Consider the following 112,643-nt stretch of genomic DNA (forward strand, 5'->3'; position numbering starts at 1 on the left):
CCACCCAGGGACGATATCACTGTTATTGCCAGGTAATTCAGAATGCTGCATAAAAGTGCAGTGCAACTGTTATGTTGGTTATACCATGTTATAATCAACCATGTTTTAACCAACCATGGTATATCCAGGACGGTCGTTTGATGAACGCAGTCAACTGTTTTATCAAGGCTGATATTCTTTGGGGTGCTGTTGTTCGTCCGCAACTGCATACTTGCTGCCAAGTATGTGTGACCTACAAGTCACATATTTTAAACAATCAAGGCGGTATGGAGAGGAAGTACCAGAGCACCTCCATCTAGCCACCCGGTCCTCTCTCGACGCCCCTGCTTGGCTTCACTCAGTCTCTGTTGCACAATCGTATACCCCACAACCAAAAAGACCGGAACACCCTCCCCCAGTCCCCCGTCCAGTCTCGACACCTGTGGGTTGCGGGTTGTCAGTCTCTGTGGCGCAATCGGTTAGAGCTTTTGGCTGTTAACAACCAAAAAAGACCGGAACACCCTCCCCCAGTCCCCCGTCCAGTCTCGACACCTGTGGGTTGCGCGTTGTCAGTCTCTGTGGCGCAATCGGTTAGCGCGTTCGGCTGTTAACCGAAAGGTTGGTGGTTCAAGCCCACCCAGGGACGATATCACTGTTATTGCCAGGTAATTCAGAATGCTGCATAAAAGTGCAGTGCAACTGTTATGTTGGTTATACCATGTTATAATCAACCATGTTTTAACCAACCATGGTATATCCAGGACGGTCGTTTGATGAACGCAGTCAACTGTTTTATCAAGGCTGATATTCTTTGGGGTGCTGTTGTTCGTCCGCAACTGCATACTTGCTGCCAAGTATGTGTGACCTACAAGTCACATATTTTAAACAATCAAGGCGGTATGGAGAGGAAGTACCAGAGCACCTCCATCTAGCCACCCGGTCCTCTCTCGACGCCCCTGCTTGGCTTCACTCAGTCTCTGTTGCACAATCGTATACCCCACAACCAAAAAGACCGGAACACCCTCCCCCAGTCCCCCGTCCAGTCTCGACACCTGTGGGTTGCGGGTTGTCAGTCTCTGTGGCGCAATCGGTTAGAGCTTTTGGCTGTTAACAACCAAAAAAGACCGGAACACCCTCCCCCAGTCCCCCGTCCAGTCTCGACACCTGTGGGTTGCGCGTTGTCAGTCTCTGTGGCGCAATCGGTTAGCGCGTTCGGCTGTTAACCGAAAGGTTGGTGGTTCAAGCCCACCCAGGGACGATATCACTGTTATTGCCAGGTAATTCAGAATGCTGCACAAAAGTGCAGTGCAACTGTTATGTTGGTTATACCATGTTATAATCAACCATGTTTTAACCAACCATGGTATATCCAGGACGGCCGTTTGATGAACGCAGTCAACTGTTTTATCAAGGCTGATATTCTTTGGGGTGCTGTTGTTCGTCCGCAACTGCATACTTGCTGCCAAGTATGTGTGACCTACAAGTCACATATTTTAAACAATCAAGGCGGTATGGAGAGGAAGTACCAGAGCACCTCCATCTAGCCACCCGGTCCTCTCTCGACGCCCCTGCTTGGCTTCACTCAGTCTCTGTTGCACAATCGTATACCCCACAACCAAAAAGACCGGAACACCCTCCCCCAGTCCCCCGTCCAGTCTCGACACCTGTGGGTTGCGGGTTGTCAGTCTCTGTGGCGCAATCGGTTAGAGCTTTTGGCTGTTAACAACCAAAAAAGACCGGAACACCCTCCCCCAGTCCCCCGTCCAGTCTCGACACCTGTGGGTTGCGCGTTGTCAGTCTCTGTGGCGCAATCGGTTAGCGCGTTCGGCTGTTAACCGAAAGGTTGGTGGTTCAAGCCCACCCAGGGACGATATCACTGTTATTGCCAGGTAATTCAGAATGCTGCATAAAAGTGCAGTGCAACTGTTATGTTGGTTATACCATGTTATAATCAACCATGTTTTAACCAACCATGGTATATCCAGGACGGTCGTTTGATGAACGCAGTCAACTGTTTTATCAAGGCTGATATTCTTTGGGGTGCTGTTGTTCGTCCGCAACTGCATACTTGCTGCCAAGTATGTGTGACCTACAAGTCACATATTTTAAACAATCAAGGCGGTATGGAGAGGAAGTACCAGAGCACCTCCATCTAGCCACCCGGTCCTCTCTCGACGCCCCTGCTTGGCTTCACTCAGTCTCTGTTGCACAAGCGTATACCCCACAACCAAAAAGACCGGAACACCCTCCCCCAGTCCCCCGTCCAGTCTCGACACCTGTGGGTTGCGGGTTGTCAGTCTCTGTGGCGCAATCGGTTAGAGCTTTTGGCTGTTAACAACCAAAAAAGACCGGAACACCCTCCCCCAGTCCCCCGTCCAGTCTCGACACCTGTGGGTTGCGCGTTGTCAGTCTCTGTGGCGCAATCGGTTAGCGCGTTCGGCTGTTAACCGAAAGGTTGGTGGTTCAAGCCCACCCAGGGACGATATCACTGTTATTGCCAGGTAATTCAGAATGCTGCATAAAAGTGCAGTGCAACTGTTATGTTGGTTATACCATGTTATAATCAACCATGTTTTAACCAACCATGGTATATCCAGGACGGTCGTTTGATGAACGCAGTCAACTGTTTTATCAAGGCTGATATTCTTTGGGGTGCTGTTGTTCGTCCGCAACTGCATACTTGCTGCCAAGTATGTGTGACCTACAAGTCACATATTTTAAACAATCAAGGCGGTATGGAGAGGAAGTACCAGAGCACCTCCATCTAGCCACCCGGTCCTCTCTCGACGCCCCTGCTTGGCTTCACTCAGTCTCTGTTGCACAATCGTATACCCCACAACCAAAAAGACCGGAACACCCTCCCCCAGTCCCCCGTCCAGTCTCGACACCTGTGGGTTGCGGGTTGTCAGTCTCTGTGGCGCAATCGGTTAGAGCTTTTGGCTGTTAACAACCAAAAAAGACCGGAACACCCTCCCCCAGTCCCCCGTCCAGTCTCGACACCTGTGGGTTGCGCGTTGTCAGTCTCTGTGGCGCAATCGGTTAGCGCGTTCGGCTGTTAACCGAAAGGTTGGTGGTTCAAGCCCACCCAGGGACGATATCACTGTTATTGCCAGGTAATTCAGAATGCTGCACAAAAGTGCAGTGCAACTGTTATGACAGTTATGTTGGTTATACCATGTTATAATCAACCATGTTATAACAAACCATGGTATATCCAGGACGGTCGTTTGATGAACGCAGTCAACTGTTTTATCAAGGGTGATATGCAGCTTTGGGGTTGCTGTTTTTCGTTCGCAACTGCATACTTGCTGCCAAGTATGTGTGACCTACAAGTCACATATTTTAAACAATCAAGGCGGTATGGAGAGGAAGTACCAGAGCACCTCCATCTAGCCACCCGGTCCTCTTTCGACGCCCCTGCTTGGCTTCACTCAGTCTCTGTTGCACAATCGTATACCCCACAACCAAAAAGACCGGAACACCCTCCCCCAGTCCCCCGTCCAGCCTCGACACCTGTGGGTTGCGGGTCGTCAGTCTCTGTGGCGCAATCGGTTAGAGCTTTTGGCTGTTAACCGAAAGGTTGGTGGTTCAAGCCCACCCAGGGACGATATCACTGTTATTGCCAGGTAATTCAGAATGCTGCACAAACGTGCAGTGCAACTCTTATGTTGGTTATACCATGTTATAATCAACCATGTTATAACAAACCATGGTATATCCAGGACGGTCGTTTGATGAACGCAGTCAACTGTTTTATCAAGGCTGATATGCATCTTTGGGGTGCTGTTGTTCGTTCGCAACTGCATACTTGCTGCCAAGTATGTGTGACCTACAAGTCACATATTTTAAACAACCAAGGCGGTATGGAGAGGAAGTACCAGAGCACCTCCATCCAGCCACCCGGTCCTCTCTCGACACCCCTGCTTGGCTTTATTCAGTCTCTGTTGCACAATCGTTTACCCCACAACCAAAAAGACCGGAACACCCTCCCCCAGTCCCCCGTCCAGTCTCGACACCTGTGGGTTGCGCGTTGTCAGTCTCTGTGGCGCAATCGGTTAGCGTGTTTAGCTGTTAACCGAAAGGTTGGTGGTTCGGGGATGTCGCGGCCTTTTACTTTCCAAACACCAACAAAGTCCAAGAAAAGGCCGTGGGTGGCAACGGGAGGTTTGTTTTAGAACGCACTTCTGACTCCATTTTTTAAAAAATCATATGCCGTTCATTTCGTGAAAAAATACAAACAGAAATCAGCCAAATAACTTCTTAAAACTTAAAATTAAACGAAAGTTAACTTAATTTGCTTTAACAATTTCAAAAGTGGTCAAAAAATCTTTTTCTAACCCTCCCGTCTTCCCATCTGATATTTGGCAAACAAAAGCTCTTTACCACACCCATCCAGTGTGCTCTTAATCTCTTGATTAATGGGAGGGTCCATAACCTAATAAACCAATCACTTTCCAAAAGCTTCTCCAATAAAATTAATTACAAATTTACATAACAAAACCAGGTCAGTATATTCTTACACCTTTAAAGAAAAAACAAAAATGAATACAAATTGCATTTTATAAACATTCAACAAAAATGGCCACAACATTTCGGCCCCTAATTCCTGTGTAACATGAATTATATCTGTCTAAGTGGCCATCACAAAATGCAATACCAATAATTTTCTTCAGTAGTCCATCCTTATAAGTCTTCTTAAAAACCAAACAAAAGGAAAGGTCAATGTTCTATGATTTCAAGTCTCTGTTGTTCATGTGTTTGCTTTGTGTGTATTCAAAAAAGGTGTATGTTGCATAATGGAGTGTAGAGCAAAGTGAGTGTCAGTGTAAATGTAGAGCCAGAGGTTCCAGAACTTGGCTCAGTTGGAGGTAAACATTCATTGTTTCCTCTAGATGGCCTCCACCAGGAGACATATTTTGTTGATTGGTCTCTCCAGCTCATTTGTTCGTGTCTTAACTCTAACACGGCGAACTACTCCGTGTGCATCGGCCATGGTTTCAGTGATGCGGCCAATGGGCCAAGAATTTCTTGGTGCAGCTCCATCAACAACAAGCACAACATCACCAATGCAAAAGTTCCTACGAATCTTGTTCCATTTCTGTCGTTCCTGCAACATAGGAAGGTATTCTTTCACCCACCTTTTCCAGAATAGATCCACAATATACTGGGCTTGTTTCCATCGTCTTCGCAGATACAGATCCTCTTTTTTAAATAAACCTGGTGGCAGCACAGGTTTGCCTTTTCACTGGAGCAAGTGATTTGGAGTAAGAGCTTCGACATCATTGGAATCTTCAGAAGAAGGTGTGATTGGGCGGTCATTCAGTATAGCCTCCACTTCACAAAAAACTGTATGCAAGGTTTCATCATCTAGTACTTGCTGGTTTGTGATAGAGTATAATATTCTCTTTATTTCTTGCACCAAGTGCTCCCATACTCCACCATGATGGGCCCCATAGGGCGGGTTAAAGGTCCACTTTATGCCATCCTGTGCTAAGCCTTTTTGGATTTTACTTTGGTTTAGCTCTAACATAGCTTGTTTTAACTCACGATTCGAGCTGACAAAGTTGGTTCCATTGTCTGACCGGATTTCTTTGACCTGTCCTCTGCGGCAGATGAATCTCCTGATGGCATTAATACAGGAGCCTGTATCAAGAGAATGTGCCACCTCAAGGTGGACTGCACGACAGGTTAGGCATGTGAAGAGAACTCCATATCTCTTAACAAGACTCCTGCCTCTCTTTACTTCTATTGGTCCAAAATAATCAACACCAACATAAGTAAATGGTGGAAGATCAGCTGAGATTCTGTCAATAGGAAGATCAGACATTTTCTGCTCACCTGGCTTTTGCCGTTGTCTTTGACACACTATGCAATCTCTGATTATTTTTCTAGCTGCTGAATTAGCATGAGGAATCCAGTACTGACGGCGAAGTGTTGAAAGCATGTGATTTCTTCCTCTGTGACCAATCTTTTCGTGAATATGCTGAAGAATAAGCTTTGAAACATGGCTTTCTTTTGGCAAAATTGCAGGATGTTTTGTTTCCTCAGGTAAATCCGCTTTGCTCAGTCTTCCACCCACTCTCAAGACACCATTAGCAACTACAGGACCAAGCTTACACAGATGACTTGACTTTCTTACAGTGCCAGAGTTTAGGGCAGTCATTTCATCAGCAAAATGTTTTCTTTGCACAAAGCTCACTATAGCTTCCTCAGCCTTGGACAAATCCTCAGTTTTGAGCAGAGTGTTCCATTTATCATCTTGCTTAACACATATTTGACTTCCACAGTGCGTGCCCAGCAACTTCTGTCTTTTCCTTGTTTGCAGTTTAAGTCTTTCTTTTACTTTTAGGATCCATGCCACACACCTTTTTAATTTTGTCCAGCTGGAGAAGTACAACAGCAGCTTAGTAGTGGGACACACATCTTCTTTCAGCACAGCTGCACACAACACTTTTACTTCTGGGTAAGCTTCCAAATGGACAGATACACAATTCATGCCTACAGGCCAGTGAACAACAGGTTTACTGAGAAATTCTGGACCATTGATCCAGGTGGAAGATTTCAGGAAACAGCCAACTGTCATTCCTCGAGAGGCTGCATCAGCTGGATTCAGCTTTGAACTGATGTACCTCCACTGCTCAACTTTTGTCAAAGCATGAATGGTGGAAACTCTATTAGCTACATACGTTTTGAACCGTGTGGTTGTGTTTGCAATGTACTGTAGCACAGTTGTGCTGTCAGACCAAAAGACTGACTCACTCAGATTAAGATTGAGTTCAACTGATAGCATTTTGTCCAAGCGCACAGCTAAAACTGCAGCAGCCAGCTCAAGACGTGGGATGGTGACTTGTTTTAACGGCGCCACCCTTGCTTTACCAATAATAAAGGAAACACACACTTCCTGCTTGCTATTAGATAGCCTAAGATATGATACAGCACCATACCCACTTTCACTGGCATCACAAAAGTGATGCAGCTGTGCACTTTTTATCTCCCCAAATCCTTTGGGTGTGACACATCTACTAATACTAAACTTGTTAAGAAGAACTAAATCCTCAACCCATTTTTGCCAAGTTTGTGCCATTTCTGCTGGTATTGTCTCATCCCAGCCAAACCTCAGTTTACATAGATGTTGCAGAATTTGTTTTGCAGGCAGAATGACTGGAGCTAAGAAACCCAAAGGGTCGTAAATGGAGCTGATATTGGACAGAATACCACGTCTTGTAAGTGGTTTGTTCTTGTTCACAATACTGAATGTGAAAACATCACGTTCAATATCCCATTGCACACCGAGAGCTCTTTCTGTGGGTAGCTGATCCCGACTAAGGTCCAGCATCTTTACACCTGTGGCTCTATTTTCCTCCGGGATCTGACAGAGGACAGAGCAATCACTACATACCCACTTATTGAGCTTAAATCCCCCCTTGGCACACACTTCAGTAAGCTGCTGATAAAGTGAGATGGCCTGCTCAACAGACTGAGTAGATTTAAGACAGTCATCTACATAAAAACTATGCCTGATTGTATGTATAACCTCCTCTGGGTACAGATGTTGGTTGTCATCAGCAGTCTTTAGTAGTGCATAGGTGGCACAGCTGGGGGAGGATACTGCACCAAAAATGTGGACTAGCATTCTATGTTCCACCAGCTGTTTTGTGATGTCACCATCGGGCCACCAGAGAAAACGTAAAAAGTTTACGTGTTCCTCAGCTACTCTGACCTGATGAAACATCCCTTTAATGTCTGTCATAAGCGCTATTGGACCCTGCCGAAAGCGAATCAGCACACCTAATAAAGTGCTAGTCAGATCTGGGCCTTGTAATAGCTCTTTGTTCAGTGATGTTCCAGAAAATGTTGAAGCACAATCAGACACAACACGCAGTGTTTTCTTGCGGGGGTGGTAGACCCCATGATGAGGTATATACCACACCTTTCCTTCCTCATTCTTCAACTGTTCTTGTGGTATGATTTCTGAATGTCCCTCCATACTAACATTGTGCATGAATTCTTTGTATTCTTCAAAGAATAACTGATCCTTCTGAAACCGTTTTAGCAGATATTGCGCCCTCTGCTGAGCCACCTGCTTGTTGTTTGGCATTCTTACTTCAGGTTTACGAAAGGGTAATTTCAAGTAATAATGGCCATCCTTAAGTACAGCTGACTCTGACATTATGTTCATGAGCTGTTTATCTTCTACAGACATTTCTGCACGCTCATTACACTGGTTCTCCACAAAATCTTGATTATACTGCTTAACCAGCATTTCCTCTAAACTACTTATAGAAATGCGGTTTACCTGGACAAAACTAGCATCATGCTCATCCTTTTCACTACCCTGATTGAGTGGCCCATTGACAACCCAACCAAGACGAGTCAGCACAGCATAGGGTCCATTACCCTCACTGTTAATGATTCTCCAAGGTTTCAGCGCCTTGGGAGAATTTACACCAATAAGCAGCCCAATGCCAGCATTTATCGGTGTCAACTCAACCTCCTTTAAGTAAGGCCATTTTCTTAAGTTTTCTTCTTTAGGGATATTTTCTTTAGTGACAGGAATAAACTTTTGAGTGTACACAACAGGCAACCTCAAATACTCATTCTGTTTCGAAGCAGCTACTTCCATACCAAAAAGTTTATAGCTACTTACTGGCCTTTCCTGACCCATAGTCTTTAACATGATTTCCACTTTCTTTCCAGATGCATTTAACTGCATCATCAACGCCTCAGTGCAAAAAGTTGCAGAGCTGCCGGGATCAAGAAAGGCGTACGTCTCCACAACCTTCGTCCCATTTTCCAACTTCACTTTTACTGGAACAACTGACAAGGCACATTCATTAGACCCGGCCCCAGTATGGCTACCAAAGTTCAAAGAAACAAGAGCATTTGAGACTGATGATTCTTTACATTCAGCTTTAGCTGCTTGCCACTGCCGTTCTTTTGAGTCTATGTGAAGAACAGTAGGGTGATTTTTGTTACAGGTGTGGCACGTCAAACGATGTGGACAAGCTTTACTCATGTGGCCTCTCTTTAAGCAACCAAAGCATAAACCTTTACTCTTAAGGAATGTCACCTTTTCTTTGTTGGCTTTTAGTTTGAATGAGTCACATACGTCCAAAAAATGAGTTTGGTCACAAAACAAGCACCGAGTTTGATCTAACCCTTTATCTTCATGGCTTATCTGAATCCATTCCGGTTTGTCATTGTTCTGTTCTGAAACTACAGCAACAGAAGTAGCAAAGCTACTGCTTTTAGTTTTAAGCGGTGTCTTTGATGGTTTTGAAGCCATCTTTTCTTTTGTGTTTTGACTCTCTCCAAAAACAGGATCTAATGCAGCTCTTGTTTGCTTTTCAAGAAAATCAAGAAGATCTTTAAATCCTGCTCTGCGATCGCACTTTTCTGTTATATCAACGATTATTAGTCGCCATTTATCACGAAGTCTAAAAGGCAACTTTGAAACAAGAATCCTCATATTGGTTGAATTTTCCAGCTCATCAAGAAACCCAGCTTCATCCATTGTGTTGAAGCAGCTTCTTAGAAAGAATGTGTAAGCACGTAATGCTGAAGCATCATCAGACTTTAAAACTGACCAGTTAAGAGCCTTGTCTATAAATGCAGACGTTATCTTTGCTCTGTTACCAAAGTTCCACTCAAGCTGCCTTTTTGCCTCAACATAAGCTGTCTGTGGACTCATGTGCATACAACTTCTCACTAAAATTCTGGGCTGTCCTGTAGTAAACTGTTCTAAATAATAAAGCCTATCCTGCATATTATCAGTTTTAGTCTCTATTCCTTGTTCAAAAGCCTTAAGAAAGGATCTAAAACGCAAAGGATCACCACCAAAAACAGGAATGTCTATAGCTGGAAGCAGTGACAACCTCTGTTGGTTTACAAGCATCTGAGTAATTTCATTTTGCTTTGTCATAATCTCTAATAGGGCACTGCTGTGAACATCAACCTGAGAAGAGATTGGCCTTGGGCTTTCCCCTTCTGGTTTGACCCCAGCAGGTGCATGTGTCTCTAGGGGCATTGGCAAAGGAGAATGAACTAAAGGGGCTTTCTTTGTTCTTGGAGCCTTTCGAGCTGTAGCAGCAGGTATGAACTCAGTAGATGTTCCAGAAGGCGCTGTAATCCCGCCTTCTGATTCAACCTCAGCCCTGGATGCAAGGCTCTGCCGATCCTGAGCAGAGGTGAGAATTTGCCTTTTTGCATCAGCCTTAACCAACTTAGTTCTTAGAGCCAATGCTTCTTTTCTTGCTTTTAATTGAACTTCTTCCAGTTCGAGCGCATGTTTTTCTTGCAGTGCGTCCACCTCCGCTTTTAAAGCGGCTCTTTCCACTTCAGCTTCCATCAGCGCAATTGAAGCCGCACGCGAGCTTTTACTCCTTAAACTTAAGGCTGCAGTAACATTACTGGGCGCTTTACTAGAGCCCTTGCTGCCAGGTTTAGCAACTCGTTCAGAAATCATGTCGCTCGCTTCTTGCGCTACTTGTGAGATACTATCATGCGGCGCAATGTCACTGTCATGAGATGCTACCTTTGATTCAACATTAGAGGCTACAACTTCATCCTTTTGTGGATTAGGGTCTGCATTTATCCAAGTGTCGATTTCATGCAGAAAGTCTTTAAAACTGATCAGCTTAGGTTCATACCAATCGCTGTGATCTGTTTCTTTTTCATCATCGTTCAGCAATTTTTGAACTGAAGTCTGTAAGAGTTTATAAACTCTCCCAAATAATCATTAAATGTTCTCATGTGTTCATCTATGGAGGCTTTTGATTCTCCAGCATCAATGAGAGCATTAATGTCATTTCGTTTTCTTGTCAGAACGCCAAGCTTCGCTCTGCGTTTTTTAATTAAATTAAAAAGCTCTCTTTCTTGTTCCTCCATTTTAACCAGAAAATTCGTTTTACAAGGTCCAAAAGATAATTGTTTAATACAAATGTTTCAAGTTGCAGCTCAGCATCTCGGTTGATCCAAACAAAGTTTCGCATTTACTCACGAACTTTGCGTCATTTTTTCAGTCCATTCTGCGAAGATCCAATCTTCCAAGTCCAATTCTTGCAAGTTTTCCCATCTTCCAAGTTGACATCCAAGCCAGTCAAAATGATTTTTTGACTTAAATGTCGCGGCCTTTTACTTTCCAAACACCAAAAAAGTCCAAGAAAAGGCCGTGGGTGGCAACGGGAGGTTTGTTTTAGAACGCACTTCTGACTCCATTGTTTAAAAATCATATGCCGTTTATTTCGTGAAAAAATACAAACAGAAATCAGCCAAATAACTTCTTAAAACTTAAAATTAAACGAAAGTTAACTTAATTTGCTTTAACAATTTCAAAAGTGGTCAAAAAATCATTTTCTACCCCTCCCGTCTTCCCATCTGACATTTGGCAAACAAAAAACAAAAGCTCTTTACCACACCCATCCAGGGTGCTCTTAATCTCTTGATTAATGGGAGGGTCCATAACCTAATAAACCAATCACTTTCCAAAAGCTTCTCCAATAAAATTAATTACAAATTTACATAACAAAACCAGGTCAGTATATTCTTACACCTTTAAAGAAAAAACAAAAATGAATACAAATTGCATTTTATAAACATTCAACAAAAATGGCCACAACAGGGGACTATATCACTGTTATTGCCAGGTAATGCAGAATGCTACACAAACGTGCAGTGCAACTCTAATGACAATTATGTTGGTTATACCATGTTATAATCAACCATGTTATAACCAGGACGGTCGTTTGATGAACGCAGTCAACTGTTTTATCAAGGGTGATATGCATCTTTGGGGTGCTGTTGTTCGTCCGCAACTGCATACTTGCTGCCAAGTATGTGTGACCTACAAGTCACATATTTTAAACAATCAAGGCGGTATGGAGAGGAAGTACCAGAGCACCTCCATCTAGCCACCCGGTCCTCTCTCGACGCCCCTGCTTGGCTTTATTCAGTCTCTGTTGCACAATCGTTTACCCCACAACCAAAAAGACCGGAACACCCTCCCCCACTCCCCTGTCCAGTCTCGACACCTGTGGGTTGCACGTTGTCAGTCTCTGTGGCGCAATCGGTTAGAGCGTTCGGCTGTTAACAACCAAAAAAGACCGGAATCACCTCCCCCAGTCCCCCGTCCAGTCTCGACACCTGTGGGTTGCACGTTGTCAGTCTCTGTGGCGCAATCGGTTAGCGTGTTTAGCTGTTAACCGAAAGGTTGATGGTTCAAGCCCACCCAGGGACTATATCACTGTTATTGCCAGGTAATGCAGAATGCTGCACAAACGTGCAGTGCAACTCTTATGACAGTTATGTTGCTTATACCATGTTATAACCAAGCATGTTATAACCATGTTTTAACCAACCATGTTATAACAATCATGTTGCACAAACGTGCAATTGGGTATACCTCATGTAGAGGAGGTACCAGAACACCTACACCCAACCACTTTTAAATCTTTTTTGCGATATAAATTATATTTTAGTAATTGAGTTTTGCATTTTTCTATTTCCTTGGCTACTCCACTGCTCTGTCCGTTTTATGAAGGTTTGCCCTTTACTTAATATGAGCCGGTGTCCACCTATCCTTTGGTAAACTGGACCTGGGTTGTCATCACAAAAGATCACAGCAGTCTTCGCTGGATGTGAAGGTATGGGAAAGATTCAGAGGCTGATACTTAGGAACCAGACACTTCATTTGATCCAATCCCCCAAACTCAGGCAGTAGCCCGGCTAGCTCAGTCGGTAGAGCATGAGACTCTTAATCTCAGGGTCGTGGGTTCGAGCCCCACGTTGGGCGCTTATAATTTTCTTTTTTCTTCTCCTACCATATTTGGAGAAGTAGTTCATAAGTGTTACTTAATTTAAAAGAAATAAATCCATTAGTTTGAATTTATTAAAACAGAAACATTTCAATATGTGTTTGTGAAATACCAAATCGTGTAGTGGTACAGTAAAAGTAAATTCTTACTATGTCTTTAAGCTGTGCTTCACACGTGGTTTAGATATGGATCCCAAAGGTTGATTCTGTTCATCTGTTTCTCCCACTGAAAACGCTATATGCAGATGAACAACATCAACCTTTTGTGATTTATTTACCTGAATGATTGAGTATGCATCAAGACGTTTGAATTCAAAATACATCTTAAGCCGTTACATGCAGAATACCTTTCCTTGTCTCAGTGTTTCTGATTCCAGCTCTCCCCCATTGCATTACAAATATCTATAATCTTTTACAGTGAGGCTGGAATAATAGGAAACGTCCCTGGGTGGGCTCGAACCACCAACCTTTCGGTTAACAGCCGAACGCGCTAACCGATTGCGCCACAGAGACGACATGGTGCAGGGTTGATTGTTTCCCTTCCCCCCTTGTTGAGAGCACACGCAGCAATACTGTGGCAAAGCTAGTGAATCGCCGCATATTGTCGCTGGCGCAATCGGTTTTCGCGTTCGGCTGCTAAACGAAAGGTTGGTGGTTCGAACCCACTCAGGGACGATGGCTGCTCCCTTTATTTGATGCTTTTTTGACAAGACAAGCAAAAACGGGAAAATAAAAATGGAGGAACTCCACAAGCGCTCAAGTGAGGGGGGTGGGCAGCAGCAGAAAGGGAAGGCAGGAGACTGCAGTTTCTCTGTAATTACCTTTCAAATTTAAAACTGGCAACTCACACTGGACAGTAAAAGCAGAAATATAGTATTTCTGTAATTTTAGAGTAATTTTCTATATTGTGAATAACGTTTTACAAGGGGGAAAGGGTGGGGGTCCAGAAATTACTGCAAAGGTTTGTAAAGTTGCATTAACCCAAAGACATGAAGAAAAAGAAAGAAAAAACAACAAAAAAAATTTGTCGTCCCTGGGTGGGCTCGAACCACCAACCTTTCGGTTAACAGCCGAACGCGCTAACCGATTGCGCCACAGAGACCACATGGAAAACATCAGGGAGTTACTAATTTTGAAAGTTACTAGGGGTAGTATATAGCTTTTTTAAAAAAAATTTTTTTTCAAACATGGAAGGCAGATCATGTGGTCACTGAAGAAAAAAATTTCAGGTGATGACACATGGGATTAAAAATGTTGCGCCCAACGTGGGGCTCGAACCCACGACCCTGAGATTAAGAGTCTCATGCTCTACCGACTGAGCTAGCCGGGCTGATGAATATCGACAGAGTAATAAGTAGACTAAGTATTATGAATTAACACATGGAAAGCGTGTTTAAAACTAGAGCCTCCTCGATATCTTTACATTTTAAAATAGTGAGCTCTGTTAAATTAAAACGCTGCCATTCCTTCCAATCACGCCCATCCAAGTTTCACTGTAGTTGCCCATGTGAACATTGAAGTCTTCCAGTAGAACAACAGTCACCAGATGAGGTGCTCTCCAGCACCCCACCCAGTTACAAGAAGGCTTGGTACTCCGAATTGTTGTTTGGGGCACAAGTACTAACAACAGTCAGGACCCATTTCCCAACCTGAAGGCGGAGGTAAGTGACCCTCTTGTCCACTTTTGAAATGCGCTGTTAAAAAAAAAGGGACCACTGTGATCCGTTAACATCTTTTGCAGTGACATCTCTGCTTTTAAGATTAGGCTTAAAACTTTCCTTTTTTGCTAAAGCATATAGTTAGGGCTGGATCAGGTGATCCTGAATCCTCCCTTAGTTATGCTGCAATAGACGTAGGCTGCCGGGGATTCCCATGATGCATTGAGTTTTCTCACTCACTATGTGTTAATAGACCTCTCTGCATTGAATCGTACCTGCTATTAATCTCTGTCTCTCTTCCACAGTGTGTCTTTATCCTGTTTGCCTTCTGCCATCTGCAGCGACCGGCTGCCCCTCCCTGAGCCTGCTTCTGCCGGAGGTTTCTTCCCGTTAAAAGGGAGTTTTTCCTTCCCACTGTCGCCAAAGTGCCTGCTCATAGGGGGTGAAATTATTGCTGGGTTTTTCTCTGTATCTATTATTGTAGGATCTACTGTACAATATAAAGGGCCTTGAAGTGACTGTTGTTGTGATTCAACGCTATATAAATAAAATTTAATAGAATTGACATGTTTTCAAATCATATTTATCATTGTTGTTATCAGTGTTTTTCTTCTTCCTTGTCTGTTTTGATATAACGTGTAATGTTATGTAAGATGCAAAGTGCCTTAAGCCATGATTGTTTATTAAAGAATATGGTAAATGCTTTCAAATGCCTTTTTTATTAGTTTTTGACGTTTTCCACTAATCTGTTCTCAAATTTAAAATTTACTCGTGTGAAAGGTCAAATTTTAGTGTATCATGCCAATTTAACGTGACTGTAAAAGCTAGCTAAAACTGCAAGTTTACGGTGTCGTATCTACGTGGCAGCCTTCAGTCACCAGTTATTAACCTGACATTGTTCGCGGAGGAGGATTAATGCAAGGGTGCAGCATGGTAAAGAGTTCTAAACCACGTCTTTTGCGAAATGTCCGGGGACCACCACCGGCCAGAGGGCCACTCTGGATCCGCCCGGCCATGTCATAAATAAAAGCAGCATAATGTTATTGAATGACAAAGCAAATGACTGCACGTGCGCACCAAGGTTTAACTTGTTTACCACAGAAAGCGTGCAACATGTCATGATTCCTCTGTGCATCAGCTAAGCATGTTTTCTTTATGGTGTGCATTTTAAGTATCTGTAATCCTGTCTGAGCCTTTTAACGTCAGTCCAGTGACTAAATGGTCTTGGGAAGATGACCGTCTCTGATGCTCCACGTGAAGCATACAGGACCAATACAATGCGGTGAAATGAAGTAGTAGTGCTAATAAACTGGGGTTTTAGGACAGTGGGTCAGTACTACTAACTAACATTTGTTTGTTTGGTTTAAGTTTGGCCGGCAGCTGTGATGTTTGAAGACATATCTTTTAATAAAACTAAGTTAAAGCAAGCGATGTAATGTGTATCTGCAATAAAAACCAACCCGTCAGAGTCAGGGACAGAACTTCATTTAGAGTTTGCCCATGCGCAGAAAGCACTGCCAGATGGCGCTATCCGCTACAGTAAACCCCGAGGATGAAAGAGGAGACTGGGAGTGTTTTACAGCCAGCTTTGACTGTCACTCTTTTGCAGCACATAGAGTAGAGAGGAACGTTTCTGCTTTTGCACCACCGCCTTTTTCGCTTTTGTAAAATATAGACTTGGAAGCGCAACACCCGCAGCCGCACCACGTGACCAAATGCGGAAATCATCCGACTGAGGAAAGTAGAACCGGAGGCGAGAGGTGAGGGTTTGGTGCCCGCCTGATTTTCAGAGAGGCTTTTGCTGCTGCTGCTACGTGTTTCGGAGAAGGTTTCCACTTAACCCCACGGTTAAATGTACGACTTCCGTATGGTGTGAGTAAAGGTAAGCAACAAGGAAGCAAAACAAAAGAAAGCCCCGACCGTTTGTGAAACGCGGTAACTTTTTAAGAGGAACGCAACAAACCACCTGGCTGGTTGGCTGGATGAGAAGGGAGTCTTTGTGTAGACAGATGTGCAATTGTAGTAATTGTCGATGCTGCACGCTTTACTCACTGTGACGACTGTGTGATAATTCTAGTGTTACTACAAAGAAGTGGACCAGAGAAACTAACAGAGCCCTTTATTTGTGACCTCACCTTTGCACATTTAGCTCCTAATGCTTCATGTTTTGTGTAAAAGTCATTCTTGCTTTTTCTCCCACTTGTACTTTCTTTGTTGCTCTGCAGAAAAAGCTCGGGGAAAAACCAGCATGGCTGTGGCTGAATTTGGGTGTAAGAGTTTTAATGGTCTGCATTTAAAGCTGTATTCATAAAGCAACATAAAATTCATCAGCACAAATTTAGATGCAAGTGGTGCCTTTAAAAGCGATTAAATGAGACTTGACAGAGTCTTTGAAAGCTTCTGAGTTAAAAAAAAAAGAGTAGTCCTTTGAATAACTCGTACAAACACATAAAAGCTTAAGAAAATATCACTCACTGCCAGCTAAGCTGTCTCATATTTCAAATACCAATGTGGATTTGGCAAAAACAAAAACAAAACCAGTACCTAGATGTTCCCTAAATCAAGCGTACATTCACTTCATAATTCATGCATCAGTGTAATTTTGTGCTGTGGTGGCTTCCACGTGCAGCAAAAAGTGTGAGAGAGGTCCACAACTTCGGTCACGTAATAGTGTAGTCAGGACATGCTAACTATAAATATGTTATGGTTCCCGTTGCTGCCAGTTTGTTCCTGTTTTACAGGGAGCAAATCACCTCCTTAAAATAACAAGTACCTGTTGCTGCTCTCTGTGGCATCTGCAGTTTTAATTTATGGGCCGTGGTGCAGAGCTGTGACAGCATTGACGGTGACAAAGCCTGGCTGGGCTTAGTGGTTTAAATGAGGGGTCATGCATATAAATGAGGTTTGCCCTTTGAAGAAACAAGGCCTTGCAATTTCACAGGTTGAGTCAGTGTGGAAATACAGCAGCAGGTGATGAGCCACAAAATTAAAACTGCTGAAGCAAATGGCATTGATTTATGTTATTGCAAGACAGTCTTTTGCAGGGAAAGTCTGGGGTTCATATGGATGTTACTTAATACCTACTAGGGCTGTGCGATATGACCAAAATCTCATATCCCGATATTAAGACATCTATGGTACGATATAAATCACAAAAATCTAACATTTTCTGTAAATTCTGTGAATCTCGGGCAGCTCGACTTGCGTGAAGTGTTTCCAGCTGCGCGTCATGTACCTGGAGTCGATTGTTTTAACTGATGCATGAAACTATACATTTTTAGACATAAGTTGTAATGGCTGCCGTTTTCTTTGTGAGTATTTATTACATGGCGTGCTGCGGGGAAAGGCCTGTTCTAACGTTTGAGTCTAAGTGTAACATTTCCAGCTCTTCAAAAATCACAGACGCTCAGAAAGATTGGCTTTTCACGATTTATTCCTGCAGAAGACATAAAACACACTCAACAGGTGTCTTCTGATGGTACAGCAATTGTAGCTCCCTCACAGTGCAAACGCGCGCTGTCTTAACAGACTTACAATTAACCTTTTAATAAAGAAAAGGTGGAAAGTAATAATTTCTCTCATTTTACACTCTGTCATACTGAGCTTGTATACAAAAGAAATTTATGACTAATAAAATACATTTCACAATCGTATAAAACAGAATAACAGGATAACATAAGTATCACCAACTAAACATTTCCCTCTAGTGGTCAAATTAACAATAGCGCATTACATCTTCACTTGCTTGTGCTTTACAGACAAAATGGCTGTTAACAAGCTCACGTACCTGCAGAAGACATAAAACACACTCAACAGGTGTCTTCTGATGGTACAGCAATTGTAGCTCCTACAATGTAAAACAACATCACAAAAAGCACAGAAAAACGGTACATCCAAACACATTTCCTGCTATGCGCAGCAACCACTAGGGGGCTGACAAAGACTAACTGCCAAAGAGCATAAATACGGCAGAAACACTATTTAACAGCAACCCGCCTTTGTTTCAGTTACACAGAAACTTTCTAACATCAATATGAACCTATATACATCGACATGTACAACTTATGTAACAACATTCACACCAGAAACCATAAAAATGCCAGAGCCTTTCATTACAGGACTTACCCTCACAGTGCAAACGCGCGCTGTGAGAAGCGGAAGCCTTAGCAGCTTCTAAACGTTAGAGTGAGATCCGGTTTCTGGGTTTTCAAAATAAAATACAATAAAAAAATGATAAAATTCACACTTAAAATGATAATTAAGAACAGGTAAGTGCATGTTTTTCATATGTATTTTTAACTCCGTTACACTCACCCCCACTGAATTTTATCAAATTTGAGCCTCAGGTACCCACACTAGTATGCACCAACCAGCCAGAGGTCAAAAATCACAGACACCAACTAAACGTATCCCTAAGGATGAAGTGGGATGGGAGCAGCGCCAAACTCCCAACCCAGCAACTGGCAGCAGGGTGCCCGAAATACACCCTACTAATAACCCCTTACAAGGTGTGTACCATGGCTCAACAGAAAGGAAAAAAAAAACAAAAGCAAAAATGTAGAGTACATAACAGCAAGTACAAATCCCATCATTCAGGTAGGCATATAAACAGAACATTTAGTTAGAGAAGGATGGGATCAAGGACTTGCAAACTGACTTCACATCAAACCTGTCACGAACCACGACTTGATTTGACATCGTCTGGATCAGTCTATTCACAGGTTTGACAAGTCGCCCAAGTCTGGTTCTGATCTGGGAACCATTCCCGGTTTGGCTATAGTCAACCACTGGGGACTGAGCAGCAATGGCAGGAACAACTACATCCACCACTACGTCAGGTGTAGTAGAGCATACTTGTACACCCTCCCCACAGCTCGTAGCAATATTGACCTCCTGGGACGCCATGCTAGAACCGGTTTGGTCAAAGTCCACTTCAACAGACAAGGCCGATGCGGCTGGCAAGACTGAATCCACGCTTGAAACATCAGTAACATCTCCCTGAGACCGGCTGGACTCCGTCAACTGCGACACCCATGCAACTGTCCTCTCTCCAGGGTCCAAAGGTTCAGAGATAACCTCCGGGTCAGCTGTCCCACCCATGGCATTGGGTGAGCGGTTACCATGAGCACCAACACAGCTCACAGCAGGGGCATTCAAATCCCCCTCCCCAGACGCAGCCCCATCATCATCTTCAGGCGCCGTGTTTACATCCCACGTAGAGGAGACGTGATCCGAGGTTCCAGCATCATCCTCCAGGGGCAGGAAATTCGCCACCAACAGCAGATTCCGGTGGACCACTCTCTCTCGTCCGAAAACAGAATCACAGATCTTGAAAGTGTGAGTATCGTGGTTCACATCGATCACGGTGTAGACCGTTGACTCCCACCGATCAGCAACCTTCTTCTTTCCCCTCTCTTTCCTGTTAGCAACCAGGACTCTGTCACCAACCTCAATCCTGGAACCCTTCACTCTCCTGTTATAGAGTTGCGAGTGACGACGCTTCTCCTGCGTAGCTCGGGCACGTGCAATGACCATTGCTTCCTTCACATCTTCCCTGAGGGAAACCACATACCTGTCATAACAGGTAACAGCTGGATCGCTCAGGACAGAGCGGAACAGAATGTCAACAGTCAACCGGGGCGTGCGACCAAACATTAGGTAAAAGGGTGCAAATCCAGTTGTCTCATGTGCGGTGCAGTTGTACATGAACGTCAGAGTCTGTAGGCGACGTGGCCAGTCCACTTTTGAGTCTGGTGGTAGGGCACGAATCATTCCACCCAGAGTCCGGATGAAGCGCTCCACACTGCCGTTCCCCATCGGGTGGTAAGGTGTCGTGTGTGTCTTCTTCACACCAGAGACTCTGAGGAGCTCACTTATCAATTGGCTCTCAAAATTAGCACCCTGGTCGCTGTGTATCCTTTCCGGAAACCCGAATACACAGAAGTACCTGTCCCAGAGAAGCCTTGCAACCTGTTTAGCCGACTGGTCCTTGCATGGGAAGGCCTGCGCCCAGCCAGTGAAGTGGTCTGTGATGACCAAGACGTCGACGGACTTGTTGTGTGAGGCCTCAGCCGACCAAAAGTCGATGCAGACCAACTCCAACGGTCTGGACGAGGACACGCTGACCAAAGGAGTACGCCCCTCTGGTTCGATAGTCTTACTGACTACACAGCGCTGGCATCCCCGTACATGGTCTCTCACATCACGCCCAAGGTTCAACCAGAAAAATCTCTTTCTAGCCAGGTCTAAACTCCTGAACTGGCCCTGGTGACCGGCATCATCATGGATCCCTCGGAGGACCTCAGCCTTCAACGAGTCGGGAACCACGAACTGCAGTCGTCTGTTACCTGATATCTGGTCTCTGGAGACTCTGTACAACATGCCGTTGTTGAGGACCAGCTTCTCCCAGTGGCTCAGGTATCTTTTAGCAAGGACTGGGTCCCCTACCCGCTCTCTCCTCGAGGGTCTCCTGTGTCTCTCAACGTAGAAGACGACGCGGGAAAGCACTGCATCCTGCAGCTGTGCGTCCCTAAGTTCTCTCTCTGAATGGGCAGGTAAGGCCTCCAGACCGGGGGACACCATCTGTGGCAGGTGATGTAAAGCCTCTATTGCTTTCCCTCTTGGGCCGACATCCCACTCGACATGTGACTGCAAAACAGCTGTGACAGCATCTTCAGCCAGAACCAAGGGATGCAGACTCTGCGTGCCTTGGGACATGATGGAAGCTCCACCACCGGATCCACCATTCACCTTGCAGTCGGTGGACCACCGAAACGCCCCCTGGATTGATGCATGTGAAACATCTTTTGCCTCATTAAGGAAGTCTGCATATCTCTCAGCCAGCAGTCTGTCACTTACATTATCCTTCACAAAAGGCAATCGGCTCAGGGCATCTGCCACAACGTTCTGACGGCCTGGGACATATTTAATGTCAAAGTCATAGCTTGCAAGTTTAGCCACCCAGCGTTGTTCACAACAGTCCAGCTTTGGCTTGGTTAAAATGTGGGTCAAGGGGTTGTTATCAGTCCAGACGGTGAACTTGTGACCTTTGAGCCAATGACTGAACTTGTCGCAGACCGACCACTTTAACGCCAGAAACTCCAACCTGTGTGCTGGATAGTTTCTTTGAGACTGAGACAGGGATTTGCTGGCAAAAGCAATCTGTCTGGGCTTAGTTCCACCGTCCTGGATTTGAGCCAACACTGCTCCAATGCCATCCAGTGATGCGTCTGTCGAAAGCAAGAAGGGGCGAGAGAAGTCTGGGTGAGCCAAAACGACTGTATTTAACATCAATACAGGGGCGATCGTGGCTCAAGAGTTGGGAGTTCGCCTTGTAATCGGAAGGTTGCCGGTTCGAGCCCCGGCTCGGACAGTCTCGGTCGTTGTGTCCTTGGGCAAGACACTTCACCCATTGCCTACTGGTGGTGGTCAGAGGGCCCGGTGGCGCCAGTGTCCGGCAGCCTCGCCTCTGTCAGTGCGCCCCAGGGTGGCTGTGGCTACAATGTAGCTTGCCATCACCAGTGTGTGAATGGGTGGATGACTGGATATGTAAAGCGCTTTGGGGTCCTTAGGGACTAGTAAAAGCGCTATATAAATACAGGCCATTTACCATTTACCATCAAGCTCTTGAGCTTCTCAAAAGCCTCCTCTTCTCTGGATGTCCAATCCGAAGCACTCAACTTCCTGCATGGCCGCCTCACCTTAGTTGTTCCCTTGCCCTTCTTCACAGCGCCTCTCAGGAGCTCAAACAGAGGTCTGGCAACAGCAGAGTACATGGGGACAAAGTGTTGGTAGTAATTAATCATCCCCAAAAATGATCTGACTTTTCGTTGGGAAGGAGTCACTCCATCAGTGTCCATGAGGTCCACGCTCCTCATGTTCGCGATAACTTCGACTTTGGATGGGTCTGTTGATACCCCATTTTGATCGATGATGTGACCGAGGAACTTCACGGATTTCCTCAGGAAGAAGCACTTTCTGGGGGCCAGCTTCAAGTTATGCCCGCGCAGCCTCTCAAACACCATTTCCAGGCGCTGCAAGGCAGTGTCCTCGTCTGGAGCAAACACCAGGAGATCGTCCAGGTAACACAACAGGCTCAAATAATTCTGGTCACCAAAGATGCTGGTCATCATGCGCATGAAGCTCGCAGGGCTGTTGCACAGTCCCTGCGGCAGCCGATTATACTCATATAGACCCATGGGCGTGGTGAAGGCAGAATATTTCCTGTCATCTTCATGCAGCATCATGTTGTAGAAGCCAGATGTCAAGTCCATGGTACTGAACAGGCTGTTTCCCCCCCAAAGCAGCCAGACAATCTGCTTGATGTGGAAGAGGATGGGCATCCTTCAGGGTTGTCTTGTTGAGCCACCGGAAATCGTTGCAAATGCGTAGATCGCCATTCTTCTTCCACACGAGCACCAATGGTGATGCATACTCACTGGTCGATTTCCTGATGATGTCCCTCTCCTCCATCTCAGTCAACACTTGTCTCAGCTTCTGGTACTGGCTTGGGGGTACACGCCTGTAGGGAAGTCTGAAAGGTCTGTTATCTGAGAGGCGGATGCGATGCACAAAGTTTTTGGCTTCCCCACAGTCGAGATGATGGCGGGAAAAGACATCCTCGTACTGCAAAACCAGGTCAGCCATCCTCTCTTTACACTGTCCCGATGTCTCACAGGACTCTATGTCAACATCACCAAGCCCAACAAGTTTGAGTTTCTCCGTCATGGAGGTGGGCGTGACTTGTGGCGACATGGCCGACTGATGGCTGCTAGCCAGAGTTGTCTCCTGGAGCGCTGAAGCATCAAAGTCCTCAAGCGCCACACAGGAGTACACATCTGCTAGTTTGGCGTTACGTCGCAGATGTACAGGCTGCTCAGACACATTGATCAGTTTCAATGGGACCCATCTATCACCCCACAAGGGAGTAACCAATCTAGCAACCAAAATCCCTCTGGGTGCTGAGCGGGATGACGAGGGCTCTGTCATCACTGTACTGCCAGGGGAGACATTGATGTTCTTTGGTAGTTTTCCCCATACCAGATATTCGCGACCCGGTTCAAGGGACACAGCTGAGTTACACCTAACCGTGCCCACTTTGTCCGGGACGTCCGAATCTTTCCACGGGGTCAAACCAGAAAGCATAGACAGAAAGTTTTCAGTCTCAAGGTTGGTCTTAGAGCAATTACTGGAGACCGTGTTCCAGTAGGGCTCACAACGTTTAGACTGGTGTAATATGTGCTTAATGATGTTCGTCCCCAGTATCAGGTCATCAAGCTGCCCTTGAACCACCAGGATGGGAACTATCATTTTGCAGCCATACACCTCCATCTCCACATTGAGGGCATACTTAGGCTTCACACGTAGTCCTCCACACCCAACTAGAGTCACATCCACTTTGATAACGTCTTGATCAGATATCAGTCCAGACTCACGCAGCGTCACCTCGGCTGCTTCATTCATGCTGCAGGCCATGGATCCACTGTCCAGCATACCACCCATTTTCAAAAGCCCACCGAAAGTGACCGGAGTGTAGAAAAGACTGTCACTATTGCCGACTTTGTGAACGTTTTGAAAAATAACTTCAGAATCTTTGCATTTTTGTCTTGCCTCTTCATACACTGACTCCGCATCACAGGTATCGACAGTTTGGGAGTTTCCTGTAAGACCTGCACTGCCTCCCACCGAATACAGGTCGGCTAGTTTCCCTCCGGCTGGACCTGGGTAGACGTAATAGCCGGGCAGGACAACCGAACGTGGCCAGGAGCAAAGCATGAAAAGCACAGTTTATCAGATAGGCAGTGTGATGCTGTGGTATGTCTTGGATCACTGCAGACTCTGCAGGCATCCTCCCTCCTCCGTCTATTTCGCGAGAACTGATTAAACGCCCCTCTCCTTGGTGTCTGAGTGTTGTGGTGCTGCATTCTCTCCATCATGGCCTGAAACATATCCACCATCTGACCCATGAGCCTTTCCTCTGACTGTTGAAGATTTTGACTCACCGCAGTCAAAGGGGAGAAACTCGGACTTTCGATAAGGGGCTCTCGTGTTGCAGCGGTGGAGGGGAACGAGTCCACCAACCCCTGAAAACCTGAGGATGGGGGCGAGAAGCTTCGGGAGCATCCCTCCGGCACAGCAGCTGCAGGTGAGGCGTTCGGGTGCACGGCGGTGATCGTAGAATTACAGCCCTTCAACGGTGCAGCGCCGCTGGCTCTACCATTAGCTCTCACCTCCCTTTGATAATCATCAATCCTTTGTTGTACGTCTCGAGCAGTCCACTCATGGACAGGCTTGCACTTGAAGACATAAGACAACTCGGGGTCAGGACAATGTTTCACAAACATACATGCTACTTCATGGGTTAAAGGGGTCGCTGTCTGCCCCTGTCTGCGTAGCCCCTCTATGGCTAGTTCAGCAGCCTTGTTCAGTCTTATCCAATAATCTACCGGGTTTTCACCTCTGGTAGGGAGTGTTGCATAGAAGTCAGCAAGAGGGAGGCACGACGAAGAATCACTGAAATAATGGCGAAGGACACCAAAGATCAGATCAGGTTTCTGTTTGACATCAAGACCTGGGTCACTACGAAGAGCCACTCTGACCACATCTCTGGCCTTCCCCATTAAGTGGCTAATAATTTCATCAGCCTGGCCATGAATGGGGACCTCTTGCTTCCATAGATAGGTTGTTGCCATGTCAATCCAGTCCTGAACCGAACATCTGTCTGTGCCATCACCCCTAAAAACTTGAAGCTCCCTATTGGGCTTAACATGGACAGTTACATGCGGTACATCTCGAGCGGTACTGTTACATTGCTCAGTTTGAGTCTTAGAGTCACCAGTCAGATTCACAACGCCAGCTGACAACAGTTTAGTAACAATGGATTCACCTATCTGGGCTCCTATTTGCTCAACCATGTCAGTAAAACTGTGTACAGCATCACTGTCTCTAATTGGAGTGGAAACCTGGGGCTTATCACCCATACCCCTACCGATGGGAATAAAACTCGGGCTTTGGCCTAGCCCAGTGTCACTGCTCACAGGACCAAACTGTGTGACATTACTGGTGTCAACTGCATGAACTAGTCCGGCACCTCTACCCTTATGTAGTACTGGAGTGACAAATTTATCCATCGTCAAGTCACACACTTAAGATGATAACTGCATGTGCACCCCGTTAGGGAGAGAAAAAAAAAAAATAAAATAAAATAAAATAGGTAGATAAAAATAAGAAAAATAACAGTATAATAGCAGCAAAACGAGGGAAAGAAAAAAAATTATAATAATAATGTCCAAATAATTTGAACGTATAACCACACGTTGTATATCAAAACACAGACACTTTCACCCTTGTCTTATTTCAATCACATCCCTCACCTTTTTGTTTGTTTTTGGTTTTTTTTTTTTTTGTCTAAACTCACTTGGTTACAACAACCCACATTCAACTTGTGAACAGCAGGGTAGCAGAACAGCAGCCACGGCGATGAGCATCAAGCTGATCTGAAGATCCGAATGGTCACGGCACCAGTGTAACACTTCCAGCTCTTCAAAAATCACAGACGCTCAGAAAGATTGGCTTTTCACGATTTATTCCTGCAGAAGACATAAGACACACTCAACAGGTGTCTTCTGATGGTACAGCAATTGTAGCTCCCTCACAGTGCAAACGCGCGCTGTCTTAACAGACTTACAATTAACCTTTTAATAAAGAAAAGGTGGAAAGTAATAATTTCTCTCATTTTACACTCTGTCATACTGAGCTTGTATACAAAAGAAATCTTATGACTAATAAAATACATTTCACAATCGTATAAAACAGAATAACAGGATAACATAAGTATCACCAACTAAACATTTCCCTCTAGTGGTCAAATTAACAATAGCGCATTACATCTTCACTTGCTTGTGCTTTACAGACAAAATGGCTGTTAACAAGCTCACGTACCTGCAGAAGACATAAAACACACTCAACAGGTGTCTTCTGATGGTACAGCAATTGTAGCTCCTACAATGTAAAACAACATCACAAAAAGCACAGAAAAACGGTACATCCAAACACATTTCCTGCTATGCGCAGCAACCACTAGGGGGCTGACAAAGACTAACTGCCAAAGAGCATAAATACGGCAGAAACACTATTTAACAGCAACCCGCCTTTGTTTCAGTTACACAGAAACTTTCTAACATCAATATGAACCTATATACATCGACATGTACAACTTATGTAACAACATTCACACCAGAAACCATAAAAATGCCAGAGCCTTTCATTACAGGACTTACCCTCACAGTGCAAACGCGCGCTGTGAGAAGCGGAAGCCTTAGCAGCTTCTAAACGTTAGAGTGAGATCCGGTTTCTGGGTTTTCAAAATAAAATACAATAAAAAAATGATAAAATTCACACTTAAAATGATAATTAAGAACAGGTAAGTGCATGTTTTTCATATGTATTTTTAACTCCGTTACATAAGGTTTATTTTTTAGCACCTGACGGCTCTTTTTTGCTTCTCATCCGTAAACACTGCATCTTTCACATGATTCAGTTTATTTTGAAAAGTCTCAACAGGATCTTGAGCTTTATTGTGAAAGGCTTATGTGGAACAAGCGGACACGCGGTGGTTTTACCGTCGTTGTTGCTAACGACAACGCATAAAAACAAACGCTTGTCTGTTTGTAGTGTGGTTATATTAAATGTAAGAGAAAGAGGGAATGTTAAGAAATTAATATAGCCACTACAGTGACCATCAAAATAATGAAAAAATATTGCCGTAAACAGTTTATTTTGCGACACCACGAAACAAACAATAGCGTAAAATGAAACGATAGACATAGTTATATCGAACAGCCCTAACACCTACCTAAACATTGCTGTAGACCACCCACATGTTTACTGCTGCGAATATTGTCAGTATTTAGTAACTTTGTGTAATTAACAGTGACATTTGTTTTCTTAGCCCCACCTGCCATGAATGCGTGACATTGTATAGCATTGCATTGTCCTACTTGCCTTGCTTAGAAACACATTCATAAAGAATCCAGTACCCCCAAGTTTTAAGCAAATAGCAGTAACTCTTTAGTAGCTCTCTTTGAAATCCCAGCGTATTGCAGAAGAAAAAGATCATGTAATTTATTGCAACCTGGGATCTGTTTTTGCAGGTTTTAACAAAATGACTGTGAGCATAACAAAATTATATACTAGTCAAATTAAAACTTGTGAACTTTGTGACTGCATAACAGTGAAGTGAAACAGTGCAAGGAATGCAGTATTAGTCATATGGTCTGACAGGTTGTGACCAAGCCAACAGTTTAGCCACATATCTGAAACTTGTCACAGCAGGATGTCCTCAAAAAGAATAATCTGACCATTCACATTTTTTCCCCTGTGCTTTGTTTAAAACCTGCCCAGTTGTGTTCCTCCACAATAAAAACACAAGTATAAACCTAGAATAAGCTATATGTTGTGGTATTTTACGTGACACAGATCACCCAACACATCCATGTAAACACTTTTTAACCTTGTAAAATTTTGTGTATCTATCCAATCATATATACCTAATGTGTCACCACCCTGATTCTACAGCTCAAAGTGTGCACATTTGAATCCCATCAGTGGCTTTCTAATCTTAGCGACCCATTTAGGTGCTTGAAACAGAACTGGTATTTTGCCCCACTAAAAGTGGATCATTGTCTGATTTCTGCAGCACTCTCAGTGGATGTGACACTGTAAAATTTCTGTTCCAGGCTGTTACACCCTTACCTTACCATTTGCAGCAAGAAAAGTGTCGAGTCTGGCATTGGTCCTCACTTGGTCCACTTTTATTTCTCCCTTTGGCTAAAAAAGCAGTAAGTGGGATTCTTGGGGTCATTTGTCTCACAGACCTCATCGGTTCCTTTAGAAATTATTTAAAGGGACTTAGCGACTTCTAAGAACAAGGTCAGACTTGGCAAATCTTTTATTTTGGACAGGAACCTTTACTAGGGCTGATTAAACGTCAGCAGCATTTGTTTTTTGACAATTCCAAACTGGAATACAATTTTTTTTTCTGTTAAAAATGGGCAAAAAAACCCCATTTAACATGCATGTGAGTCATTTTTCTGTCTGAGCTGAGATTAGTTATTATCATGACATAAAGAGTCTCAAATTAATGAGCTTAAATTTTCTTGCAGCCTGGTGGTACAAACCTGTGGACCATCTCAACTGACCCCTGATGTCTTAGAAGTAAAACTTTAAAAAAATGAATAAAAGCTGTAGCTTCAGCAGGGCGCTTGTGATGCGAAAGGAGACACACACGTTTTTTCTTAAATCTGTAAACAAATCCTGCTAAATGTCACCTGTTACTGCACTAATTCTGTTCTGGAGCTTTAAGAAGTTAACAGTGTAGCAGCACAAGATCCAGTTTTCAACCAGCTTTGGGCTCGAGTGACCCTCCAGCTCACAGAAGGTTTTCAGAGCAGATTGGCAAGTACAATTCACTGCACAATCTGATATCTTGGTGTTTCGATTATCATAATTAATCTGCTCCAGGTTCAACATTGCAAGTGACCAGTCGCATTGCTGTGATGTCATAGTTGTTGAATGTGGAAACACCATCACAGCAAACACTAACCTTGACCCTGTTGGTGTTTGTTTTTTCCTGAGTAGACATTGGCAAGTTTCTTTCCACGTCACAATACTGTGACATCACAACAATGTGATTGATTTCTGGCCGTGTTAGCCTGGACCAACATTAATTATGATGATCCAGGAACAACACTAACACAAGTCAGTACACCTACTATCACCAGCTGCAGCACAAAATTGGATATATTTTCGAGCTGTGGGGTGAGCCTTGGAACACTTTCCCGATGAGGCTTCTTGTCGAGAGACAGGAAGAGCCAGTGCTATCTGGTAAGAGGTAGTTGAACCTTCAAAATAAGAGCACAGGGCTTGTCCGATAGTTTGATTGTGTCACCTCAGACAGATGAAAGCAAATAAATAAATCACTTAATATTCTTGGTGGTATGTATGTACAAAAATGTGCACGTAAATAACAAATATTAGCCAAGCTTTTTTTCCCCTTCGTGATGTGGGTTTCTACTGTGATGACATTGACACTTGAGTAAATTACACAGACCATTGGAGAAAATGGTTTCATATTGATGGTTTGTATCTGTGACTGCTTGTTTTCAATCCATTCATGTGCTATAATATATGAATGTACTGTATCAAGGATTTAGGTTTATTATTGTCAGACTGACACAGAAAAACCAACATTTTCTACCAGAGTTTTTGTTTTTTAGATCAACGGCTCAGGCTTATTTTAAAGTAATCGGTCCTATCTACTCCAATTTATGGATTTCAACATTTCTTTCTTTTTGGTTGTTTTACTGTTTACTGTACCAAAGTCAGTGTTGCCCTACCCTGCTCTGAACTTACTACAGTAAAAATAAAACATGTTCATTGTCACCATTTAGTGTTTCCTCAGTGAGAAAACTCATCAAGTTTTGTGCTCACAGGGGGAAAAAACTTCTTCCACGTCCTCTCTTGAAATATAAAGTTTCAAAATGATGTATGAAGATGTGCGTGGGTGTGAGAGGGAATATTATTGTGTAATGAGAATAAAGGCTTTCAATTCAATTTCAATTCAATTTTTTTCTGTAATGTAGGCCTAAAATGATAAAGTGTTAAAGCAATGAGGGAACTTTTTTTAGCATTATTATTATTTTTTTTTAAAGTGGCACTCACGTGCTTCCATACTTTTCATAAAACATCCTTTTGTACTAATAATAGCATTAGCTGCTCCAAATCTTAACACCTGACTTAACTTAAAAATTGTGTCACCAGATCAAATAATTGGATGCACTACAAATGCCACTTCTAAAAAGATTCTATAGCAATGTCACAAGTTCTTGCACCTGTTGGTTAAAATTATTTAAAGCTGCTGCTTGTTGAACTCTGTCAGGCCTGCTGGTTATTGTTGTATAACAGCAGTACTGCCTGAAAATAAGACTGCTATCTTTGAGTGTTATCGTAGTAGTATATTAAATAGATCTGCATGCTATGTCTTTCATGTACTGGCTATGACTACCTTGTGCTGCACTGTACTTTGCATAAATATAGTTAAAGTTTCTCCGTGTTTATAATGAAGATTTTCCATCTGTGCGAAGCCCACTGGCAGCAGCAGCCTCAGCCCCTAGCTAATCCTCTTAGACTGTTTTGTTGTTTTCCTTTAATTGAAGTCTCTGTCGGGAGTCTCTGGTTCTCCTGGCTTGACTAGTACAGGACAGCTGTGCTCTCAGCTGAAATACACGCTAACGGGGGGTTGAGCATTTAGGAACAAGCACAGGGAGTCCAGCCATTATTTCACTGTTTTTACTTTTCGCTCATGTAAATCTTTGTAAATCTTCCTCTTGTTTTCTGTTGTCACCCCCTTGTGTGATTGCCTCCTAACTTCTTAACTTTTCTTTTTTTTTCCTTTTTTTTGCAGAGTTGTTTTGAGGTCGGACTGCTGAGATGACAAGGCTGTGACAGTGTGTGACTAAGTGTGTCTGTATTGGACTCATTCCTGTGAGATGGCTACTGCAAAGAAAAGTGAGTGTATACTGTTGTATGCATTCTTTAAAAGTACTTCTAAGTCATTCTGTAGTAATGTGCCAGATGATGGTGTGATTGCCTGCAATTTTTAGAAACAGGAAATGCCCACTTTAAACTGGTGAGACAGACAGACAAACAGCAACGGCTGTAATATTCAACATATAGGCAGCCCACACTAACCCGAGATTCGAATGTTTTTGTTTTTTTAAGTTCTACTGAATAACTCAGTCGTGTGGCAACAGACTGCAAAAATAATTTGCATAAAGTTATTTGGGAAGGGGGGGAGGTACTGAAAGAGGAAACCAGTTTGCTGATACATTTGGTACAGGAAATCACGCACAGTCATATGAAAAACTGAGTACACACAAGTTGTAAGTTGTAGATTTGCCGCTGTACGTGTTGTGTGACTCACTTTGGGCTAAGCGTTAGCTGTCACACAGACGGCCTCACATTTTGTTCTAGAATACGTTGGTATATAGAGAAGTGCATGGTCGACTCGGTGATTGCAGGATGTCCAGGTCCTGTGACTGAAAATCAAGCCCAAATCATCATGCCTCCACCACCATGCTGACATTTGGTATGCGTTGTGCTGTGCTTTGTATGTTTGGTTTTCTCCTAACGTGGTGCTGTGTATTATGGCCAAACACTTCCACTTTGTCATATCTGTCCAAAACACATTTTCCTGTAATTCCTGTTCAGATGCTACAGCCGAGTTGGTTTATTCTTTTTAGAGAGACGATGCTTTTTCTTGCTAACCCCTCCAAACAAGCCATACTTGTTAAGTCTTTGTCTAATATGATGAACTTTAACTTTTTCATGCACTTTAACATTTAACATGCCACTGAGGCCTGTAATGTTTGAATGTCGCACTTGTTGTTTTTTCTGAGCAGGTTCTCTGAGCGTTACATGGTCTGACCATGAGGCTAATTTGCTTACATTGTGGCTTTGTGTTAACATACACCTGAGTGCTCCAGACCAGCAGACTGCCAAAACTTCTGCTTTTATAGAGGTGCTCACATTTGCTGATGATCAGTTAATCAAACAGATTTGATTAGGAATATCTAAACTGCTACTTGCCCTCTTAAGTAAGTAAAGGGTAAGTAAGGGTTTGTTTTTCACAGGAAAGGATAGGAAAGGAAATGATGAGTAGTCGTGTGAAACTTTCATTTTCACATTACTATATATAGATGCGTAAAAAAAAAAAACCCAAACAAAAAAACAGTTTTACTCATCTTGGACATGAGCTACAGTTTTAGATGCTTCATATTTGGCTAACTGACGTAGCACTTCTTCTGTATTCATTGTTTATTAGAAGGTAAACGAAAGGAAAAAAATAGAGTAACTAGTTCCCTGTTAGAATTCATGATGACGCATAACCACAGATTAACCATTTCAGCCATGACACAGCCTGACTTAAATTATTTTTTTGATTGAAAAGCAGAAATGGTACAGTGAGGCATGCCAGGGAACAATGACTATGTGTTTATCTCTATGAAAACTTAATCTCCTTTGCAGTAGTTATGGATACTTGTTGCCTTCACAGACCACTTTGCAGACCTTTGTTAGGTTCACTGATGGCTGGTTTTACAGGGTTTGGATTGGCTCAGATATCACAGGAAGAGTGTGTCTTAGAAGTTGTTACCTTTAGTACAGTAAAAGTATTTTATAATAAGCAGTAAAAATTTTACTGTGGAGATTTCAATCATCTTCTTTTGTCCTTTTGAACATTGCCGTGTGCGAGTATCTGTGGTAATCTGTAACACACAAAATGTTATTGTTGTTGTTTGTTTTTTAAAAATCTTTTCCCAGGAGGATTTTGTAAATTACTGTGCGCTTTCATCTGCTGCATATCAGCGGGATCAGTCTCCCTCAGTTGTCTTCATATGAAATTTTATATTTGTTGTAGCTTGGACCACTTCATGGGCTTGGACACGTCTGTGTTACTTAGGGCCGAGGTCAGTGGATGTAAAGGCGACAGAAAAGAAGCTAAAAGAAGACAGGAAGACATAGATGAGCGTGTGTGATCGCACTTTAACCATGCCCAGCAGTGTGCTGAAAGCAAAATTGAAGGTTTTTTTCTCTTCTTCCCACAAAGAGTGCTACTAAATGTGGTAATATAACCAAATGTGAGAGTCTCAGGTGGGTCATTTCAGAGTTGTTACCAAATATTGAAGCTTGCAGTTAGTTGGTGTGATGTTAACAGTAGACACTGGTAATATTTTTTATCTTTTTATTAACTGCAGTTTTTTTCATTAATAACAGCTGATTGGGTTTTTTGGGGGGGGGGGTTTTTGCAATTTTTGGAGGTAATGATATTTTACGTCCAGTCTGCAAACACTGCACTTGATTCCTAAACCCACCAGGATTAGACTGATAGGCTAACAGCCTACAGTAATATTCAGCAAAGCAGAAAGGGACATGCTGACAGGCAGATTAGTGGAAGGACATAAGTAGATGTATATTAATCTGAAATAAGCCAGTTGAGCAGGGCTGCGTGTTAATTTGTGTGTACACATTCTTTTTTGTGCTAACTCGGGGATATGAGACCAGTCTAAGCAGTGCCAGCTCTCAGTATTGTGATAATGATAGGGTTAGGGTTTGGCTCAGATCTGCGCCTTTGATGCAGTTCTTGTATGTGAAAGTACCTCAAATACACACGAAATGCTTGTGTTAAAGAGGTTATCTGTAAATAGGTTTTCAGTCAAATGCAACTTAAATATATAAAATCAAAGGTTAATTTATTTAAATAATTCATCATTAAGAAAAATGTGCTTGGTCTAGTGAATTTAATTTGACCAGATTAAATTAAATGTAAGTACATTGTACTTATGTAACAAAAATTATATGGGGAATAACTTAAAGTCGGCAATCTGGGCAGATATATTTTTTTGAGTGTCTTTAAGAAAGAATTGCCTTTGTTGATCTTTGTGAGTGGATTCATTAGTGAAAGAAATTACCGCCAAGTCTGTCTGGATGAGTAGATCTTTAGCATTCATAGGAACATGACACCAGATGAATGATAAAACTGAAAAGTGTTTATGAATGAGCTATTTTAGATGTACAGGCCTCTGGAAGTTACAGTTTTAAATCAGCAATGGAGGTGATGGATGGCTGCAGCATTACTTTTGGCATGAGTGGATCACCCTGTTGAAGAAGATTAGCATTTTAGAGGGTTATAAAATCTTTTTTGATAAAAATCTAGAAGCCTGTTTACATAAAAACACAAGTAAACACATTAGCTGTGAGCTACAGATGCATTTTTGGTACGATCCAGGGGTTAAAGCGGGATTTGGACAGCTCTAACAGCAGCTCAGATAACAACCATAGATATATATTTGTTTGTCTTAGTGGCTTTGTTAGATTTGTTTTGTTTGTGTAGAGGCTGTGTGATCTGCTGACCTTTTATTTGCTGCTGTGGCTCTGAGGTTTATGGATCTTTGTGGATTTAGGCAGCTGCATTGTATAATATATCAGCAGATATTACTCAGGCTGGGACACTAGCTTGAGTGATATCTGCCTAGCTGTAGTATGAAATTGGAATTTGGCAACAGATAGTGAAGAACATCAGCCTAAATTCAAACGAATGAGTGAAAACCCTGACCTAACCAAACAGTGAGCATGGTTACTACTGCAAATAAAAAAAATAAAAAACTTTAACAGGCTTCATGTATAATGTTTACCCCACATAGCCTGTACTTAGGTGCGCCGTCCAAGTGTACTAACAGCTAGTCAAATTTCAATGACTCATTTTTTTTCCATCTGTGAGAACAGTATCATCTGTGATTTGTTTGTGTAAAAACGTCTCGTTCTTTCTTTGAACTCCTAACTGGCTCGCCAGCTTGTGGCAAACACTCATCTTTATCCATCCTCCTTTAACAAATAAAAAAAAAACAAAAAACCTATGACTTATTTATTACTAGTTGTATTTATTGCAGCTTTCAGTTTCTTTAAGATGATCATGCTTAATTTGCTGAGCAGTCATTGCCCTTTAAAAGTCTTCTTCAATCATCCCCTTGTGTCCTTTGAACTCAGCCGATCTGCTCTTTCATTGAATTGTATTTCTAATTATTGTTCTTTACATTTTGCATTTGTGAGACCATGTTTCACACCCCCAAAATATTAGTAGGGACATAAAAATATCAGTGGTAAATCTTAACTGTAGTAACAACCAGGGCTGGGCCATATCATATGGTCAGTGATAATAATATTATAAATATAATATAAAAAATGTCATATCATTGCTATAGCGATGCTATACAAGCCCGGGCGTGTCTGAAAACACTGTGCCAGGCTCCAAACATTTAGTATCTAAAAATGAAGGTACTCTAGAAACCTCCAACAAAGCAGAGTCCTTCAAAATAGATGAGAAAACCAACCCCACCAAATATGGAAGCAGCACACTTATTTTACCACACCACTGAGTGAAACCAGGCTATAAAAACAGCAAACACTAGCAGCATGTTTAAAGTCACTTTTATTCCTTATTGTGAAGCTCAATTTGAACTTCAAGTCATTATTAGTATGTATGCCTAAATGCATCGAGTTGCTGCAAGATAATTGGCTGATCACATATTTACAATACTGAGCAGTTGAACAAATGTACCTTATAAAGTGGCCAGCGAGTGGATCTGTAAATACACATGTAGCGTCATAGTCATTTGTTAGTTTCTGAGCAAAACATTACAGCTCTTAGATTTACAACTCATGCCATTATTTTTTTTTCTTAAACTGCTAATTTTTTCACATGGAGTCAAAGTTCAGGTAGACTCGCTGTAGATAAAAGCACATTTCTTAATCGGACTTTTCAAGCTATAGCATATCGTTTTGACTGTGAAAGGCTGCTTTACTGCAAAAAGTCTGCCTTTACATGAGTAATTACTCTCCCATGAAGCCCTATTGTATGAACTTCAAGCCTTCAAAAAGCCTTATAGCAGGGTGAAAAGTGCTCTCATGTGATTTAGATGACTATAGTAAAGCTTAATATTTGATAGAGAGCTACGTCTTCTCAGAAAGAAAGAAAAAATGCATACATATTATTGCTGAAGTTTAAATTATGTGTGGTGATCATTATATCATTGTATCCACTCACCTTCTATTTGAATAAAAAAGGAAAAAGAGAGCTCTAGGCTCTATTTTTCAAATGTTATTAAGTTTCCCACGTATATTGGTACTCTATACTCCAAAATAAGATACAAGAAATGTCTAGTAGATGTTAAAAGATTTGCTCTTGATCAGTATAAAGCATTACTCCTACAGGAGCTGATGAATTTAAGCTTATAGCTGATTCAGAAATGCATTTGTAATGGTTCTATAAAACAAATGATGATATCAGATAAAACCTCTCTGACCTCTGGGTGTCTTCAATAAAGGTAAAAAGAAAATGTGCACATAAATTATGAACTAATTAAATTATTAAAAGGTTTTTGTAAAAAACAAACAAAAAAAATCACGTAAGTTCAAAAAAACAGGTTTAATAATGGTGACTCACCTGAATCCAAAAACTTCAGGTCCATCATTCAGAGGTTATTCAGTTTCTTGCATTTGGACCTGCTACAGCATTTTTTTGTTTATTTATTTCTTTTTTGTAGATATAGGTTTCATGTGTGTATTGTTATTGGTTATAAATGATGGTTTATCTCAATTTGATCTTCATTGTCAATTGAGACAATCCCAGTAGCTGCACACTCCCCAGTCCTATATGAACTGCTCCAAATGTAAAGATAAACCTTTTAATTGTGACGTTATAATGTGACTTTGAAGTGTTGACGTATTTAAAATGTAGCATACATCAATAATTTCTTTTATTTGAACAGGATTTAAAATTGGGAATTTTTTGTCACAGATTTATTCTATTTTTTTTCTTTGCCTAAACTAATTACCCTAAACATGAAACAAGTAGTATTCCTTTTATCATTAGAGTATTTTTATAGTAACATTGAGAACTGAATGAGCACATTTACGGTACTGAAAAATGTTTGAAAGTCAAATACCTGATGCCAAACACTGTGCTCCTAAAATCAAATATGGAAGTATCAGGGTGAATATCGTGACTTGGGAAAGACTCATTATTAATACTGTGGTATGTGTTGAATTCATAAAAAGGCACAGATCAGATAAGAAAACTCATTTTACGGATAATATTGACATACTCTGACTCTTCTCATCCTTTATCTGGAGACTTATAAGGTAGCGTTGTCTAGGATAACAAGGCTAATAAATTCAGTTTAAAGTTAGTTTACATTTTGCTTATCTTGTTTTAGAACTTCGAGTATGGGATATTGTTAATATTAAAAGGCTTCTTGTTGTTTTCTTTGATATAAAGAGCTTTGGATATGAAACATCCTTCCTCAGTTTCCAGTTCTATTTCTACACAGTGATCCTGCACATATGGAACATGATGTAACTCCACAAACTCATTACTGTGACCCAGATTGCTGATAGCAAGCACTTCTAATCTCTAATATGAGTCTGAATAAAAGTTAAATGGAACTAGAGTGACAGTAATGCCTGTGCTTTGTGTAAATGTAGCTGGCTGTGTTAGTATATGTACTAAAGGTAAATGCATCAGTCTTGTGCTATGAGTTTGAATACTGGATTGCACTGGAGAGCCACTTATGGTATGCACGGTCACGTCGGGGCTTGTTTCTAAAAATATGTACTCATCGTTCTTACAGCAGACGTTTGTATCTATAAAAACAACTTATTGCTTTATTAATATTTTCAGTTATACTGCTACAGCTGGGATAGACTTCAGGCCCCCCATGACCCTGACATGGATAAGTGGAAGAGAATGGATGGATGGATGTTACAGTGATCTCTGCTGTTAGGGCCAACATAGCCAGCATTTTGCATAATGATGTCTGTGTATGTATATGTATTCCCTGTGAGACCAAAGTTTAGGCCTAAAATGTCTGAAAATGCTTGTCTGCAGACAGTTTTTTTCTGTTGTTGGCTTTGAATGATGTCATAGAGAGGGGTATCCTTACATGGCTATGTCAGTCATATAGCGCTTAATATGACCACAGAAGTTCCACCCATCTTCTTAAAACCTGCTGTTTGTTAAAGACAGCCAATTAGAGGAAGGTTTGCTCAAACGGAGAGGAGCTAAAAGAACTTGTGTCAGACACAAGTTGAATTGAGGGGCTCCACCAAGTCCCACTAATGGATAAATGTGGATTATTTTAAACTGTAAATCATGCAAAACTGCTCTAGTAGAGACTAGTTCCACATAAATAAGTTTCTTGAAACACTAGAGGGCTTCTGTTTAGAAAATGAATGTTAGTGACTTTCTGAGAAAGTGCAACACGTTGGTGTAAAGATAAGTTATCAATACCAGTTTCGGTTAGCATTAGTAGAGGCCAATCAGTTGAAGAACTACTGGAAAAAGATGAAAGAACATTTTCATATCTTTTGACTTCTTTACTTGTTAAGGCAAGATGTTTTAAAATGAATTCACCGTTGCCACTGAAAAGGAAGTAGCAGCTGCCGGCAACCTTTATTGACATTAACCTCCTTGCCCCAAGGAAAAATTGATGTTTGCTCGGTGATTGCATTGAACTCTTTTGCTGTCTGAGGCAAATTAGTTAACAAGTGTTCAATAACAAGGTGATTGCCCCGGTTGCCTGTTGGGAGCCAGGCTGCTTCCAAACAATGGAGACCTGACTTAGTGCAGTCACTCACAAACAGATCACAACACAGTGCGATTAACTGGAGTGAGTCTGTGCTGATGAGTGCGACTGGTCTGCGATGTCTTACAATAGGGCACTTGACTAAATTGGTTCTTGAGTGGTTGTATTATGGTTATATTTCTTTGTGTTTCTTTAAGTGCTTAAACTCCTGTAGTTAATTTGCCATCCTGCAGTGACTACATCACTATTTATAGAGGAATTTTAGTTTCAGATCCAGGTTTTACCGAGTATCTGAATATATCTAAAGGATTTAATATGAGTTGAATATGAATGATTTCATTGTACACAGCAACAAATTTGATATTTTCGCCCTGTTGTTAGAGTTAATTGACAGATTATTGCAAACATGAAATTACCAATTTGACCCCATACAGTCACAAACTGTAGACTGTCTCCTTGTTATTGCCATTTCATTGTGCCATCCAACCATCCAAATTGTTGCAGTTCTAGTTCCTGTACCTTTCAAAGGCAACACAATTGCAAGTTCATTGCACGTGATGTTTTCTTTGATATTACCTAATGAATGTAGAATATCCAAGTTTTTACTTTATTTCATTTCTTTTTACTAGCTCTGCTGCACATGCTGGGCTTTGGTTATTTTTACAGGAGCTAGCCTTAAACAAAAATTCTATTTGATTACTTTAACAAAAAAAAAAAGTAGGTTTAGGTTGTGCTACATAATTAAATGAGCTGGATCAGTTATACCTTACACAAATTGAACCTGTGCATATTAATATGCTCACTTGTCAGGAAACTGGCCTTTATATAAATTTAGCTTATATTAATCTGATATGTCTTTATTTTCAGATTACTATTGGTTTCCTGTTTCTGTGAGATAAGAAATTCATTATTTTTGATTTAATCTGCTCTTCAAGACAAATGCTAGGATATTGCCTAGCTTCACTGTCTTAGATTGGTAATTAATTCAGATGGTATCAGCTTCACCAACTGTTGGCTTATTATAATTTGGCAGAGGATGTTTGACAAAAACCCTGTGCTTAAATTAAAGTAACATTTCTGGTCCAGATCTGAAGGGCAGGGAAACCCTCTGCCAGTAAATGTGAGGATAGTTTAACTTCAGACTTGACTTCAGAAAAAGAAATAAATCTCCCCAACTGTCAGTTTGGCAAGAAACAAAATGTGGTTTAAATTACTCTCTTGCACACCACGAATGAGAAAATGTATTAAAAAAGACATTAATATTCTGACTGCTGTAAATGAGCCTTTATTGGAGTGAGTGTGACTTTGGTGACATTTAGCTCACTGAATTAATAATGCTGATCCCAGATAGCTTTTCAGTGTGGTGGTGCATGGGCCTGTTACACTGTGACTCCGAACATAAACACACCTAAGCCAAAGAAGTAACCCAGCAAAGTTTGTTCCATGGTGAAGTAATGCTTTATGAAATCCAAGTTAGACATGTGGGCCTTGTTGTCAAACAGTCTTTTTTAGAGATTAAACAGAGATAAAACACAGTTTTAAAAACAACAACAACAACAACTTCCTTGAGAATATGTGTGAATGCTACAGCAGAAGTAGAAGAGCTTGTATGAATTTGTGAGTGAGATTGTATAGAGGGCTTTGAGTGCTCAAGTACAGCTAAAAAAGTGCTTAACAAGAACCAGTTCATTTACCATTACCATACAACTGTGCAGACAGAGGTTGGTTAAACAATGACATTATTGCAGATTGTATTAGTTTGAAGTTGTATTTAATATTATGACATGTTAAATGATAAATAGAGAAAGTAAAGCTCCTTACATGCCATCTGAAGCACAGTATATCCATCTTAAGGTGTCAGAAACTGTTTAATCGAAATAGAAGTGGTTAAAAAATGTCCTACTTCAGCTAAAGCACTGACCTCCTTCTGGGATTCTTTGGAGAAAAGCTATCGATCAAGTAGTTCAAGTTCAACTCCTCAAACTCTTCAGATTTAGTGGCTATAAGTGACCGGCTGTGAGTGCGCCTCCTTGTTATCTTTAGAAACTAACATCTTGAATATTAACACAAAGGACCGTTATCCTTGCAAAGCACTGACAGGAAGCAGCAGATAGTTTTCACTGTATATAAAGCTAGTTTGGGCTGCTTCCTTATTCACAGCAGGTAGCTCCACATGTTTGAGTTGCAGATTTTTATTTTTTCATGCCAGGTCTCCTTCCTGATTCGACCTTGAAGGGAATTGTGTCTCCTCCTGGGACCGAGCTGGGGATCTTACGCTCATTAGAGCCCAACATACATTAGGAATATTTAAATATGTAAACCGTAATTAACTATCGTTTAACTCCACAGGAGATGTCAGAGGGCGCCTCCAGTCTGCTAGCACCAATCATAGCACTGCTGCTCCACCGCTATGATTCGTCTTAATGCTGCAGACCTCGTGTGAACGTTACAAAACATACAGACATTCTTATAATCGTACTATATTGAAAAGAAACAAAAAAAGCAAACTCCACCCTCTTTCTTTGCTGCATTGTTTCGTCTGTTTATGACCACCTCAGAGTTCTCTATTAACCAAACTCGCATGGCCTTGCACAGTGTTAGAGGATCACAACATAGCTACAAGGACACACAACAGTTAACCGTCTTTAACCTGCAAGCTCCCCAGTGATGCTGAACTGTGCCCACGTGAGATAAATACTGGTGATTATCTAGTGAATTGATGGAGTGGGTGTGATGTATGCTGACTCCCTTATACTCTATTAAGGCAGCACCCGAAACCAAACTGAGTATTTCCAGCTTCTTGAGGGGACTATCTCCTGATTTTTGTCTACATGTTAAAATAGGGCATCTTAGGACAATTTCTTGACTTGATATCTCTGATATTGTGACTCACTCTCTGGAAACTCATGTGTGATAACAACTGAGGGTTCAGACATGCACTCACACACTGCAGCATCACTCACTTAAAGTGTTTTTATGGGCAGTAGCATTCACGGTGGCTTAAAGGATATCGTCCTATTAATAGAGTATTTCATAAATATTTAAAAAGTTGCTTAGGTATATTCTTTGTACTATTTCTCCCTGTCTTGCTGTTTAGCTGGTGTTGAAAGGCTCTGGGAAGGAGATGCTTTGAAAGGGGCTCAAATTTATGGAGGAGACCTTTGAACAAATTGTTTGTTTTTTTCAGGGAATTATTATTTTTTGTGGAGGGCTGTTTATTTGGAGAAGGATTTTCCATTCTCTCACACTGGGGATGAATGCCTGGGCAGAGGAAAAATAAATAAAAATGTGTCAGTGTGTCCTATGATAACACGAAAATCTAAGGCCAAATCAGAAGTTTAGATTGCAAACCTTTAACTCTTTTATTTTGACACTGAGGTAACAGTGAGATTCACATATAGGTGTCTGTAATGTGATATCACCCTGTTTATCCTGTGGGTAAAGATAGCTTTAAGACTCTGGGTATGTGTTTGGTGTCTTTGTCTCATGCTGCGAAATGAGCATTGGCCCAGTCAGATGGTCACTTAAAAAAAAAAAAAAAAAGAAAAAGAAAAAAAAAGTAAATATCTGAAGGGGATAAAATCTTTGTGCCTGATGTGTGTTTGTGTGTGCATTTTCAAGGCTTTAAAGCACCCAGAGGGTGCATACTAGCAAAGCATGCGCATGAGTGATTGTGAAGTGCTCTCCAGCAACTCTCCATTACATCACTTAAAGGAAACAACCGGCTGCTTAATGTGTGTTTTCTCCCTTTAAAGGGATGCAGTGTGAATATTTGTACATAGCAGACCTTCAGCTGCTCTTCCGTCTTTCCTCTTCCTCAGGTTGTGCTAAGGCAGGAGGCGTGCGCTTCTCAGAGGAACCCCACGCTGCATCTTCACACGTTCATTTCGATGAAAAGCTACATGACTCCGTTGTCATGGTGACTCCAGAAGATGATGGCAACTTTTTGGTCAAGGTTAGTTTAACCTTGTAATAGTTTGACACTTAATAGTTACTGAAGATTAAAGAGATGTCTTTTAATGTAGCTCAGTTTGATTTTAATTTTTTTTTACCTTAACTGTTTTTATAACAAGTGCAGTCAAAAAGTTTCACAACTTGTTCCTTGAAAACCAAAAAAACCCCAAACGAAACCCACCACAGCTAAATTCCTGTCTTCTGCTTGTGAAGCACTGTGAGGCTTTAAGGACTTGACAGATTGTTTCCTTGACATCTTGTTCAGACCACCAGCTGAGCACAAACGTGAACTCATTCTTCAAACCAATTTGACTTTTATACTAAGGACGATCGCTAATGATGAGAGCCGAGTCTCTGTCCGACCGTGGTGCAGGTTTTAGTGGAAGAGCCTACATCAGGTCAGGAGTCAGAGAAGTATGATTGTTGTTTATTTTTAAACATTCCTGGGTTGTGCCCTGAAATTTCTTCCTGTCACATTTGATCCAAATGACTTGAAATATGGCCATGATTTTAGCTCATCACTGTGCCCTATTGCCAAATTTGGCTCTCTGCAACCTTCTTTTTCCTAAGATGAATTTCAAGTTGCTGATTAGACACAGAGGAGAAGATACGTGAACATGGGAATGGACTTTAGAGTATATCCAGATGTAGATAAGAAGGTCAGAGTTGCACAAGGAGCTTTGAAGGCAATGACGGCTGAATTTAAATCAAGTAAAGTTTTTCTTTAGCGTTTTTATCGGTGCGGTTGTAGAACAGTTTTATCTCACTTCCTGTGTCCTGCTAAAGAGTCTGAAGACCACTCTCCTCTTATGTATTGTCTGTATTAGTTGCAGTCAGACCACAGTCTCGCCTTACAGGAAGTCTAATATAAGATGCTATTTCTGACTGTCAGACGGCAGTTGAGGTAATTCACTTTACTCTGTTTCTCATCAGTTCTATATCATTGAACCCACGAATGGTAGTAAGAAAGATAGCCTTTACTCATTTATAATAATGCTTTCAAAAAAGTTAATAGTACTTCAGTATATATAAAACAGTAGGTGATTAACATGCAAATGTGCAAACATGTGGATAAAATCATATTATTATCACTGTGCACTGAACAGTCTTATGGCAGCTGATATAAAGGACCTCCTGAGGTGATCAGATGTGCACTTTGGTGCAGTCAGTCTTTGACTGAAGGTGCTGCTGTTGATAACCTTCAGGCCACAGAGTGGGTGTGCAGGGTTGATCATAGCTGATTTCAGCTTCAAGTGCATTCTTCTCTCTACTGCCTGCTGAGCTTTTTCAAGTTCAGACCCGACTGCTGGGCCGTTCCTCTGTAGGTTTGTCTACTGTTCCTCTCTGCTGTGCGGACAGCTTCTCCTCAGCAGGCCCCACCAAAAAGCACTGGCCACCACCATATGGTAGACACACTGCACACCAAGGGATGGCAGATGTTCAGTGACCTTAGCCTCTGTAGAAAATAAAGTCACCTTTGTCCTTTACTGCATACCGCCTCTGTATGGCTCTTCCATATCTGTGGTTGACCACCACTTCCACTTAATTGCTTCAGATTGTTGTTAGTGTTGAAGGAGGATTAATATGAATAAAATTCTCTAGGGATTCATAATAAAAGTCAGTAATTATCAAAATCTTCATGCAGGACAATTATTGACTGACCTCTGGCTGCTACATGTATTATATAAATGGAAGAAAAAATGTCTTACGTTGTCTCACCTTCAATGTAAGTGCCATGCTGTTGTTGTTTGGTGCTATAGATGACAGTACTGAGCGCTAAAATAATGAATAAAACCCCTTCTGTTCATCTGGACGTCGAGAGGGAGAAACATTTCATCTCTCATCTAAGTGACTTCTTCAGTCTTCGGGATGATTGAGACTGTTTTCAGTTTTCACATGACACATTAGATCGATCAATCTATCTTATCAGTCTACAAAATAAAAAGCAGTGTGATTAGTGTAGACACAAAACAATGTCTAAGTTGTGTGAATATTTTAGTTAGAGGATGTTACTAGAAGTGGATATGGAGAGCTAATAAGAGGACGTGTTAGATTAGGTGGCATTAAAAAATAAATAAAATAAAGCTTTTGTAACAAGTAGAGTCAAAAATTACATCAACATGCTATGAAAAGTCAGTACTTATTTTATTTTGTAGTTTTTTTCCTGATGTAATTCTCAAATTTTAGTATTTGTAAATGTTTAAGTAATAGGGGTAGGCTAGAGTCTCAAAAAGATATCGCCATATTTCAACAGAAATTTGTGATCGTGATAATTTGATGATATACAAACAAAATACTGAACCAAGTTTCATCAGCGATTGCAGCTCACAGGCAGTTTCTTTTTGATCATATTTTTCCATTTTGCTCCTAGGTTTTCATTTTCCCTTTTAAGAGTACTGGTGGTTTGAGGGACACTAAAAGCACACGTGTTACTTCTTTCTTTTATGCTGTGCAATTATTTGACAAGGGGAAATTATCAAGAGCAATAAAGATGTTAAACCTCCGTCTGTGAAGGATAGGAAGACTGAAGACTATTTTTAGTCTGGTGATTATGTGCGTTGGAAATGTTCGGAGGCACTTACTTAAAATGATCACCCTAAGCTCAGCTGTCTGGCAGCATCACACGCTCTGGATAAGAAACACTCTGCACCAGTTTGCTTCCAGCCTGTTATTCAGTTTGCGTCATGCGTGTCACGTACACCAGAGAACCAAATTCAATTCCACTTTTATTGTCATGGGGTGCAGGTGTAGTTTCAGAGTGGATGTCAACAAAGGCTGTAAAAAGGTTGATTAAAGGTTTGCCAATACAAGATCTTACTTCTCTGGCACATGTCTTTCTAACAAGAAGCCTCCAACCGGCTACATTTATAAAAGGAGTGATTAAAAATATTTTTAAGTTTTGTTTTGTTTTTCAAAAAACAAATCTACTTTTCACAGATTATATCTCTTGTGGCGTATTAGCTTAAAAATTCAGAAATAGTACATAAGGGCTTAATTTCTTTGGATGGCATGTTTTCAAGTGGCAGATATAACAGAGAGAGGTAGGTCTTTGATCTGGTGTACCCGTCCCCTCGCTTTCTGTCAGAATTGATAGGTTGTATCTGTGAAACATCGAGTCCAAGATTAAAGTCTTTTCATTCCTGCTAATCTTCTCTGTCAGCTTTAAAGTTTAGAGAACAATGATATCGGACAGCGCATCTTTCTGCTCTCGGCTCTTAAACCCTGGAGGAACCAACAACAAAGGAAGGTGCCTAAGGCCCAACATTGTTGTAATATTAATGATAAATCACCCTGTGACACTTGTCACAGGGTGATTTATCATACAGGCTTGATCTTTAGATGATAGTAATGATAATGAACCATGTTGCTAACTGCACAATTTATTTATTTTTTACTTTCTTTTTACAGTTCTTTACAGCTGCTTTGTTATAGAGGTGGTTGTTCATCAACTTTTATTCATTTCATTGTTTTTTTTCTTTATTTTTCTTTTCAACATTATTATCTGTGAATGTAACGTGTGGGATATCTGTCAGTAGAGATGCATTGCTAGATTCGAATTCATAATGTTGTTACTATGTTCAGTTGTTTTGACATATTGCACCGTTTTAGACCCAAACTGAAGTGTCTCAACAACTTATTTTTGAATAGCAGTAACATCTTTTAAAAATACTTCCCAGAAATTTTTTTGCTTTTCCTCTGCCAACGTCATGAATTTGAGGAATGTGTTTATAACTGTCTGATGGATTGCCATGAATCTTTGAAGATTACAAATCCCACAGCTTTTTACTGCTCAGCTGTAAAAAGTCGAGTGGGGTGTTATCGTCGTGAACAGTATAACTTGAGAACGATGGGAGATAGGATATTCAAATTGATCTACTAAAAATATTGGAGAGCTTTCAATGGCAATCCATCCGATGTTCATTCATCGTAAACATCAGGTTCATCATGCCACTAAAGCAAAATTGATCACTGAAGTTGGCTCCAGAAACTCGTGTTTGAGTCAAGCGTTGTTTCATTTACATAAATGTGCTCATGGTTAACTGGTGAAGGCTGAAATATGAGTTGCAGTGATACTCTTTTTACTAGAAAAGATTTTCTCTTCAATAAACCTTGCTGGTAACCTCTGTATGTTGTAGTTCTATTATGGTGGAAAGTGAGTAATTCATTCTCTGTTGTCACCAGCATGTTGCTGCAGTCACTCTGTTGATGGGGGAGTGTGGGGTTAAGTTACTATAATAAGCCAGAAAGCCCAAGTTTCAGTGTAACAAGCACCTCAAACTTGTGGACGAGTATTTAAAGATCACCTTTGACCTAAGGTCAGGGGTGATCTTTAAATTCAAAGTGACTTATAAGGCGTACTATGTATGTAGTTGGTCTTTAGTCACATAAATGAAACGCGATTAGGCAGAAGAGTGATGTCCATCTGGGACACTGTAATCAAGATTGTAGGGCAATTTGGCGGCTTCCACAAACAAGTGCCCTCCCCAATGTCATTTTAATGGATTAATTTTTAAGTCTATGAGAATGTTTGTTCACTAATCAATGTATCTTTGTTATTACAACATTCTTTTTTCTTTGGTAAATAAGTTTAAAATAACATAAACAGCAACTTGAAATAACATCTCACTTTGAAGTAGTGTCACAGATTTGTTGTTGTTTATCTCTTTTTCTCATGTTGTTGGTGTTTTTTTTAACGGTGCCTTTAAAGTCTTCTGAGTGTAACTTTCCAGATTCATAACTGCAAACTTCAGTATGAAGATTCTTGTTTCGGGCTAAGTGTCTGTGGTCAACTCTGAAACAAAGAGGTGGATGCAGTGAGAAAGCGCTGCATAAATTTGATTCTTATTTTCTTGGTGTTAGGGCAGGTTCATAAAATTTGCATACCAGACATGTGTCCCAAAATAATCAAACCCCAAAGTCACAAAGTCATATTATAATGTTGAATGAAAACTGTTGTGTGTTATAAAACATGATAAAGTGGTCGACTTTCTCAATTCAGTGTAATTGGCAAGCAAAGATGGACTTTTTTTCCCCCACACCCTTATCCATGTGTGAAGCTGACCGTCCGCTGTATCTTCTCAAAGGCACAGCAGGAACTTCAAGCTCAACCAACAGCAAGCACATACAGGATGAAAACGGGAGGAGTAAAAACGGCATGTATGCTACTGTTGTGTGCCTACCACTCATGACTCAAATAATTAAAGTCTTATTTCCTGCTCTCGTTGTGTTAGCTTAACTGTAAGCCACCTGGGTAACAACTTACTAGCCAGCTAGCCAGCAGCTATTATCTTAATGTATATATAAAATATTGAATATGTAGTAAGGAGTACATTGGGTTATATTGAATAGGCAAGTTTGTTCTTGCCTTTTACACTTAAACTTGGGCTTATTTAGACACTTTCTGGCTTCTTATAGCAACCTAACCACCCCTGTCAACATACAGCGGCTGCAGCAACATGATGGTGACAACAGAGAAATAATTACTTACTTCCCACAACATTAGAGCTATAAAACACAGAGGTTACCAACAAGGTTTATTAAAGGGAAAAACTTTTCTGGGAAAAAGAGCCTGCATCTCAGGTTTCAGCCTTCACTAGTTAACCATGAGCAGCTCATGTAGATGAAATTTAAAGCCATTGTGTCTCCCTTACAGATGAATTGTAATAATTTTGGTAATTCTCTTAATTACTATCTGGAACTTTGCACTTTTTGTGGTTTTACATGTTACCCCTCAGCCGTAAAAGTCAGATGGGGTTGTAACCCTGATGGATGGGCGAGCAGGTGGGCAACACCAACAACCAAGTTGTGAAATCGGTAACTCGAGATCAAAGCAACGTAGGAATTTCAATTGATACCACATGTGCATCTACGAGAATCTGACCTCAGGGGCCAGAGGTCAAGTTTTCTGAAAAACTTGTGACTTTAAGAAAGCAAAGTCACCTAGGATTTCTGAATTGATACCATAGATGGTAAATGGAATGGTTCTTATGTAGCTCTTTTCTACTCCATCTTAGCACTCAAAGCTTCTCTGTATGTGCTTTCTATCTAACATTCACATGCATTCTTGCTCTGATGTATCAGCAAGCAACTTGGGGTTAGTATCTTGAAGTAGTGTGCAGACTGGAGTAGATGGGAATCAAAGCACCAACGTTCCGATTAATAGGTGACCTCTACCACCTGAGGTACAGCCACCTCATAGATGCAGCTGTTGGTAGGCTGCGAGTAGGACTGTTTTGTCTGCCTTATTCAGTGTTCTTCTTTTGACTGTTGTTTACTTTAGCTGCAGTGCATTTGACCTCTCAGGGCCACCGTACAAGTGTAACTGGTGTATAAAACCCATCAGCTAGCTATGGAGTCTGCCTTTACAAACATTTGTGAAAGAAGGGGCCATTCTAAAGCCCATGGTACTGTAATAGGATGTGACCGTTGCAACAAGTCAGTTTATGAGATTTCCTTCCTGGTATTATTGCAAAGTTGAAGTGTTTAAAAACCACAACAACTGGGGCACAAAGTGGAAGACCATTTACAGAGCGAGGTTGCTGATTCCTGGTGTGTAAAAGTCACTGACGCTTTGATGAGTCGGTACCTGCAGGACTCCAACTCTCCTCTTGTATTAACATCAGCACAAAAACTGTGTGATGGGAGTTTTATGGCATGGGTTTGCTTTTTTTAAAACACTCTAGGTGTGTTTAAAAAAAAAAAAAAAAAAAGTTATTGATTTATTGAGATGGAAAAATTTATGTATTTGGCTATTAGTCAGGACCCCCGTAGTCTAGACACTGATTGTGGTAAGGATGGAGGCTTGGGTTGTCTGAAGTCTGAAGGGGAGAATGACAGAGCAGAGAGTGGAGGCTGATTGGCTAAAAGAAGGCTGGTAAGAAGATGATTGGACTAGGGTAATGATGTCAGCATTGAGTTTGACAACGTGGGAAAGAGGAAGCAATGTAAAGAACAGACTAACAGCCGAACACCCAGGAAAGCAGGCAGATGAGTGATTACAGATCTCTTTTTTTAACTTGCGCATACGTTTAATTTTGCAGTAACAAAAGTGTGTTTGTTAATGTGCGTGTGACTATTCTAAGCTTTCCTCAGATGATAACTGCCCTACCAGAAACCAAGTTGAAATGTCTTAAAGTTCAGTTCATGTTACTAAGCCTCTTGAAGTGTTAACTCTCACTCACAGCCAGATCATTGTGATTAAAAGTTGTGTGTGAGCGCGTGGATGGACTGCAGACACTTAGTTCTCAGTCACAGATCGGCCCGTTTGTGCACTCGTGTTTCTAAAAGCTCTGTAAGTGCAGGCCCAGAATATTGTGAGCTCGGTTTTGTGGAGGGGGCATCGCTAATGAACTGGTTAGGGGGTGAGAAGGAAGGTGCCAATCCCTGCAGACATACCACTAAGGAAGTGGGTGTGCGTGGGATGGAAGCGCTATGCATCCAACAGCTGTATGAATGCAGCCCTGATGAAGGTAATTTACATTTCACAAATTGTGTATGTCCATGTGTCAGGTGCGGGTCGGGCAGATTTTCTATTCAGTGTTTCTGCACAGAAATTTCAGCCGCGGTGATGCAAATGAGCAGCTGTCAGTGCTGCAAAGACCGGCTGAAGAAGCCACACGTTTTTAAATTTAAAGTGTTTATGAAGTTTAGTTTCTGTAGTGCATAAGGTGAGGTGTTGCTCTGCATAACATTAGTGGTTCTACATGCAGATTACCAGTAATCTCATTACTAAGTAACCAGATTAAAGGCTAATTAGTGAAGAGTGTGTGGTTGTCTGCTGGAAAGATTAACACAAAATAAGAAGATGAAAATAGGAAAAGCTGCTTTTAGCTTCAAGTGGAACTAATACATCTAGTATATTAAAAAGTGATTTGTTGTTAGAGGTTGTTCTTGTAGTAACACATCTGCAAACAAAAGCTGATTCTTGACGCTTAAAGATTTCTTCTTCAAGATAAACACTGCAGAAGTGGTAGTTGTTTAGTACACAGGGGGAATTTACCTACAAAAGAGCCATTTATTCCACTCAGGAGCTGATGGAGACCAAAATAGAGTTAAAAGAGATGGGCCTTCCAGTAATTCGGTGAACACAAGGATTTTGCCTACATACAGACTTTTTGTGTAAGGAAAATGAAACAATGAATTGAACAATGAAGGAACAATGAAAGCGGTAGTGTTGGCTCCTCTCTTAAGCCTTGTTTATACTTTCAGCTTTAACGAAACGTCATTTTCCCCATCAGACGGTGAGTGGGAGAGAACGTGCGCCTTCCTGTTTTGTGTGACCGCACGGACTCGTTAGAATTTACATTACAATGCACCAACTGTGCAAGCGCCCCAGGTGGCAAACTTCAAAGAAATCTAACAGGAAAGACTACTCAGCGGTTGGGTCTGCAGTTGTCTGTGTCCACAGCAAAGTATAATGAAGGCTTCATTTTCCACAGCAGCTTTATCTGCCCTTTCTGCACCGGATGACCTTCCTCCCATTTATTTAGACTAACTTGCGACCCTTGAGTTTGTCTCTCCTTGTCTCCATCTGGGATCTTTTGCACAGTTTTAATCACCACCACCAAACCACACTGCTGACCACATAAAGGCCCTACAATATTAGGACAAGATGAGCATGAACAAGATGGGAAGGACAAACTCCTTTTCAACTTTTTAACCATTAGAGAGGGAACACCATTGACTCTGATGTGTTGGAGGATGAAAAGAAGAGGATGAGGTAGGGAATAAAGAGGGCAGAACACAAAATATGGGAGAGACAAGAAAAAAGTTAATGACGTGTAGTACTGGAATGTAAATGGACATTTTTTAACCAGTTTTGGTGCAGTTGACATATTTATTCTTTGTACACTGTAATGGTACATTCCCAGCATGGAAAATAGTATTTTGATTTTCATGACTTTGTGCAAATTGCAGTCTCCTTGTCTTTTAAATCTTTGCTTTGAAGCCAGGGATCTGGTTTGTGACCACACGCAAAAAGTTGCCAGCTTCACATTGACTTTGGTGAGTTAATGGTCAGTCCGCTATCACTTTGAGATTGAATGGAGTCAAGTTGGCAAATATGTGCAATCCGTTTGTGATAATCGGGTGAATTACAAATCCCTTTTCAACTACATAAAGAGAAATTTACATTAACTACATTTACAGTCCAACCAGAATCAACCAAGCATGATGTAGTTGCTGCAGGATGGTGATTTAACTGCAAATTGAAATCGGTGCTCAACAACCAACTCGAGTTTCCTAATGTAAATAAGTGTCACAAAGGAGATTGGCTCATTGGCGCAGACTGATTCAGATTGATTGCAGCCCTTTGCCAAACTGAATGATTGCACCAATCTGAGTTGCACTAGGCGACCTGTGCAAACACCTTGTAATCAGAAGTGTGCTACACCCTCAACTTCTAAGCGACAACGTTTGTAATGTAGATTGCAAAGGTTCAAAACGATTATAGTACCTAACAGCATTTTTCTGCAACATAAAATGAGCTGATCTTTGATATTGGACTAAATCACAAGAGGTGGTTTAAAACGGGAGCTAAAAAATACCCCTTTCCTACAGTAAGTTACATTAATGTATTTTCAACTTTTTGCCAGCTGTTTTCATAGCTTAAAGGAACCTATTTAACTTTACTGCATGGGCTGATCATACTCACCCATTTTACTCTTTAAAAGGCCTTTTCTGAACCAAGATACAACTGAAGTGATTGCAAAGGTTGCTCTAGTAGTTTTGGACATGTAAATGAGCAATTCTTGCTTACAACCAGAACCCCTGTGCATCCAAGTGCAAACAAATCCACAGAAACGTAGGAGATTTGTGTATATAACACTTTTACTTCTAGTTATATTAAGCTCTATACAGGGAGTGCAGAATTATTAGGCAAGTTGTATTTTTGAGGAATAATTTTATTATTGAACAACAACCATGTTCTCAATGAACCCAAAAAACTCATTAATATCAAAGCTGAATGTTTGTGGAAGTAGTTTTTAGTTTGTTTTTAGTTTTAGCTATTTTAGGGGGATATCTGTGTGTGCAGGTGACTATTACTGTGCATAATTATTAGGCAACTTAACAAAAAACAAATATATACCCATTTCAATTATTTATTTTTACCAGTGAAACCAATATAACATCTCCACATTCACAAATATACATTTCTGACATTCAAAAACAAAACAAAAACAAATCAGCGACCAATATAGCCACCTTTCTTTGCAAGGACACTCAAAAGCCTGCCATCCATGGATTCTGTCAGTGTTTTGATCTGTTCACCATCAACATTGTGTGCAGCAGCAACCACAGCCTCCCAGACACTGTTCAGAGAGGTGTACTGTTTTCCCTCCTTGTAAATCTCACATTTGATGATGGACCACAGGTTCTCAATGGGGTTCAGATCAGGTGAACAAGGAGGCCATGTCATTAGTTTTTCTTCTTTTATACCCTTTCTTGCCAGCCACGCTGTGGAGTACTTGGACGCGTGTGATGGAGCATTGTCCTGCATGAAAATCATGTTTTTCTTGAAGGATGCAGACTTCTTCCTGTACCACTGCTTGAAGAAGGTGTCTTCCAGAAACTGGCAGTAGGACTGGGAGTTGAGCTTGACTCCATCCTCAACCCGAAAAGGCCCCACAAGCTCATCTTTGATGATACCAGCCCAAACCAGTACTCCACCTCCACCTTGCTGGCGTCTGAGTCGGACTGGAGCTCTCTGCCCTTTACCAATCCAGCCACGGGCCCATCCATCTGGCCCATCAAGACTCACTCTCATTTCATCAGTCCATAAAACCTTAGAAAAACCAGTCTTGAGATATTTCTTGGCCCAGTCTTGACGTTTCAGCTTGTGTGTCTTGTTCAGTGGTGGTCGTCTTTCAGCCTTTCTTACCTTGGCCATGTCTCTGAGTATTGCACACCTTGTGCTTTTGGGCACTCCAGTGATGTTGCAGCTCTGAAATATGGCCAAACTGGTGGCAAGTGGCATCTTGGCAGCTGCACGCTTGACTTTTCTCAGTTCATGGGCAGTTATTTTGCGCCTTGGTTTTTCCACACGCTTCTTGCGACCCTGTTGACTATTGTGAATGAAACGCTTGATTGTTCGATGATCACGCTTCAGAAGCTTTGCAATTTTGAGACTGCTGCATCCCTCTGCAAGATATCTCACTATTTTAGACTTTTCTGAGCCTGTCAAGTCCTTCTTTTGACCCATTTTGTCAAAGGAAAGGAAGTTGCCTAATAATTATGCACACCTGATATAGGGTGTTGATGTCATTAGACCACACCCCTTCTCATTACAGAGTTGCACCTAATATGCTTAATTGGTAGTAGACTTTCGAGCCTATACAGCTTGGAGTAAGACAACATGCATGAAGAGGATGATGTGGACAAAATACTCATTTGCCTAATAATTATGCACTCCCTGTATAGTGAGAGCACTGACTGAAATGGTTACATAGCAGTGTAAACTTATATGTTGTTCAGTAACCTTGGTTACTCTGGTAACTGATTGAGTTATTGAGTGCTCCTAGTATAATCTGCTTAAGCTGCATGTCGGCACTCTGAATAAATGAAGCTGACTCTATGGAGTTGCCCTTTGAAGTCCAGCAAAAATTAATTTCTTATGTGTTATGTAAGTATTGCCAGCAGCTATAAAGCAAATGTAACCAGACAAATAGCTTACAGCTCAATCTTTGCAAGTCAGTGGCTCACTCGGTCTACGGAGAATTTTTTTTTGTTCTCACAAGTGATGTCTTCCAAGTAAGCGTTCCCTGCTTCTACATGTAGTCAGCAGTCAGTGTTGTGTGTTCATAAGTACTGACTGAACTGTCTTGGTGAAGTGGGGTGACGAGTTCTTGAAATGTGTGGTATTTGTCAGCCAGCTGAATCGGACCATTGTTTTTGGGTGAACGCTTCCAGTGTTACACATGATATATTGTAATACCAAAAACAGGAATGCTTTCTTTTTCTTATGAACTGAAATGGTTCACGCTGAGTTTTTCACTTCCAACTGTTTGGTTGGGCTTTTTCCTGCCTAAACTCTTTATTTTGTTGTTTTAATGTGGAGCCTGAAATTTGAATTTCACAGTGTGTGGACGTGCGTGGGACTACACTCACAGAACGATTGTTCTTCTCTGCAGCGCTCCTTCAGCATTCCCTCTTGTCTCTGTAGCGCTGTTTGGAGCCTCTGCTCTGCCCGTTGCTTTAACCAGGGGTCGCGTGGGGCTGAAAATGCCGTTTGCAGCTTTAGCTGGAGGGTCTTTACGCTTATCTCTCCTTGCCTGCATGGCCCTGCTGTCTCATTCTCTCTCTCTCACTCTCGATGTATCTGTATATCTCGTCTCCTCTGCACAGCTTTCTTCACCACTTGCTGTGATAACTCCCCCTCGTGAATTTTTCTCTTTGCTTAATATGAGGCTGCTACTTCTATATCTCTACTACTATATCATCCCACACTAACTTTTTGCAGCTTTGTCTTGCACTTACTATGCCAACTATAATACTCTTTATCTCAGGTTTGAGCATAAAATGCAGGATAATTGACTGACTCTACAGATCTTTTACCAAGTTATATGTTTTCAGTTGGTTGCTATGGACCAGATTTGTGGGCAGCATCAGTGCAAAATGTTCTTTTGGTGTTGAAGATCTGCTGCTCAGATTTTATAAAGAGGCACAATGAATATTTTTCAAACTAAACTGGGTGGAGGTTTCCCTTTCAGTGCACAACAATTTTGGGAGAAGGGTATTCAAATGATTCACACAAACATGAGGAGAGTGGTAGGCTAGTTATTGCAAATAACACTGAATTTATCACTGAAAAAATGCATGTCTCATTTTACAGCTTTTGTGGTTGTGATAGTTGTCACTGGGTGTTAATTTATTGCAGAGGGTTATCAGAATGGCAGACTGAACTGAACCTAATGTGGAATGTGGTGGGAGGAAGAGAGGCCCAATATAGCAGAAATCAAACGTGTATAACAGAAAAGACTACTCCACCGTCGGGTCTCCAGCTCACTGTATTCATATCCTGCAAAGTATAATCTAGGCCTAAGGTGTAAAACCTGTGCTTACCCTGTAACAATTTGGCGAGTACAGTACTCACTCCCACATTGGTTCCGCTTGATTTTGACCTGCTGAGTTGTGCTGCTCTTTGTAGAAATCTGGTCACAGTGGTTAGTAGATTTTTTGCAGAACTTTCCACTCCCATCAGTGCATTTGATGATGGTGATTGTGGCCTCATGCTAAGTGCACAAACTGTCAGAGAATGAAAACGTTTGACAAAATTTCAAATTTCTTAAACTTCCTAAACTATCTGAGCAGCTTCTTGATGCATGCTCAATCATCCAGTTAAATAAATCCCCAAAAGGGGAGTCTGTTGATCTGGACGTAGTGTTTTTAGTGGGAGACACATTTTCTCATCCAAGTGACTTCTTCCATCTGAAGAAGTCACTTGGATGAGGTAATTCAGAAGGTACAGGGAGTGCAGAATTATTAGGCAAGTTGTATTTTTGAGGAATAATTTTATTATTGAACAACAACCATGTTCTCAATGAACCCAAAAAACTCATTAATATCAAAGCTGAATGGTTTTGGAAGTAGTTTTTAGTTTTAGCTATTTTAGGGGGATATCTGTGTGTGCAGGTGACTATTACTGTGCATAATTATTAGGCAACTTAACAAAAAACAAATATATACCCATTTCAATTATTTATTTTTACCAGTGAAACCAATATAACATCTCCACATTCACAAATATACATTTCTGACATTCAAAAACAAAACAAAAACAAATCAGCGACCAATATAGCCACCTTTCTTTGCAAGGACACTCAAAAGCCTGCCATCCATGGATTCTGTCAGTGTTTTGATCTGTTCACCATCAACATTGCGTGCAGCAGCAACCACAGCCTCCCAGACACTGTTCAGAGAGGTGTACTGTTTTCCCTCCTTGTAAATCTCACATTTGATGATGGACCACAGGTTCTCAATGGGGTTCAGATCAGGTGAACAAGGTGGCCATGTCATTAGTTTTTCTTCTTTTATACCCTTTCTTGCCAGCCACGCTGTGGAGTACTTGGACGCGTGTGATGGAGCATTGTCCTGCATGAAAATCATGTTTTTCTTGAAGGATGCAGACTTCTTCCTGTACCACTGCTTGAAGAAGGTGTCTTCCAGAAACTGGCAGTAGGACTGGGAGTTGAGCTTGACTCCATCCTCAACCCGAAAAGGCCCCACAAGCTCATCTTTGATGATACCAGCCCAAACCAGTACTCCACCTCCACCTTGCTGGCGTCTGAGTCGGACTGGAGCTCTCTGCCCTTTACCAATCCAGCCACGGGCCCATCCATCTGGCCCATCAAGACTCAGTCTCATTTCATCAGTCCATAAAACCTTAGAAAAACCAGTCTTGAGATATTTTTTGGCCCAGTCTTGACGTTTCAGCTTGTGTGTCTTGTTCAGTGGTGGTCGTCTTTCAGCCTTTCTTACCTTGGCCATGTCTCTGAGTAAATGGTAAATGGTAAATGGCCTGCATTTGTATAGCGCTTTTCTAGTCCATGGGACCCCAAAGCGCTTTACACTACATTCAGTCATCCACCCATTCACACACACATTCACACACTGGCGATAGCAAGCTACATTGTAGCCACAGCTGCCCTGGGGCGCACTGACAGAGGCGAGGCTGCCGGACACAGGCGCCACCGGGCCCTCTGACCACCACCAGTAGGCAAACACGGGGTTAGTATCTTGCCCAAGGATATTTGGCATGCAGCCAGGATGCAGCCTGGGATCGAACCACCGACCTTCTGATTAGTGGCTGACCTGCTCACCTTGTGCTTTTGGGCACTCCAGTGATGTTGCAGCTCTGAAATATGGCCAAACTGGTGGCAAGTGGCATCTTGGCAGCTGCACGCTTGACTTTTCTCAGTTCATGGGCAGTTATTTTGCGCCTTGGTTTGTCCACACGCTTCTTGCGACCCTGTTGACTATTTTGAATGAAACGCTTGATTGGTCGATGATCACGCTTCAGAAGCTTTGCAATTTTGAGACTGCTGCATCCCTCTGCAAGATATCTCAGTATTTTAGACTTTTCTGAGCCTGTCAAGTCCTTCTTTTGACCCATTTTGCCAAAGGAAAGGACGTTGCCTAATAATTATGCACACCTGATATAGGGTGTTGATGTCATCAGACCACACCCCTTCTCATTACAGAGATGCACATCACCTAATATGCTTAATTGGTAGTAGGCTTTCGAGCCTATACAGCTTGGAGTAAGACAACATGCATGAAGAGGATGATGTGGACAAAATACTCATTTGCCTAATAATTCTGCACTCCCTGTAGTTTGGTTTTCTTTCCCCATCAGGCTACAATGAAAATCTGGCAGAGGTGATGGGATTACAATCACCAAAGCCAGGGCTAATAATTTCTTCAGCAACTTCTTCAGTCTGAAAGAGGTTAAAATATTACACAACATCCTTTTTTTAAGCAAGTCACTACAGTCTGAAGAGGCCACTTGGATGAGTGCCGAAACGTTTTGCTCACTGAAAATGCTGCGTCCAGATGAACAGAATCAACTGTTGGGTACCTGAGCAGCTGTCTAAATCATAAATACATTCGTATTTTAATATAATAAAACCTAAGAATAAATATATGAAGAAGATGGATCTACACTCTCTGGTTTATAGAGTTAAATTATATGTAATGAGTCACTATTGGATCTGACTTAGAAACCGAGTGATACTGTATGCTCATGCTGTAGTGACTTGCATAAAAAAGAATGTTGTGTAATATTTTAACCTCTTTATGCTGCAGTATAAAGCACCTTGAGATGACTATTGTTGTCAACTAATGCTATATGTATAGGATTATTGTCTATTTTACACCAAATTGGACCTTCATTTGCAAAAATGAGTATTATACTGTTTTACCTAAGATTTGAAATTAGCTCAACTTTGAAAGAGCATAAGGTCGTCATTGGAGTGTTTTTACTAAGATCATAAATCACTTTAGAAGAGAATAATTTTCCCATAGACTTTAGTTAGAAAAGTCTCCCCTGGCCACTGGAAGGAATGCAAGTTTCAGGCAATTACACGTTGCTGAATGCTATGTGCGTTGTTTATATGTGGAACTTGTTTGTATTAGAACTTGGAAAAGCCTAAATTTCTCACGTTTGAAAACATAAAATTATTCTCTGTTTGCCTTTTTTTGTTTCAAAAGTACTGAAATCAAACAAATGTGTTAATTTTCTTTTGTTGCAATTCTTGCACTTGATCCTGGCTATGCTAAATGTCTACCATCATTGGGTGCTAAAGTTGTTTGGGTGCTGGAGCTGATGGCTTTCATACTTGAGTAGAAGAATAAGTGCTGAAGGCTTCACACACGCGCGATTAGCATCACTAAAATGATTTTGGAGTTGAGTGAAATTCAGAGGGTAATTTGGTTTTCTTTCCCCATCAGGCTACAATGAAAATCTGGCAGAGGTGATGGGATTACAATCACTGAAGCCACAGATAATCATTTCAATTAGAGGACTCTCTCAAGGAAAACTCAGCCCGGTAGTGGAGCGCTTATATGTATCCATAAAATAAATCATTTTTATGTACCCGTAATAGGCTTACACTATGAAATGTGAGAGCACGGCTCAACCACTTTCTTCTCTATATAGACCGTCTCTGCTCAGCTAACCTTTCTTTCCCTTTGATGTGGCTGAATAAAGGAAGGAGAAAGAAAACAAAATGATTTGCCTTCATCTCTAAATCTGTGCTGGACTCTTGTTTAAAACCTCTTCTCCCTCTCTACAGGTCGGCTTCTTGAAGACACAGCACCGGTATGAAATAGTGTTCACCCTGCCTGAGATCCCAGCTCTGGGTAAAAATGTGTGTCCAGCGCCGCTACCCGGTCCACACCTCCGGATCACTGATATCACACCGGCACAAGAGGGTGAGGTCACGAGCGATGGAAAAACAAAAAACAGTTTTCCATTAAAATTGTGAAAAGTAATAATAATGTAAATTTGTAATTACGTTCAAATGATCAATGCCTGTCTGTGTCGCATCTTTTGACTGATGACTTTGAGCTAAACTAGGTCACTGGTTTGGGATTTGTCCATCATGATCAGTCTTATGTAACATGTTAGCTTAATGATTACTGAAAAAGTCAAAAATGGGAAAATCATTTTTCATGTAGTGCAGTCTTTATGTCAGATGTGATTATTTTAGATTCGCTTTAGGTAATAAAACCAAATCAGTAGTAACAGATTAGTGAATATAGCATAAGGACTGCACAACAGGCTGGCCTAAAGTCTAATATGTTAGTACCAATGCTGTGGTTTTATACTCCTATTGCTTTTAAAACCATAATATCATCTTCTTTTTCTTTGTTTGGCTGATCCCTTTAGGAGTCGTATGATGCCCTGTTAGCCTGTGCGCTGCTATACAAAGCTTTGTAGCCTCTCCAGAGTACATCGCACAAGGTTTACATTGTGTTGTCTGTTTTTGGAGGACTGCAGGCGAGTGTACCTCTGTAGCCTCTGCATTGGTTGAACTCCCATGATCCCTCTCTCTGAGAGCTAACAGAGACAAAAGCAGGAGCATAAATCCGGCTTTAGTCAGTGACCAGACTCTGTAATATTGTCAGACTTACCGGCGTTTAATAAGCAGATGCTAAGAAGAAAAAACCATAATAACAACACAGAGTAGCGTTACTAGAATGATCTGCATGCAGGCTGCTATTGACGTTAGTTGTACCTTTATCATTATTCTAACTACAAAATGTGTTGCAATAAAAACAGAGGCTTGGCTACAGAAGAAATGTTTGTAGATTAGATGAGTTATCATACGTTCTGTAATTTGGGAGCAGAGCAGTTACTACAGTTGCAATAATCTCAATTAAATGGAGGAAATGTCTTCCACTAACAGCTCACATGTATGTTGCCTGAGAGGTGAAATACAGGCTAAAAACTCAATTAAATGCTTATCTAAAGCTGTGAGATAAGCTGGTACATGTTGATAGTTATTTTGTTAAACTAATCAGCTGCCATCCTTCAGCCCTCACTTTCAGTGACACGAAGCCCTGTTCTTTCCCAGTCAGTATATGTAAAACAAGCTGCATTTGCAGTTTACAGTCATTAGTTTCCTGTTTAAACTGTGAGTCAGGCAGACCTTTTGTGGTATAAAGGTCATTGGTACTGTGTTTACAATACATTTGGGTCATTTTATATCAAAATCTCATAAAAAAAAAAAGTTCCCAACTGAACACCTCAGACTATGATCATATTAGAAAACTGCTTTGAGGAATCATGGCTCGAAGATGACCTGATATCAAAATGTAGGGAAAATGAGACATTTCATATTCTGTAACACGTTTTCACTGACCAACTATCTCACCTATCTCCAGTGAATGATCACAAGACAGGTAAACCATCCAGGGCACCAATGCTGAGGTTTTATACTCTTTGTTGTCATAGACATTAAATTGCTAGTAACACCATGCTTCTTCTTCTTCTTCGGCCGATTCCTTTTAGGGAATTGCCACAGTGGATCATCTTCCTCCACCTCACCTTGTCAACACCAACCCTCTGCATGTCCTTCACTACATCCAGGAACCTCAACTGTTGTCTTCCTTTCTTCCTGCCTGCCTGCTCCATCTTCAACACCCTTTGTCCGATATATCCTCTGTCTCTGCTCTGCACATATGCAAACATCTCAGTCTTGTCTCTCTAACTTTGCCACCAAACTGCCTGAGCCATCCCTCTGATGCACTCATTTCTAATCTTGTCCATTCTTGTCACTCCCAGTGAAAATCTTACATCTGCTTTCTGCCACCTCCACCTCGGCTAATGTTGATCTGCAAAATGATCCACTGTGCAGTTCCAACTGGAAATCGACTGATTGGCAACAGCATTAAAAAACAGATTATAATTCATCGTAACTCAACATTATTGACGCAGTGTGTTGACAGAGAACATAATAAAAGGCAGAAACATCCAAAAAAGGGCTTTGACTGTCCTTCAAGAACCCTCAAGAACTATTCCAACTTGAAGACATTACAAGAAAGCTGCCTCAGAGAGTTCGGACTGTGTTGAAGGATAGTGGCAGTCATATTTTTCGAAAGCATAGCTAAGCTAAAAAGTAAGTAACTCGGCAGCACAGTCACAGGCTGCAGAGTTCCAGATGGCTGAGGATTACAGCAGCAGACAGTTCAGCTCATGTCAGCACAGAGATCCTTCTTTGAAAAAAAAAAAAATAAATCATAGGAACAGATCTGACTTTCAGACGCTTTCCTGTGTTTCTCTGTGTTCCTGCCGCCCGTCATGCCGCAATAGTCGGTAAACCCTAAACATCTGCCACCTGTGTGGGCTAAAAAAAGACATTTTTTAACTGCTAGCATGAACGTGAGCTTCTCCTGGCCAATAAAACAGCTGAAATGGGTCAGAGGTTTCTGGGAGTCATGCCAACTGCATGCCTGTAATTGAAGCAGGTTACTGACCTTTACTTTCAGTTTATCGTCACACCCTTTATATTACTCTCAGCCTGATTATGTTAACAGGTGTGCTACTATGTTTGTCTTGTGTGTGTGCGCGTGTGTGTGTGTATATATTCATGTGCTTATCAGTCAGTTGTGTTTGTTTTTTTTCCATCCTGTTGACATTTTGTTCTGGATTGTCTGACACTCGAATTATCCTTATGAAAAACATCTCACGCAGAGACGATAAAGTAGAGATGTGCGTGCGTTAGTAAAACGTGCCAATAAAGAGGAAACTTACTCTCTTTTCTGTCTTTGTTGCTATTTTTTTTGTCCTGCATGTCTCTCCAGGAGGTCTGAAGATAACGTGCGAGTACATAACCCAGCACGAGGGAGTTCTGTGTGAGGAGGTGAGGCTGCTGAGCGAGACCAACGACGACGTCTGCGTCAGAGTTAAAGTTCACGCCAGAGTCATGGGTAAGGTTGTGTTTAACAACATATATGTGATAATATAATCTTGTCTGCTTCTTCTGTATAAATAGTTACAAATACACCACATTGTATCCTATAAAAGACCTTTTTCTTTTTTTTATAGCTGAGGCATTGTGTAGTTGATTGATTTTTCAGTCATTACCATACGACTACCTATGCCCGTGAGACTTTCTATTATAAAACCATTAATCATTTGGGAACTTATTAAACTGAAATGACTGGAAGGCTTCCATAGATTAGTTGCTAAGGCTCATGAAACCTCGAAGGAAGGCCAAAGACGATTTACCTCATTAAGTGTAGAGGACAAACTGACCAGGAGCCATTTGGTTTAGTTTTTATCACTTAATTTGATTAATAAAATTTCATAAACTTGTGGAAACAAATCATACATTTTCCACAGGTTTTCTAAAATCTGAAGTGGTTCTTAAAAGTGTTTTTTTTTGTTTGTTTGTTCCTCCATGTCTTCTTACATGAGGTAAAATACATAAATACCTGATTAACTTATTGATAAATGATTTATTTGATAATTAATATATAATTGGTAGTTCTCCCAGACTGTTAAATGACCTATAAAGTTAAATGATCAAACTACATAACATCAGAATTTGCCCTCACTGACCGCTTCATTGAGTACACCTGTTCAAGGACGCATCAATGAAAGCGCCTACTCAGCGAGTCACATTGCAGCAGCTCGATGCTTTTATCCATGTAGACATGACCTTTGGGATGTGGTGGAACAGGAGATTCACATCATGGATGTGCGGCAGCTGTGTGACGCTGTCATGTCAACATGGACCAAAATCTCGGAGGAATGTTTCCGGCACTTTGTTGAATCATGAAGAATTAAAGCAATGTTGAAGGTAAAAAGAGGGCCAACGCGGTTCTAGTAAGGTGTACCTAATAAAGTGTCCTGTGAGTGTATTTTCATTATATTTTACTTTTTAATTTATAAATGATCAGTCATTTCTTCTTTGGTTTTAAAGGGAGAACTAACAGATAATCCCAAAGGTCGCTTGTTTCTGGTGTGCTGCTGCCACCTGCTGGTTACTTTGAATTTTTGGGTCTGAATAACTTTTAAAACAACAACCAAAGTAAGTCACAATGAACCACTAAAAAAGAAAGGCTAAATTTTTTTGTGGTCAAATTTTTTAAAATAATAAAAACAAAAATGTTCAGAAATACTAACCGAAAAATCATTTTAAAAAGTCCCCTTTTCTGTGGTGAGGGATACGACAGAAACAATATGGCTCTTGTAATCCATAAATCTTTTGTTCTGCTCTGTCCTGCTGCGCGGAGGCTGTAATAATAAATTTGCATCCTCCTCTTCAATCCATGTCAGTGAGACTGAATTAGTCTGTGGCGTTTCTCTCAGCAGATGGAGAATTAGTTAAAGAATTAGTTAAAGGGGGTGCGCAGTGTGTTTTTCCATCTGTGTCTGTGTAAATATAGCAGAACGTGGTGTGTGTGTGTGTGTGTGTGTGTGTGTGTGTGTGTGTGTGTGTGTGTGTGTGTGTGTGTGTGTGTGTGTGTGTGTGTGGTACTTGCGTAGTTGAGGATGAATGATGGCTGTGTTGTTTAGTGTTTATTTTTATCCTCATAATGTGGCCTGAACATCTGTTCAGATGTTTGTGTGTAACTGAGTCCTGGATGAAAACCAGATCAATGGATTAAACTCTACGTCAGCTGTACCGCTCACATCAGATCAGTGACGGAGTATAATACAACTCAGCTGCAGGCTGAGCCTTTAGTCTTGTATAAATACACATGGTTGTTATCCGATGTATAGTTAATTATTATATATCCAGTGAGGCTGATAGGAAGCGTCCTAATGGTAGTTTTTAGTTAGTTATTAAAATGTAAAAAGTGATTTTATCTTGTAGGGAAACTGTAATAGACATTCCCAATATTTTAATCTAATTTGATGAAAGCTTGAACTGCTAGTTATTTTTATGTTCATCTATTCTTAAGGTGGTCGTTTGTTGGAGCCCATATACGTTATTTCTTAATACCTTAAAAAAACGGTGTATCCAAAACAGTATGGTAAAAAGAATCACCTGATGTCAAAGTGCTTTAAGTCTTTAGCCACTCACCGGTGACGATCAAAACATGTACTGTTAGAAAGCAGATTAGTGAGTTTCACATGTTGCAAGTAGGTAAGATAACAATAGGAGTGGCTGCAGACAAGCTCGCAAACGTGTGGGAGTAGTTTGATCTGGGACTCTCCACCATTTGACCCTTTGAACTGAAGAAGCTTCTCAGATGAGAGGTGAAACGTCTTCAAGCAACTTAAAGAAGTCCAGACGCTTTTCTTTCCAAGGTCCTTAGACTATGATGGCCTGGATGAGTAGTTTAGTTATTTCATGGACATATATCGTGTGTCCAGAGGGGAAGGGGATGTGTTACTTGTGAAAATTTTAAGCTTTGTAACTGTACATTCAGCTGTGTATTTTAAAGTCTACGACAGACTTCTGGCAGTAATTTTGGCAGTATTAGGGCTGGGGGGAAAAAAAATTAAAGAAATTGCATTGGCCGGGAATCGAACCCGGGCCTCCCGCGTGGCAGGCGAGAATTCTACCACTGAACCACCAATGCGTTGCTGCATGTGTATCCTGCAGTCACGAAAAAAAGCATGCGCCTGCTGCTGCAGGGTGGGGGGAGGGACTGTGGAGAAGTAGAGTAGATGCCTCAGGGGAGAAGGAGGAGGGGGGTGAAAAAGGGGGCTGCCTCTCTTAAAGGAGCCGCTCGGTCTGTGTCTCTCACACCGTGTGCACATCGTGGATTATATACATGAGTTTGAGACCGATGCCTGAGCTTTTTAAAGCCAAGTGCTCACAGGTCATGTTTCCACTTCTAAATGCTCTACAACAAGACTTAAAGGAAGGAAAATATGTCACTCTCTTTTTTGCCTGTTTGCTCAAATACTTTGATGTTGTGAAACACTGTTCATAATGTGCAAAGGTGTGGCTGGAATAGGCTGACGATGTTTTATTGTTATTGCACCAGAACATGCCATCAAAGGTTATTGTCAGATTGTAATGTAGCTCCAAATAACTGACTCCTGTCAGACATTTCCAGTGCCTGACTTTCAGTGGTTGTGTCTAGCTGAAGGGTTTCAAATTGATTTAGTTCATGGACCACATTCGATTCAGTTCTGCTTTATTTAAACAGCACCAATTCACAGTGACAATCACTTCAAGGCACTTTATATTTTAAGGTACAGACACTACAGTATTAGAGAGGAAACCCCAGCAATCACACAGTCCTGTATGAGGGAGCACTTGGCAATAGTGGGAAGGGAGATTAAACAGGAAGAGATATCAGAAAGAAAAAGTTATAGATATCCAATGTTTCTTTAATTTGAGCGAGAAATAAAATTTGTTACTTTTAGGTCATTCAGGCTTCGTGCTGGGACAGCCACTCTCATAACGCCATCCACTCTAAACTAACAGCACAAGGCTTCCTGGTACTAGAACGTCCAGAAATTCGGACTTGTTTCTCTGCAGATTTTAGACTCTGCAGCCATCTAGTGGCCGGATATCGACTCTTATGCTCAATCACAAAGAGCCGCCTCCACGTCTAAAAGCCTTAAAGTTCATATTTAAAATTTGTAGTTTTTATGTGCAGACCAGTTTCATGCCTGAACACTGGGCCATATAGTACTACATGATCAAAGGTCTTTTTACTTTTTTCAAATGTAAATTTCCCACATAACTATTGACTTATCACATTTAGGTTTGTAAAGAAAGCTACAAGAGTCTTGAATATGTGCAGGATCAGAATCTGTATTTATTTTGTTTTAAATTAACATTTAGATTATTTAGTTTCATTAAATGCCTCTTACAGTAAATTCAGGCTAGTGAAGCAGGTTATTTCCCAGCATGCCCTTAGCAGTCGACAGCCTTGATTAATCTCTCATTACAGTTCATATTGTAATGTAAGAATCGCGCTGATTAGAGTAACGATTTCTTTTTGTCTCTCTGCCTCTTGTCCAGATCGTCACCATGGTACCCCCATGCTGCTGGAAGGCGTTCGCTGCATCGGTCCGGAGCTCGAGTACGACTCTGAGCAGAGTGACTGGCAGGGATTTGACTAAATGTCAGCCTTCTGTTCCCAGTTGTTTCACACATCCACAAACGCCTACAGAAGTTCACACACCTGCCATCTTCACAGATAGAAAAAGAAACAGAAACCTCCTGAGCTGCCCGTTAATACACACACACACACACACTATTAGTGCCACGGGCTGTGCAGCTTTTCCACCTCTGGTGTGATTCACTGTTCACTGGACCTCAGAAATGGTTTTCATCCTGAGACGTGAAAAACATTCCTCAGCTCTGACCTTCACTCTGAAGGAACATGTAATTAAGTCCTCTTGCTTTTCTGTCTTCAACTGTTGTGCTTTCCTTGTTCATCCGTTAGAGGGCAGCGTCTGCCTGTAAATCAGCACAGCCTCACAACTACTTGTGGTTCAGTTTTAGTCTTTTTCTGATGTGCAAAGCCCGCCTGGATTCATAGAGTTAGGAGTAAACAAGGGCTCATTTACGACTTCAAAAGCTTGACCCTAAATTAAGGCTCTAATCTGCGCAATTCAGGGAGGACGAGAGCGAATTAGGAACATTGTTTAACATGCAATACCTCTGTGTGACTATCAGGGGTGCTAAAGAACTCTGCATCCGTTACTGCTCCAATCTCAAGGCCATCTTTTACCAGTTGTGCTGCAGTGTTCTCTATTTAAAGGAAGACCTAAATATAAAATGTGTCTGCATCTTCAGTGTTCATGTTAAACCCATCTCAGCAGGTATACCTAATATTTCTGTTGTATTTGAACCAACCTGCCCCAAACATTTCACTTTCCCCAGTCTGCCTTTCAAAATAAAACATAGGCTTGTTTCAGTAGGTGAGGAATGAATGTACAGCTGCCACACTGGAGGGAGGGGAAAGTGATGCTTCAGTACCTGCTCTCCTGCTATCTGGCACTGATCTGCTGGCATATGTCAGGATTTTCTAAGCTGGTTTTCACTCTGTGTGATAGGTGTGTGTACTTTAAAAGCTCCTTCTCGTTCTTTTTTGGGGTCCTTAGGACCAAGTAAAGCGCTATACAAATACAGACCATTTACCATTTAAGAGGAGCTGACATCAAAATCTGACGTTTACCTCTCGTGTTTTAAGTCTCGTCTTTTCTTTTTCTTCTTCTTCTTTTTGTTGTTGTTGTTGCTGAGCTACAGATGCTGTTGACTCACCAGTTTTCCCCAAATTAAAAACAAATGTGTAACCAAAACAAGATCGAATCAAATATTCGGTGTACGTGTGCATAGCCTGTAGTTGTTTTAAGGGTGTTAAACTGGGGTGAAAGAATTGGCTGATGAATTTGTTTAAATATTGTTGTTATATTATTATCGAATAATCATTTTAAAAACATTTTCATTATTTTATCCCAAACTTTTCCCTGGACCAACATCTCCTGCCCATGTGTAGACCCTTAAAGCAGTGCTTTAACACACACTGACCACCATCCTTTGGTATTTAAGTCTCTGAGGGGCTTTTTCCTTTCAGCTATTCAAGCTCCAATCTCTTGCTTTAATCCATGAAGCCTTCAGAAAAGTGCCTTTCATCGCCACATCCCGTTTGTCTCTTAACTCCCCGTTGTTCATCCGTCTGCATCCTGTCACCCGAGCAGTTTTCAGGTTTAGCCAGTGTTAGTCCGAGCCACCCAGGACTCAAACATCTGGGGTCATAAACCGGAAGCACCTAAACTTTGGAAGTTTGCAGGTTTCAAACCACTACTTCCACCACCTCTCTGTCCCAGCGCCGTCTTCACAGTGCAACTGCAGATCAGAGGGAGCTCTGCTAACTTAAATTTGTGCTTAAAAGATCAAGTGCCATGATCTGGCTGCACTGCCGTCTCTTTATAATCTCCTCTGAAAGAAGTCCTAACATCTCCTTCCTGCTGGTTAATGTTCATGTTTTTGTTGTTACTCGTTCTGTTGTTGGTTGCATTCAGCCTTAAAGAATTCAATTTAGCGTGTAATTTTTTTTCTTATTATTAGACCACGCGCACTGGGTATAGTAAAGATTGGATAGATTATTTTGATGTTTGTTTGTGCACGATAGGTCAGAGATCCATCTTAGTGTAAAGCTGAAGTGCTCGATAGGTTTCAGGAATGTAGCAGTTTATTTGTTGCTCCCGGTATGTTTGATTTGTATTTTTAATGTTGAAAATGGATTAAAAAAAATGTATATGTTTGAGTCTGGCTGCTCTTTGTGTCCGCTGTCAGTGCATTTCAAGGATGCTTGGTGGCAGTCTCCACTGTCACTGCACAACAGATATCCTGCAGAAAGTCTATTCAGTCTTTTACACAAAGTATTTCTTTATTTGACTTCAGTGGATAGGAAAAAAAAAGTTTTTTACCCTCTAAAAAATTTAGATGAATTGTGAAGTCTTCACTTGATTTAGGGTTACTTTATGTTCTCGACATTACAGGATCTTTGTGGAGAAAAGTTTCGCATGAGACTGAACACAAAATGTACTTGTAACCGGTTCATGGAAGCTTTACAAGAATTCAGTTCATGTTTCTGTCCAACACACAAACCTCATGACATCCTCCTCTTAGTCAGATTTAGTGATTTACTGTAAATGTCCCAAACAGTACAGACTACACTCCTTTTCTTTTTCTTGGATCATGATCTAGAATTATAATAATATTTTTGTCTGTGTTCAATTATAATTTTAATTGAATACATGGGATTACAAAGGTTGAAGAAAAAGTCTCATCCACCTCATATTTCCATATATGTCTGTCAGGACTGAGAATCAGAGAAACTTTATTAATCCTAGAGCAGCATGCACCCACACAACAGACAACACAGCAATCCTATTAAATGAAGTGTAGAAGTAGAAATATAAATAATATAAATATATATATTTTTAGAGAGAGACTTTATCTCAACATCTACAGGCAGGCTGTGCACACACAACAACAAAAGTTCTCATCGTGTTCAGGTTTAGTTGTTTAACAACCTGCAGGCCTGCATCAAAATTATAACCGGGACGATGTGCCATTACTCCCGATTCTTGAGTTTACGCTCCGCTTTAAAACTTCCACACTGGAATTTCTCCTATAAATAAATCAATAAATAAAAGCGGACGCAGCACCGTGAGAAAGCAGGAGAGGATGTTGTGGATTCTCTCCTTTATTCCTCTCCAGCTCGTTTCCAAACATTATATAACCAATCTTAAATAACCGCCGCTCTTGCAACTGCGTAATGTCGCAGTTTCAAAGGTCGCAACCCTCCCACAAACGTCCACACAACACCAAACTGACGCATTTCTAATTTGCTTACGTTTGACCTTCAGATTTGTTTTCTTCTCATCAGTTGATGGGCGGCTTTGGGGACAAAAACAAAGAAAAGAAAAGTTTGAAGAAAGTCCGCAGTGTTCAGATCACAGAGGTCTCTGCGCTCCTGGGACCCTCTGTAGTCCTGAACTAAACCCGGATTCGCCAGCCCCGATGCTGCCGCATCAAACTAAAAATCATTTAAAAAAGAAAAAAAAAAAAAAGGACAAACAGCCGTTTGACCTAAGACTGAGATCACAGCTCGCTTTTAACTTTTTCTTTCTCTGAAAAAAAAAGTAGTCTGGGGGAAAATGCAGAGCTGCACGGATCTGCATTTAAACTAATAACCTTGTGATTTTCTACTTTCTTGTTTTCTTTGTCATTTGAGACTCCTCCTGTTGTTAAAGTGAACTCATGTCTTTGAATAATGACGTGCACAAAAGCAGGAGTCAGTAGCTCTTTAAATACTCGGTGAGGAGACAGAAGCACAACTAACATAACTTTAGTAGTTTTCATATGTGGTCACGTTTGGACCAGTGTAAGCAGCAGCGGTGTTTGGATCCCGTGGAAGAAACCAAAAGGCAACATGTATGAGGACACCAGACAAGCGCTCTGAATTATCACATTGATAATTTTCTGTGTGTTTCTAATAAATGCTGTAAAACTCTAATAATAATAATTTAAATTCATTATTAGTTAAACTCATTTAATTTCAAGTGAAATTCTAATTTAAAACATTACCACAACGATAGTGTAGTTTGTGTAACTTTGAAGTGTGGCGTTATATTCAAAAGTTTTCCTTCCGTTTAAAAAAATATTGATTTTTCTTCTTTCTTTTCTTTTTGTTGTTGCATATTTTAAACGGGGAGAACTGAATCTAAAATTGAAATTTGTGTATTTCTCATGCTTATTATTATATTCAGTAGTCCACGGGCAAAAAAATAAATAAAATAAGAAGATTTTAGAGCAGTAATCGCGCATTTCAATACCAACACGAAATCATATTTATAAAAAGGTACATTTCGTTCAAACAGTTTGACCTTAGAGCCACACAGAAGGCTACTTTGTCTACAGAGCGTCACTCCACAGGTTTTATTTGGCGGGTCTTTTCCTCCCGGGACTGAACCTGGGATTTTTTGTGTAAACCACCACACTGTGGACCACTTGTTAAAGTTAGTTTCCTCCACTTTGTACGTAAAAACTTTGTAGAGAAACCTTCAACGGGCCAGAGCTCCTCTGCGTCCGTTTTAACGAGCAGCAGCATTCACACACACTGCACGCGCACATTTACCGAACAAACAGGAACTCCGTGGAGGCTCGTGTGTGACATCTAACGCACTTTGTTTGTGGTTTTTTTGTTTTGTTTTGTTTTTTGTTTTAAAAGAGTTTCTAAGAGGCTCGTGCAGCCTTTTATGTCCTCGTTTGAAATCTTCCAGTGGGAGACTTTTCCCCTTTAAATTGTGATAAAAACTTCACTTGTTTTTTATATTCACATAGCTGTGTTTGGCATGGCTCCACAGAGGCAACACTCAGGTTTGCTCATTAAATGAAGTTAAAGTGAAAACTCTAACAATTCTAATAAAAATCGTTACATGGATTCTTACACGTGGACATGTTTGCGCAGAGCTTGTGTGAGATGTGTGCCCTCCCACTGACCTCCGGGATTACAGTAATCTCTGTTGATTGATCTGATTGATCAGATTCATCTCCACGAGGCCGCAATCCGCACACGGGGTGGCGGTGGTGGTGGTGGTGGGGGCGCAGATGAGGCAGTCGGTGAATGACGCAAATAAAGCGTTTTTTTCTTTTGGCCTTTGGGCACGAGCTTTTCCAAACAGTGCGCAGGTCTGGGTGGCTGTAAACACCGGTATCATGTGACGCAGAATATGCGCTTTGATTTAATGTAAGTGAGATTTCAGGAGATTAAATTTGGATCTCACCATGATGATACTAAAAAACAAAAGTGGGGGAAATTTGTTGTTGTTGTTGTTGTTGTTGTTGTTTTTTCAGGATAAACCTGAACTCAGATCAGCACAGCATAAGGAAAAAAACTTTCTAAAAAAAGATTATTGTTATTATTATGCATTATTTTATACTTCCAATGCGATAGCGACATTTAATGAATAGTGACGAGTGCAGACTATAAAATGAAGCGCAAAAGGAAAGTTTAAGAAAGTCAGTATGTTGGAAAAAAAACAAACATCTTAACTGAAATTACGAATGAGGGCACTTAGAATAAAAACATTACACAGAACCACTTCGGTATTAAACGCGTGTAAATTGATGCTGTATTAACATATAAAAAGCATCCAAATGTTTCTTAAATGTACACCAGCATTTAAGTGCTTCCCTATATCGCCACAGTAAATGTTTTTGATATGAAGCATTTAAGGTGAAACAAAACACTTTATCGCCTGTTTGTTTTGGGGCATCTTTTGAAGAGGACCGATCTGTTTACTATTGCACAAATTCAGCCGTGTCTTTTAATTTCATGCAACCACTGTTTGTGCACGTTCACTGTTTATTAACAACACAGGGTTGTCCCCGTCTTGATCTCTCTATCATGCATGTGTCCATCCATCTAACGCTCTCTAAAAAGCCTAAACAAGCAGGTGTGTCAGTCGGCAGCCAGGCCTGAATGGAAGTACTGGGGTACAATTAGGCATCAAATGTAGCAGCCAATAAATAAATAAATAATCTGTACTTGTTAACATATTAGAAACATGAAAATGTTTCCTAAAAACACCCAAAGAAATCAAGCTATGAGGAGTCTTCAGAAAATTGAATATGGAGGGAAAAATCTGTTTTTTGGAGGGCAAAAACATTGGAGACAACGAGGAAGAAGGTGTGTGTGTGTGTGTGTGTGTCGCTGTGCAGCAGCAGCAATCAGTCCCCTCTTGTCTCTCCGCAGAGTGCAGCGTCTGATTGACAGTTTCTATTCATACTCTGTGAGATTAGGCCAGCTGAAAGGAGTAACGACCCATGGCTGTGCGCAGTAATTACGGCTTCGGATAAGAAAAATAAGAAAAAACACACACGGCAAAACTATAATTATATAATCCCATTCAAAATGCCCCCCTTTTTCCGCGCTGTTTTCAGACACGTTTCACCTGTAAAGAGGAAATTCCATCCAATGTTTCAGTTGCGCCCGCGACTGAAATTATCTCACAATCACAACAAACTACCGGCTGCACCATCAACATCAAGCTGGCAGAAGAAAATAGACCGGTGAAAAGATGACTCCGCGCATATACAGTGGGCGCTGGCAATGAGCCGCTTTATCTCCAATGGAAAACAAATTGTAACCTCACTTTGTGCTGCTTCATCTCAGTGCTTGTGACAGATTTGTGTGTTAACAGCGTGCAGTGTGCTTACCATCCATATCATAAACAAAAGACCAGACAATTCTGTGCAGGCTAAGGGGGTGGACAAAATAACCGGAACGCCTATTCAGACAGTTGGTTTAACTCTTTGGTCATTTTCAGAGTGGAGATTGTGACACTATGGCACCGGATTAAATTTTCAAAACACGTGTTTTGCTGCTGTTGCATCCATCCTCAGGATACAGCTGCTTTTGGCTGGAAGCTAAAAATCCAATCTCTGAACTAAAGCTATGCAGATAAAATATTTTGTAGATACCACACATTTAAAAAATACATGTATTTTATTTATTTATTTAGCTATGAGCTTTGTTTTTTATTTATTTTTTTACAAAATTATGGCCTCATCACAACAACATTCAGGGGCACAACAACTTTCTCAGAAAAAAATCCAACTCAGTTTTTGAGGTTCTGCGTATTGAAGCGACTCTGTCCTCAACGCACAGCACAGTCTAGTAATATAGAAATTTATTTAATGGCCCCAAATCATGATTTCGGTTTTAAAAAACGACTAGTATCGTAATATTTTGATTTCAATAAGAAAAAGGGAACTCGAAGGTTCATGTGAATGAAGAATAGATTTAGAAACGCTCACAGCATGCGAGCAGGGCAGGGGGCTTTCTGTTTATTCCCAATATGTGGCAAAGACCGATAAGAACATCCAGGATTTAATAAGCAGGAAATTAAGCATATATTTTACTGCACAGCTCAAATATATATATATATATATATATATTTTTTTTTTTCCTGGTGTTAAGAGGCTTCCATTGAGAATTGCTAGTGCCTCTGATCGAGTGAGGGAAAAAAATCGAGCTAAACTGAGACATATTGAGAATAATTCAGGCTTTACCTTACTGGGTCAGAACTGTTCATTGTGCATCTGCACTCATTGTTTTTCTGGACCGCAGTGAGGAGCTCAGAGTTCAGCCGTACAACAACACAAAAACACACATAAAAAGTCAGAGCTGGTGCTGATGCTGTAGGGAAACCCGTGCATTGCTTCTTCGGGCTGTTTCCAGAGAAATACTGCAGGAAAAAAAATAATCGTCTCATATCTCTGTGCCTGATCGCAGTCCACAGCGCCGCTTATCCTCTAGTGAAAACATGCCCTGCCGGTGGACCAATGGGAGAGCGACTCTGTGCGGGCAGGAAATGACGTCTGGTTCCTGCCTCTGTAAAGTGCACCGTGTCACCACAAATGCTATCCACACAGCACCGTCTCTCCTGCTCTGATGTAGGCAGGGTGCTCGAGCCGCCCCGCTCAGACGTGATGTTTCAGCTGTAAAGCAAATTGTCAACAAACCAACAAGAGTGCTCGAGACTCTGCGAGCAAATGTGACCCCATTACCCGACACCCTCTAGAAGGGTCTCAACACAGACATTTTTTTTGTTTGTGCGCCTTTCAAAAGCAGGAGAAGGACGACCCCCTTATGTGACCATCTCACCATCATCATCATCATCAACATGCAGTCACGGATCTGCAGAGGCAGCCGATCTGACCAGGAGTGAAGTAACAGGCTGCTGCGCTGGACAAACCAGGAGAAACTTTCCTTCCTGACTTCTGCACGGTGAACTGTGGCCGCTGTGGGGGTTTTTTTCAGCGCCTCCTCACACTTTATTTCTATGTGGGTGAGCAGTGTGTGAGTGGCACCTCCCCGCTCCTCCGTAGATCTTGTTGCCCCCCTTGCAGCCCGCACCATGCATTCCTCCTGCACCTCGTATAGTTAGAGAAAATATATCGAGGTCTCTTTTTCGCTCTCACCCCCCCCCTAGGCCCGGCTAACTCTTGCTTCGGTTTTGGACTCCGGACCGTGCGTCATGCAGCAACACCTGAAGCTCACCACGGTCCCTTTGCAGGACCACATGGTTCCTTTGTAACTGGATCTACTTTATTTTGGAGGGAGAGGGGGGCATGCTCTCCTCGTCTCTGGAGAACATTTTCAAAGAGGTGAAGAAAGTAGAAAGAGAGGACTGAGTGGAAGTGACGTAAGGAGGGAGAGATAAAGCTAATCTTATAGATTGTAACTTACTTGTAGATGTTTGACCAGGCCACGACTATGGGCGATGGGAACCACCGCTGTGGTCCCAACCCACTGTGTCCGGACAGGATGGAAACAAAGTGTCGCTCCGAGATAGGGAACCGGTCTCCGGTTCAGAGCTCCACCGACACCCCGGGAACATCAGCATCCACGCCGACTTCCTCCAGCGAAGACGGGCATGACAAACTTTTGGGAGTGGACCCTGACTACTGCCGGAGAATTTTAGTAAGAGGTGAGTGGACAAAACGAAGAGATTAGTCCTGTGCTTAAAACTGCTGATCAGACAAAGATCTGTCAAATTTTACGCAGTACACGAGTATCATAAATAAATTAAGTGGATGTACAACAAAAACAGTTTAGATTATAGACTAACTTCAGATACACAGTGCAGCCAGGCAATGCATTTAAAATAAAATATACACACTTTAGACAGTGGTAAGAATTTTCCTGGAAATGTTTTAAATATCATATCAAACTATTAAATAAAAAGAAGAAACACTTGTGTTTATATGGAGTCAAAACTGTGAAAGTTTATCAAACACACACTTGAACTTCTAAACAAAGCGTATGATGTGAGCATGACACATCTGGTGAAGAGAGACCCAGAAAAAAAGAAAAAAAAGTATCTATTGTAGTAACAACAGGCGGCGTGCACTTTAACTATAACAGTTTTAAACAGCAACAGTAGGGGAGTAAACACACCTTCGCTTTCTAAGTCATTTTTACTTATGCAAACTTAAACCTCTGAGACAAATCATCGACTAATACTGGTTGCATCAATTGTGGCCGCACCTTTGTTCGTGTGAGAGCATAAAAAATTAATTAGTCCAATCAATAATGAAAACAGGGACATTTTGCTTCAGTGAGATGATGCCTTATATTTTCCTAACAGCAGGGATATTTTGCCTTTAAGCGATAGTGAGTGCAGCTGCTTCAAATCACAGCTGAGAGGTGCAGGAAGTAAAAGAAAGGCTTAAAACTTAAAATCAGGGAGAAGTCGCGCTGTTTGTGCAAAAGAACTGATATATATTTTAAAACACACACACACACACACACACACACACACACACACACACACACACACACACACAAAATAAACCCACATAAGTGTGTGTGTATTGCCTTTTCTGTCAGTAACATTATATTATTACAAATATTAATACATAATATTTCATTGAGTGTTAAAGTCCACACTCTCCTGCAGGAGGTCAGAAATCTGGGTAAGATCGTGAGAAAATAAGTTCCGATAAAATATGAAGTCAAGAAGAAAATAAAAATAATAATAAAATAAAATACATCCGTTTCTAATCCTTAAAGTTCGTAAATGATTGCTGGTAGTTCTTTCGGAGTCATGGAAAACATAAAAAGAGAACTTAAATCATGTGTTCCGATGACAGCTAAAAAAATATGAAAAAAGTACATGATGTACTTTTTTAAATGTATGTAAAATACACAAACATACATAAAACAGCAGTTAGACATATTTTAGGCCAGCTGCAAATTAAATTAAAATTATATAATTTGAGTTATGAAATAACTGTCTTAACCTCGTTTAAAATATTGATTTATACTTAGAATATTTGAAAACTGTGAGCCATTGTAAGAGTTTCCTGCATGGATTTTTTTCCCAGAATGCATTTCATTTATGAAAAAACATAAACGTCAGCTTCTCTGCATTGAGAGAGGACAATAAAAATAAAATAAAATCTGAGCGTTATTTCGATGGGGATCTATTTCGCAGGAGTGTGTAACCGCTGTGGGCAGACTCGGTATGTCGGCCTATCAGTTTTCAGGTTATAGAAAGCTGAGGATGTTGTGGCTGCTGGCTGGTTTAGTTTTAGCTTTCATCGAGCGTTTTGTCGTGCGCTGTCATGGCTCACACTAAGCGGGGAAAAAAGCATATTTAGCTTTAGAGAATATTAAAATTACTACAGTTCACTAGGAGGGCTATGGCAGGAAGAGGGAGAGAAATGTCCATGTAAGAGGTCTAAAAACCGTCTGTGCTCCTGTAGAAATGCACCTACACGGCTTATTAATAACAGAGTCATTCTTTATTTCTGACTCTTTGTTGCACATAATTAAACATTGTTGGGTGATTCTATTCGAGCGTTTTATCTGTATGTAAAATAGTGTTTGTGATTATTTATGGACATACTGAATCAAACGTAGTTCTGTATTAAGAGATCTGGCAGTCAGGTGTTCATTGTGAATCCTCAGCACTCGTCACTCCCTAGTGCTGGAACATACGGTCCTTATTGTGCTGCCTCAGTTTGATCATCTGAGAAGAAAAAGAGGCCTGGAGGACAGATCTGTGAGGCCATTTAGGTGGGGATGGTGTGTGGTTAAACGTCGGTAGGATTTGTTTTTCGAGCTGAGGCCGGCTTTTCCGCGGAGCCACCGAGGTCATCGAGAGGTCAGCAGGTCTGCAAACAGCCGCTGGCTTCCTCCTCTGCTTGCAAATATTTGCTCAGTTCGAGCTGCTCGAGCAAGGACATATCTAAACTGTATGTACTGTATGATTGTGTTTAAGTAGATTTAGCCTCTCTGAAGAGAAGATTTTCCCCCTTCCTTTCTCTTGCCTGGCTACACTTTATGCAAATAAACTATGTGTGCGTAAAGACGGAGAGCTCATTATGCATCAGGGACCTGGGGGTAACCAAACACTTGTGTTTGAGCTGTTGGTAGGGCTGGGATTGAAATGCGTTTTCAGTACAGCTCATGGCGTGCAGGGACCATAACTGATGAATTCACGGCGTTTCACAGACGCTTCTAATTGTCACCAAAACGCAAAAACAACCCGCCTTTTGTCTTTTACGCAACAATCCTCATTTTAACTTACCTGCTGTGTTTTATTTACATTTTCAACTCCACGTTACAAAGAAGAGGGTGTTTGACATTTATAGGAGCCGAACAAGTCCATGTAACTGCACAGCTTAACAACAACAAAAAACAAACAAAAGAAAAAAACGAGTTTTGTTTTTACGCACACTATGCGTTTCTCTTACCGTTAGCAATGTCCTGCCCGTAGAAAACACTATGTGCCTCCAGTTCAATCGGTTTTGTTTCATATTTTATTCAAAGCTCTTCATATTTTATTGGAGTACATATTTTATGACCTGAAAAAACCGTGGACAACGACGGGATCATGTCTGGCCGGTGCGTCCATTCGTTGTGATAAATACGAACAAATATTCGTAGCTACAGTGAGACCACAAATACACGGGCTGGACACGTGGTTTAAAAACACAAAACAAAACAAACAAACTTTTTAATTTTTTCTTTTTTAAGAAATACGGGTGGGGGTTTTTTTTTTATCAAGGACTTTTTAATTTTCGGCTCTCCACTAGGTCTGATTCAATGTATGAAATTATTTATTATTATTTTTTTCCCGGTGTTTTCATTATTCTGGGAGGGAAAAAAGTCATGGCAAACATGAAACAATAATACTTAAAAGTCAACACAAGGAAAAAGCAGGAAAGCTGCCACCCATAGAAACCGTGCGCGCTAACTAATGTTCGGGGCAGATAACGGCGCGCAGTCCTGGTGCTTGGAGTGGAAACGATGCTCAGAGAGCTTCTGTGCAGCTGAGTCGCAGTGTTACAAAACACATTAGTAGCTCTGTTTAAGACCCAGGGCAGAAATTAAGTGATACAACACTTAATTTTTTTAAAGGAACTGACCAACAGCCAAATACTCGCAGTACCATAAATTTGACAATGCGTCACACAAATTTGGTTTTTTAAAATTTATTTATTTATTTATCTTTTACGCACGTTAACCCAACATGGCCCTCAGCTCTACAAGCCTCATGTATGTCCCTGCGTTTTGGGCGCAGGGCAAGTTTAAACCCAACTAATTCAGTTTTAATGATAACATGGCACGTTGGTTCAACTAACATACCATTAAAAGTATGTGCCATCATTTACAACACCTAACACCCAGGCTCATTACTGATAACAGAGTCTGTTTGCCTCCGTGTTTTCTCTCTGAAGTCGTATATTGGCCGGTTTAGTATCTTTATAGTTCTGTTTCTGAAGTCTGCAGCTGCTGGAAAGTCGATTAATCTAGTTTTTAGCTGTTTTTCTCTGTTTCGTTTTCAGCAGCTATCTGTTGCTATGTTATAACCACCACAGCCTCACGTTAACACTTACTTTAACCGAATCGACGTTTCTTTTTCTGGACAGACGCCAAAGGCACCATCCGAGAGATCGTCCTGCCCAAGGGCCTGGACTTGGATCGGCCCAAACGCACGCGGACCTCCTTCACGGCCGAACAGCTGTACCGGCTCGAGCTCGAGTTCCAGCGGTGCCAGTACGTAGTGGGGCGCGAGCGCACGGAGCTCGCGAGACAGCTGAATCTGTCGGAAACGCAGGTAAGGCCAAAACGGAGCTAGCTGCTCTGGACCAAAAATACTTTTAAAAAATGATACAAAACAAAACAAAACGGTTTATAAATATTTAAAAATAATTAGCCGTGACAAAATTTTCTCCAACTATGCACTTAGCTACTAAGTTAAGTAGCCGGTTCCTAGCCAATAAATTTATCTCATAACAAAGGCTACTTTAATAACATCACAGCCCTCTGCTACACTTGGCTAGCTAAAGCGGTGGTTCGATTAGCGACAGACAGATGTTTTCTTAATTGTGAGTACAGGTGTGCGCAGAATCTTTAATTGGCTCCTCGACCAATCGGAAACGAGGAGTCGCAAAGCACAGAATAATTTTCCACAGAAAATTGTTTATTTATGTCCGTTTTCAAGATATTAATTAGGTTTATAGCACAGGGATGTTCATTCATTCATTTTTTTAAACGCCCCGTGCATAAAATGAAGCAGAATGATCCACAAATAGACCCCATGGGTTTGACTGAACCTGATACAGGCCTGGAATGAGCCTAAAGCCCGCAGGCCTAACCAGGCCAAGTATGAACACATGTTTTCACAGTGATGGGATCAATAAGTATCTACCACAAGTCCATTTTTGGAGCTTTTAAAATACCTCTGCCTACATTTAGGTATATATGCATTTTTTGATGAATTTCAAACCACAGCCTCTTGGTGAGTCAACATCTCCGTGACACATGTGGATGCACATTAGCTGCTTGTGTGTTACGATCAAAGTGCATGTCTTTTGTCTTTTCAAAAGTTTTAATTGTCAGCAAACGCAGAGAAATATAATTAAAATGTAAATACATAGTTATTAATTCAGTTTATTTGGTTGTACGTTGGTAAGAAACCACACAGAATCAAGGCTGAGCACACAGTGAACAAAAAACTACAGAAAATGATTGGTGGTGGTGGTGGGGGTTGGTGTTTTTGTAACACAAAAAAATAGATCGTGACATTTCATGGCACTCTTTCCTGAACCCACCTCCCGTCATTCATTCCTGCCCAACCACAGAGGTCATAGCTGTATGGAGTTATGCATTAGCAGCAGCGGCAGCACAGCAGGCTTTATGTTTCTTTCTTTTCTTCTAAAAATGAGCTGGTTTCAGAGAATTGTCCCTAAATTACAAATTACAACTGGCTAAACTGTTGGCTGAAGGACAAGTTGACATATGTAGAACAATAAAAAGCTTGGCGCAGATGTAAATCAGCATTAACTTATATCCTCTGTAACTTCACTTTATGCACTTTATGTTAAAGATTAAAACAGGTGAGTTGGACTTCTGCTGTCCAAATGTGTGCTTTTTAATATTCATGTTTTTTTCATATATATATAAACACTGGAATATTTCTAACATTTTGAGTTATTTTTCAGTGTTAGAAAATCAGCACTGCTCAGTGTTAGTCTTTGTTAATCTTCAACACTGACTAGGTTACTTTTAAAAATATAACACTGTCAAAAGTGTTCATTTAACACTCAACAGTGTTATATTTAACACTCAGAGGAGTGGACCCACTCTCTAGTGTCGATTTAACACTGCTGTGTACCGAGACGCGTCGCCTGCGTGAAAGCACTAGTTGCAAGCAAAAACACGCAGCACTTTTGCGCATCTTCGTCGTGCGCGAAGCAAACCAATTGTGAAGTACCTCAAAACATGCCCTCACAAATAAAGGTGGTCGGATGGACGTGTGTGAAACACAGAGCAGCCACTGTGTCCCTCATTAGCGCTGCATATAGGGGTGTTAATGGGAGGGCCTCAGCTTCCTGCTGCTGAGGATTGGCTGAATGAAAAACTGTCTGGCCTTCAAGTGACGTGAAAAAAAAAGTGAAAAAAAATCTCTTTGATGTGAAATATTAAACCCACGGAGTCGAAATTTCTTAATGCTATGGGAACAGCTTTTAAGCGTGATCGAAAGGCTTTTAGTTGGCATTAGAGGCGTTTTCTTCCTCATTATTATCCTCTTTCTATCGGTGGCGGTTCCATGTTTTTAGGCAAATGCGCCATTCAAGGCTAATCGCGACCAATCACAAAGGAAAGATAGGAGCTCTTATAAGTTTCAGACCCCCTTTAAGGAAGATGTTTGGAGATGTTTTTCTGGCTTTCTGGTGACTTATGGTGTTTGTTGATGTTTTGAGTTCGCTTCTAAAGATTTTCGAGCAGTAATCTGATTTTCATGCTACAATTAAAGAGCGTTACGTTTAAAAGGAACTCAATTACATCTATCTATCTATCTATCTATCTATCTATCTATCTATCTATCTATCTATCTATCTATCTATCTATCTATCTATCTATCTATCTATCTATCTATCTATCTATCTATCTATCTATCTATCTATCTATCTATCTATCGTGAACAATTTCTGTTGGAAAGCAAAAACAGCAGAAGGCCTCAGGGCTTACAGCACTTTAGAATAAAGTCCATGTTTTGGGGTAGTTTCGATTTTGTTTACTCGGTGGGAATATGATTGACTTTTAGATGATGATTAACTTCCAATTAAAATATGGTGAAAATGTGCGTATTTCTCTGTACATCTTTCATCGTTATTTTTTATGCCAAACTCTTTTGTATCAAGTGATCACTGAAATGAAAAAGACTAAATAAAAAAATATATAATACATTTATAAATACATTAAATTAAATTAAAAAATAAAATTAAAAAAATCCCTAACTCCCGGTATTGCTTGTATTCAAGCTGACCCTGAATCAGCTCACAAACACACAAATTTCCATAATTGATTCATATAATATAAAAATATAGAAAACACATAAATAAGAAGTAAAAGTCACTTCCAGCAGTTGATCAGCATCTGAATATCAAAACTATTATTCTCACGTGTTCCAAGCTCCAAAACGTAAATGTAAACTTTGCACTTTCTTTCAAATCTGATTCTGGTGATTTTGGCCCGAGTTTGAAAGCGTAAATCTTCTTCTCATATGCAATCATTTATCCATAAAAATGGGTGGAGCTCTGTTAGTGTGGTAGAAGTTAATTTTAAATTAGTTTATTTGTATATATATATATATATATATATATATATGATTTTTCTGCATTGAGCTGAAAGAGTACAAAGAGCAGGGTGAGAGAGAAGAGAACAGGTGTTATTTATGAGGGTTACAGTTACAGTTATTTTTCTTAAATTATTCTGACTGAAACAATTCAGAGAAACCGAAGACTTCAGCCTCATTGAAACATTTGAGTCCACGTATGAACAAAGCAGGTGTAAAGAGGGTCACTCGTGGCCCTCACTCTGTTGTAACGCGTTACTCTGTAATCTGTTACCAGCTCAGAGCTCCCCCTTCATCCCGGCAGGTGGCTCCCCGCTACTGGACAACACAGCAGGAAGGGCTGGAGCACACACACACACACACACACACACACACACACACACACACACACACACACACACACACACACACACACACACACACACACACACACAAAGCCTGAACTGTACATGAAGCCTCCATTTCTGTTACCTTCATGGTCAGTTTTGGTTGGATAACGGAGGACTGATGGATGTTTATGGAGGTGTGTTCCTGCATGTGGAGTTGCTTTAGGATGGCAGTCAGAGAAATCAGTTGATTCAGTGAAAGTCTATGTAACCGTCTGTATTTTAGGACACATTATGTGTGTGTGTTATCGTGTGTATTCTACCTCACACTTCCAGACGAAACACATGGCCTGTCAGCATTAGAAAAATGTAAAAAAAAAAATATATAAAAGCATGTACAACATTTTCAGCCAGGAAAAAACAAAAAAACAAAGAAAAACAAACTTGTGTGTTCTTTAAATCTCTCCACTAGCTCGAGTGGTGTGTTTGCCCTCCAGATGAAGTACAGGTTGCCTTTGTCTCAGCCTTTTGTTGTCTGCAGCCCTTCCACAGAAAGCTGTGGATTTAATGGTTTCTGTGCTGTGGTGTAATCCTGCCTCAAATGGAAGAGATCGTGTTTTATAGATAATTTATAGCTGACTGAACAGAGCACATTTGGGCATATGCTAGCACAAATGCACACCTTTTTTTAACATATTTGTTTGAATGCACCGCAAATAAACACTGATTTTAGATTTCTGTTAGACATCTTTTAACATTCGGCTGTTAGAAACGTAAAAAATCTCCAAAATAAATCTCTTCCAGGATCTAGGACTGTGACTACAAACCCTTAGATTTTTTTTTCTCCGTGTACAGAAAGTAAAATCTAAGTCTAAAGTGTCTCCTATATCTTCTCTTTATCAGCCTCCACTGCCTATTTATTTTAAAAATTGAAGAAGGGAGTATGAGAAGATTTTTTGTGTAAATTAAGGTATTTCAGTGTCAAGAGAATTAAAAAAGAATATTGTGATAATATATTTTTAAAAAACTTATGTTTTGTGCAGTGCAGTGTGCTGTCCGTTAAATTGTTTAGTATGTGGGACACAAAGTTGGCTTCATGTAAAAAGTGTTGGATCAGAGCAGGTGGAGCTCGTTCACAGATCGGCTCTTAACTTTCTCTTGTTTTTATCCCAAACAAATCATTCAGTCTGCTTTAGTTTGTTTTCTTCACTGAGCTCTCAGGTGAGTGTGCACACGAATGATTTGCATGTGTTTTCTGGCCCAGTCAGATTCTGTCCCTGCTGGCCTCCAAACACTCTGTAAAAGAAGCACATTTTAGTGTGTATGTGTTTTGGGTATGTCCAACCTGCAATCCACCTGGTTTGGGAATGCCTCTTTATTCCCCTGGAAGAGCTGGAGGCGGTAGCCAGGGACTGGCTCATGTTGTCCCAGTGACCTGAAGCCCTGGATAAGTGGTAGAAGATGGGTGGATGGTTGGATAGATGGAAGGAAGTGTACAGCCAGTGTTAGAGTGAACTTCTCAGATGTAGCTGCAGGTGTATAAGTCACCCAAAATGAGTGTCATGCTTTGTTTGTTGCCCTGTCTGATGTCTTTTCTCTCAGATGGACTGTCTCTTGATGCCAAACAGCCTGGAGAGCAGTTTAATGGCTGTAAAAACTTCAAATGATGCTGTTTGTTGCTTTTTGTTTTGTGGCCTACTGTACTGCAGAGGGGTCAGAGGTCACAGATGATCTAATGTGGATCCCAAAACCTGTAACTTTGGCTTTGTAACCGGTTGTGTAAGGCTTCTCTTAGCAGCTTGCAAAGTGGTTCATAAATAAAATGTATTAATGAATTAATAATTGTTATGTTGAGCACTATGTGAGGGTAAAAGGAGAGAAACGTGGCTCTCGATGAACCTTTCTGACCTCTTATGAAACTGAAGTTACCGTTTGCTTGTGCAACTGTGCAAAATTCTTTGCATGATATTATTTAACGGTCAATGTTTTAGTGGGAAATAGCAAGAGAGGTGTATTATGGACCTGATTAAGCCCTATGGGAAATCCGATTTTCCTCCTTTAGATATACAAAATTCCTTTTTTGATAACACGAGCAGAAAGTGATTTTACGTACATGCCGATAGATCCCTGAAAGACAGCTATGTTCCTCTGAGACAAGACGACGAGCCGTGCTCCTGCGGGTGTCTGCTTACAGTGAATGTGCTCGTTGTGCGTATTGTTCTCCATGACGGCCCAGACAGACGTTGTCTGGCCGATCGTCTGGAGCGTAGAGGGCCTGGCCATTACGTATAGTTTTGCAGATGTAGCAGAGAGGCGGCCGCACAGTACGGCGATTGTCCAAACACTCAGAATGGAGAAAGAGATAGGAAGGGAGGCTGTCAGACAGACAGACAGACAGAAAGACGGACACTTGCTGCCTTTGTGCTTTCAGATTAAATGTTTGGACTTGGTGCTGAAAAGAAACAAACTCTTTCCTCTTCGCTCCGCAGTGACCTAAAACTCGAGCGTCGTCTTCAAAATGGGAACTTTGTCCAACTTAGCGATGGTCAGGAAGAAACCTGTGAAGCTCTGATTATCTAATCAACTGATTAGGTAATCAGAACATAACAGCAATTAATTCTTCGCCGCCTTTGTCCCTAATCACTCTCATAGATTGATTTGACTTGCTTCATCAGTTTCTGGCAGAGTGAAGAGTGTGTGAAGCCAAGCAGAGGGTAATTTTACAAACATATGGAGCAACTTGTAATCCTTCAGCTTATGGGGAAATAGGAAATCAGCAGAACTGGATACAAGAGGTTTTCACTTCATGTGCACAAACACTCACACAAACACAGACACACACAAAGCTGACCCCAAGTTGCCAGACAATTAGAGGGGTCAAAGGTCTCCCATGTGGCCCTTATTTTTTGGGTAAGATTTCCAGTTTGACAATTGCAATGACTCCTGTGGTTGAAAATGGGAATGCTGGGAAGCAGTCAGATAAACGGAGCAAATGTGGAGGCGGAGCAAATTAAACAAATTAGAAGGTAATGAATCCAGTCAAATACTGATGAGTACAAGTATCTAAAATGTGGCCTTAACGACAGTGTTTTAGTAGCATAGATGGCTTTACATGCTTTCATTTTGGCTCATTTAAAACACTCTAAAGTCTTTAACAGGAAAGCCGCTGAGCAGAGGAGATGCGGGACCCCCTGTGCTATAGGTGATGCATGCACAGACATGAAATCTAAGAATAAGGTAGAGTCGCGCTTTATTGTAGCTTGCTTTTACCAGCTGTGATTCCCCAGAAAGATGGAAAAAAAATAACAACTGTCACAGATTTGGGCATCACGAGGCTGCGCAGCCAAGACGAGACCATGTGCCGAAGGCGATGGGAAATTCAAGTGACTGCGGGGTGACATGCACAAAAAGTCATGGACCACATCCAAACACCTGCTGAGTTTTTTTTTTGCTGAATGCGTGCGGTGTATCGCTAACGTTGCAGTGTGCGCGGGGAGGAGGTAATGGCTTAAACGGAGAGCAGTCATTGGACAGAGGACAGGAAGGAGGGGCAGAGAGAGAGAGTGAGAGAGGTGGGCCTCATAACAGTCCCGAGTGCTTTTGTGCTAAGGAGGATTAGGCAGCCATGTCTAACAGCGATTCTATAAAACGAGGTTTTATAGAACCTGGAGTGAACCTGGAGCTGCTCTGAGGTTTAGAGGTCAGGTGAAATGTGTTGCTGACAACAGTTTGGAGGGGAGATGTGAATATCAGGCAGGTGAAAATGATTTCTAGTCCTAAACTGAGGTGATTTTACTTTTAATACAATACTACTACTATTTTTTTCATGCATGAACGTGTTTAAATGATCGAATCTGGTACATTTAACCTCAAACGGGCAGATTCTGGGATTCTTTGCAACCACACATTTTGATACTCGACAGAAGTGATATTGAAATACCCAGAAACAATGAGGAGATCACATCCTCTGCTGTGTGTACATAAAAACTTCATTTTATTATAATGACTTCATTTATAGAGCACATTTTAAAAAGACTTATTATTAAGTGCTTTGAAAAACGAACAAAATCAGGACACAGGAGGTAAATGAAAACAGAAAGCCAAACATTAATGGGGGGGAAAGGGGCGAAAAGCAAAATGTCAATAATATTAATAAATACCATTCAAGGAATAAAAGCTATAAAAGCTACAGCAACAGTGGAGACAACAAACAAGACAGTGGAAAATAAACAACAGCACTGCGTTAATGAGTTTATCAAAATATGCTTTCAGAAGTGATTTAAGGAAGTCCTCGACGGTTTAAAGCGTCTCTCCTCAGGCAGGTTGTGCAGAGCTGAGGGGCCCTGATGGAGGAGCATTTCTGCTGTGCGTTAAAGTAAAACATGCAGGGAGCCAATGGAGAGAGGCCAGGGTCGGTGTGACGTGATGCCATCTGCTAAAACAACATGGTTATGCAGGCATTTGAGAACAAACGCTCCACGGGGCTTCACAATAAAAGCATGTAAATGATTCAAATGTCAGGGTAGTGGTTAAGAAGTGAGCAAATATAACGATGGTTATTTTGAAACGGACAGGTGAGTTTTAAGTTTAGGTGCAGAGACATAAATACGACTGATCATCTTTGTGAAACAGTTTTATAGATATTAGTGTAAGTTTCCCCAAACTAAAAGGACAGTAAGTTTATAATAGATAGTTGGTCCGGCCCATTAGCTAGCCGCTACCAACCCATCGCATACAGTACAGCTGAGTCGCCAGTGGCCCATTGCGCTACATACAGTCGAGCATCCATCATTGCATTATATATGGTTCAGTGGCCCCTGGTGCGCCTGGTACAATCTCCATGGAAAAGTGTTTTCATTGTGTGTTCGTCACATGCCTGAGATCAGGGGATCTCAACAGGGTCACAGTGGGAGCAACAAGCGGGTGGAGGAGTCGTAGAAAGTGCGCCGCATTTCACTTTGCATTACACAGCCATTATACAGTCAGAGAGTGCTGCTGGGATGTTGTAGTTAATGATTTCAATCGTGCGGGGGGGTCAAGTGCATACAACAAAAGGGTCAAAGTGCAAGAAAAAAACAAAAAAAAAAACATTAAGAAATTGAGAATCATAAATGCATCTAAACACAAATAAATCTTTTCATGATCTCCAGTTCTCCATCTCTAGCTGGATACAGCAAAGCTTAGGTGCACACACATATGCCCACTTGATCTGTACATTGGGTCTTGATCTGGCTTAACCTTTCTACCTCTAACCCGGTTTGCCCACCTTGCTGTTTGCAGCTGGCTGTAACCACGGTGAAGGCCTCTGACCTGTGCCCGGCGGCCTCATCATCTCTTCATTTTGTTGAACGTACCCCAACCTGGCTGAATTTACCCCATCACTGTTTACATTGTGTTTTGTTGCTCAGCATTGGCTGGTTTCAGGGAGAAGAAGTGACGTGCGCGCTGGAAACTAAACTAGAGATCCACTGGTCAAGACAGACATGCATATGTGATTTTTTTTTTCAAAATAGCCATATACATAATGACATATTTCCACACAAGAACATTCACAAAAAGCCTGCCTGCACCTGTAAATATCATTTAATAGATAAACCAACTTCTTAATGTTTAATAAAAGACTGTTTTAGAGCGTACCACAGCTCCACAGAGTTGTAATTATTAATAATAATTATAAAAGCAATAATATATAGTAAATTACTGTCTCTTCAAAGCATGAAAGCATGTGTTTGTGAGGTTTTAATGCAAAGGCTTCAGTGCGAGTGCTCAACCAATGTAAGAAACATTTGATCCTTTATTAGCAGCTCTTCTTCATCATTAATGGCATTTGAGGAGGAGTTATTTATGAAGCTCTTGTTATTCCATGATGTAGTGATAAGGATGTCTGGGCTGAAAACACAATGAGATGGATATTGGTTCGTAAGCTGGATTGTTTTAAATATAACCTCATGGAGGACTCAGTCCTAAACTCTTCGCCCTCGCCCCGACCATGCCCCCTGTACTGCATTAGGGCGTGGTGCAGAGGGTGAGCCTGTCTGCCTGTCTAGGGCAAATGCAGGTCACACCCGATCCAGATCTCCCTCGGTAATCTCTGCTTCCACGCTGAACCCTGGATCCCATTAAAAAAGGATTTACATCCAATAGTGTAGATGTACCAAAGGCAGCTTTGCTTTCTTCTCCTCTCATCATTTTCCCTCTGTAAAACATCGGAAAGCTTTTTTTCCACCCCTCCCTCCTTTTGTTTGGAGCAGTGGATAGGAGGATACTGATGTGAGCAGGAGAGGAAGCCACGCCCACGTCAATGAGGGTAGAGGAAAGGGATTTTGCTCCATAGTGAAAGCCTTTAACTGGATATTTGGCAGGCACGTGAAGATACAGAGAGAGGTCTTAGAGGGTCGTGTGTGAGCTAACGAGGACGAAATCTGGACTATAAGGAAGGACATGATGCTGCACACATCATTTCTGATGCTTTTCCCACCCTCCTGTTGTCCCTCCCCTCTTCTCCCCTCTTATCTCCGTCTCTGACGTCCCGTCCCCCCCCCCGCGCCTCGTTTGGGTCTTTGCAGTAAGATGTGCTTGCATCAGTATTTCTCTCTGAGCTGTGGGATTCTTTGGATCCTCTCTGATCTCATTATTTGTGTCACGTCAGTAGCTGGAACTATGATCTCACTTGAACTAGTAGCTGTTACAGTGACACTGTAGTTAACACCAGCCAGACTGACTATCTGAATAAAAATGAACAGCTTTAGATTATTGCCTTACTGGATTGCTCTGATGTTTTGGAAGATAAGACTTAGCTGATACCAGTTGAACAAAAGCGTCTCTCAGCAAGAGTCTAGAAGGACCGCAGGGTCCTTGGGAAGGATCGAAATGTGTACGTAGGAACCATCAAAGTGCCCTTGAGTTCTTACTTAGACCCCTAAATGTCCCATAATCTCACAGAAGTCGGGATTAGATGAGCATGTATGGAAGCCTCCAGTGGCATGGGACACATTTCTAGGGATTTGATTTGGTCAGATCTGCATTTTTTATGATCAGCAGATGGAAACTGAAATTTTACCCGGGATATCTGCTTGTCATGGAAGTGCAACACTTGCCAAAAAAGTCTGGTTATTCTTAACCTCCTAAGAACTCTTCCACGGCACGCATTTTTAATTTGTCTTTGATATTTGGGGTCATTGGGGCCCAATGAATGTAAAAACAAAGAATTACCAACTTTTTTTTAACCTTCTTTTTGTTTTTAAGAAACATAAGAGCCACATATGAGGATATTCGTTTAAAAGTTTTATAGAACAATGGCAGTATAATGTCCTCATAAGTGGATATCAGTAGAGCAAAATTGAGTATTTTAGTCTAAATAACCCAAAATGTGATGTCCACATATGTGGACGCCAGGTCCTCGGAGGTTAATTAAGAAGTAAAAAATGCAGATTGATTTAAAAGGCCAAATTAATGGCTAAGTCACAAAGGATGGTTATCCAATGCTTTATAGCAAACACATTTCCTCTTTTGCTCTCCACAATGATCATTTACCTTCTTAGTACTAAAGCAACAGGCCAATACCAGTCATGTCTGCACCAGCGGCCATCGCGTGGAGTCGGTTTAATTTTTTATGTGATCTTTTTAAAAACTTCTCTGCATTTACAGTCACAGGCTTAGTCATTAATAGCTTTTCTAGGAACCACAGACACATTGTCAGTTGCCCCTGAGGCATCAGAAGACATCCAGATCGAGTCCATCTCAGCACACAGCTGCTGTGCTTTCTTTTCTTAATTTGTTTCTGCTCAAACACAACACAAACCCCAGGTCATGACGACTCCCCTTTTTTCTTACTTGCAGCTGGAAATCTACCAGTGGACTGCAGTGATTTTCAGCAGCAATGAGGTTTAAGATCAGGCCAAACATGTTCAGTGAGCCTGATGAAATGAAGTTGAAATGGTGTTTTAAGCCTGTAGGTTCCTATGAGACCCTCTGTCAGAGCGATGGGTCATGTGACCACTTTCTGTGTGGGTCCAGTTTACACATAACTTCTCTGTGGATGTACGCTCACGTAGCTTTACGTTCCTTCGTATGTGTCATTTGGCTGTTGTGCAATCAACACAGTCATATGAAAGTATTTTTTTCTTTTATTTTTTACCATGAGCTGCAGATCCTTCACAGGTTTATATGTTTCTCCTGTAACAGGAATTCCCTCTTACCAGGGATTAGATTACTGGATTTCTAGGAACGTCTGTTGTGTAATGTTGGATAAATTTACACCGTATAGATGTGAGCGGAGAAGAAGTGGGGCGATAAACGAGGCATGATTAACAAATATTATTTAATACCGTAAATCCCTGGGGAGATCTCTTTGGTTTAGTTTAGCTTGGTTTCCAACCTCAGCAACAAAATGAAGTAATCAGAAGGTAGGATGACATGTAAGGAAACACCACCTGTAGAAAATAAGCTGCTTGTAAGAAGTTAGCTGAAAGAAAAACTGCTCAGATTTGCATTTGCATCTTTTTCTTCCTGATTATCATTTAGTTCAGAAATAAATCTGTAGATTAATTATTCTATAAATTGCTGATGAATTGAAACTGAAAATATGTAAATGAACATTATATGTCGATGTACTTTGAAATCTTTCAAAACAGCTTTAAAGTCTGAAGCGAGAATTAAAAACAGCTGCTTCTAGTTACTGCTTTTTATAGCACAAACGGAGCATTGCGTAGCAGCTTTAGTATTTAGGCTGTTAAGCTAAATCACATCTGACACCACAGAGTTATTTTTGCTTTTAATGTATTTACTTATTTTGTTTTTGATTCAGTTTCCAGGAGGGATTTCCTAGTTTCTATTTAGTTTTAGTTAACTTTTTAAAAGTTTTCTTTTTACATGTCTCAGGGGTGAAAATCAGTCAAACAGTTTTTTTTAACCACATACTCCAAGTCTCTTTTATTTTATTTCAGTTGTTTTTTGCTCCAGTTCTTCTTTTTAAAATTATTTTCATACAGCTTCCTAACTTTTATTTTTAATGAACTAGAATAAATTTAATTGCTAAAATTTTAAAAAATAAAACAACATTTTAATTATTTTTTTAATTAAAGTGAAATAACCTTAATTTGAATTGTAGTTCTTAAGTAAAGATCAAACGAGAATACTTGTAAGTAACAACGTCTCGTTCCACAGAAGCTTTCCTAATTCTCCTGAACTTGTTTCAGACTCCTTTTGCTGATGATTTTGATTCATGTTTGATTAGACCAAGCCGAGAGCTTGTTGGAAATGCTGAATTATTACGCTGCTCGTTTTAGCGCCACACTCTGCGATACAGTGAACCTGCAGCGAAACACGGAGTTAGCTGTATCTCGGTCAGGATGTTATACATTTTTCATGGGTGACTCCTTACAGAGGTGTCTCTCTATGAGCTGTGACCCTGTGACCCCTATGTTCCCTTCAATCAGCCTCCCCGTAGCCATTCCTAAGTTTTAAGCATACTGTACATTAAAGCTGCACTTCATTAATTAAATATGGCAGACAAGGACAGACAGAGTTCACCAAGCTTTTGCTGTTTGGCTGCAGTTAACACGATGTCTTGTGAACGATGAAACTGAACGATTTCGAGAGCGTTTTTGTTCTTTCAGCTTCAAATTTTCACTTTATTTTTCCTTTTGCATTCTAGTTTCCAGTGTTTCAGTTGAGACTCTGCGTTTCAAACCTCTTAGGGCCACAAAGTGGGCAAAATCGTGGTCAAAGCTGCAGACAGAAACAACAGATTTGATCCATTTGCTGTTGCCTTGATTTTAAACTATCTCTGTTTGTTCTTCATGGAGTTCTGAGGCTATGACTGGTTTTGCTGTTGCAGCGCACTTGAGGTCACAAAGTGTCCTCAGACTTTGGGAGCTGTGTAGCTTTTGGCATGAAGTGAATCAGTGTGATGATTCTGGAGACGTTCCAGTGCTGAAATGAAGAAAAGGTGCAATAAAATCAGGGTTTTCACGACTGTGATTGAAAATTTATTTGGTCCTATTCTTTGAGTCTTGGCAAAATCATCTCTCAGTTCTTCTCGTAACATTTTTGCCGACTCCACCGCTGACAGACTGTGTTTGCCTTCGCAGGTGAAGGTGTGGTTCCAAAACCGCAGAACCAAACAGAAGAAGGACACCACCAAGGATTCAGACAAGCGCTCCTCCTCCACGTCTGAGTCTTTGGCCACCTGCAACATCCTGCGCCTCCTAGAGCAGGGGCGCCTCCTGTCAGGCCCTGCCCCCCCACCACCCAAATCTCTCCTGGGGCCTCCGTCTCATCCAGCAAATGGCTCCCTGCTGAGCAGCCCGGGTGGAGGCTCTTCCACCTCTCCAGGGATCAGCAGCAGCACTCCTCCCAGCTCCCTACCAGGAGGGACGTTCGGGCTTTCTCTGCCCTCGCTGGGGGGCACCCCGCCCTCCCCGCGGCTGGGTGTCCCGCCACCTCACCCCCTCTGCTTCTCCATGCCGCTCCTGGGGAGCGCTCACCATGAACTGTCGTCCTCCTACGGCTGCGGCTCTTCAGCATTTGAGCCGTACATGCGGCTGGACAGGAAGGAGGCAGACCTGGGTGGGAAGAAGACAGTTTCTTAAGTGTAATGTCCCTCTTTCAGGGGACGACTGGGGGAGCAGGGCTCGTCTTTGGAAGAGTTTTTCTCCTCAGTCTCTCTCCCCGCCACCTGTTTGACTCTTGAGTGGCTGCAGTGAGGCAAGAAAGCAGCCCGGTTCATAGAAGTGCGAAAAAAAGAAAAGAAAAGAGAGGAAGTCGCTTTCTTACAGCACCATTTTGTGCCACTGCACTGTTTGGCACACTGACACAAAATGGTGAAAAGGACTTGATGTGGTAGGAAGTGATGATTTCACCCTCCCACATAAAAAAAACAAACATGTGGATTTTTGAAAAAAAAAAAAAATGCCATGTGTGTATGTTGCGTGAACTCCGACAGGCAGATGTTTTTATCACCACTCTCTTTGCAGTGGTTTTAAGCGACTCTTCACTTTTTGTCCAGTGTGTGTGTGTGTGTGTGTGTGTGATTTTTCTCTCTATACAGGCCTTCATTTACTGTTCAGGATTAAAAAAAGAAAAACAAAACAAAAAATGAGAAGAGCGGTATTTCAAAGAGAGCTTTATGTACACATTTCTATTCCTGTACACGTGGCCATGTTTGATTTTAGTTGATGTGTTTTCACGATAATAATAAGAATAAGAAGAAAAAAAAGAACTGTAGCATTTTAATATCAGTCTGTTTGGTGTCCAGCTGTAGTTTTTGTAAAAGTTTCTTTGGTTGTGTTTGTGTATGAAACATAATGTGGTAGGATCTGGACAAATGGTGCAAAAATCACATATCTAGATCTAACAGTTTAACATGAAAAGAAAGCTGAAAAGAAGGCTGGTTAGTGTCTGCCAGAGCGTTTACAGATAAAGCCTCGAGAAGCGCCTCACGTGCGTTCTCTGGCCGGTGAAGTAAGTGGAGGTCGGGCTGAGAGAGATGACCTTTGAACCCGGGCCAGCGGTATCAGTTTGACCTTGTAATCTTGTCTTCAAGACGCTGAGACCGAGAAAGTTTTCAGAGGCGTAAAGAATAAGCACCGACTCTCAGCGCAGAGATCTCTGCGCTTAAGCTGCATCTCCATCGTTAAGTCATCACACATTAAAATGAATCAACAGTTTTGATAATAACTTGTTTATCATCGCTTTTCAAGCAAAAGAAAACAAACAAACAACAAAACAAACCTGTAACTTTTTCTGGTTTCAGCTTTTCAAACGAGATGATTTGTGATGGTACAGCGACCGCACCGCTAACCTTTCACATACTAAAAGAAGAACTGAGAAAACATTTGTCAGATTAACTGATGATGAAAAACGTTAGCTGCAGCTGCAGTTTGGATTAAAAAACTGATGAATATGCAGATTTTTGGTACCGGAAACTTTCTGGTTTTTGCTCGAGGTCTGCTTTGGTCGCACCGAGGTAAACGGTCCATTTAGAGGATAAAAGAAGGTCTTTGTTTGCAGAATCATTGGCTATGTAGTGATGATCCCTTAGTTTTTATTAGCTTCTTTTAATTTATCGGCTATGATGAATGGATGAAAGAGGATATCCGCTTGAACACCCCAAACACCTGGCCGTTGCTCTGAGAGGTTCCTACAGCTGGATTTCCTGACAGCTGTAGGATTTGCTGTTTCATAACCCATAGTGTAATTTTTCTATTTTTTCAGGTTTGTTTATTTAATTATTATTTTTGAAATGTTACAACAACATGAAAGCTACCTAAGTACTGTTTTACCGGGTCATCACATCCCTAATCTTAATCTCTTTGAACATTTTCAGGATACAGTAAGCCGCAGCGTTACATGAGAAAATCTCAGGCTGTTGATTTTCCTTCAGCCGCCCTGTTTTGCCCTACTGTTACACTTTAACTCAGCCTGTCTGCGTTCACCACTCATTGAAAGCACTTTATGTTTTTATGGCGTTTCTACATCATCCTGTATTTCCTCCACTTTCACCCCCTCACCCTTCCTGAGAAGTTTATTTTCTTAGGAAGGTGATTTTCAGAATTAAAGCCAGGAAAAATACATCCTAAGTTATTTCCCCTCCTGAAATAATCTGATGCTTTCTTTCAGCTGCATTCTTTAATTGATTGATTTGAAGCTAAATTCCCCTCTTCGTGTTAGAACTAACAGAGCATTTGTCTGATTCATTCAGGGCTGAATGAGAAGGAAGGAAGTGGCTGAATGACCTGTATTTTTCATTTTTCTCTTCCCCATGAGATGCCATTTGTCCAGGTTTCCTTGTTGTCCAAAGCAAATCAGAATCAACCGCGAGAGCCTGCTATTCGAAACAGTTTGCCCTCAATTTGTGCGTGTCAGATGAGTTATTGCCCCCTTTTCACTCCCGTCTCTCGTCTGTTTTCCCATGTATCTATTCATTTCTAAATTTCACCTCACTGTGAGTTTTATTTCCTGCTCTCTTTCTCTTACACTCACTGAAGATGGCCTGACATGTGCTAAAAAAAAAGAAAAAGGACACTGCCATGACATCAATTTAAAAAAAAAAAGAAAAAGAGTGCCTGTAAGTAAAGGCTGGGGCTACGTTTAAAACAGCCGGGCATGTTTCTGGCTGCACATACATTTCTTTCTGAGTGCAGGAAAGATTCTGACCTTCAGCTCACCGGGCCTTTTTGCACCCGTGTACCAGCAGCCAGTAGCTGGTGATTTGTTGTTGCTCCTGTGTTTAGAGCCCAGCAGCGATGCAATAAAAAAAAAGAAAGAAAAAAATCCCCCTGTTATCTACTCGTAGGTTTCTGTAGCAGTGCACCTGTGATGTTGTTGAACACTGTATTATTTTCTATAAGCACCATCCATAATTCACATGCTCTGGCATCAAATATTGAGCAGAGAGATGGAGCTGAGAGGTCAGGAGGCTTGCTTCTCGTGTAGGGCCAATGTAGTCTTTTCGTTTATTTGTCTTTTTCTCACAGCCAGGTTGTTTCATTCCTCTGCTGTCTCTCTCTCTTGTTTTTTTGTTTTTTTTGGTGGATATTAAAAAAAAGTGTTTCTACTGTTTTGCATTAAGCTGCACAAGACAGAAGACACTGAACTTCTTAGCTCATTTCCCATCCAATGTGAGATGACAGAAAATGTTCAGTGGTTGCAAAAGAAATCTCAAACTCCATATTTTCCCTCAATTTTCAGCCACTGAATGCTTTCTGGACTTACTGTAATGCGTCCTCAGCTCATTAGATGCAGGCTTCAGGTTGAGGGGGGACAGCCGGATAAGTGAGACGGCCCTTCTTCTCCCTGACAGAAGGAAATGGGGTAAAGCTTTGCATCAGTTCAACAAAGCCTTCGTCTTAGTTTCTTTTTCTCGTTCCAGCTGAAGCGTGGAAGTGTTGCTTTTGTTGCGTGTGTGACATCTTGCACTTGTTTAAGCGAGACCACCATTTCAGGAACATTGCGGGCCTCCTCGCGGCTCTCGTCCTTTGAGATTGTGAGAAAAATGTTCCGTTTATTTTGAAGACAACAAACTGATTCTGCTTGGTTTACTCTTTGGTTTATGCACAGCCTAGGTCCTGCAGAGGCCCTAACTTCTTTTCTTTGAGCAGTACTTTAATGTCAAGCTAATGGCACCAGCTACTTCTTATGATGAACAAACTGTATGTACATAGATATAAATTTATATATAAATATATATAAATGGGTCTTTGCACAAGTTATCTCCATGTCTGCTCCGTGTGATTTTAACAGGAAAAACAAAATGTGAAAGAAAGTTCGGAAAAAAAAGACTTTATATATGCTTTACAATTCTTTGTCTCATTAACATTTTGCACTTATTTAAAGAGGCTTACTTTCTGTTTCTGGGCTGACAGAGCAGTTTTCACGCTCTGCCAAGATATTGTACAATATGTATATGTATTTTTATTCATATGCATATAAATATATGTCTATGTAATTTGCCTCCTGTGTTCTGTTTTATTTCTCATTCTCTGGCCTGCCTCAGGGCCAAAAATGCAACTTTAAAGAGTGAATATAAAGAAAATAATAATTAATAAATGCCCCCCCTCAAAAAAAATAAGTTATTTCACAGTTTGTTGTGAGTGATAGTATTTGTAATCCACAGTCCTTGCAGAGGCTTATTTCGTTTGTCTTTGTCAGTGAACAAACATGACCAACATCTGCGTGCTTGAGCTTCCTCCATCCACTCCGAGCATTTTGAAAGTGCCTTAGCTTGCTTACAGCTTTATTAAAAACCTTGGCCTCTCCCTATTCGCTTGGCAAATCAAAGCAGTGGACGGCTCATTTCTTCTTTTTTTCCAGGCCTTTCTGTGGAGGTGCTGCCTTTTAAATTCCTCACACTTTAATTATGTTTTGGTTTGCATGGTGGCGCACAAAGCCTGAATTGGCACGTCCTTGGGACATTAATTGGATGAGAATATACTTCACGAAATGTGAAATGACTCATGTGATTCTGCCTGTATGAAATAATAATCTGATGTTTTTAATTGCAAAAATATTTATTATAGTGGAGAAGGTCAAATTAGAGGAAGAATTGGAAGAGCGCTGCTGACACCTTATAAACTCATTGGTCTGTTTTCCCTAAACAAACCTCGGATTTAAATGCAAAGAGCAGTGCTTTAAAAGATTCTGTACAGTGAGGGTATATTTTGGCATTATTATTATTGCTCTTGTTATTAAAGCCAGTGTAACCATGTTCTAATGGTAAGCCCTAACAACCAGCGTATATTTATAAAGGAAAAGGCAAGAAATAAGTAGGAAAAATATCTAATCATAGAATAATTCAATAAATGTGTAAGGGTTATTTTATTTTATCCCCTTTTCTACCCACAAAAACTGGACTTACAGCTACTTTTCACCCACCTGTAACCCGTTTTTATTCCCTAATGAAAAAAGAAGATCTTTCAGTCATGACAAATAGCTGTGATTAGCTTTTCCAGTTTAAAGATACTGAACATGTTTGGTCCTCACAGAGGGCAGTCTGAGATTCACCAAGATTGTTATGAACCGTTTGTGATGTAGCACCTACCGCTGGGTCACGCGGACGCAGACATGTCACATGAATCACATTTTTATTATTTCTTACCAAAAGTCCCCCAAATTACATGTCAGTGTGAAGAATTATGTGCAAAGAAAGAACAAGTTATAACTCTTTCAAAGCCGTGAAGGTAAAATACCACATATATCCCCTGTAAGCCCAGACTTTGGTGAGGGGCACCTTTCCAAACAGGGACAATCGATCTGCAGGGTGCCAATTATAGTGATTGGCACCTTTATTTGAGCGAGGAAGAAGCGAGAGGGCCAGCAGAAAGAAGACCAGATGGGTGGGCTGTTTTAGAGAGGGGCTGGGAGGAGGGGAGGGCAGAGCTGGGCGGGGATGGAGAGTAACTGCGGGGGCGGGGGAAGAAACTTTGGTGATAAACAGCTTCCAGGGAGGAGCAACAAGGCTGAACTTGTTGGTTTTTAATGGTTTTTAATTGGTGCAATTTTATCAACAGCTATTTAAAGGATAATTATTGCTGCATTTAACTTTATTTGCCTGGAAAAAAAAACACATGGTTGGAAAAATAAAAATCAGTATTTTACTAAAAAATAAATAGAACAAAAACTATTATCAAACTGTCAGTTTGACTCATAACAATTAATAAGTGGCTTATTTTAGTTTGTGCAGTGGCAGCTTAACTGAGCCAATAATGCCTGTAATAGTAATCAATAATTAGTAATTAAAATGCACTAGTTCAAACGAATAATCACTGAACAGTGAAAGAATTATAGTAAAAAGAATCAGTGAACAAACTTTGTAATTTTTTTCATACTTTTCTTACTTTAATTATTTTTAAATAATACATTTAAAAAATGTGAAGATTTTAAGAAAATAACATTAGAAAAATATTTAAACATCAAAGGCAAAGTAGTACAAAAGCTTTGTAAGGTAGATGAGGTGTGTAAATTACACGTTTTTAAACAGTAGGGAATTTTTATATTTTTAAAAACCAGATAATGCTTTATAGAATAGAATAGAATAGAATTCAACTTTATTGTCATTGCACATGCACAGGTACAGGGCAACGAAATGCAGTTTGCATCCATCCAGAAGTGCTTTAGTGATATAGATATATTACAATATATATTAGCAATAATATAGATATGTGAGTATATTACAGAAATGGGTCTATTATGGTACGTTATAATGTACACGGTATGAAGTATGTTGTGAATATTCTATAACTATAAGTATGTACAGGCTGTAGTGAGTACAAGCTATGTACAGGATATGAATATAAATATGAAAAACTATACAGAATATGAAATAAATAACTTTACAGAATCTGGGATATACAGCTATACAGAAATGGGAACTATGCAAGTTTATTTGGTTACTTTTAAACGTTATTTTCACCGTGGTGTTTGAGGAGTGCGCTTATTGTTTCACTGAATTTTCACTTCAAACACTTCATAAAGTCACTTAACATGATGAGTGTGTTTATTTTGGTTTATTTATTTTGGTTTTAGTTCTGTGTTTTGTAGTTTTATTTTCATTTTTTAATAAGTTTTGATTTTATTTGTTTTGTGAGTTTTTGTTTTCAGTGCAGTTGAGTTTCACTTAGTTTTCAGAGTGAGTTTGCTTGTTTTATTTTTATTTTTGTTAGCTTACAGTTTATTCTTTCTAATTATGATTATATGGAGAGACTTTATCAGTGGAAATATTTAGGCAAAGCAGAATGGATGCTTCAATACAAACACAGCTCTTTACAAAGGCAGCTGGCTCACAGTTATGTAAACATGCCGGCCTCGGTAAAGGCTGGTTACACCGACAAATTTTTACCAAACCAATAAAGATAATTAAAACTAAGAAGATTTCATTTGTAACTTTGCTTTTTTTTTGTTTGTTTTGTTTTGTAAGTTCACAAAGTTCAGTTGGTTTTCTTTTCTTTCTTACTTTTTAAGTTTATTCTTTATTTTTTTTCTGTCAACTAAAATGTTTTTTTTCCCCACATCTTGTTTTACTTTTTAATTTAGCTGCAGTCAAACCTTGACTGTGATACTGAAGCTCTGCTTTTCTATCTTTCAGCACAGATTGATGTTTAACAAAGTGCTTCACAGAGTAATTTCACATTTTTCAGTTAAATGAATAACCTTAGCATCACAAACACAAACAAAACATAACATATCAATTCAAATCAATATTTAATGTGCTGCATTATACAGCCTAAGTACTCTTATAGGCTTAAAGCAATATCTGTTATCAACTACACTGGCTTATATGTGTAGGAAATATAGTTGTATATTTAGACTGCTTGTGCATGCCCATTCTAGATTATGGAATCTATTGATTCTATAATCTGGACACTCTGTCTGACTATGGCCCATTGATGACATCTGAATATAAAAGACATAATGAAAGTTCTGTTGATGTTGCTGTCATTAAATTTGTCATACATAGCTTTTATAATAATAAACTAAAGAGGCATAAAGGTTATAAATAGTTTATTTTAGCCCCACTTCATTATATGTGACAAACATAAGTACTTCCAGGAGTGTGAGTTGTAGCTGTGTCATAGTTTTAGTTTCTCAGCTCCTGGTGATGTAGACAAACAAACACTGAGGCAAGTTTCTAATGAAAACTAGAGTTTGGTGAAGTGATGACCTTTTTTTCCAAACACCAGAATGTGTGTTTACATACAGACGATACCATCGTCTCCACCAGTGACGTAGGAACAACAGTTCAGCAGACAAATGAAAACCTTCAACAACAAAAACCCTCTAAATCTAAACTGTGTGATCTTGATGATTTTTTAAACTTGATTTGATTCTTTTACTCTGATAGCAGCCTGTCTTACAAAGACGTCTGAGCGAGAGATTAAATGAATAAGAAGGAAAAACGGCTACAAAGTCTGCACTCACGCTCATGTAAGTGAGCATCAGATCAATTCCACATCACCACTCAGAAGCTGTTTGTTGTGCATCAACAAATGAACCTTCAGCTCCACATTGGCTCTGTTTTTCTTTTAATATGCACAGTGTGTGTTTGTGTTTGTGTGTGTGTGAGAATGAGGGTGTGCGTTTGGTCCACAGATCTTCAGGAATGCTTCACTGTCCTGCCACCCCCGCCTTTTTGCCCCCGCTCGCCTTTCTCCATCCCTCCATCCTTTCTCCCTCTTCCTTCCTCCTCTGATAAAGCAGCTCAGCAGCCCATCAGGGGGCCTCTCCACTAATTAGGGTCACTAATTGGGGGTCGGCCAGGCCAGGCCAGGGACCCCTCCACACCTGCATGGTCATGTGACTTTCAAAGAGGTGCGCAGGGTCAGGGGTCGTGCAGTTGAGGTTGTGGTTGGATTAATTTGACTGAGCAGATGAAGAGCGGGGTGATAGCAACACATAGATAGAAAACAGCCTTGCAGAAGGACTTTATGTGTCAATCTCCTCAGCTAGCTCCAACTGCTGAAGACCCGTGGTAATCAATCCACCCTCAAAACAAAAATATCGCCTTCCAAACAGATGTGTCTCACTTGGTTATGAGAGCCTCTCAGAACAGTCGCCAAATCTGTAACAGCAAAATGACCAAAATTAAACTGATCCGTGCATTAAATTAATGCAGGGAAAAACAGGTTAAGAAATAAGTGTTGGGACATCCTTGTCTGGTCAGAGGTTAATTGGTAGGTAATCTTCACGGCAGAGACCTCAGTGGAGGCCCCAAGCCCACCTGGCTCTCAAAGCTCTCATGGACTAAGTGATGTCTCCTTGTTTTGACAAGATTCACACAAGTGTCGTGCTTAAGCTCGTAAAAATATTCAGAGCTGCATTCCTAAGAAGCCCACTGACCAGAGGGAGAGAGGGGAAACAACAGGACACGAGGGATTTTTTTTAAATCACGCAAAGAAAAGGGGATGAGATGCAACACTGTTGGGTCATAGATGTTATAGATTTATTTCCCAGCTGAATTTCATTTAGCTGCTTTAGATTCAATGTCTCACTTTCATGCTGGTGTAGATGCAAGTGACCAGAACTGAGCTGCCATATTGATGTAATTAGTAGCACCTGTGCGATTCCTGTTAGGTGAAGTCATAATGTCTGATGGGATTGCTAAGATGAAGAAGAAATGACTGTTTATTAGAAATTAGTGCTTTGAACTGTTTTTAAACTAATCTAAATCTAAAGGGATTTAGTTCCTGAGAATCTTATGACCAGAGAAAGTGCAATATAAAAATATATATTGTTTTTAAGCATCCAGTCGAGCATTTTCACTGTTATCATCTTAGTATTTTAAACCAGAAGTGACGGTGAGGTGTTTGATCTGTCTGTGTGATTGAATACTTATTGGTTAACGAACTGTGACTGACAAGCTGTGAGCCAATAAGTGTGCTCCGGATAATCCTCCTTTCTCACTGTAATAATTACCATAATTTAAAAAATGTTGGTTACGTATTAAAAAAAAATCGCTGGTTCGATCCCAGTAAGAGGCACAAATCCCTGGGGGTTTGTGTCAGTGAAGGCATCCAGTGTAAAAATCTGCCTAATCAAATATGCAGAGCTACCTGCTGTAGCTATAAAGTAGCTTTACAAAATGAACTTCATGTTTTATTCAGAATGAGCTGAAACTAGTCGTCGAGGCCACAAAATCATCAGGACAAAAGTTCACTGAGTTCACAGAAGGAGGAAGTGTAGGCATTTTCCATAGGTGGAGGCATTTTTGTAACCAGAAGCGTCGCCTCCTGCTGGTCACTTAAAAGAACACAGCACTGGTTTCAATTTTAAATTAAAGTAGGCCACTTTCACCTCCTCTCTCATTATAAGGGGCCACCAGCTGCCTTTCATAGTGCAACCCTACAACAGATTTGTGTCTCCAACAAATTGAAATATCTTAACTGCAAAGCTCCTACTTCTCAAACAATCTTTCAAAAGTGGATTCAAGCACCAAAATTTGCATGTGTGGTGCTATTGATTTAAAAAAAAAAAAAAAACCCCTGTTAGCTGCTTTTTTAAATTTTAGAATTAAAAAAAAGTACAACCTGGGAATCATTTCAGGAGGCAGGAGTTTTACTATAAAATGTCCACTTCTGGATGCATTTCAGAGGTTTTATTCTTGATTGGTAACATTTTGACTGTAAGTAAGTCACATTTATAACATGAACACATTAAGAAGTGTTACAATTAAAACAATTAAAACAAATTTTTGCATGCCACTTCAATGGGCCAACAACAATTGCAGTTCCACAGCACTGCCCAGGCCAAGGGATTACCCATTCACCTCTTTGTTAGCACTAGAACACATACAACTTGTATTACTACTAACACTGAGTTGCAATTTTTTTTTCTGTGCAATTGAATGAATTTAATGTATTCACTGTATAAAGATTCCTTTTGCATGTTTTGTATTTTTATTTTTGTTTACTACAAGTACATAGTTCTCCTTTCCATCATGTCAGAAGGGATAAAAAGGGCAGCTGAAAAGACCTGAGCTACTCTGACAGGGGCCAAATCATTATGGTGAGATGAAACTGAAGATGTTCAACAAGACCTGCTGGGTCCCATTAAACAGTGACTGGGTGTTGAGGATGCATTCTGTGGTCATCCCCATTCACAAAGGTAGTAGAACCTAACCTGCTGTTGCAGGAATTCTTCTTTTTGCTAAAAGAAATGGCCCATAATGCTGTGGTTGTGAGCTCCTGCCTCTCCTGTTTTTTGCCTTCAGCTGGACTCTAACCAGTGACCATTTGCTCCCATGCAAACCTCTACACCAAGAAGATTCTCTTTTCTCCAGGACTCTAAGTAGCAGCCAGGTGCTACTAATCACTTGCACGTGAGTGATTAAGTTTTAGCAGTCTGCTTGTCTGGAGCATTCAGGTATGTGCTAATATGATGTCACAATCTTCCCAGGACTGGACATCCCAACAAAATCACGCCACAGTCAGACCTACAATTAGAAAAAAAGATGGAACTAGTATGGCTTGTTTGGAAGAGTTTTCAGGAGCAAGTCTCCTCTCTCTAAAAAAGGACATGGCAGTACAGATTAGATTTGCAAAGTTGGATCTGAAAATCACAAGACTTATGGAACAATGTCCTTTGAAGAGATGATACCAAAGTGGAGCTGTCTGGTCATAATGCACAGCACCGCATTTGGTGAAGTTTGGTGATATTAACGTGTTCTGCAGCCGCAGAGTTGACCATGAACACCTCTGTACACCAGAGGGATACAGAGGTATACTGATGCAACATTGTAAAGAAGAGTGGACCAAAACTCCTCCACATTAATGCGAAGGATGATGTGAGACAGGAAATTACAGGGAGTGCAGAATTATTAGGCAAATGAGTATTTTGTCCACATCATCCTCTTCATGCATGTTGTCTTACTCCAAGCTGTATAGGCTCGAAAGCCAACTACCAATTAAGCATATTAGGTGATGTGCATCTCTGTAATGAGAAGGGGTGTGGTCTAATGACATCAACACCCTATATCAGGTGTGCATAATTATTAGGCAACGTCCTTTCCTTTGGCAAAATGGATCAAAAGAAGGACTTGACAGGCTCAGAAAAGTCAAAAATAGTGTGATATCTTGCAGAGGGATGCAGCAGTCTCAAAATTGCAAAGCTTCTGAAGCGTGATCATCGAACAATCAAGCGTTTCATTCAAAATAGTCAACAGGGTCGCAAGAAGCGTGTGGAAAAACCAAGGCGCAAAATAACTGCCCATGAACTGAGAAAAGTCAAGCGTGCAGCTGCCAAGATGCCACTTGCCACCAGTTTGGCCATATTTCAGAGCTGCAACATCACTGGAGTGCCCAAAAGCACAAGGTGTGCAATACTCAGAGACATGGCCAAGGTAAGAAAGGCTGAAAGATGACCACCACTGAACAAGACACACAAGCTGAGACGTCAAGACTGGGCCAAGAAATATCTCAAGACTGGTTTTTCTAAGGTTTTATGGACTGATGAAATGAGAGTGAGTCTTGATGGGCCAGATGGATGGGCCCGTGGCTGGATTGGTAAAGGGCAGAGAGCTCCAGTCCGACTCAGACGCCAGCAAGGTGGAGGTGGAGTACTGGTTTGGGCTGGTATCATCAAAGATGAGCTTGTGGGGCCTTTTCGGGTTGAGGATGGAGTCAAGCTCAACTCCCAGTCCTACTGCCAGTTTCTGGAAGACACCTTCTTCAAGCAGTGGTACAGGAAGAAGTCTGCATCCTTCAAGAAAAACATGATTTTCATGCAGGACAATGCTTCATCACACGCGTCCAAGTACTCCACAGCGTGGCTGGCAAGAAAGGGTATAAAAGAAGAAAAACTAATGACATGGCCTCCTTGTTCACCTGATCTGAACCCCATTGAGAACCTGTGGTCCATCATCAAATGTGAGATTTACAAGGAGGGAAAACAGTACACCTCTCTGAACAGTGTCTGGGAGGCTGTGGTTGCTGCTGCACGCGATGTTGATGGTGAACAGATCAAAACACTGACAGAATCCATGGATGGCAGGCTTTTGAGTGTCCTTGCAAAGAAAGGTGGCTATATTGGTCGCTGATTTGTTTTTGTTTTGTTTTTGAATGTCAGAAATGTATATTTGTGAATGTGGAGATGTTATATTGGTTTCACTGGTAAAAATAAATAATTGAAATGGGTATATATTTGTTTTTTGTTAAGTTGCCTAATAATTATGCACAGTAATAGTCACCTGCACACACAGATATCCCCCTAAAATAGCTAAAACTAAAAACAAACTAAAAACTACTTCCAAAAACGTTCAGCTTTGATATTAATGAGTTTTTTGGGTTCATTGAGAACATGGTTGTTGTTCAATAATAAAATTATTCCTCAAAAATACAACTTGCCTAATAATTCTGCACTCCCTATTTCTTCAATTTATTGCCCTTAAAGCTGTTTCTACAAGCTACTGAGTCACGGCGTGTTTTCAGTTTTCACACACTGCTTCTGCATTTTGGTTTAGTTTTTGTTAAAAGACACAGTGTAACACGTCATGCGTTGGTGTTCATCATAGATTGTAGTTAAAGACCAGATTAATATTTTTATATTCTGATATGTAAAACCTTAGAACTTTGTAGAAAATGTACTTTTCTTTCCTACCATAACCCCATGTCTTCCTTTGTTTGTTCCCAGAAAGTTTTTCAGCTCCCAGAAAAGTATTTACAGGCTTTTTGTAATATTCTCCTTGAGAGTTCTTTCTGTAAGATCTTTTTAACCAAAGTTTTTCTGTCCTGTTCCGGCCTGTTTTTTGTTTCTCATGTAAAGACTCAAACTGTTTTTGGACCTTGGTTTTGTGTCTGCACCTTGCCACTTTTGTTCACCACGCTAACTTCCTTCTCGTGTATGAACCTAGCCTTGAATTACAAATTTGAATACTGGATTTTTATTTTATTTTATTTTATTTTATTTTATTTTTTGCCTCTATGGTACACAGAATGAATTTGGGATCTATCAGATGCCTCCCTGATGGTATTGCATGATGAATCCAAACAACTACAGTGCCCAAAAAAATGTGTCAAATTTAGATATTAGAAAATCAAATCAAATGAGTACATCCTCGAGCAGGATACAAAACCGTGTCGCTAAAAACATTTTAATTTTACCACATTTTCTCATGGTTACCTTTTGAAGGTTTGCCGATGCATTGTGGTGCAAACAGCAAACATGCCTGCATTTTCACAGGATAAAAGTATTTCATTTTCGGTCCCATCTGCAAACACTAGCATCAAGGCCTAATGCAGGTCACAATGTGGACACACAGGCATTTAAGCCAAAGATTTGTTGGTGACCTGTAATAGTTGTAATTTTGTGGCATTGTGGTTGCACGCACCCTCTATGATTGCTCTGTAACATTTCAATTTCTCAGCCTTTCACAGAGCTGAATGAATCTGCCTGCTGCATACAAAGAAGCACAGCTGAAGACTTAAAAAGTTGAGAACACAATTTATTGTGCAGAAGTTACCCTTCAGCACAACAAATTGGACAGTTGGTGTAAGAGGAGCAGAGGCCACTGGTTTACACTTTCACAGGATTCAAGGACGACCTCCCTCCCAGTTTTGTTTTGCCTGTGGATCTTGTTTTGCCAGAGCAGGCCACATATTTGTATCATCTCCTCTTTTACATTTCTGACCATTTAACTTGCAGACAGATAACCTAGCTGTGATTTCATGGGAAACAAGCAGCGAGTGCATTGAGAATATTCCAGTGTTGTGACGATCATGCTGAGAATCAATGGACAGAGCTCTAGATTGACTTGATTGCTTTGGCTGTGTGTATAAAGGTGCTTTTGTGGAGAAGCCATTCCTGTGCTTATCTTGCTTGATTAGGTCAGTGGATTTTTCAGAAAGTGATCACACCTCAAGGACACAAAGTAGCACCTTCGTTTGTCTCCCACAGCACATCGCATCTGTCCTCTGAAGCAATCTTTTTCCCATTAGCTGTGGCCAGCAGTCTTAAAACCTTGGAGGAAACTCGATCAACGCTGCTTTTAAATCCACTGTATTGTTCACTTTCCTTCTCCGACTTCACTTTGTGCCCAACGAGAGTAATGCATGGTGCTAATGCATGGCAGAGACCTTTCCTCATCCAATAAATACAAGGTTTTGTGCCGAAAGCTTCTTTTACTTTACATACATTCAGGGTCATCAGGCTGGCATTCAAGGGGAATCGACAATAACTTGTTACAGATTCAGCAACACTGAGGAGGAATATGTTATTTGCAATTCAACGTGGTTGAAGAGTGCTTTTGGAAATAACAGGTGAGGTGAGGATGAGCAGAATGCAGTTAGTGGTGAAAAAGTACTTAAGAATTTGTATAAGACAATCTTAATAGAGTGTCTGTGTGTCCTCGCTTGTGTCTCTACGCTGGAATCTTGAGTATCTCATTCAGCACTTAAGCACATTCGCCTCATATAAATGAAGTTCTGTGAAGATAACAGCTTTCACTGTCTATACTGTCTCTTGATCAGATATTGATTGTATTTCTGGCTTATTTCATGATTATCAGAAATGTCATGTTTGTTTCATTCTTCTGTGTCTAATGAGGTTCTTTTAATTATGTGTTTTTCTGTATCCAAGGCATGTTAATGTATCATGTCTTTATTAAGTGCTGCTTCAAAGCAGATGTTTCTATGTAATTAACTGTTACTAAATGCTGTTTGCTCCACCAGTCAAGCTTTCATTCCTCCCGACGATGTGCTGATAATAATTCTAATGCCATAAATTATCTTTCAATTCAATTTATATAAAATCCCAACAGCTGTCACCTCAAGGCACTTTATCTTGTAAGGTAAAGACCCCAAATTACAATAGTTCAGCCTAGAAGTAATAGCTGCATGAAATAGTTTTTCAGCATCAGCAACATTATGTTTTTAATTTTAGTCATATTGTGTTTCTTGCGCAAAGTCAAGAAAGCATTTGCATAATATACTCAAGATTCCTCACAGTGTGACGGGAAGGCGAGGTAATGGCATCCAGACTTAGCGTCTGGTTAGACACCATGTTTCTAAGATTTTTAGGGCTGGGTACAAAAACCTCAGTTTTATCTGCATCCATGTCTTTAAGCCATTCTTGCAGTTTAACTGATTGGTTTGTATCATCTGGCTTCACAGCTCTGCCGATGCAGAGCATGTGTAATGTAAACATATTGGTCCTACCTAGAATGGCAAACATTGAGACATTCTGCGCTTAAGTTAAAGCACAGATACTTGTGTTAAAAAATACTCTGGTAAAAGCTGAAGTACTGATTACATTTATTTACTCAAGTAAAAGTAAAAAAGTACAGTCTGTGAAATGTACTCAAAGTAAGAAACTGAAGAGAAGCTCTTTATAGGACGTTTTTACCAGCTGTTTTTGTACAAAACTAACTGAACCTTGTGATATATTAATGTAATAACATTATATTAGTAGATAGGAATGTAAACTTTATTTCAGCCGAAATCTTATTCTAATAAACGTACTCGGCTTGAATCTTTTATGCAGAACATGAGCAGAGAAAAAGGAGAATTTTTAAAAATAGCTCTATTCTGTGTTGCTTGCATTGTAGAAGGTGACTCTGCTTCCACACCTAAACAGGAAAATGAGTGCAGTCAGGGAATAAAAATGGGATTCAGCTGGTGTGTAAACCTAAAATTGGTTATAGTGGCTCAGCATGGGGAAAATAATCACAACTCACAATAATTTTATATCGAGGAGCTCCGGTAGGTTTTCTTTGTGTGCAGGCTGTGATCAGTTTACCTGCTGCTGCTGGTCTGAGGCTTACTGCTCTGTGGATTTACACAACTGAATTCAGGATGTCAACTGATGTTTCGCAGCTATCTTGGTTGATTTCCATCATCTACACTGACAGTACACAGTTTACACTGTCTTCATACTAGACTGTATAAAGTTGGTATGAAGGTGGAGTTCAGTGCAGCACTTGATCTAATCTAACTCTGACCATGAAACCACAGCCTCTGTGCATCAGTCCACCACAGTGCTTAAATCCATCACAGTGTGACAAGTTTTATCCTCCACTAAACGCAGAGTATTTCCATTCATCATTGAAATAACACAAAATAATAACTGAGGTCTATACCTCAGTTATTATTTCAGGACTTCACAAAATAAAAAAAATAAATAAAAAATCTGATTTAAGTTTGTCAGTGTCACTGAGCAGTCCTCACCGTTAAATATAGCCTCTCCTCCTGTCCTGGTTTTTGCACACGAACAGTTTGTGTGTTTGCTGATGTTTGTTGAGCTTATAGAAACGTCGCATTTCAAATTACCTGCTGCTTAAAAAAACGTCACTCCCGTTATCCTCGCTCCTCTTCTGTAGCGCGAGGTAGATGCTGAAGTACAGAGAGCACAACTCAGGGACATATGCACTCGTGTCCATGTTGTGCTAAAAAACAAAACTACAGTTCAGGCTCAAACTTTGATATTTGTAAGCTTGCACTGACTATGTAACTAAAAGTAATGAGTTTGATTTGAAAATGTAATTAGTCAAAGTACAATTGTTAATCTTAGGGTATGAAGTACACTTCCTGTTCACACGAACAAACTGGAGTCTTCAAAAAATTCAACAGTGAAGCTTAAAGTTGCTGCTAATGAATATAAAAAATGTTTTGCATAAATATGAATTACAGCAGTTTGTCATTCTGTGTCATGTAACAGGAGTCTTTAGTTTTACAGAACTAACCTATGATTTCTTTTCAGCTTTCTTCCAGTGGTTTGTGTCTCCCTTATATCATCTCTGACTGGCCAAATGTCTCACGTTTGTATTATTGTAGTTCGCATAGATCATCCCGACAGTTTGGATGTGACACTCTGCGTCGCTGGGGTCACTGCAGGTTGCCCTCATTAGTAGTGGGGGTTTCTGCTTCGCCTCCGTCCGTCACTCTATTTGTGTCCTCCCTAGTAGAGCCAAAAACGACCACACATGATCGGAGGTTCCTGCCCAGACAATAACCTATAACCCTTGAAACTTCATTTAGTTCTTTGCCTCCATTCATACTTCATTCACTCTGACTTCAGCAATCCGTTTAGTCGCTGAAAAGGGAATGGAGACGCAGATCATTTGCGTATAACACCCTTGGCTCAAACTCAGGACACACATGCACACATCCTCCAGCGCTCACGCAGTGCTCTCTTCCGGGTCGGACTGAAAACAGAAGAACCCAAAGAGAGAGGGAGCAGACTGGGATTAATGGGAAAGAGGAAAAAATAAAGGAAGAGGAGGAGGAGTGGGCTGAGGAAGAGGAGGTGGGTTCTTTTCTGCTATTCAGCGGATGTGTGAACAAAGGCCTGGTCAAACTGTCGGGCCCACAGCCTAGGGTGTTTACTGCTCTCGTATCTATAACCAACAAAATCAAGCATCGCCCCACCACCACCATCGCTACAACCTCACAGCTCAACTCCCCCTGCTGCCCCTTTCCCCTTGAGCTGCCTGGCTTTATTGGGAACAGCAAATTAAGGAACCATCCATCTGGGTGTGATCACCAATTACGGAGGGAAACTGTCAGCATGTATTAAGGCCTGCAGGGAAGGCGGGCGTGTTAGGGCGGCTTTTATGAAGAGGGAGGAAAGGGAGGGATTAAGGAGTGAGAAGGGGATAGGATATGATTTAAAAATTCAAACATTTACATTTATCTTTGTGCCAAAACCAAACCCATTCAGGCCCTTCTTAATTATCCAGGTTTTTTATTTCTTGCAAATAAGTCAGCTCATTATTTGAAGGTTTTCTACTCCAAAGATGTATGTTTGCATGCAGAAGCGAGGATGACTGAGTGCATTTTTTGTTTTTGACACAGTGCACACATCTAAGTGATACAAATAAGGCAAAAACTCAGTGCAGCCTATGGCCAGCCCCCTTTTGTCGCTGCTCACTGGCACAAGCGGTGATTCCCAGTAACACTTTCTCACAACACAATAGGCCCGTCATTAACTTTTTGCTCCATCGGAATGCTGAAAGACCCCGACGACCGAACGCCCCCTCTCCCCACCCCTCGCTCCCCCACGCATCCCGCTTTTCTCTCCACTTGCTGGTTTTCCAGGGCCCTAATTTGTGAAGGCCAGGTGTGTGCAACCCCACAGTAAAGAGGGGGTGGGAGGGTGGGAATGAGGGAGCACTGGTGCAGACTATTTTCCGGTACATTCTCTGAAGCACTGTTTGTACATAATTACACTGTTAATGTGTTAATTCATAACTTAGTTTAGCAGGTGTAAACCAGGGGCCAGGGCCTCCACAAGAGATCACAAGACAAACCTGAGGTTAATAATAAAGATAATACAGAAATGTTATATTGCACAAATAGAAATATGTTCTTTGACAACTGAAAATAATCACAACACTGCACTAAACTGTAAATGACTAAAATCTGATAACTTTTTATGTTTAACATTTAACTCAGTTATTTTCTGTGAACCAAGCAGTTTTATGTTTTTTTTGGTCACCTCCATCTCCATGTGGAAATAAAGCTGCTAAAGGTGCTCATCTGTTTGCAGTGTTGCAAGTATAACCCCAATCGTAAAAGTGTTGGGATGCTGTCAGTTTCATTCAAAATAAAACATAAAACTTGTCAATTTCTTGTCTATTTCATGACAAAACATCCCAAAGACGGTGGGGCAACAAACGGCTGGAAAAGTAAATGATACTAA

The 112,643-nt window shown here is 40.9% G+C and overlaps 2 protein-coding genes across 3 annotated transcripts; both read left to right on the plus strand.

Annotated features, from left to right (window-relative positions):
* The first annotated feature begins 16,004 nt into the window (after nt 1-16,004).
* Nucleotides 16,005-68,794, plus strand: adisspb (adipose secreted signaling protein b). 2 transcript variants are annotated; one of them, XM_080898689.1, is made up of 6 exons: nt 16,005-16,208; nt 30,911-31,014; nt 42,467-42,600; nt 59,390-59,528; nt 62,403-62,528; nt 66,536-68,794. In XM_080898689.1, the coding sequence occupies exons 2-6, from the start codon at nt 30,996-30,998 to the stop codon at nt 66,634-66,636; spliced, it is 519 nt and encodes a 172-aa protein (XP_080754815.1). In that variant the 5' UTR covers nt 16,005-16,208; nt 30,911-30,995; the 3' UTR covers nt 66,637-68,794. The 2 variants fall into 2 exon arrangements, with proteins under 2 accessions (XP_080754815.1, XP_080754814.1); XM_080898688.1 differs by having other exon boundaries at nt 16,007-16,330.
* Nucleotides 68,795-74,475: 5,681 nt separating this feature from the next.
* Nucleotides 74,476-97,471, plus strand: vax2 (ventral anterior homeobox 2). The gene is made up of 3 exons (XM_080874269.1): nt 74,476-75,528; nt 79,481-79,668; nt 93,110-97,471. Exons 1-3 carry the CDS (start codon nt 75,294-75,296, stop codon nt 93,608-93,610), a joined length of 924 nt encoding a protein of 307 aa, XP_080730395.1. The 5' UTR covers nt 74,476-75,293; the 3' UTR covers nt 93,611-97,471.
* Nucleotides 97,472-112,643: the final 15,172 nt, after the last annotated feature.

The sequence above is a fragment of the Rhamphochromis sp. 'chilingali' genome (assembly GCF_963969265.1).
Source record: "Rhamphochromis sp. 'chilingali' genome assembly, chromosome: 1".
Taxonomy (NCBI): domain Eukaryota; kingdom Metazoa; phylum Chordata; class Actinopteri; order Cichliformes; family Cichlidae; genus Rhamphochromis; species Rhamphochromis sp. 'chilingali'.

Bases quoted from the DNA above. Each gene is read 5' to 3' on its own strand.
- vax2 (XM_080874269.1), top strand. From the start codon at position 75,294: ATGTTTGACCAGGCCACGACTATGGGCGATGGGAACCACCGCTGTGGT. The intron at 75,529-79,480 runs GTGAGTGGACAA...TTTTCTGGACAG, and splicing joins CCGGAGAATTTTAGTAAGAG to ACGCCAAAGGCACCATCCGA. The intron at 79,669-93,109 runs GTAAGGCCAAAA...TTGCCTTCGCAG, and splicing joins TGAATCTGTCGGAAACGCAG to GTGAAGGTGTGGTTCCAAAA.
- adisspb (XM_080898689.1), top strand. The intron at 59,529-62,402 runs GTGAGGTCACGA...ATGTCTCTCCAG, and splicing joins TATCACACCGGCACAAGAGG to GAGGTCTGAAGATAACGTGC. The intron at 62,529-66,535 runs GTAAGGTTGTGT...CCTCTTGTCCAG, and splicing joins AGTTCACGCCAGAGTCATGG to ATCGTCACCATGGTACCCCC.